This window comes from Salmo trutta, chromosome 32, assembly GCF_901001165.1.
Source record: "Salmo trutta chromosome 32, fSalTru1.1, whole genome shotgun sequence".
Lineage (NCBI taxonomy): Eukaryota > Metazoa > Chordata > Actinopteri > Salmoniformes > Salmonidae > Salmo > Salmo trutta.
The window spans coordinates 13,228,160-13,337,487 of NC_042988.1; the positions used below are offsets into that span (position 1 = coordinate 13,228,160).

The 109,328-nt window shown below is 43.0% G+C and overlaps 4 protein-coding genes and 1 pseudogene across 7 annotated transcripts; 3 read left to right on the forward strand and 2 right to left on the reverse strand.

Annotated features, from left to right (window-relative positions):
* Nucleotides 1-54,301: 54,301 nt before the first annotated feature.
* On the forward strand, nucleotides 54,302-56,095 carry LOC115171129 (bryoporin). 2 transcript variants are annotated; one of them, XM_029727659.1, is made up of 3 exons: nucleotides 54,302-54,486; nucleotides 54,817-54,930; nucleotides 55,444-56,095. In XM_029727659.1, the coding sequence occupies exons 1-3, from the start codon at nucleotides 54,317-54,319 to the stop codon at nucleotides 55,868-55,870; spliced, it is 711 nt and encodes a 236-aa protein (XP_029583519.1). In that variant the 5' UTR covers nucleotides 54,302-54,316; the 3' UTR covers nucleotides 55,871-56,095. The 2 variants fall into 2 exon arrangements, with proteins under 2 accessions (XP_029583519.1, XP_029583520.1); XM_029727660.1 differs by having other exon boundaries at nucleotides 54,378-54,486; nucleotides 54,792-54,930.
* A 646-nt stretch (nucleotides 56,096-56,741) lies between these two features.
* On the forward strand, nucleotides 56,742-59,696 carry LOC115171130 (DELTA-stichotoxin-Hcr4a). Its single transcript, XM_029727661.1, has 3 exons — nucleotides 56,742-56,830; nucleotides 58,598-58,734; nucleotides 58,827-59,696. The coding sequence occupies exons 2-3, from the start codon at nucleotides 58,631-58,633 to the stop codon at nucleotides 59,272-59,274; spliced, it is 552 nt and encodes a 183-aa protein (XP_029583521.1). The 5' UTR covers nucleotides 56,742-56,830; nucleotides 58,598-58,630; the 3' UTR covers nucleotides 59,275-59,696.
* A 3,097-nt stretch (nucleotides 59,697-62,793) lies between these two features.
* On the reverse strand, nucleotides 62,794-65,042 carry LOC115170669 (keratin, type I cytoskeletal 13-like; annotated as a pseudogene).
* A 10,871-nt stretch (nucleotides 65,043-75,913) lies between these two features.
* On the reverse strand, nucleotides 75,914-80,789 carry LOC115171132 (receptor activity-modifying protein 1). Of its 2 annotated transcripts, XM_029727662.1 has the most exons (6): nucleotides 80,616-80,789; nucleotides 79,778-79,840; nucleotides 79,366-79,416; nucleotides 77,235-77,273; nucleotides 76,803-76,974; nucleotides 75,914-76,540 (listed from the first exon to the last, which is right to left on the reverse strand). In XM_029727662.1, the coding sequence occupies exons 1-6, from the start codon at nucleotides 80,677-80,679 to the stop codon at nucleotides 76,291-76,293; spliced, it is 639 nt and encodes a 212-aa protein (XP_029583522.1). In that variant the 5' UTR covers nucleotides 80,680-80,789; the 3' UTR covers nucleotides 75,914-76,290. The 2 variants fall into 2 exon arrangements, with proteins under 2 accessions (XP_029583522.1, XP_029583523.1); XM_029727663.1 differs by lacking the exons at nucleotides 79,366-79,416; nucleotides 79,778-79,840; nucleotides 80,616-80,789 and adding an exon at nucleotides 77,593-78,053.
* Nucleotides 80,790-85,544: 4,755 nt separating this feature from the next.
* Nucleotides 85,545-104,864, forward strand: LOC115171134 (histone-lysine N-methyltransferase EZH1). 2 transcript variants are annotated; one of them, XM_029727668.1, is made up of 20 exons: nucleotides 85,545-85,818; nucleotides 86,879-87,062; nucleotides 87,136-87,261; nucleotides 88,543-88,665; nucleotides 91,943-92,060; nucleotides 92,321-92,542; nucleotides 93,310-93,412; nucleotides 94,150-94,313; nucleotides 96,331-96,422; nucleotides 96,574-96,736; nucleotides 98,900-99,081; nucleotides 100,150-100,241; nucleotides 100,453-100,481; nucleotides 100,604-100,729; nucleotides 102,022-102,200; nucleotides 102,428-102,523; nucleotides 102,690-102,771; nucleotides 102,885-102,965; nucleotides 103,062-103,193; nucleotides 103,302-104,864. In XM_029727668.1, the coding sequence occupies exons 2-19, from the start codon at nucleotides 86,883-86,885 to the stop codon at nucleotides 103,148-103,150; spliced, it is 2,247 nt and encodes a 748-aa protein (XP_029583528.1). In that variant the 5' UTR covers nucleotides 85,545-85,818; nucleotides 86,879-86,882; the 3' UTR covers nucleotides 103,151-103,193; nucleotides 103,302-104,864. The 2 variants fall into 2 exon arrangements, with proteins under 2 accessions (XP_029583528.1, XP_029583527.1); XM_029727667.1 differs by having other exon boundaries at nucleotides 103,062-103,146.
* Nucleotides 104,865-109,328: the final 4,464 nt, after the last annotated feature.

Consider the following 109,328-nt stretch of genomic DNA (forward strand, 5'->3'; position numbering starts at 1 on the left):
GATTGAGATGGATCAATGCTCACCAGGATGCCTGAACATTTGTCACCACTAGGCTTGACTGGTCACCAATTAGAACATTCCACTTCTGTATCTTTATCATCATTAAACAGCAATTGCAGTGTTATGGCATAACCGGTTGGCTCTCAAATTCATCTTACAGGGTGAGTCCATCCACAGACTCAACCCAGATAACTCACAAAAGACCAGGTGTGTGTCTGACTCGGTTGTGGCGTATATTTGACCACTATGTGTTAAGCCTTATAATTGTCATGGAGTTTGTCCATATGAAGAAGCAAACAATACTTAAATTGCTTTCTGGGTTTGCTTAGTCGGATTGTTTGTTTTAGGCACCTGCCGGCAGTACCTGCCAGTGAGTCTGTCGTCAGTGCACCAAATCTCTACATCCTTTAACCACTGAGAGATCAGTTCACAGCACAGAGGACAAACACAGAGGTAGAGATGCGAAAGAGATGAGAGCGAGAGAGGAAGACAGGCCGGAGAGAGGAAACAGAAGGAATTTAAAGAACAGGAGAGAAGTAGTTGGAAGCTGTGGGAGTTGAGGCATCTCAGTTGAGTAGGTTGGCTTTGATTGGTTGGTTGGTTAGTTGGTTGGTTGGTTGGTTGGTTGGGAAGTAAGTAGGGCGGAGGGAGTAGGGCTGTTGTGGTGAGAAAAAAAACGGAATAAAAATGATGATTGAGCTGTTATTCAATACATAGTCTACCCATATTACGCATGGCAGATCATTTTTTTTATTATTTTTTGAATGATTTAAGATGTCTTTGGTACATAATTGGTCTAGCCTACTGTATACTCACTTGATGAGAGATCATCTATGCAGCCTGAAGCAAGGAACAGCTTTTTTGCTACTTTCTTCTATATAGGACCTGTTTCAGATGATCACTTTTACTCTCATACTGTATGTGTACTCGCGCCGAAAGGGAAAAAGATCCTATTTTATTCAGCTAAGTTCAATTATATTCTTCTTACGATAAAATCATATAATGAAAAATAATTGCACGGGACTTATAAGCATATATTGTCAACTAAATAAACAAGCCTACAGTACATCCTATAGCATGGAGCATAACCACATAACATACAGTAGGTCAACTCACATTCTGTTCTTCTGAAATACATTTTCTACATCTCATGTTTCTTTAGACCTGACTAAAATAAATCATGGATTATTGTGATGGTGTAGATTAAATTGATTAATTCCTTTTTTTTTTAAATGTAGATGTTCCAAAGGCGCGCAACAGTGGTTTGTATACAGCTTGTATTCGTGGAGGCCTGGAGATGCTAGATGTGTTTATGTTAATTACCGTTCAGTTACCGTGAGACCGGCACTCTTTTGCATGACAATAACCGGCTGACAAAATTTTATGGCCAGTGAAAATCGGTGTCACCGTTTAATGGGGATTGATTTGTCATTGAATGGAAGGAAATGTCTTGTATTGAAGTGACAGAACATTGAGGGTTAAGCAGTAATAAAACTCTCTAGGACTTTGGAACAAGCACTTAAAAGGTTACACCTTCTCTTCCCCCTTGTAATACAATGAGGATAATTCACTTAGCTCTGTGTCCAAGTTTTTATTATCCTTAAACATAGATGTCAATCTCAATGTGACTTCCCAGGTTAAAAAGGAGAAATACAATACAATTGAAAAAACTGACAATCCTCAAAGAGACATTGTTTCAGCAATCAGACCATGTTGGTTTAGAAAAGATAATTAGGAAAAACATTGCGGGAGGCTCACAGCTCAGTTCAGCCTTGCCCCAATCCTATGGAGCTGTTCAGTGAAAGGGGGTGCTGAAATCCCCCCCACTGCTCTGCAATTAGCACCATGTGAGGGAGAAGTTAAACCTGATATTTAACTGATGGTGGTTATAAACAAGGTTGTTTAGTGAGTGAGAGGCTGATTAGTGGTTTCTTATGTTGATCAGGTGCCAATAGCCAAAATAGCGGACAAAAACAAGTATCAAGGTTGAAATAGACAATGGACGTTTTCAGGGAGAGTTTGAAACATGCTTTCCGGTTTGTTTCTGTGAAAGGGGAGTTTGGAGGGGGGAGGAGAGGGTGCAGAAAGCTTTTAAAATTGAATGAGTGAAATTCTGGTCATGGCCTTAGCCCTGTGGCCTGCATTTCCTCAGAGATGTTTTAACTCGTGGCTGGGGTCAGGAGAGGAGGCCGTCTCCTCTGAGGCATCAGACACAACCAACCAAACACAGCTCAATGCACTACAGCTTTGTAGTTTTTTCACCTCAAGAAAAACAAAGATCTCAAAATGTGTTTCAGAGAGAAAGAGCTTCAGAGGTCCACAGGGAGGACAGACTGAACATACCGGAGTAAGAAAATAACTAAATAAAAAAAGGACTAAGAAAGAGAAGATGTTAAGGGTCGCATTCTTTTAAGAGAAAACTGGACCAGGTCGAAGAAAGAGTAAAACAATCAAATAAAAACACAAACAGTGCATAGATGTAACCGATGTGAAATGGCTAGTTAGTTAGCGGTGGTGCGCGCTAATAGCGTTTCAATCGGTGACGTCACTCTCTCTGAGACTTGAAGTAGGGTTTCCCCGTGGCTCTTGTGGCGCGATGGGTAACGATGCTTGGGTAACGGTGGGTGTCAGTTGTTGATGTGTGCAAGGGTCCCTGGTTCGAGCCCGGGTTGGGGCGAAGAGAGGGACGGAACCTACACTGTTAAATAGACACAGTCACAGTCCTCCTGTCTATCCAGTTGGGGTTGGCTCTCTGATTGACTCTCCTGGGCTGTGTGGGTCTTGGCTGGGCTTTATCAATGGGCTCCTTTCATACACAGCTGAAACAAGTCACCGCTGTCTGTGCATGATCACTTGGCTCCCACTGAGAGGACTCACAACACAGAGGAGAGAGAGAGACAAAGTCAAAGTGCAGCGAGCTGGCGTGGTAGGAGGGGAGGGGTGGGAGGGAGGAAGGAAGGAGGAAGAGAGGGGGTGCATTTAAGGGAGCTGGGTGGATGGGATATGATAGGGTCGGAATATCGGAAAACAGTTGGCACAGAGATGACATGGAAAGTTGTAAAGGAAGTGCATGCGTGTGTGTTTGAACTAAGCCTGCTCTGTCTCACTGCTTTACTTGCTGATGAGGCACTTTAACACACTGCACATCCAGGTGAATGAAGAAACAGAGCGAGGGGCATGACTTCAGTGAAAACAACAAACACTAACACTGTACCCTCGGGGTGTGTGCTCCACTAGAGCAGCCATGACACAGTAAACAACTGCATTGTTTACTAATGTGACAGCATTGATGACGGCCAGAGCTTTCCCATGATGTTGCACAATGATTTAAGTCAATAAGTCATCATTTTAGTCAAACAATTATATATTTGGGCTTGACGTGACAAATCTGAACTGCCAATTTCGTGCAAATTCGTGTGGATGCGGTATTTTCAGCCTAGGTATCGTTTCAGGGCTGGGTTGAATTGTTTATGTTACCGCCCACCAGCATGGCAAAGTTATTCCTCTTTGCAACCACCTCCCCCCGTCGCCCTAAGATGAATGCTTTTGACCACAAAAATGTTGCTTCACTACATGCACCACTGCTTTGATTAGTGTAACGTTAACTAGAAACCTCAAGTGTCTATCCAGATATTGAAAAGTCACCCGCAAAAGAAAATTCAAGTAACTTATAGAGTTACGTTTCGTTTGCGACGTGCATGATCATGAGCAAGGTCATTGTAGTCTATCGTTTCACTTCCCCTGTGAGAACCATGAGCACGGGCTGACTTGGCTTTGCTGAACCGCAGCCGAAGCCTGCCAGCAGCTTACCCACCAAAGGTTGCACCTTGTCCATTATAATGTAGAAAAATGCATATCATCGATCGTTCAATAGTTATCCATATTACCGGTGCTTCATCGTATTCTTTCTAACTATTTCTGCGGCGGAAGATGCCAAAACTTTGGAGATAACAATAGATAGGCCAGTGGTTTCCGTCTGTGACAAAGTTTTCCCAAAATCAATGCTTGATGACAAGTCCAGCTCCAGAATCAGCCATAGAGCCAGCTGGCTAATCTTTTTAGTATGGTGTTGTAAAAGAAAAGCAACAACAGATACCATTAGCTAGCTAGATAAGATTATCCAGATGTCAGTGTCCTATTTGTTGATGTTTTTCAACTCAACGTGGAAATTCCCACACCTATTTTGTGAATATGTATAGGTAGCCTTCGTCCTTCTTCCGAGGTGGAACCTAAAGTGCATTTCCTCTCAGGAAATTACGTCAAAATAGTGGTGGCAACTTCCTCTGGGGGGGTCCTTTAAGTTGGACGTGTTGAATGTCTGTGAATAGAATCATTATGCTCAATGAGGTCTTTAGAGAAACATGCTCTTAGGAACAGACGAGCAATGACTAATCCGGATGTTTAGTCAAGGTAAACAACCAAAGATCAGTACTTCTGTGGATGGTTCTTTTCTGTCAATGGTTATTTCTCAGGAGAGCGAAATAGAAACTACAGTGCACAATAATAACTCAAAGGTTGTGCAAAACCAGCCCAAATACTCTACCACTGTCTAGACACCTGCTTGGTGCTTTAGTTTAATAAAGTGTACAATTTCTTTAAATACACACTGCAGTCACTAAAGCTAACTGTCAAATATGAGATTATTTACCTGCTCAACAAACCCTCATTGCAGCCCGCTCTGTAAGGCAGTAATAAGAAAAACAATCATTTGTCATTCTTCATTTCCTAAATCCCGTTCCCCATGGCCATGGCTCAGTGTGTGTTTATTGTCTAGTCCACTTTCCCTGACAGAGACATACAGAGACATACAGAGACCCAGGGTAGACAGGGTAGGTCCCTATGATGTAACTTATTTTCATGCAGTGTGCTGACACTCACGGTGCTGTGACATGCTGTTGAGTGAAGAAGAGTGTGAGATCATGAAGAGGCCTTGCTGTCTGTCCCAGGGGTTCTGCTCTGTGTGACATACTGTGACTTACTCTACTGTACATGTGGCGAATCACATGGCACGTAGGGCTACACAGTTTTGATCATGATTGAGTTATCATTGATAGTACCCTTAATCAATAATATTATTCCATCTATCTCTGTATTTGTCTTATATATCATTTCTCGATGAAGGCTTCTCTGTCTAAAAATAGGGAGATTCACTGTTAGTCCTCCCACTCCGCCAGACACTTCTGAATATCAGTATTACTGACTACATTTAAATACATATTCAAAGAGGTGCTGCTAGTGCTTCATCCAGACAAAAGAGGTGGTCAGTCTGTAGAATATAAACTTGTTAAGAGTTCTGGACAGTCAGTTCAGAACTGTCCCTCGTGCACCTTCTAACCCACAGGGAAAACAACAGACAGACAATGTGCACCACTGTAGCGTCCAAGAACATAGATGTTTTCCGGCGCAGCATAGTCCTCTATAGTGATGCATATTTGATTAAAAACCTTGCTGCTTTTAAACAACTGCTAGAGTTATTGCTCCAGGTAAATGGCAATATGTATTGAAAGAAAACGACGCTAGGGAGTAATAACACTCATAAGTGGAAACATCTTACAACTGCAAGTTGCAATTTAATGCCTTTTTGGCTTTTTAGTATTTCCATTTCGCTCCTCAGTCATGCCTAGGGCTTGACTGGCTACCCAAAATCTTTGCTCCGGCCAAACGCTACACCACGACTACGGACGCTGGTTTCTTCTCCGCAATGAGTCTGGATTTGAGTAACTCCACAACGATTTCGAGAATGGATATTCATTCTAGACCGTCTGATTGGTGCCAGAAACCGATGGGTTGGGCCAGAGCCAATACACACATGGGTGTAGCGGCAAATTCGTCATTGGCTTTGATACTCTTATTGGTTAGAGAATATCCAATCACTGATTGTTTTGTAGAACACCCCTCATGTTGATGTCTCTACAAATGACTTCAGTGACGGCGGTCTCAGACTGAAGTATGTAGTGAACGATAGAACAGCGGAAGACTTCCGTTTGAGTCGTCAGGCAAGCCACGGTCATTGCAGTCAGAAATCCTTAGTGAATCAGACCCTTTGGCCTGAGTTTAACGGATAGACGGATTCAGTTTTACAAACTCTCTCTCTACCCTACCCCCCGCACACGCACAAGCATGCACGCACGCACACACACGCACACACACACACACAGTCATATTCGTGTATGTAGGTGGCAGGGAAGTCAGGCGCAGGAGAAACCAAGTTGGTTAAATATGGAGTATTTCATTAAAAAACAAACTTCAAAAGCAAAATACAAAATAAAATGGGTAAAGGATACCCGTCGCACACCTATACACAAACCCACGTAACATAACACACAAACAATCACCGACAAGGACATGAGGGGAAACAGAGGGTTAAATACACAAGTAATTAATGGGATTGGAAACAGGTGTGATGGAAGACAAGACAAAACCAATGGATAATGAAAAACTGATCAATGATGGATAGAAGACCGGTGACTTCGACCGCCGAGCACCACCCGCGCAAGGAGGGGCATCGACTTCGGCAGAAGTCGTGACCCACACACTGTCTCCAAGCCATCGGTTCTCTCCCTGGCTGGACTGTCACTCGCATTGTTGTCATTGGCCACGCCCAGAGGTAGCTGCCATGGAGGATGCCTCTGTTGACAGTCTCCAAGCAGTGAAAGGTTGCATAGAATGAGACAGTGCAATAATATATAGGATAAGTTAGTGATTGGAAAGGATTAGGGTGAGACAGGGCTTGACTTCCTGCGAAGCACACTTGTGGGAAATGATTTTCAATCTACCAGGAAAGTTTTAATATCATAATAATAACTTTATTTGTATAGCGCTTTTCAAGTAACAAAGTGCTTCACATCATAAAATAAATAAAAGTACTAACAAAGAAACAAAAACAGGAGGAAGGAGAATGAAACAAGATGGCTCATTAAAATCATACATTGAAATCATACATTAAAAGCATATGTAGCACTTTAGAATAAAGCATTTATAATGGATTTGTAAATAGTTTATTCATAATTTATGAATCATTACTCCCACGGATTTATAAACAACTTTTAAAGTGTTTAATAATGATTCATAAGTTCATTCATAAGATGTTTAATATAGTTCCTTATAAACCATTTACTATTAGTTACATTTTTTTGTGTGGCCTGAGCTAAAGTGTGGGCTATTTATACTTTATAAATGTTTTGAGTGACCAGTGTAATTTCTCACAAAAAGATGGACATGCCATTAGTAAACATTCCAACAGTACCTGATGCTCCTTAAGGTCTCAAAATGGCCCCTAGATTATACTGTATCAATGGTTACAGGGTCAGCCCGCTCATTAGGCGGGATTATGCGGACGCCTATGGTGACAGAAAGATGAGGGCGGCATTTTAAGAGCTAAACTGACCAAGACACGCCCCCAAAACACAAAACCTCACATAAATCTGCCCAAAAACAATTTCTCTCAACGAGTGGCATATGGGCATTTTTGTGAGGGCTGATTCCGCCATGTGATAAGCAGCGCCCACTTTGTCAAAGGCAGGGGCGCAAAATATTTTGTTTGTCCATTCCCAGCGTGCCTCCCTGTTGGAGAGACGCATAGCTGTGGCACTCCACCAACATTACGTCAAAAAAATTATCTAACATAAATCATGTAGCAGATATAGCCAGGGTAACACATTCACAATGATTCAGACAAAATGTCAAGAAAACTACAGGCTATTACACAACTTTTGATCATTACCGCATGTCATAGGCATGACTCCTCTCCCCTGGAACTATTCTCCAGGTTGTTTACTGTAAATCAGAATGTGTTCTCAGTCAAGTTACCTGGTAAAATAAGGGTAAAATAAAAAAATATATAAATGACAAATTGCCATTAATAGCCAAGTGTGTCATTACACCTTTTTGTGTCATTACACAGTAAGCACAGACCAACATCAACGTTGGTTTTTAGTATGTTCCGGACTAAATCTGAACCAATCATAGACGTCTATGTTTGGTTCAGATTTGGTCCGGCCAGGACCAGCCCTGAATGGTTAAACAATAAGGACACAATACAGAGGATATTTAAGAAAATATATTGAAAATTGTATTCCAAAACAGTCACACTGTTGTAATAGCGTGATGTGTAACTTTAAACACACTATGCTGAGTGAAATAAAAACATGTATTCTGAAAATGTTTCTTGGCAGGGACTTTTCTACCAAAACCTACCATAATTTCACTTCACACGCGAAGCAGTCGAAGGTAAAGCCCTGCCTTCGCCCAATCCTGGTATGTTCATCTGTGACGAAAACACAAACTCCAAAACGACTCATTATCCTATGCATTATGTCGTCGTTGCGACAGATTCTTCGGTTTACGCGCAGAATCTGTCCACGAGAGATTAAGAGCAGTCTATAGAACTGTTTACTAGGTAAGGAAACACATACCTGAATAGATTATTTCGCTGAACTATACGTTTAAAGAGTTACTACATTTAAAGACCCAGCAAAGGTGCCACCAAACAAAGCCACGTGGGAAAATAGTCTGAGGTTAAAAGACTGAAGCACTGGAAGCATGTCCATCTTTTTGTGAAAATTAACACTCGTCACTCAAAGCATTTATAAAGTATAGACAGCCCACACTTTAGATGAGGCCATGCTAAAAGTGTAACGGGCGTCGTAAGGATTAGACCAAGGTGCAGCGGGAACGTGTATACTCATCTTCTTAAACAAACAAATCACATATACAAAACAACAAACGACACTAAACAGTCCTGTCAGGTGCACAGACACAAAACAGGAGACAACTACCCACAAACCCCCATAGCACAAATACCCCTATACATAGGACCTTCAATCAGAGGCAACGAGGAACAGCTGCCTCCAATTGAAGGTCAATCAACAAACCCTAAACATAGAAATAGAAAGACTAGACTGAACATAGAAATACACTAACATAGAACATAGACCAAAAACCCCGGAACACTCTAAACAAATACCCCTCTTACATAAGCACATAGACCAACAAACCCCGAGACACTCTAAACAAACACCCCCTGCCACGTCCTGACCAAACTACAAAAACAAAATACCCCTTTTCTGATCAGGACGTGACAAAAAGACAACTAAGTAAATGGTTTATAAGGACCTATATTCAACATCTGATGAATGGAATAATGATTCATAAATGATTTACTAATCCATTATAAATGCTTTATTACATAGAGTTATTATAAGGTTCTACCAAAGCATCTTTATAAAAGTGCCTTCAGCAGGGATTTAAAAAGAGGAACTGAATCTGCAAGCCTGGCCCCCAGTGGCAGACTGTTCCAAAGTCTAGTGGCTATAATGGCAAATACCCAGCAAATGTGGGATAGTGGCAGGGAAAATGGAATTGGATTGTGAGTTGGGGTAAAGTATGGGAATTAGGCTTTGAGGGGAATGGCAGCTGACCAAGAGATTTGATCAGAGCCATGGAAGGCATTGTGGACCTGGTACAGTGAAGCATCTTGTGAAGGTGATTGCTTGATTTGTCTGCCTGTGACATTATACACCACTTCCCTTCCCACAACAAATTTCAGTGAAGGAAACCATTCTGAAGATGGGAGAGGGAAAGGAAATACACCCAAGGTGTTGATCAATACCCCACTCTTTGAGCAGACAATATCCCCAGTTTAGCCTTTTTTATACCTGGAACTATCATGCATCATGTGTCTTGATCTTATCCACATTCTTATTGTGACCACGTCTTCAGAAATGTTTCTTCACATGGTATTAAAGTGTGTCTGTTATCCGTCCACTGTGACTGCATTGTATATGCGAATTCACCCATCATCCTGTATGCACATTATTTGTAAGATATTCTTTCAAAATAGTATTTATGTTATCGGAAATAAAATAAAAAGAGACCAAAACAGACTGCGAAATTGCTAAATTACATTGAATTTCCATATTATGTAGAACGGACATTTGTCTCTTAATGTTTTTCTTCCAAAGTACATTCCACGTACAGTGACTTCAGAAAGTATTCACACCCCTTGATTTTTTTCCACATTTTGTGGTGTTAAAGCCTGAATTTAAAATGTATTAAATTGAGATTATGTGTCATTGGCCTACATGCATAATATCAAAGTGGAATTATGTTTTTAGAATTTTTTTCAAATTAATAAAAAATGAAAAGCTGGAATGTCTTGAGTCAATAAGTGTTCAACCCCTTTGTCATGGCAAACCTAAATAAGTTCAGTAGTAAAACTATGCTTAACAAGTCACACGAAAGGTTGCATGGACTCACTCTTTGTGCCATAATAGTGTTTAACATTATTTTTTAATCACTACCTCATCTCTTTATCCCACACATACAATTATCTGTAAGGTCCCTCAGTTAAACACAGATTCAACCACAAAGACCAGGGAGGTTTTCCAATGCCTCGCAAAGAAGGGCACCTATTGGTAGATGGGTCAAAATAAAAAAAGCAGACATTGAATATCCCTTTGAGCATGGTGAAGTTATTCATTACACTTTGGATCAATACACCCAGTCACTACAAAGATGCAGGCGACCTTACTAACTCAGTTGCTGGAGAGGAGGGAAACCGCTCAGAGATTTCACCATGAGCCCAATGGCGACATTAAAACAGTTACTGAGTTTAATGGCTGTGATAGGAGAAAACTGAGGATGGATCAAAAACATTGTAGTTACTCCACAATACTAACCTAAATAACAGAAGGAAAAGAATATTCCAAAACATGCATCCTGTTTGCAATAAGGCACTAAAGTAAAACTGCAAACAATATCCTGAATACAAAGTGTTATGTTTGGGGCAAATCCAACACAACACTTCACTCAGTACCACTTCATATTTTCAAGCATGGTGGTGACTGCGTCATGTTATGAGTATGTTTGTCATTGGCAAGGACTAGAGAGTCTTTTAGGATAAAAAATAAATGGAATAGAGTTAAGCACAGGCAAAATCCTAGAGGACAGCCTGCTTCAGTCTACTTTCCAACAGACACTGGGAGACAAATTCACCTTTCAGTTGGACAATAACCTAAAACACAAGGCCAAATATACACTGGAGAGTTGCTTACCAAGACAACATTGATTGTTCTTGAGTTGCCTAGTTACAGTTTTGACTTAAATCGGCTTGACAATCTATGGCAAGACTTGAAAATGGCTATCTAGCAATGATCAACAACCAACTTGACAGGGCTTGAAGAATTTAAAAGAAGAATAATGTCCAAATATTGTACAATCCAGGTGTGCAACGCACTTGGAGACTTACCCAAAAAGACTCACAGCTGTAAAAGCTGCCAAAAATGGGTTTCTAACATGCATTGAATCAGGAGTGTGAATACTTATGTAAATTAGATATTTCTGTATTTAATTGGCAATACATTTGCAAAAATTTTATTTAATTATATTTGTCACATGAATAATTGCTGAAGGCACTGTATGTACTAAAAAGCCAATTTACCATAATTAGATTTTAGTATCATTTGTTTTTAGAAGTTTTAAGTAAATACACATTTATTCATATTTATGTGGTAAAACGAGGGGCGGCACACCCACATTTTAAATTTACTCAATTTTATTGACAAAAAGTGAATCATCCATTTATCCTGAGAGACAATGACCAAAAATATGGCTTAGTTTTCTTTATTTACCTACCCCACAGCCAGCATTAGCATCGCTGCTAGTGAAACAATGGGAGTGGTAGGGCCAATGGCAGGATGCTTCAAAATGCATGCCGAAATTTTCAGTCACTTCAAACCAAATGTTATAGCAACCTAAATGCCATAACAAGTTTCACATATAGAATATGTAATAGATCATCCACGAGGGGCTATGCATTCTCTGGAAAATAATGGAACACATAGAGCCCCAAGTTGATTATCCCTTACATACAATGTCTATAATTTAACACATTTGCCACTAGAAATGTGTTAATTTGCCAGGAGAAATATGTTCAACATCCACTGAAGTAGCTTGTAAGTTTACTAGATAGCTACAGTAGTTGCCGCGTTGACCAAACAGTCTTCCTAGCTTAGCTAACCAAACCATCAGTCCAATTCAACAATGCCAATAATGTTTTCAATTCAATTTTAGCTTTCAAAAGCAGCTCAAACATAGAACATCAAATAATGAACTATAGCTATTAAATTCTACTGTGCAAATATACCGTTTTTTATAGGGAAATAATGCATACTCTAGAATGCCCTTCACACCAGTCAACAAGTATTCAACAATGGGGGGGGGGTTCTAAGCTGACATATGGAATTGTTTTAAAATGATCATAGCTATTTGATTTGGAATTTTAGGACCCCTTTAGGTATAAAAAAGGTTTCAGACACCTTCACTTTTTCCACATTTTGTTACGTTACAGCCTTATTCTAAAATAGATTAAATTGTCTTGGTTGTGTGCTTAGGGTCATTGTCCTGTTGGAAGGTAAACTTTCACAGCAGTCTGAGGACCTGAACGCTCTGGAGCAGGTTTTCATCAAGGATCTCTCTGTACTTTGCTCCGTTCATCTTTCTCTTGATCCTGACTAGTCTCCCAGTCCCTGCCGCTGAAAAACATCCCCACAGCATATTGCTGCCACCACCATGCTTCACCGTAGGGATAGTGCAACGTTTCCTCCAGACATGACACTTGGCATTCAGGCCAAAGAGTTCAATCTTGGTTTCATCAGACCAGAGAATCTTGTTTCTGAGAGTCCTTTTGGTCTGAGTCCTTTAGGCGCCTTTTGGCAAACTCTAAGCGGGCTGTTTTACTGAGGAGGGGACCTTCAATGTTGCAGAAACGTTTTGATACCCTTCCCCAGATCTGTTTCTCGACACAATCCTGTCTCGGACCTCTATGGACAATTCCTTCGACCTCATGGCTTGGTTTATGCTCTAACATGCACTGTCAACTGTGGGACCTTATATAGACAGGTGTGTGCCTTTCCAAATCATGTTCAATTGATTTATCATCAAGTTGTTGAAACATCTCAAGAATGATCGATGGAAATAGGATGAACCTGAGCTCAATTTCGAGTCTCTTAGCGAAGGGTCTGAATACTTATGTAAATAAGTTAATGTATTTTAGTTTAAATACATTTTCAAAAATGTCTAAAAACCTGTTTTCGCTTTGTCATTATGAGGTATTGTGCATAGATTGATGATACAACAAAAAAAAATATTTTAAAATAAGGCTGTAACGTAACAAAATGTGGAAAAAGGGAAGGGGTCTGAATACTTTCCGAATGCACTGTATATATATTTTATTAAATTTGGAATTTGACCTTTACTACTATAGCCCAGAGAAGCGCATTGAATAACACATTCATTAATGACAAAAAATATTTTTAAAATTAATTATAAGAAACAAGGTTTAGAAGTGTTTGTCCTATATCTAGAAGATATAAGAAATACCTTTTTTTTTTTTTTTTTTTTTTTTTTTTTACACGTATTTAACCCGTTTTTTGGGTAGGCACAAAACTACCTTCATACTTCCATTTTGTTTTTACCAGTACCGGTTATCTTCAGATGAGTCCGTGTTCATGAGAGTCTCTCCTTTCCATAGAGTGGTCATAATAGTTTCTAGGTCAAACCGTTCGGAAGCTACAGATGTTTTCGTGAGAAGACCAATTTTTGGGATGTCTCATGGTCTGACAAACATCACTCTAGATCTGCCACCTGTCACCGCAGATGCGGAAGGAAGTGCGGATGCGGTGGATTGAGATGCATCCAATGCAAAAACTTTAACTGAAGGATTTTGATGGGGATTTTCTTCATTGTGCTACTTAGATTCAAGCACCGGTGCGTCAATCGATTTTTTGAAGAATACACACCAATACAGCATTATATGTACATTTAGAGGGTAGATGGTTTCTGTATTCCATTTCTACCAAGTAATTATACCCCTGACAGACTTTTATGATCTGTTCTGACTGCAACTAAGCATATATGTAAGGTCATTTTGATTTTGTACATGGTCATACCTAGTTATAACCAGTTATAACCATAGGCGAGTATATAAGGTGCTTCATTTCTGTATGTGATCTGTCTATCTGGTCAAAATCACTTCAACAGGTCCCCCTCCACCCTGTGAGGATATGTATAACTTAATATTATATTTCCAGAGAAACCTGGAGTCAAGGAAATGTATTTATTGATTTGCCGTAGAATAACTACTTTTGGAACAATACACACCAATACATCGCTCTGTGTAGATTCAGACTGTATCTGAGTTCTGTATTGCAGTTGCATTAAGTGTTATACCATTGGCAGACTTTTTATACCATCGCACATTTTTAAATGCCCAAAAATAAGGTAATTTTGGTTTTGTACACAGTCAGACAATACGTGGTATAGAAAAGTACAATCTTAGGCGAGTACATGGGGAGTCAAAATCACTAATGCAGGTCCTCCTCCACCCTCTGGTGGTATGGATAACTTCTGTCTCCTGAGAAAATAAAGGTCCTATCTTCAGGTTTACATTACTATAGAATAACTGTAGGTGTTTTTGGCTGGGGTCAAAATGACCCCAAAGGACTTAACATTTTTTTTAAGTCTATGTTGATACAGAAACACTATAAACTCTAAAAAATAAAGAGAGTTGCACACTCCATATTTAAACTCTCAGTAATTACCCAATAAATTACTGGGAGTTTAAATATGGAGTGTGCGAGTTTAGAGTTTATTTGCCGTTAGTCAGCACCTCCACACAAAATAATGTTTCTGGGTGTGCGCCAGCGCACGTTTGTTATGATACAGAAACACTAAACAATGATTTAGATTTATTAAAAACAAGTTGATTGAAAAAGTAATGAACATTTTCAAGAATTGAATGAACCACCATTGGACCCCAGTCGGTATAATGAGGGCTAAGTCAGTAGTGCCACCTGTCAATGATTTTAGAGGACGGGATAGTGACGATTTAAACGGTTTCACTGTCCAGATCTGTCTACACTTGTAAGATATACAGATACAATGTGTGCCTGACTACCTCTGGAGGTGGCCAGGAAGATCCGATCACGGTACATCTTTTAATCGTTTACACCTTTCTGAAAATGTGGGCACAACCAGAATGTGGACAAGCGTCGAACGAATTATCCATGTTAGAACCAGATATAAATGGGGCTTTTTTTGTCTTTGTTGTGTAGTATCCATTGACTGAAATGTCTTTCAAAGTTTTTGGTAAAAAATAACTATATTATTTTGTTGAGTTTTTGAGTGCTCTCAAAAACCTATTTGTACTGACAAAATATATAAATAAATGGGAGACTTTGGAGTTGTCTGTTTTCCTCTCTTTTATGTGACCCAAGGGAGAAATCCCAGAGTGGTTCCCATCATCCATGCATTGGAGACAGGGGCCTGTCAAAGCCTCAGCAGGAGTGCAGCTAGGGTGCACTGTGACCTGGCTTCGCTCACAGCATCGCTAGAGTGTTTTGGAAGAACCATGGAGGAATTGTGGTCTGGTGTGAAGTGGTGTGTTTCTCTAGAGACAGGATGGATGGATGGTAGAAGAGGAGGGGAAAAGGTCACCTCCATCCTTTCAGCTCACCGAACGTTTGTCATTTATCACCTTTTTAACATGTTCTGTAGCTTGGTGTTCCCTTGTGAATATGAATTGAATTGAGAAAACACCATAAAGACATGAATATACAGTAAGCTTATGTTTTAGCTCATGGCCTGGGGGTTATCACTGTATTTTAGAAGTGCGTTCATTTTGTCAGGGCCGTCTCAACTAAAATAGTTAAGTCCAGCAAACCATAGATTTCTTACCATAGATGTTAGACCTGTAGATGTCTTTACTTGAATGTTGAGAACGACTTATTAGGCTGACAGGCGTATTGCTGTGTATTTCACTGAGGCAAGTCCAAGCTCAGTTTACTTCCAGACTTCAGATCTCCAATAGTCTGAGTCTGAGCACTCAAGTGCTCTCCACTGTCCTTAAGTACCTTAACAGCATGAATCTAAAATTAGTCCAAAATATTCAACAGCATGAAGTGCTTTGTGGCAATGTAAATATTGATATCAGTGAAGTATTATATAATGCGTGGCTCCTTATTACTGTTTAGCAGTAAGCTCATAAGTGCACAAAAGGACGAGGACACTCACAGGGGAAATAGATGCGTAATGACTACATACAGTTTGGCCTGAGGAGCTGAGGGAGGAAGTAGGGGGAAGACTTTGAGATAATTGTATGTGCTGAAAAAGCACATCTCCAGCTAGAAAGCTCTCAGCTAATATCAGAGTAAAACACACACACCAATAAACATGCACAAAGGCACACGCCATGGTAACACACAGACACAATAAAAACACAAACTAGCACACACGCACTCACTCAAAGAATTATACACGTCTTGGATTGCCTATGCATAGTATATTCATCTCATTATAGTGTTTTTGAAGAGCAGTTCCTCAGTAGGCTGTGAGGCAGACGCACCATGTCACCTAGAGTGAGCCTTAGCCTCCTCTCTCACGCAGTGTTGCACCTTGGGACTCTGGCCCAGCCAATCACCAAAGACTACCCAGCCGGAGAAGGGAGAACCCACAAGCTTTGTCTCCTTAAGTATTTATGGTAATGAAGTGGTCTAGATTAATCATGAGCAATGTGGAAAGAATTCTGATGAACTTGGAGTGCATGGCTGTGAGTCACACTCATCGTCAGCGATCTGAGTTCCACTCCAGGCATGGACGTCTCCTCTCTCAATTATACATCATCTAGCTGTCAGGGAGGAGTGTATGCTACAGAACATCATTAATATGGATCTGAGAGGGGGGAAAAGACACAGCTTGATATAATGAGAGGTGCTATGATTATTATCACAGTCACTATGTCCTATAACACTGGTACAGCAAGCAGAGGCACGTTTATTATTTATACTTATAGGACTATGTAATATGTTAATGTTTATTCTTGATCATACAGTAGGAGTGGCAAGTGTATGGTGCTGATACTCAGAAAACCATTAACTGAGATACTCAGTAAACATTAAGTTCTGATTCTCAGAACACTTTTAACTACTTAACCCTTACTGTCTGTCCTGAACTGCTCTCCCATTCCTTTCGTCTTTAGCACACTTAAACAACTTTGAACTGAAAGGGGAAGTGTGTTGTGATCAATAATCTGCAATGTAACGGTGGCCTCAGTACTTCGTCTAAGGCCTTTTACTGCAGACTTGGCTTATTATTGTACTGTCTGATTTGCTACTTGTTTTTGGCTCTTTTTTGTCTCTAAAAGAGAATCAGTCCAATCTCACTGTACATTTCTACTGCTTAGTCATCTGAAAGACTCATGAGAGATGAACAACTGACTGGCACACCTGGAGCCAGAAAGTGTTCCTAATTCTCCCATGAGAGAGAGAGAGAGAGTCAGATTGAGTGAGCGATAGAGCAAAAATGGGAACAACTGAAAAGCACTGTGTCGCTTCCTCCCCCACTTCCCTCACCCTGTCTCCCCCCTGTGTCCCTGCCTCCCCTGTACAGCAGCACAGTTAATTTAAATTCTGCAAGGAGACAACCAATAAATCACCTGCATTCTGACTAATGGTTCCTGCACTGAGGGGAAAACTCTCTCTTTCTCTCTCACCTCTGTACCTGGAGACACTTCACACTGCAAAGAAATATAGGGTGGTGCTATTAGCTAAATGTACACTACTTGCACACACACACACACACACACACACACACACACACAAACACACGTTATTGCATAAACATTCACACTCTCACAGAAACACACGTACCGTAATATCCACTGACAGGCCGCAGTTGTAAGAGTCAGCAGAAACACAACTCCCCTGCCAGGTTTGCACTTCCTCCAGAGGCAAACATCCCCCAAAGTGATGGTCCATAATTATCTTCTTCAACTCCACCTCAGCTTTCACCGTTGACGTCTGAGACACAGAACTTAACCTTGAACCGTCATGCAAAAGCACAGCAATGGTGTTATTCCAAAAATATACTGCAGCTGTGAGCTTGACAAACCCTGATCTTTAAAAAACCTGAACCTTCTCACCCCAAATCAAGGTCCACTGTTGTTATTACCACCAGCACTGATAACGTTTACTAACTATTGGCATTGACTGCAGGGATATTAGGTTAGTAAAAATACTGAAAATCCGCAGTTTGGGGGGAATAGTAGAAAACAAATGCACTCATTAAAATGGGACTAAAATGACTGTGACTAAAACTAGACTAAAATGGTCCAGAGTTTTAGTCAACTGATAATCACTAAAACTAACAAGGAAGAAATGACTAAAAGTGTATTGAAAATAGCTGCCAAAATGAACACTGTATTGTACAGAACCACATTGTTTTACTTACGCATTTTGATTAAAAAATATATTTTTTACGTTCTAATTTGCCCTCCTGTGAAGTCGTGACTTGCGACTCCCCTGAATCGTGTCACATATAATAGCATATTATAAACATTACTGTAACAAAAACACACCACCTCATTTCTTAATAGATTTTAGGATGCTTGTGCAAATGCTCAAATGTTTCTCTCACGTGGCCACAACACAACAGCACACCCCACTAAGCAAAATATGTATTTGATTGAAACAAAACACAGTTGTGCTATAGTTTGTTAACACCATCTGCTCTAAAATTCGCTCACAGTCAGTGACGGTTCTAGCTTCTATGGTTCCCTAGGTCAAACCCCCCCTTGGTTGGCATGCAGATGCTGCATGGACATAATTCACGATTGACAGTGAGAAATGTGAAGGGAGGGTGGCACCAAAAATCTGTGCGTTAGGTAGTGGCATAGAAACACGTGCGGAACATGACACGGATCTTTCCAGCGGGATCAAGGAGGCGGGACAGGGGCGGGACAGGGGCGGGACAGGGGCGGAACTGGGCGGTTGCCTACAGATCCTCAGCCTCGGCCTATTGTAAAGGAGGGTGGGCTAGGGACAGACAAACTGTATGCCCTTACTGGCACCAGAAGGCTTGTTCTCTCTGCTCTCTGCTGTTCTCTGTTTTATGCCAGTGAGGCCCAGCGCTGAGGGATGAGAGATGGCACCTCTGGCCCCCCTTTGCTTCTTCCCAGCCCTCTTGTGACCTGTCACTATCAGTTTGTTAATATTCTACTGAGTCCACTATGCTAGAAAACATGCATACTCTCATTACCACTCTCTTTCTCTCACTGACTCTCTGTCTCTCTCACACACGTGGACTCACACAAACACACACAAACACAGGAAAGGCTCACACTTTCACACATACATTTGACTTCCTGTGAGCTAGCTAATGTGATGCCATGGACAAGGGACCATTATGGGGGGATGGTGTATGCACTCTATAATCTGTTCTACTCTCTAGGCCTTTAAACTGTTCACTCTTTGATGATAAGGGGCTATCACTTATGCAGTGACCTGGGGTAACCCACTGCAACAAGCCTGGGCTCCCATTCCCCCCAACACATATGTCTGACTGCCAGCTGTGATTGGGGCCTCTGATCCCCCTGCGGGTCCTACATGTGTTTTTACACAGGACTGGACTATGTTCTCCATCCCTCTCTCCCCCGACATCCTCCTCTATTCTCCTCCCTTCTCTTCTCCCCCATCCTCCTCCCCTCTCCTCTTTCCTTGCTTCCCTTCTCCTCACTCCTCTCTGTCCTCCCTTCTCCTCCCCAATCCCTCCCCCACCCTTTTCCACCTTTCTCTCTCCCCTCTCCTCCCCCATCCCTCCCCCTCCTCCTGTGACTGGGAGCTGCAGACATGTCAGTCCTGTTGACTTCTGACAGAAGATGATAGAGGTTGTACGCTGTGGGGTGTGACACAGATGGACAGAGCAGTATGCAGGGAGTGCACTCCACTGGACCATACCATCCACAGTTCGCAGTCCCCCTTCCCACGCCCAGCTGCAGCGAGAGAGAAGCTCCCCTGCAGTCCTCTCCTCCGGCCTCCTCCAACCCTGTTCCTCCAGACCTGCCAAAACCAGCCAGAGCACTGTAATGTATGTGGGACACTGACATGTCTGCAGCTGCTGCCACGTCTCAGACCCAGTAAAGTTCAGCTGTCACTCTCTATCTATCCCTCATAGTATTGAGCCCACAACCAACATTTTTGCTGATATGCCTCCTGACAAAGTCAATTGGACATGTAAAGGGATACATGCTAAATGGATGGGCATCATCACCAGCTGAAATACTGTCAACAGCCTAAAGGGGTCTTAGTTCAATGACAGATCCAAGGATTTTGGGAGGGGTTGTCATGGCACGAGCAATGACTCATGGGTGTGAGACGAGGTGAGGTGCACACTGGGATACTATACAAGGTTGGATGTTATGGCAAGAGAGAATACCCTTAATCAGCCATCTACACCAAAGCTCCTGAGGGCCCTCTTCAGATTAGATAAATCCCACATACAGCTATACTGCCTTGCCTCTCTTACTCTAATCATCTCTCTGTCTCTCCCATTATCATTAAACAGATATTTAGCAGCTAAGCGCTCTGATCCTGATGGACGTGAGTTACCCCCCACATACAGTATAGTAGCACTGTCCCACTCGCCTCTGCTCTATAACCACATCTCATTAGCTGTATAAATGGAGGGGTCTCACTGTGAATCCATTACAGGGGGATTCTGTCAGGCTCTTTGTATAACCACTGTGGGATTAATCATCCCAGAGAGAGCAGAAATCAATCAATGAGAGAGCACTGACAAAACACCGTAAGAGAGGGAAACGCTGGGAGATTCTTATTGGGAAATTGAAATGCACGAGAGGAAATAGGGAGAGAGCAAGAGAGAGATGAAGAGAATGAGAATGCCAATTAAAGAGTTTTTAAAACATTATTTTCATGGAATATCACGTTCTTCCACATAAATACACAATTCATTAATTTTTGTATTTCATATTTAGTATTTATTAAGATCCCCATTTAGTTGTTGCCAAGGCAGCAGCTACTTTTCCTGGGGTCTAAGCAGGGTTTATATTATTACACTGTTATTCATTCCCCCTCCTCTCCCCTGTAACTATTCCCCGGGTCGTTGCTGTAAATGAGAATGTGTTCTCAGTCAACTTACCTGGTAAAATAAGGGTTAAATGCAAATGTATAAAAATTACAAATGACGGGAAAAACTGCAAAGAAAATGACATTCTGGCGCTAAATGGTTCTAATAATCTGGGCCATCTATTTGGGAAATCACTGGGGTTTGGATGTACTGAGGAGAACACTGGAGTTGTGCAGATCATTAGAGGTTAGTTGTGTGTGATGAGACTGCACATATTAACAAGCCACTTCCTGCACAATTCATTACAGCAAATGAGCCAATGATTGAAGAATATTCGTTTTTTAAATTGAGTCTGAACTAAATTGAGTCTGAAACGCTCTACTAAAACGTGTTTATGTATGAACATTTAACAGTTATAGGTGTTTCAGAATCTAAAGTAAAAAAAAAAACAAATGTTTAACAGTATGTGCCTTTGGTGTTGCGCTGTGTGTAGGAGTTTGGACCTGGTGTTGTGCTGTGTGTAGGAGTTTGGGCCTGGTGTTGTGCTGTGTGTAGGAGTTTGGGCCTGGTGTTGCGCTGTGTGTAGGAGTTTGGGCCTGATGTTGTGCTGTGTGTCTGAGTTTGGGCCTGGTGTTGTGCTGTGTGTAGGAGTTTGGGCCTGGTGTTGCGCTGTGTGTAGGAGTTTGGGCCTGATGTTGTGCTGTGTGTCTGAGTTTGGGCCTGGTGTTGTGCTGTGTGTAGGAGTTTGGGCCTGGTGTTGTGCTGTGTGTAGGAGTTTGGGCCTGGTGTTGTGCTGTGCGTAGGAGTTTGGGCCTGGTGTTGTGCTGTGCGTAGGAGTTTGGGCCTGGTGTTGTGCTGTGTGTAGGAGTTTGGGCCTGGTGTTGTGCTGGGTGTAGGAGTTTGGGCCTGGTGTTGTGCTGTGTGTAGGAGTTTGGGCCTGGTGTTGTGCTGTGTGTAGGAGTTTGGGCCTGGTGTTGTGCTGGGTGTAGGAGTTTGGGCCTGGTGTTGTGCTTTGTGTAGGAGTTTGGGCCTGGTGTTGTGCTGTGTGTCTGAGTTTGGGCCTGGTGTTGTGCTGTGTGTAGGAGTTTGGGCCTGGCGTTGTGCTGTGTGTAGGAGTTTGGGCATGTTCTGTAAGTGTGTGTTTGTGGGAAATTAGGCCAGGGTTCCTAGGGTAGCCATGCAACATTTCAGGCTTGATGATACCTCTGTGTGTGTAATGAGAAGAAATTAGGGTCGACTGGTGATGTTAACCCACTTATAAAAGCTGCCTCCCTTTAAAGGGTGCTAGAAAACCACAATTACCCCCCTGACATTTTTTTCTGCATGATTTATGAAGTGAACATTGCTTCCCCCTCCTTTAGGCCCACCTCCCGTTTCCCTAGGTAGAGCAATAAAGGGAAGTTAAGGGACGGTATTGATCAAGAAAAAATTGTCTTTGATTTGCCTGGGAGAGAGGAGGGCTACTGGTGAGTTTCTCTCCATCCTCCCCACCTAACCACCACCCAGGGCCGTGTCTATCCTTTTGGGGGCCCTAAGCTGGCAAACATTTTAGTGACCCTCTTGACAGTGGAGAGAAATGCACATTTTAAAGTGCATTTCTTGCAATACACATTTTGCCTTGACTTATGCCATGTTAATGATATTAAAGTGAGAGTGACTAACAAATCAGTGGTGGTCCCCTGGAGGTCAGCGCCCCTGGGCACGTTCCCCTGTATTGCATAACCGGTCAGTATTAGGCCATGATAGCTGGCTAGACTAATTTACCAATCTAAAAATTGTTCGCTGACATGGCTAATTGAGTGACTGACATAACAAGAGAAATTGCTGATGCGCAACCAAATGTTGAACTTTAACCTTGTGTATTCTACTATTCAAACTCAAATGTTATTTTTATTTCACCTTTATTTAACCAGGTAGGCCAGTTGAGAACAAGTTCTCATTTACAATTGCGACCTGGCCAAGATAAAGCAAAGCAGTGCGACAAAACAACAACACAGAGTTACACATGGGATAAACAAATGTACAGTCAATAACACAATAGAAAAATCTATATACAGCGTGTGCAGATGTAGTAAGATTAGGGAGGTAAGGCAATAAATAGGGCATAGTGGCAAAATAATTACAATTTAAAATGTAAACAGTAAGTTGAGACCCTGACTGAGTACCTAAAAAAAACTAATGAAACATTGTTTGGGGTTGAGGGCCTGCTAGCGGCATGGGGCCCTAAGCGACAGCTTATTTCACTTATGCCTGGAGCCGGCCCTGCCACCACCACCCACCCCTTCTCCCCACTCCACCTCCTCCCTCTGGCTGTCTGGCCACCCGCCACGTGTGAAGAAGCTTTCAACTCAGATCATCGTCTCCACTTCCACCTTTAATTGGCCATATGTGTCACCACCACCCTGCTGTTATTGGTGGAGAGGGAAAGGGGTGGGAGGGCAGAAGGATCTGACAGGGTGTGTGTGCAGACTTATTTGGTTATTACAAATGCCTGTCTGCATCCCAAATGGCACCCTGTTCGTAGCCACAGGAAGTAGGGGTGCTGAGGGTGCTGCAGCACCCCCTGAAATGTTTTTTTTTTCTCACAAAAGTAATGCACTATGACACTATTTTCTTACATAGTGCACTAATTTTGACCATAGCCCTTGTGGAACCTATTCAAAAGTAGTGTAAAAGTATGCCATTGTGTGCAGACCTTGACTGTAAGAGGGGAGGTGTGTTATATATGAATAAATGAATGAATAAAGAAGATGGGGATAGAGATGCTCTAACATTAAGTGGTCTCAGCAGACATGATCTAGAGCATCAGTATGAATGGCACATACTGGTACTACAGTACAATACCCACAGAAGCAGCAACACATTCCTCATGACATTCAGCAAGCATTCATTAACATGCATTAACCTTTACTCCCGATCACAGGAAGTGAAGCAGCAGTTACCTCTAAATTATAAGGCAGGCGTTTATTTTCCTCTGCAGTGAGGATAGTGAGAAAGGGTATTTGAAAAACAAACACACGAGTAGGAACAATAGCTCCCATTCAGAACAACTAGCATGACGCGGTGAAGTGCATATTGATGACATCATCCGAGCTGGGTTCATTTTTACACAATGTCAGTTATACTGTATTGTCTCCAGACATGTCTGTGATGAAGGAGAGAGGGATGGAGGGAGGAAATGTCAGAGTTTTTTGGATAAGGGTCCACCCTCCTTCCATTTTCTAAATGGCAAATGTCACAGCCAGGAGATAGAGATGATGAGAGCGAGAGAGAGCGAGAGAGAGAGAGGGATGATTGGCTGATGGGAGTGTGGTGGAGCAGGAGCTTATAGAAGCCAATATCTCTCTGCAGTGGGGGTGATCAACCAAAGCCAAGCAGTGTGGCTGGCAGAGTTCACAGAGTTGGCAGTGCCAGGGTGCTGGAGGGGTAGCCTGCAGGGTCTAGGGACACATGGTGGAGAGCACATGCAAATACACATAAAGTATAGTGACCTCAGCTCATACACCCCCTCCCTTACCCACTAGTCATGCAGCTGACACACACCAAACTTGGTTGGTAGGGCTAACAAATCTCTTGGAAATTATTACAATTAGAGAACATTTTCAACAGTGCTCTTACTGCAGAACGTTTAGTATGTCAAGATTAGTCTATAAAGGACTACAAACACACTTCTCCAAGCTGCACCTGAACTCTGTAGTAACTACATCATTAACCTAACAGAGAGGAGCATTTTTACATTAATGCTAAGGTAGAACCAAAAACACTTTGAGTGTTAGCTTTGAAATGGAGGGCAAGACAGAGACGATATAGGGTCGTCTGAGGTGGCAACCTGCCAGTACGAAAATACCACAGTAAAAGGGAAGGTGATATTTTGAAAGTGTAAAACGGAGACACAGTTGTCAAAATGCACTTTAGAACATAACAGTTACACAGAGTTTAGAATGTAACAGTTACACAGAGTTTAGAATGTAACAGTTACACAGAGTTTAGAATGTAACAGTTACACAGAGTTTAGAATGTAACAGTTACACAGAGTTTAGAATGTAACAGTTACACAGAGTTTAGAATGTAACAGTTACACAGAGTTTAGAATGTAACAGTTACACAGAGTTTAGAATGCAACCGTTACACTGTGTTTAGAATGTAACAGTTACACAGAGGTTAGAATGTAACAGTTACACAGAGTTTAGAATGTAACAGTTACACAGAGTTTAGAATGTAACAGTTATACAGAGTTTAGAATGTAACAGTTATACAGAGTTTAGAATGTAACAGTTACACAGAGTTTAGAATGTAACAGTTACACAGAGTTTAGAATGTAACAGTTACACAGAGTTTAGAATGTAAGTTACACAGAGTTTAGAATGTAACAGTTACACAGAGTTTAGAATGTAACAGTTACACAGAGTTTAGAACGTAACAGTTACACAGAGTTTAGAATGTAACAGTTACACAGAGTTTAGAACGTAACAGTTACACAGAGTTTAGAATGTAACAGTTACACAGAGTTTAGAATGTAACAGTTACACAGAGTTTAGAACGTAACAGTTACACAGAGTTTAGAATGCAACCGTTACACTGTGTTTAGAATGTAACAGTTACAGAGTTTAGAATGTAACAGTTACACAGAGTTTAGAATGTAACAGTTACACAGAGTTTAGAATGTAACAGTTATACAGAGTTTAGAATGTAACAGTTACAGAGTTTAGAATGTAACAGTTACACAGAGTTTAGAATGTAACAGTTACACAGAGTTTAGAATGTAACAGTTACACAGAGTTTAGAATGTAACAGTTACACAGAGTTTAGAATGTAACAGTTACACAGAGTTTAGAATGTAACAGTTACACAGAGTTTAGAATGTAACAGTTACAGAGTTTAGAACGTAACAGTTACACAGAGTTTAGAACGTAACAGTTACACAGAGTTTAGAATGTAACAGTTACACAGAGTTTAGAATGTAACAGTTACACAGAGTTTAGAATGTAACAGTTACACAGAGTTTAGAATGTAACAGTTACACAGAGTTTAGAATGTAACAGTTACACAGAGTTTAGAATGTAACAGTTACACAGAGTTTAGAATGTAACAGTTACAGAGTTTAGAACGTAACAGTTACACAGAGTTTAGAACGTAACAGTTACACAGAGTTTAGAACGTAACAGTTACACAGAGTTTAGAATGTAACAGTTACACAGAGTTTAGAATGCAACCGTTACACTGTCGACTTAGGATCCATTAACTATAGATTGTCAAGTAGGCTCTGCATGTCCGAGTTAGATCCCTTATACCATGGCAACAACAGAAATGACTACACACGTCAATGCATCTTGCAGAGATCTGAATGTCCATTGGCTAGTAGAGACAAGACACAACGGAATGAAAATCAACAGTAGCCTAAAGATAATGCTACAAATGGATGGAATTCCAGTAAGCTAGTTATTAAACATTTGCCAAACAAAAGCAACTCACTCAATCAGTTTATAGCGGCAATGTGATAAATGTCTGGGGCTGTGATGTCAACAACCCCATTTTGTAAACAGATGACAGGAAAAATAAAAATAGCTAAAAAATTAACACTGAAATGAGTCAATGTAGGTCGAACTGTGCCACCTCTTAGCTAACCCTCTTGACACCAGGTTCAGGGTTTAACCATATCCGCGGTAATCCACAGTAACTGACAAACGCATATCTTGTCATTGCTTTTGTTTAGGAGTTTTCGGAGGTCTAACTGCATTGGAGCTGTCTAATCCACAAGCGGCTCCCGTCGCTGTACCTGTTACAGACATCACCAAGTCACATGTACCGAGTCGCATTAGTAGAAATCCATTGCTGCCGTGTTACACGTTCTAACACTGGAATGTGGAATGTACTCTACACCTTGATTAGGCTGATAGGAATCCTTGTTATTTAGTTAAATGATTTTGAATTTGAGTGTCATTGTTTTTATACAGCCTTTCTCTTTCTGAATCTCTAACGCAGTTAGGATATAAGGACGGGTGTGGTTTCGTGGCCAAAAGAGCCCCCGCTCACCGATTTGACAGCTCTAGCTCAGTTATACCTCCAACCCCGCCTAAACTAAATCAATGAAAAGCAATGCGTTTGTTGGCTAACCAGGGTTAGCGCTGATCTGATTATATCCAGGCCCAGATCCACAGGTCGTGAACCTAGACATGCACATTTCAGCCAACTGCTAACCTCTGCCTGTCTCTATGTACATCCAGGTACTGTGGAACCAACCCATCAATACCTGGAACTACCCAGTAGAAGTTTCTAGAACCAGGCAGAGGCTAACAGAGTCTGTCTGTGTGGTGGCACTGTTCTCCTGTGCAGGGGCTTATTGAGACACAAAGGACCTTTGGAAAGACAGGGTACCATATGATGTCCATCTGCCATTGTCTGTCTGTTCGTCTATTGTAAAATAACAGTGTTGAAATAACATTTACTGCTGGTTTGGTATGGATTTGCTGACACACTGTAAATGGTCAACTTTTCAATTTGTGAATGCAACCCTTTCTAATTTAAAAAAGGTCTGTCTGTCTGTCTGTCCCTCCCTCCATCTGTCTGTCTGTCTGTCTGTCTGTCTGTCTGTCTGTCTGTCTGTCTGTCTGTCTGTCTGTCTGTCTGTCTGTCTGTCTGTCTGTCTGTCTGTCTGTCTGTCTGTCTGTCTGTCTGTCTGTCTGTCTGTCTGTCTGTCTCCCTCGCTCTTCTCACAACTGTCTCCTCTCTGACTCGCCCTATGTCTGGGCTACTGATAGACGAGTATCTGCCCTGGGATTATGTACTGCGAGCTGCTAATAATGTTGAAGAGCCTCCTGGGCACTCAATCCCTGAGCAACACCGCAATAAAGCCAGGAGCTGGGAAATACATGGCTATTTAATGGAATCGCCTGTCCAGGAGCTGAGGGGAGCTTCAGTGCCGAGCTATATTTACAGTTAGCCCCCATGCCTCTTCCTTGTCCGCCTCACCTCGCCTGCCTGCCAGCCCCCTCAGAGGACAACAGGCATCTGCCGCTCCGCTCGGCAATTCCTCGATGCTTCCTCCCACCCACGCCACCCGCCACCGCCACAAGCACACACTCTGCTCACGCAGCCAATAAAGTAAAAGCCAAAGAGTATAGAGTCAACCAGTCACGTGTTGGAAGTGGCAAAAGGTCAGGCAAAAGTCAAATGGGTGACACGTGATCGAGGTGAGTTGAGCTAATGCTCCCACAAAAGCTGTCAGATAGACAGTGCCACTTTGTTAATAACAAGTGAGTTGTTCACTTTTGGTTGCCGGCGCCGCAGTTGTTAATGTCTGTCTTTTTTCAGACTTGGTCATTAATTTGCACCATCTGTCTCACACCGAAGTCAAAAACAACTGTGACACGATGCGCCGTTTCTTCCGTCTTCTCTTTCTATTTATACTGCGATAACGAGAAATCAGCACAGGGATGGCATGGCTCTGGCTGCCTCACGGGCACACACCTCCATCTTCCAGGGCCATATGGCTCATCAACAGCAGGGGGGCCCTTGACTCCTCTGACTCTGGGGCACGAAGGGGCACAGACCTTTACTTTATCTATTCACAGATTTGACATCCACACATACTCTAGACTGAACCCACTAACATCAATTCAACTCACTGTGTGTCTCCATTATAAATTCTGTCTCACATCTCCTTGTAAGTGTTATAGCACAACAACTGACAGGTGGGAGAGCAGTGATGATTAGTTTTACTGAGAAAGTCGTTGGTCTCAGAGGCAATACGAGCTGTGTTTCTGGCCTCTGGACACGCCCGGGGTCTTGGTCGTCCTTCCTCCATACGGGACGCTGTGTCCACGCGCGTTGACCCCGGCACTGGGCTTGTGTGTGCGCAGTGTGTCAGGACCAAGAGCGAGCGACTCCGCATGACTCATTACACACTCTTGGACTTTTTGAACGGACACAGATTGACAGCCGCACACATGCAATGTTTAAAGCAGCATCCATGGCACGAAATCTTTGTAGTCTGGTGTCAGGCCCGCTCCAGAAGAGCAGGCATTGGCACAGCCAACTGTCTTATATCCCCACAGTAAGATATATACACACATACTCTCACATACAGTACACACACACACACACACACAAACAATCTCAAACACAAACAGACATATAGGGCATAGAAAGTTATGCATGCAGACACACTCCCACACTCACACACACAATAGTTCCTGATGGTCGGGAACACATCATCTGGCCACAGCATAGTGAATCTTGATTCTGGATTCAGTTGAGCACTTCCCTTGCCTCAGTCGGCATTCTGATCTCTGTCTCAATTGATTCCTTGGAGGAGGTGTGGAAGCTCAGCTCTCTTTGTTCTGGGTGGAACTTAGTTGCCCTCCGATGTGCACAGGGTTGGCAGAGGTTAGTAATTGAAAGCGACATCATTACGCAAAGCTTTGTCATGCTTCCCGCATCCATTCCCAGGACCCTCTCACTCTCTGGGCTCCATCTCGGAGGCTATTGTCTCGGTCAAGCGCTGGAACACAAAACGCTATTGCTGCACCGAATCACCTCGGCCGTCTTCCTCGAACCCGACCAATCCAACATTTCAATACAGCAGTCAACTAGTTTTATTTTCCTTCTTTCTTCCTTCCCCTTGGTCTTCATCACAATCAGCAAACATTTAAACAGCCTATTCAGTTCACAGCTCAGGCCATTGTAGATAGGCATGGCTTGAGTCATGCAAGTACTATACAGTCCCCACTGTGTGTGTTCTAAGCATCCTTCCCACACGCACTCTGGCTTTTGTAAGGGAAGGATGTGCAGAGGTTTGAATTGCTGGGTGTTTAAAAAAATGGAATTCCGCTTTTGCAACCTTGAGCGACAATAATAATATTACTGAAAGAAGTTGAACTACAGTATTGGTTATCACTTTACTTGGATAGTCCATCTGTAGATGCTCTGTAGACTATCAGTACAATTTCAACTAACTATCTACTAACCCTAGCTCTAACCCTAACCCTTATCCTAACCCTGATCTTAACCCTTACCTTAATTCTTATTCTGAACCTAACCCTAACCGTAACCTTAGCAGGTATTTGTTGTCAACAGATAGTTTGTTGATAGTATGATGACCTGTAGAGTATGGTGTGACCAGTACAATGGCATAGACAGTCATCTTTTCATGATTTTATATCGACAGTAGGTTGACCAAACCTACCAAGGCTGAAGCAAAATAACATATTTTTGGGACAGAGTAGATAAGTGGATATTGAAAATGTTAGATTTTTTAAAACATGTTAGGGATAGGGGGCAGTATTTTCACGTTTGGATGAAAAGCGTGCCCAGAGTAAACTGCCTGCTACTCGGGCCCAGAGTCAAATATTTGCATATTATTAGTAGATTTGGATAGAAAACTGAAGTTTCTAAAATGTTTGAATGATGTCTGTGAGTATAACAGAACTCATATGGCAGGCAAAAACCTGAGAAAAATCCAACCAGGAAGTGGGAAGTGATGAGCACCACTAACTTGGAATGCCCAATTTCTAGTGTAATGTTAAGAAAAAAGAGAAACCCTGTGTAGAGCAGTGCGTCAAGATAAAGTGCTGGTTTTGGCAGGTACAACTAGTATTCAAAAACTTAGTACAGCATTAACTAGGTTGGGCTAACTCAGCTGACCGCACGTTCCCCTTGCTCTCCTGCAGGGTGTGTGTGGTAGTGACCCGATCCAGGGTCCAAACCCCAGCTGGATCCAAGCTCTGGCAGGAAGCCCAGCCACATGCTGTCTCTGGCCCTCTGTTTCTGGGCCAAGACCTACACCAGCAGACACGAAACAGTGACCCCTGTGGAGCACCATGCTGCCGGAGCAGCCAGCTGACCATGCAGGGTTCACTGACCACGCTAAACACAATGACCACGAGGCATTGACCAAGAAGTAATGTCCAGCAGAGATATTCTTATGACCCAGCCAAAGTCAGTTATGACCCAGCCAATACTCTTACGTATTCTGATGGACCCCTTCAGTCATTTCATAACATCGCAGTCTCCCTGAAGAAGAATACATTAAGGTCACATTAAATCTGTATTTACTGTGTGTCCATAAGGCCAAGTACCGTTCATAATTGTGTTCAGACGCTTTTAGAACCCTGTAGAGTTTCTCTGGATAAGCCTGAAGTGTTTGTTCTCCTCTTGGTCCTTTGTTCCTTTCCAGAGGCATCTCTATGGATCTCAGCCCCACAAGGAAAGGAGCATTGTGTTTGTACCCGGTGAGTCAGACACTTTCCCTGGGCAAGGAGGCTTTGAGTTACCCCTTCTATGAACCTAAGTCCCTTCTTTATCAACCATTCCTATCCATTCTATATTGTTTCTCTATATCTCTGAGAGAACTCTAGTTTCACACTGTACTATGGCTTCTGACACATTAGACTATGGCCGGCTTATAATAGAGGACCTCTGACAAGGTGTGTGTGTGTGTGTGTGTGTGTGTGTGTGTGTGTGTGTGTGTGTGTGTGTGTGTGTGTGTGTGTGTGTTGTGCGTGTGTGCGTGTGTGCGTGCGTGTACACGTTTTACTATACTTGTGAGTACCAGAAGTCCTCACAAGAATAGTAAACTAACTGAAGTTCAGAGAAGTAAGGACATTTTGCTGATCCTCACTTGTTAAAAGGCTTTTTAAGAGTTTGGTTTAGGGTTAGAGTAAAAGGTTAGGGTTAGGGGTTAGGATTTTGAATGGGAATCAATTGTTGGTGCAAAAAAGTCCTCACAAGTATATTAACACAGATGTGTGTGTGTGTGTGTGTGTGTGTGTGTGTGTGTGTGTGCTCTGTATATATGTGACACCACAGAGACCTGAGGAGTGACAGACTGCAGGGAGTACGTCACTCCTCAGATGATGCCCATGAGGCCCGGAGACAGATCATGGCATTGTATGAATTATACACACTCTGGGATCCGTCTCCACTCAGGGTCGTGTGAGAGAGGAGAGGAGAGCAGCAGCCAAGGGGGACTGAGAAGCAGGTCTCGTTGCATTGATCCTGCCAGAGCAGCAGCGTCGGGCTCCAGAGCGAGGCGGAGAAGAAGCACTTTTCCATTTAGCGCCTGACAATATCCAAGCTTTCTATTCATTTCCTGTCTTTCAGGCCAAAGGAAATTAATCAAAGGGCTGTCAAGGATAGGCTCAGGAGTGCTCCTGCAATATGAGGTGTTGAGGAAGACAAAGTAACTTTGATATTTAAGGTTTATTAATTCTTTATGAACTCTAGGGCTATGATATGGGACCACGTTGCTACACTGTGGATACTAAAGCTAACAGAGCTGGAGGTGTAATTCCTTCCTGCCCATCCCTTCCTTTCACTCGCACGCTCTCACTCTCTTCTCTCTTTCTCTCTCTCTCTCCCTTTGTGTCACTCCCATTTAATCACAAACGTCAGGCTATTGATTCTTGGTTCAGGCTTCTTCAGACAATAACACATGACTGACATGGGTTCAATGACCAAAACATCATTATCTCTGTGGATGTGAAAACACACGCACGCACACACGCACGCACGCACACGCACACACGCACATGCTTAGTTATACCAAAACAATGTTGACATGTGCAACATACAGTATACAGGTATACAGTGTACAAGTGCTGTCATGACATTGTATGGGTATGTTTACATAGGCTGTATTTGGGTATGGTGCAGTATGTACGCTTGTGAGGGATCTGTGTACAGATGGATTTATTAACCACAAAAACAGGTGTTTTTATTTTAATTCTGGTGCCACTCTGCACACACAAGCTTGTTAGCTGGTCCAACATTATACCAACTCTCTGACGTTCAAAGACATTCAATGTCCCTTCATAGAAGCCACTCCTCCTGTGAGCCTGATTCAGATAATGCATGTCATAACAACAAGATGCCCAGTGCTTCAAGCCTCCTCCTACACCCTCTCTCACTCTCTCCCCACCAGCAACATTTCAGTCCCATCTCGCGCCCTACACTGTCCATTTCATTTAAATAACTTTAAATACATTTCATCGGAGGTTTCAAAAGGAACAGAAAGGAACAATATAAGCTGTTACTTTTTGGGGATTGAACTTTATTTTGCTGGTTGGAACGAAAAAAAGTATGGTTCTGTTCAGAACGAAAGGATTAGAAAAGAAAGTGGTTCCAACCCCTGCTTGTTATATATAGAGGAAAGGAGACAACATTGTTCTGAGGGAGAAGGGGGTTACAAGACCAAGAGAGACCAAATCATTTAATAAAAACTCACACAATTGTGATTAATTAGCTGCCCATCACAAGAGCTGGAGGTAGTGGGGATGGATGGATTGCCTATTAGGCCTGAATAGAGGAGATGGGGTTGCAGCCAGGTAGCCCGTCTGGAGGTGACACCTGAAGACAATTCACAGAGCGTGCATCCTTCTCCAGTCAGCCACGGCAGAGCAGAGGAGAGGCCCCACAACTCTCACCTGGCAGCCCATTATTTGAAGGAGAGTGAATGGAATGGGCAATGCAGCTCTGACTCCCTATCTCACCCTATCTCACATTCAGACTCACTAGAAGACTTAAAGGGGAATTCTGCGATTTCCATTTTTTTACTTTTAAATGAATGGCATACATTATACCCACTGATTCTTGAAAGAATATCTGAAAAATGCCTTATGAGCTTAGTTCAACTGTCGTACGCCATCAGAACCCAAAATATAAGCTTGTTTTATTCCACTGTTTTTAAACAATGTAAATGTAAACAAATACTGTATAGCCTCAAAACATGGTTCAAACTGTAATTTTGATACCAATGATGGTCAGTCCTTGCATCCAGAGCTCTGTCTTTGAATTTGAGAGTGGTTACATTTCTTCAGCCCCATCCCTCAGCTGGTTTAAGAGCATGGGCTTTCTCTATGCTGGTCATGGTGCTGGCAATGATGATGATTGAAGTGCATTCTCATCTTTTTTTGCTTTGGCATTGGTTCATTACTGCCTAATGTGTAATGCACATTACTGAACTATTAATGGCAGTCATATTTTGTTTTGACTAATATGACTATTTGGTAGGGAGACAATAACACAGTCAAAACCGAAGGGCTCCGACAATGTCAAGCTGTCAGAATCTAGGTGCCAAGTAACACATAATCTCTCTGTCTCTATGTCTCTGTCTCTGTCTCTATGTCTCTGTCTCTATGTCTCTGTCTCTATGTCTCTCTGTCTCTCTGTCTCTATGACTCTATGTCTCTGTCTCTGTCTCTATGTCTCGATGTCTCTATGTCTCTGTCTCTCTGTCTCTCTGTCTCTCTGTCTCTATGTCTCTATGTCTCTATGTCTCTATGTCTATGTCTCTGTCTCTGTCTCTATGTCTCTGTCTCTATGTCTCTGTCTCTATGTCTCTGTCTCTATGTCTCTATGTCTCTATGTCTCTCTGTCTCTGTCTCTCTATGTCTCTGTCTCTATGTCTCTGTTTCTCTGTCTCTATGTCTCTGTCTCTATGTCTCTATGTCTCTATGTCTCTATGTCTCTGTCTCTATGTCTCTATGTCTCTCTGTCTCTCTGTCTCTGTCTCTCTGTCTCTATGTCTCTGTCTCTCTGTCTCTATGTCTCTGTCTCTGTCTCTATGTCTCTGTCTATGTCTCTGTCTCTATGTCTCTGTCTCTCTGTCTCTGTCTCTCTGTCTTTATGTCTCTGTCTCTGTCTCTCTGTCTCTATGTCTCTGTCTCTATGTCTCTGTCTCTATGTCTCTCTGTCTCTATGTCTCTGTCTCTATGTCTCTGTCTCTATGTCTCTGTCTCTATGTCTTTATGTCTCTGTCTCTATGTCTCTCTGTCTCTCTGTCTCTCTGTCTCTATGTCTCTGTCTCTCTGTCTCAATGTCTCTGTCTGTCTCTGTCGCTTTTTCCCTCTCTCTCTCTCTCTCTCTCTCTCTCTCTCTCTCTCTCTCTCTCTCTCTCTCTCTCTCTCTCTCTCTCTCTCTCTCTCTCTCTCTCTCTCTCTTCTGGGGTGTTGCTATGAGGCCTTAATCAGGGACCCACTGTTGTTGCTCTTGTTTCTGTGCCAACACAGAAACAGGCTGTAAGTTCCTCTGTCTCCAGATCAATCTGATTATTCCCCAGGTTCCTCTCACTGGCAAGACAGCCCAAGACAGCCCACTTACTGATTTCCCCCCCAACGTGACCGAAACAATTACAAAGCCAAAGTCATTCAGTTAAAGCAGAGGGCCTTTGGGGAAGTTCGGCAGAGATTTAAGCTAATCGGGGAAATAAGTAAATCAAATGTAGTGTTTCTTTTCCAGCTACAGGCAGTGACTCGGTTTTTCTTATTCAGAAAAGACAAATCTAAAGTATCCTCACTTGGCCCAATCAAAGGCAGTATAGGTATCATTTTTACATTTTTTTTTACATTTACGTCATTTAGCAGACGCTCTTATCCAGAGCGACTTACAAATTGGTGCATTCACCTTATGATATCCAGTGGAACAACCACTTTACAATTGTACATCTATATCTTTTTTGGGGGGGGGGGGGGGGTTAGAAGGATTACAATATCCTATCCCAGGTATTCCTTAAAGAGGTGGGGTTTCAGGTGTCTCCGGAAGGTGGTGATTGACTCCGCTGTCCTGGCGTCGTGAGGGAGCTTGTTCCACCATTGGGGTGCCAGAGCAGCGAACAGTTTTGACTGGGCTGAGCGGGAACTGTGCTTCCGCAGAGGTAGGGAGGCGATCAGGCCAGAGGTGGATGAATGCAGTGCCCTTCTTTGGGTGTAGGGACTGATCAGAGCCTGAAGGTACGGAGGTGCCTTTCCCCTCACAGCTCCGTAGGCAAGCACCATGGTCTTGTAGCAGATGCGAGCTTCAACTGGAAGCCAGTGGAGTGTGCGGAGGAGCGGGGTGACGTGCGAGAACTTGGGAAGGTTGAACACCAGACGGGCTGCGGCGTTCTGGATGAGTTGTAAGGGTTTAATGGCACAGGCAGGGAGCCCCGCCAGCAGCGAGTTGCAGTAATCCAGACGGGAGATGACAAGTGCCTGGATTAGGACCTGCGCCGCTTCCTGTGTAAGACAGGGTTGTACTCTGCGAATGTTGTAGAGCATGAACCTACAGGATCGGGTCACTGCCTTGATGTTAGCTGAGAACGACAGGGTGTTGTCCAGGGTCACGCCAAGGCTCTTAGCACTCTGGGAGGAGGACACAATGGAGTTGTCAACCGTGATGGCGAGATCATGGAACGGGCAGTCCTTACCCGGGAGGAAGAGCAGCTCCGTCTTGCCGAGGTTCAGCTTGAGGTGGTGGTCCGTCATCCACACTGATATGTCTGCCAGACATGCAGAGATGCGATTCGCCACCTGGTTATCAGAAGGGGGAAAGGAGAAGATTAATTGTGTGTCGTCTGCGTAGCAATGATAGGAGAGACCATGTGAGGATATGACAGAGCCAAGTGACTTGGTGTATAGCGAGAATAGGAGAGGGCCTAGAACTGAGCCCTGGGGGACACCAGTGGTGAGAGCACGTGGTGCGGAGACGGATTCTCGCCACGCCACCTGGTAGGAGCGACCTGTCAGGTAGGACGCAATCCAAGAGTGAGCCGCGCCGGAGATGCCAACTCAGAGAAGGTGGAGAGGAGGATCTGATGGTTCACAGTATCAAAGGCAGCAGATAGGTCTAGACGGATGAGAGCAGAGGAGAGAGAGTTAGCTTTAGCAGTGCGGAGAGCCTCCGTGACACAGAGAAGAGCGGTCTCAGTTGAATGGCCATTCTTGAAACCTGACTGATTTGGATCAAGAAGGTCATTCTGAGAGAGATAGCAAGAGAGCTGGCCAAGGACGGCACGCTCAAGAGCTTTGGAGAGAAAAGAAAGAAGGGATACTGGTCTGTAGTTGTTGACATCGGAGGGATCGAGTGTAGGTTTTTTGAGAAGGGGTGCAACTCTCGCTCTCTTGAAGACGGAAGGGACGTAGCCAGCGGTCAAGGATGAGTTGATGAGCGAGGTGAGGTAGGGGAGAAGGTCTCCGGAAATGGTCTGGAGAAGAGAGGAGGGGATAGGGTCAAGCGGGCAGGTTGTTGGGCGGCTGGCCATCACAAGTCACAACATTTCATCTGGAGAGAGAGGGGAGAAAGAGATCAAAGCATAGGGTAGGGCAACGTGAGCAGGACCAGCGGTGTCGTTTGACTTAACAAGCGAGGATCGAATGTCGTCAACCTTCTTTTCAAAATGGTTGACGAAGTCATCCGAAGAGAGGGAGGAGGGGGGGAGGGGGGAGGAGGATTCAGGAGGGAGGAGAAGGTGGCAAAGAGCTTCCTAGGGTTAAAGGCAGATGCTTGGAATTTAGAGTGGTAGGAAGTGGCTTTAGCAGCAGAAACAGAGGAAGAAAATGTAGAGAGGAGGGAGTGAAAAGATGCCAGGTCCGCAGGGAGGCTAGTTTTCCTCCATTTCCGCTCGGCTGCCCGGAGCCCTGTTCTGTGAGCTCGCAATGAGTCGTCAAGCCACGGAGCAGGAGGGGAGGACCGAGCCGGCCGGGAGGATAGGGGACATAGAGAGTCAAAGGATGCAGAAAGGGAGGAGAGGAGGGTTGAGGAAGCAGAATCAGGAGATTGGTTGGAGAAGGATGGAGCAGAGGGAAGAGATGATAGGATGGAAGAGGAGAGAGTAGCAGGAGAGAGAGAGCGAAGGTTGCAACGGCGCAATACCATCTGAGTAGGGGCAGAGTGAGTAGTGTTGGAGGAGAGCGAGAGGGAAAAGGATACAAGGTAGTGGTTGGAGACTTGGAGGGGAGTTGCAGTGAGATTAGTAGAAGAACAGCATCTAGTAAAGATGAGGTCAAGCGTATTGCCTGCCTTGTGAGTAGGGGGGGACGGTGAGAGGGTGAGGTCAAAAGAGGAGAGGAGTGGAAAGAAGGAGGCAGAGAGAAATGAGTCAAAGGTAGACGTAGGGAGGTTAAAGTCACCCAGAACTGTGAGGGGTGAGCCATCCTCAGGAAAGGAACTTATGAAGGCATCAAGCTCATTGATGAACTCTCCAAGGGAACCTGGAGGGCGATAAATGATAAGAATGTTAAGCTTGAATGGGCTAGTGACTGTGACAGCATGGAATTCAAATGAGGAGATAGACAGATGGGTCAGGGGAGAAAGAGAGAATGTCCACTTGGGAGAGATGAGGATTCCAGTGCCACCACCCCGCTGACCAGATGCTCTCGGGGTATGCGAGCACACGTGGTCAGACGAGGAGAGAGCAGTAGGAGTAGCAGTGTTTTCTGTGGTAATCCATGTTTCCGTCAGCGCCAAGAAGTCGAGGGACTGGAGGGTAGCATAGGCTGAGATGAACTCTGCCTTGTTGGCCGCAGACCGGCAGTTCCAGAGGATGCCGGAGACCTGGAACTCCACGTGGGTTGTGCGCGCTGGGACCACCAGGTTAGAGTGGCAGCGGCCACGCGGTGTGAAGCGTTTGTGTGGCCTGTGCAGAGAGGAGAGAACAGGGATAGGCAGACACATGGTTGACAGGCTACAGGAGAGGCTACGCTAATGCAAAGGAGATTGGAATGACACTCAATGACACTCAAATATAACTTTCCAACTTCCTCCAACTTCCCACTTTCCATGTTCCCATTTCAATCAATTTTATATTGATAAATGTTCTTGTTTCTCTCCAGAATGTCAAGAGATTCCTTTGATGCTACTTAATATGGCTGGATCAATCAATCATCTCATTTAGACACAACAGTAACTGTATCCTTATGGTTTGGGTGATATAACATTGGGCTGCTTGGGATGTTTTTAGCTCAGTGGTGATGACCGCTTCAACAGAATGAAACAATCTTCCCTCTCTTGGCCTTCCAGTACAGTCACAGCTATTTTCTCAAAGCCAGACTGAATGTGACTTTGGCTGGGTCATCAAACTGCTTTTGTGTGTAGATAGATCCAGACAGATCTACTATTATCCTCAGCTGACCCATCACTAACGACAAAGCCTTAGTGGTCTCTGTGTCTCCCACCATCCATATCTCATCCTCACAATCTCCCTCCATCTCTCTTTCTCTCTGGAAAGAACAAGCATCCGCGATCCACATATCCTAACATTTTTCTGTTTGCTGCATGGAAATTATGAAGGATCTCCTTAACAAACTGTCATTTTTTTCACACCCTTTCTCTTCTTCTCTTGAAGCTCAGTTATCAGAAAGAGGTTAATTGGCCTTTAACTTCCCAACGCCTTCCCTTTTTTAGAGAATTCCCTTGAAAGACAACTGTCATCTGTCTCTTAATTGCTGGCTGCTTATTCACTGCTTCTCTCTCTCTCTCTCTCTCTCTCTCTCTCTCTCTCTCTCTTGCACTCTCTCTCTTTCTTTGTCTCTCTCTGTCTCTCTCTCACTCAGTTACTCTGTCTTTCTCTCTCCCTCTCCAGAGCAATTCTTTCACTGTCTCTGTGTGCTGTTAGGTCACAGTACTAATGAAAAAAGAATGCTTGTGGAGTTAAGAGAATATGTTAGGATCAATAGTCTGGTATCCTCTGGGCTAAAGAGCGGGCTGATTATTGCTGATTGGGAGCCTTAGTGGATCAATGCTCCTGATTGGTCCTGTTGTTGTCTGATGGATGCTTTGTCCCCCCGCGATTGGTCGATCAAGCCAATAAAGAAGGGAAACCGATGTTGTCCAACATTGAGTGTTCATGTAATCTAACATTCATATTACATGCTAGAGCTTCAGGTTCCTCTGTGTCCACATCACTAAGCATCTACCATGGTCCACACACACTAATGCAGCCGTGAAGAGGGCACAACAACGCCTCTTCCCCCTCAAGAGGTTGAAAAGATTTGGGTCCTCAGATCCTCAGAAAGTCCTCAGATGCACCACTGAGAGCATCTTGACTGATCACCACTTGGTATGGCAACTGCTTGGCAAGGTGCGACAGAGGGTAGTACGTACAGCCTAATATTGTACATCACTAGGGCCGAGCTCCCTGCCATCCACGATCTCTATGCCAGGCAGTGTCAGAGGAAGGCCCTACAAATTGTCAAAGACTTCAGCCACCCAAGTCATAGACTGTTCTCTCTGCTACCGCACGGCAAGCGGTACCAGTGGACCAAGTGTGGAACCAACAGGCGTCTGAACAGCTTCTACCCCTAAGCCATAAAACTGCTAAATAGTTAGTAGTCGAATAGTTAACCAAATACTGTAGCTACCCGGATTATCTGCATCAGCCCTTTTTGCACTAACTTTTTTTGACACATCACATACGCTGCTGCTACTGTTATTATCTGTCACTTTATTCCTTTATCTACCTCAATTATCTTGTACTCCTGCACATCGACTCGGGACTGGTACCCTATGTACATAGCCAAGTTATCGTTACTCATTGTGTATTTATTATTACTTTTATTATTGCGTGTTTTACTTTTCTATTATTTCTCTATTTTCTTTCTCTCTGCATTGTTGGCAAGGGCCTACAAGGAAGAGTTTCACTGTTAGTCTGCTCCTGTTGTTTACGAAGCATGTGACGAATGAATAAAATGACATTTGATTTTAGTGCGGTATGCCAGTGTGGCCACATCACAATGTCACTCAGACAGACAAATGACTCAGACAAACCCCAGACTTTATTGAGTCACTAGCTACATATTGAGACGCTCCACCAGGGATAGAGCCAGTATCTAACCTGCAAATGCTTGAAAGAGGAAATAAACAATGGAATTAATTCTCTCCTTGGATAAACACACATGAAAGAAGCACTCAAGGGCCTCCCTGTGTCTCTGAGTAGGTTGAGTGTCATTGCGCTCTCTAAACGCAGCATGTTTGGAGCACGCTTGACATTCTGTGAACTGGCAAGCTGAGCTAGGGAGCGACAGAGAGACAGATGAGCTCAGTGCACCTGCCTGCCTCTGTGTCTCTGTTTGGCTCTGATGTTTACACCCACTAATTTGGTTCTACCTCCTCCTCCTCCAATGGAGAGATAGAGAGAGAGCTGTATTATGGTCAAAACACGGGAGAACAGAATTATTTTTCATTTATCGCTGTCTCCCTTTGTTGTATAAAACCCACCTTAATGAATCAGGTACTCAAGTGTCCTCTCCAAGTATCTCAATCGCCATGGATGGCAATCATGGCAGGCAGCTCTGCAAACGTTTAGCACCCATACTACAATGTTCACAGGCTGCCTCAAATGAGCTTGCTTCTGTTGGAGTGGGATCATACTCAACCCTCTTTGCTCAAGTGTTCTTGAGTGGAGAGATTTTTTTTCTTTCTAGAAATATGCACCTGGTGCATCTGGCATTGTTTATGTTTTTTGGGGGGAGCAGTCTTCACTGAAGCTGAGCAGCTGTGTCAATATTGATGATGGATTTCTCAAGTTTAAGGGGTCGTTGGCGAGAAGGAGAAGGCAGGAACTTTAACCTTCAGCCTCTGTGGATGCCAGGTCATCAGCAATCAATAAACAATAGAGGGTGTTTGTCACGGCTGTCGAAAGGAGCGGACCAAAGTGCAGCGTGGTTGTAGTTCCACATTTTATTAAATCCGTGAAACTTTGCAAAACATAAATAACTGAATACGAAAAAACAAACCGTGACACAGAGAGGAACAAACACTACTCAAAAGATAATAACCCACAAAAACAGGAAGAAAAAAACCCTACTTAAATATGATCTCCAATCAGAGGTAAAGAGGACCAGCTGCCTCCAATTGGAGATCAACCCAAACAATCCCAACATAGAAATAGAAAAACTAGAACTTAAACATAGAAATAGAAAACATAGAAAAACACAAAACACCCCCTGTCATGCCCTGACCTACTCTACTATAGAAAATGACAACTTACTAGGGTCAGGACGTGACAGTGTTAGTGGCTGTGGTAGAGAAGGATTCAATGTCCCTGTCTTCAGATATACTCTGGTACGTTTCTCTTACCATCTCAATCATGTCTACAATTTCACGCAACTGATACTTTTGCAATTACTATAAGTTATAAACAAGAAAATACATACTGTGGAAACTATGGAGAGCGGTGTCTTAAAACAAATGTTAATTTCCCTTGATAAATGATAATTAGGCAAGTGAATTAGTTATTATACTGTATTAGAAAAGTGGGATTATTTTCCCCTTACTGACGGGTAACCAAGGCCTGAAGAAGACAAAAATCACATTGACGGAATGATCGCCACTCGCCAGTCCCAATTACATGAAAATCACATTTATATCAAATGATAGCAGTTTGCATAGCCCCGTGATTGTTACTGTGCTCTATTAAATTCGATTTGACAGATTTATTAATGAATGTGCCTAGAATTTCAACATGCCTTAAAGGTTTGCCATTTGAATGTGCATAGGCACATACGGCATGTATCTTCTGTGAACATATTCCAAAGTATGACATTTAAATATCATTGAAACGTTTGTTAGAATAATTATGCCATTAACCTCTCCTTCTGGTGATTCAAAAGCAGGTCTTGAGAGTTGAGGACCATTTCTACTTCAGTGTGAAGCAAAGTTTAAAGGAGAAGTTTACCCAAAATCAAGAAACTCCCAAGTGATTCCATGAATTGAAACTAGTTCAGTGGCGTTTGCCCTCTCCCCTTCTCGCTCCCTGGATTGCAGAACTGAGACCGCTACAAAAACGGGTCATATGATACATGACATTGTTGGATCCAGTCCTCGTTCTTCTCCGTTGTTACTGAATGCATGATTCACAAATCTGCAAACTTGACAAATTCATTATTTTATTGAAAGCGGCCAAAATAGCTATTTGTGTCAAAAGTAAAACGTGCACTTTCCCACCTAAAACATTTATGATAATTTTATATACTCATTTTATGTAGCAGTGGAGATGGGTGACAACTATGTGCGCCCTCCTGGGGGACACCCTACTCACGATATGCCCTTATATGGAGCTTGATGTCACAATTTTACTTGGTGGGAGAAGGAGCTGGTGCGAATGTTCATAGAGTTAGCCCTATGACAAGTAAAGTTAATTATGCAAAGTGGAAAATTGATGGTAGCAAGAGCAGGCTGGTGTTTGCTCCCTGGCTGCACTTTATACAGGAAATAGAGGGAAGAAGACACAAAATGTCACAGTTTTCCGGTAAAAGATACATGGAGATGCAGAAGATGGTTAGCAGCAATTAGAAGTAGTAAATACGATGTACAAACTTCTGCAGCCAACTTTACATCGCTGTGTGTGTGTGTAGCAAGCACTTCAGCGATGATGAAAATGAACGAGATGTGCAATCTGAAATGATGGGGGCAGAAAACTGAAGGATACTAAAATATACAGCTATTTCTGCTGTATTTCCATGGACTGGATCTGGCACAGTGCCAAAATACAAAGGTGTGTTTGAGAAGAGAAAGCAAGTGTTTGGGTGTATGTAGCCTGATCCTTGATGTTTGAGGTGTTCTTATTGTGTTATTGCCATTACACCATATCATGTACCATACCCCGTTCAAAGGCACTTAAATCTCTTGTCTTGTGCATTCAACCACCAGACTGTGTTGATCCTGGCGAAGGGTTTCTAAAACGGTGGCTGCCATCTGAAGTTCAATTTGCCTACATTTTTTTTGTCAGAATAGGCTACTCTGGCTCAACTAAATAATGTTCGACAACGTCAACGTCCCTCTAGTAGGCTACTCTTCCTCCTGACGTCGTCAGACATGTTCTTGGTTGTTTTTCTTAAGAGAACTATAATGCCACTGTACTGTCTTCCAGGTGAAACGGAAAGCGTAGAAATAGTGCACGATCTACCGCTTTTTAGACTTGCTTTCAATGAGAATGACAGATCTAGAACCCTCTTTTTTTTTCGGGTCACCCCAACAGTTACATACTGCATCTTTCAATATCCTCACTAGTTCTACCTCCCCAAAAACATGTGACACCAACCTCCATATAAGGGCATATTATCGTGACGTTTCTAAGTAGCAGACACCCCATGAGGGCGCTCATGTGCAGTTGTTACCCATCTCCTCTGCTGTGGCAATCTGCTACATAAAATAATGATATAAAATAATCGCTAATATTTTAGGTTGAAAAGTATACATTTCCTCACTCAAAACTGATAGCTAATTCAGCTGTACACTTTCAATAAAACAATGAATTTGTCCACAGTTTGCGGATGTGTGAGTCCTAGAATTACTGACTGCGGAGCAGAGTGAGGCCTGCATCCAGTAACGTCACGAGTCATGTGACTAAATTTTGCAGCTGTCTCAGTTCTGCACTCCAGAGAAAGAGCGAGAGGGAGAGAGGGGAAACTCCACTGAACTAGATTCAATGTATGGAATCACTTAGGAGTTTCTGGATTTTAGGTAACCCTCTACAGGATTGGTGGGTCCCCCGCGGGATGGTTGAGCTAACGTAGGCTAATGTGATTAGCATGAGGTTGTAAGTAACAAAACAAATGCCCAGGACGTAGACATATCAGATATGGGCAGAAAGCTTAAATTCTTGTTAATCTAACTGCACTGTCCAATTTACAGTAGCTATTACAGTGAAAGAATAGCCTGCTATTGTTTGAGGAGACTGCACAGTTATGAACTTGAAAATGTATTAATAAAAGCAATTAGGCACATTTGGGTAGTGTTGATACAACATTTTGAAATGCAATGGTTCATTGGATCAGTCTAACGCTTTGCACAAACACTGCTGCCTTCTAGTGGTCAAAATCAAAATTGCGCCTGGGCTGGATTAATACATTATGGCCTTTCTCTTGCATTTCAAAGATGATGGAACAAATAAAATCTTTGTATTATCTTTTACCAGATCTAATGTGTTATATTCTCCTACATTCATTTACCATTTCCACAAACGTCAAAGTGTTTCCTTTCAAATGGTATCAAGAATATGCATATCCTTGCTTCAGGTCCTCAGCTACAGGCAGTTAGATTTGGGTGTCAGTTTAGGCAAAAATTGGGAAAAAAAGGGCGGATCCTTAAGATTAAGGGGACCGAAGGAGAGGGTTGAGACTGACTGTGAGCAAACATTAATTATTAGATGAATAAAGTGTTTGTTAGCGTTTGGGTGACACAATTGGACTTGGGTTGGGTGGACTATTTTTAGGGCCCACAGCCTTCATGCTGCCCTGCTCCATCTCAGCCAATGGCATCCGTCCATCAGTACAGCTATCACACGCACTCTATGACTGACACTATAAAGACAGAAGGAGGAGAGAGACACTCAACAACAACAAACACACCCTTTTGAGAAAAAGTAATACATACGCTCTCCACCAAATACACAAACAGGTGCAAAACACATCGCCCAGCTTATTGAGTGGGAATATATAACCATGGAGACAGAAGAAAAAAAACATCCATTGCATCGTGCCCTTTTAAACTGTCAACTCATGATTTAGGATGAGTCTGAGGCACATGTCGCCCTTTCTTAAAGCCAGATCCCATCACTTCAGAGAGCGGGAGTGAGGAAAGTGGAGTAGTGTGGGAACGCAGGGAAAATAAATCCATATTTACGCCTGGACACATCCGTCCGTTCCGTTGCTCCGAATTCATCTGCAGTCAAAAGCAAAATGTCACACCTTTCATCTACCCGCCCTCTGCCGCCGCTTAATTGCACAGGAGGAACCTGGAGTGATCGAAGGGAACGTGGCGTAGGAACAGGGTCACGGATGCAGGAAGGGCAGTGGGGGTTGGCCAGGGATGGTGGCAGATAGCAACAAGACAGTAAAGCAATAAAACTGATAAATGATGCCAAACTACTCAGATGTTAGATGTCCCCCCACCCACACTTCTCCCACCCCCATCCACTACCTCCATCAGAAACACACCTATCCACTACAGCAGTCGTTCCCTTCCTGGGGTGCTCAGCGCCTCCTATTGAGCATCAGTCTGTTTATAGAGCAACGCTTCCCATCGGCTTTTGGGTCAATGGGATCATATTTTTTATAAAGCAGGATGGAGGACTGAGCGAAGTGGAGGTGGAGGAGTTGGAAGGAGGGGAGGGGACGGCATGTGTTTGTAGAGGGGACGGAGTGGCAGGGCATGGGTTGGGTTGGGGGGTTTAAGAGAAGAGAAGAGAAGGAAAAGCCAATGCACAGAACAGAGATGGGATGGGCAGTGGTGTGTATTGATCTCCTGTCTGTCTCGCTGTCAGAGGATCAGTCCCAGACAGAGAGCTGGCGTTCATCATTTAGCCAATGTGAGGATGAGAGAGCACAGTCTGAGGATGTGGAAATACACGGCAACTATTCAATAGAACCATTTCACTTACATGCAGATCGTGTGTCAATGTTTAAAGGTAATTCAGTAAATGGCCTATGCAAGCCACTAATTACTAAGTGTGTAATGTCGTGTATTGGTCTTGCAACAAGGAAGAGGAGTGGAGAGCCAGAGAGAGAGAAAGAGACAGAGAGAGAGAGATGTTGAGTCCTTTTACATGGACTATGGAAAAACAAAGATACTCCCAGCAGAGCCAGAGTGTACAGTATATTTGAGAGAGAGAGCGAGAGAGAGAGAGAGAGAGAGAGAGAGAGAGAGAGAGAGAGAGAGAGAGAGAGAGAGAGAGAGAGAGAGAGAGAGAGAGAGACAAAGAGTGTTTGTGTGTGTGTGTGCATTTTTGTTTTTGTTTTGGTATAGTTGGCATAATAATTAAGCAGAAAATATCTGTGCCCAATTGAAAAAGATTAGCCATTACTCAAATGAGGGTGAAAAACACATATGGGAGGGGCATATGGGAGGGGGTGAGAAATAAAGGGAATGTTTGCCAAACATTAGATGGAATATGCTTACCTGAAAAAATGCTTGTTGAATATATTTGCATATTTAGACAAATCAAATGCAGGAGCTTCAAAAGTTACTGATTCCTGCCAATTTGAATTTTCTCTTACTGAGTTCTAACAGATTGAAATCACACTGGGAGGGATGTGGATGTGAAATAGAGCTGTTAACATTCAATTTGGATTAGGTTATGTCTTGTTATGCCTGTCACTAAATGGACTGAAGACAGTTGGGCCTATGATTTTAAATTCCATATTGAACTGGTTTTGCTCCCAATGCCTTCTTACTTGCCCAGGCTTTCCTCCCTGGATTAGCACTGATCGTTTGGAATTTGTGGGTTTTAGTCATTTTGATGTGTGTTGTCTAAACCCATTTCCTGAGCAAGGTTTCCTCTCCTTGTCCCCTCGGCAGGCAGTGACACAAATGTATTCATACAGCACAGCGCTATTGATTTCTCTTTGGAGGGGGAATTATTCCATGCTGAGCACAAATAATCTTTAAACCAGGAATTTATTCACACTCTCACTCCAAGTGCACCACCGTGGATGCTTTTAATCGCTCCGTAATTTGAGAAGGGGGATGCACTGGCATGCTCTGTCAAGTTAAAGCCTCCCTATCTTTAGTCCTCCTCTTCTCGCCCTCTTGAAAACACACGCGGGTCTGCAAACACACACACACACACACACAGAATAAATGAGATTAATGTCAAGGACTTTTCCCCTCTGCTGAGAATTCTAACATTTGTTAGAGGAGAATTACAAACACACAGGCAGCCATGCACCTGGACTGTTCAGGGTTATTTTCCTCCCCCCTTCTCCCTCGTCCTTTTATTATCCCTTTTCAAAGTGGCACCAAGTGTAATCCCCCTTAATGGACATTTAATATTTATACTTATAGCATAACCGCTTAAACATTCATTTACGGGGCCATATTTGGTTGTTCGCGGGCCCTGACAGCCTATTCATCAAAAAGGTAACGTGCAGAACCTTGCTTCCCCCTGCGGCAATCAATCAGCACGCTCCTCTCTCCACTCTCTCCTCTCCCCGCTTTACCGCCATCACCAGAGATAGGTCTCAGGCCAAAATTAATCAAACGCTGAAGTTTACATAATCCCCCTCTACTCCCGCCTCCTCCTCCACCCATTACCCCATGTTTGAGAACCTTTACCTTTTACAGACTATTCCAATGGCTTGAAGGATTCATCAAAAATCATTCATTCACAGAGACCTATGCATTTATACGACTTCTGCACAGCCATAATATGATATGTAAATGGAAAATTTGCATACAATCATAGTGTCACAATCCTTGTTGATTAGACAATTTAGCATTTCTTCTATACTGGAATGAATGGAAGTCAAGCATTCAATGTGTAACTGGCGGACCATTAAACATGTAGGCCCACTGACTGACTAGAAAGTTACATTAAAGGGTAGTATAGATAGATAGGGTTTAGACACAGGAAAGATTGAACATTTCCTGAAAATTGAATGCTTAGTCATTGGTAAGTGCCAGGTAATGGCAGGCTGACTGAAACTGTTCGCACTAAGTTCACAGGCAAAACAAAATACATGTTGTTTTTAAACTCTTGTTTCACATTGAACTACATGTTCACTCATTACATGGTTCTCCAACAGAACATGTTCCCGCAAATGAATACTTAGGCATTTGGATTGATATGGATTTGACGTTTAAAAAACATATAGATGAGCCAGTTAAGAAGCTAAGATTTAAAGTTGTCTTTTTCTACAGAAACAGATTGTGCCTTTCTCTAAGCAGTAGAAGCAGATTATTCAGTCAACCTTTTTATCTGTTCTTGATTATGTGATGTTGTTTATCAAAGTGCAGCTGCTAATAGTCTTAAACCTTTGGTTTCTCACCACCAAAGTGCCCTTCGTTTTGTTACAGGTGACTGTTTTGATACTCATCACTGCATCCTGTATCAAAAGGTTGTCTGGACTTCGCTTAAGACCCATATATCTCTATATTACTCCCTTTTTGTGGGCCCTACATCATAAACTTCCATCTGATCTAACTTTGCTGTTGAAGTATAAACACTTGAGTTGCCTAACCCATTCACAGGATTGGTTAACTCTTGAGGTTCCGAGGGTATTTTAGTTTTAATGCACCGTATTGCTTGAACAAAATTCCAAAATTCCAAATACATGTCCTGTTGAAAAACAAATGAAAGTCCCACTAAGCTCAAACCAGATGGGATGGCGTATCGCTACAGAATGCTGTGGTAGCCATGCTGGTTAAGTGTGCCTTGAATTCTAAATAAATCACTGCCTGTGTGACCATCAAAGCACCCCCACACCATCACACCTCCTCCTCCATGCTTCACGGTGGGAACCACACATGCGGGGATCATCCGTTCACCTACTCTGTGTCTCACAAAGACAAGGTGGTTGGAACCAAAATGTTCAAATTTGGACTCAGACCAGGACAGATTATAGAAAAAGGAAACGCCTGACAAACTAATCTGACATTCCAGAAATACTATAGATGGATGTGACTGCTGGTATCAGTCTTGGATATGGTGCATCAGGGATGGGGCAAGATACAAGTTTGGCATAGACAGTCTGGAAGCCAGCGGACAGTCAGTAGTCTGAGTGCCTCTGTCACTCTCTCTGTCTCCCTCTCTATCTGTCTCCCTCTTTCTCCCTCTTTGTTCTTTATTTCACTCTTATTATTATCTATCCTGATGCCTAGTTACTTTACCCTGCCTTCTAGTAGATATCTACCTCAAATACCTCTTACCCCTGCACATTGATCTGGGACTGGTACTCCCTGTATATTGCTGCACATTGATCTGGTACTGGTACTCCCTGCATATAGCTCCACATTGATCTGGTACTGGTACTCCCTGCATATAGCTCCACATTGATCTGGTACTGGTACTCCCTGTATATAGCTCCACATTGATCTGGTACTGGTACTCCCTGCATATAGCTCCACATTGATCTGGTACTGGTACTCCCTGTATATAGCTCCACATTGATCTGGTACTGGTACTCCCTGTATATAGCTCCACATTGATCTGGTACTGGTACTCCCTGAATATAGCTCCACATTGATCTGGTACTGGTACTCCCTGTATATAGCTCCACATTGATCTGGTCTGGTACTCCCTGTATATATCTCCACATTGATCTGGTACTGGTACTCCCTGTATATAGCTCCACATTGATCTGGTACTGGTACTCCCTGTATATAGCTCCACATTGATCTGGTACTGGTACTCCCTGCATATAGCTCCACATTGATCTGGTACTGGTACTCCCTGCATATAGCTCCACATTGATCTGGTACTGGTACTCCCTGTATATAGCTCCACATTGATCTGGTACTGGTACTCCCTGAATATAGCTCCACATTGATCTGGTACTGGTACTCCCTGTATATATCTCCACATTGATCTGGTACTGGTACTCCCTGTATATATCTCCACATTGATCTGGTACTGGTACTCCCTGTATATATCTCCACATTGATCTGGTACTGGTACTCCCTGTATATATCTCCACATTGATCTGGTACTGGTACTCCCTGTATATATCTTCACATTGATCTGGTACTGGTACTCCCTGTATATAGCTCCACATTGATCTGGTACTGGTACTCCCTGTATATATCTCCACATTGATCTGGTACTGGTACTCCCTGTATATATCTCTACTCTTGTGTACTTTATATTATTCATTTTCTGTTACTATTTTATTTTTCAACTCTGCATTGTTGGGAAAGGCTCATAAGTAAGTATTTCACAGTAAAGTCTACACCAGTTGTGTTCAGTGCATGTGACAAATAAAATGTGAATTGATCTCTCTCTCTCTCTCTCTCTCTCTCTCTCTCGCTCTCTCTCTCTCTCTCTCTCTCTCTCTCCTTCTCTCTCACTGTCTTTCTCTCTCTCTCAAACTCAGTCTATATTTTATTGCCAACATGTGTAATGTGCAATGTGTAGAACATTCCATAGCAATTTGCCATCAACCAAGCAGAGCACATCAAAGATTGTTAAACAGTAGGTGTGTTAGGTTAATAAGAAATGGTTCTATATACGGAACAATGATATTTCAGAAACTTTGATCTCTATGCATGAGTAATAATAGTTTAATATGCAGTTCTTCAGTCACGGATAAACCCCATCGACAGAGACAAAAGACAATCAAGGCATAAACTATAACAATTACTGTGACCGACTATTGGATTTTCACTGCATCTTGTCGAATGTTTATTGTGTCTTCAGCTCTTATCCGGTTGTGGTTTTTAGTTTTGGGTGTGTAAGTTTAAAGAGGACTTTGAATGTAAATAGTATGACTAATATGATTAGGTTTCGATTTTTTTAATTAACATATCCCACTTACACAAACACAATTACCAAGATGCATTTAACATTCTGACTCATTCATACAGAAAGAATAAATGATTCTAGTCCTTATGGCTGAAGGTTGCTGTGTGTCCTGTGTTCACAGCAGTGGAGGACGGATAGTAATAATGGCTGGAATGGAGCAAATGGAATGGCATTAAACACATGGAAACCATGTGTTTGATGTATTTGATAACATTCCACCAATTCCGCTTCAGCCTTTACCACGAGCCCGTCCTCCCCAATTAAGGTGCCACCAACCTCCTGTGATTCACAGTTATTGTTATTGACCATAACATGAAATTCAGAGGAAATTTTCACAGTACTGTATAAAATCTGTGCAGGAATAAATGTTCATTTCTGATATTGAAAGGTCAAAGGGGTAGGTGTCGTTTATTGTCAAATTACAACACAGAAGCAGCAGTGCATTTCTGAAAGCATTGTGACCTTCGTAAAGCAAGTTCTATTTGTCCATAAGGCTGACCATTGAAAATGTAAGTGCATGTTTGGCGCCATCTGGTGAAGTCTGAAATCTGGCAGCACTATTACAGCAGTCAGCAACGGTCCAATTACACCAGCACATCTCACAGCATTTAGTGTGTCCCAAATGGCACTTTATTCCATTTATAGTGCCCTACTTTTGACCAGGACCCATAGGGATCACTAAAACCGCTATAATTGAGAATTTCAATAAGCATTTTTCTATGGCTGGCTATGCTTTCCACCTGGCTACCCCTACCCCGGTCAACAGCCCTGCACCCCCCACAGCAACTTGCCCAAGCCTCCACCATTTCTCCTTCACCCAAATCCAGATAGCTGATGTTCTGAAAGAGCTGCAAAATCTGGACCCCTAAAAATCAACCGGGCTAGACAATCTGGACCCTCTCTTTCTAAAATGATCGTCCGAAATTGTTGCCACCCCTATTACTAGCCTGTTCAACCTCTCTTTCGTATCATCTGAGATCCCCAAAGATTGGAAAGCTGCCGCGGTCATCCCCCTTTTCAAAGGGGGAGACACTCTAGACCCAAACTGCTACAGACTTATATCTATCCTACCCTGCCTTTCTAAGGTCTTCGAAAGCCAAGTTAACAAACAGATCACCGACCATTTCGAATCCCACCGTTCCTTCTCCGCAATGCAATCTGGTTTCCCAGCTGGTCATGGGTGCACCTCAGCCACGCTCAAGGTCCTGAATGATATCATAACTGCCATCGATAAGAGACAATATTGTGTAGCTGTATTCATCGACCGGGCCAAGGCTTTCAACTCTGTCACTCACCACATTCTTATTGGCAGACTCAACAGCCTTGGTTTCTTAAATGACTGCCTCGCCTGCTTCACCAACTACTTCTCAGACAGAGTTCAGTATGTCAAATCTGAGGGCCTGTTGTCCAGTCTCTATGGGGGTGCCACAGGGTTCAATTCTCGGGCCGACTCTTTTCTCTGTATATATCAATGATGTCGCTCTTGCTGCTGGTGATTCTCTGATCCACCTCTACGCAGACAACACCATCATGTATACATCTGGCCCTTCTTTGGACACTGTGTTAACTAACCTCCAGACGAGCTTCGATGCCATACAACTCTCCTTCCGTGGCCTCCAACTGCTCTTAAATGCAAGTAAAACTAAATGCATGCTCTTCAACCGATCGCTGCCCACACCTGCCCACCCGTCCAGCATCACTACTCTGGACGCTTCTGACTTAGAATATGTGAACAACTACAAATACCTAGGTGTCTGGTTAGACTGTAAACTCTCCTTCCAGACTCACATTAAGCATCTCCAATCCAAAATTAAATCTAGAATCGGCTTCCTATTTCGCAACAAAGCATCCTTCACTCATGCTGTCAAACATACCCTCGTAAAACTGACCATCCTACCGATCCTCGACTTCGGCGATGTCATTTACAAAATAGCCTCCAACACTTTACTCTGCAAACTGGATGCAGTCTATCACTGTGCCATCCGTTTTGTCACCAAAGCCCCATATACTACCCATCACTGCGACCTGTATGCTCTCGTAGGCTGGCCCTCGCTTCATATTCGTCGCCAAACCCACTGGCTCCAGGTCATCTATAAGTCTTTGCTAGGTAAAGCCCCAGCTTATCTCAGCTCACTGGTCACCATAGCGGCACCCACCCGTAGCACGTGCTCCAGCAGGTATATTTCACTGGTCACCCCTAAAGTCTGTTCCTCCTTAGGCCATCTTTCCTTCCAGTTCTCTGCTGCCAATAACTGGAACGAACTGCAAAAATCATTGAAGCTGGAGACTCATATCTCCCTTACTAACTTTAAGCACCAGCTGTCAGAGCAGCTCACAGATCACTGCACCTGTACATAGCCCATCTGTAAATAGCCCATCCAACTACCTCATCCCATACTGTTATTTATTTTATTTATTTTGACTCTTTGCACCCCAGTATCTCTACTTGCACATTCATCTTCTGCACATCTATCACTCCAGTGTTTAATTGCTATATTGTAATTATCTCTTCACTATGGCCTATTTCTTGCCATGCCTACCTTATCTTACCTCATTTGCACACACTGTATATAGACTTGTTCTATTGTATTATTGACTGTATGTTTGTTTATTCCATGTGTAACTGTGTTGTTGTTTGTGTCGCACTGCTTTGCTTTATCTTGGCCAGGTCGCAGTTGTAAATGAGAATGTGTTCTCAACTAGCCTACCTGGTTAAATAAACTATATAAGGAATAGGCTTCCATTTGGGATGCAACCTTAGATAATTACATGGGTTTCCAAAGCACACATTTGTAGCTCTTGTTCATTCAGTTGTCATTCCCAGCCACCAATAACCAGCAGATGTTTTGGACATCCAGTGTCCACTGGGTTTCTCAATTAACGCTGAGTAATTATTGCCCCGCTCAGTTTTTACATTAGAAGAAGGCTGTATTTATTTTTCTATTGACAAGTGTGAGTGAGGGAGAGGTTTGTGAAGCTGGGGTGTGTCAAAGGCTGTGTCGCAATGCATTGCTGTGATAGGGTGGTACCTGGCTGTGAGGAATCTGTTACAGGTCGGTACGTGCACATGCACAGATGCCGAACCCACATCTTTCCCAGACCTGCAGTGATACCAGTAGCAATGTTTCATTTGAGCTCCCTCATCATGTCAGAGCACAAAACACAGTACTACGGAATGTGCTATGAGTATTGTAGAGCTGGCTGTATGGATAGCATTTGTTACAACAGTCTCATTGGCACAAATCCCTGACTTTTTTATCTAAAATATGTTCTTCCATAGTATTTGATGTAATAGAACTGGCAGCAGCCAGCATAACACCAATAAATACAGGAAAAGTCAAAACTATTACATTGGTATGCAGTATTTCCTGTTCTTCGTTCTTTTCTCGGCTGCTCTCGTTCAAAAGTATGCCTCATTTTCTGTGTTCCGTGCCACACCTGTGTTTGTGCACGGACACGCAAAAGTGTAATCGGAGTAGGCGTGACTTCAGCCAATTCCTCCTCTCCTCCACCAGTCTGGGGAAACACGAACCTACTCTACTCTGCCTGACACAACTGGAGTTTTCTGCACTTAGAAGGTAAATATCTTTACATTGTCTTCATCATAATTCACATCTTCTGCCTGCTACAATATTTAGCAAGCGATGCATTGGGATCAGAACGGTTTGTTTGCTACCTTGCCTAGACTTTTAGAAACATGCATCTGCCTGCAAACCGTTCTGAGGTTCAAGTTTGAAGGGAAGATTAAAGAGATTTTTAATGAATGTTATTTTGATTGTGTTGGCAAAGCTACTCTCATGAGAGAAATATTATGTCTTCAGCTGTCATTATCTTTACACTCCAGACGTACTCTGTTTCCACACATCTAAATAACACTATACAGCTTTTTTTCCCTCTAACTCGCTCAGACCAGCCAAGATGCCAGAGAACGCAGAGGCCGTTTCAGCCACTCTAACCACCAACAGGAACTGTACTATAGAGCTCACCAATGTCACCACCGGTTACTGTCTCATCAACCCCAAGTATGTTGGCATTCAATACTCTAATCTCCTTACATTTCATACACTATACCACTATGGAAATTAAATTACTTAACCAAATAACAAACCAGCTGACCATCCCCAGATTGTCATTTGTCTGTTACTTTTCGGTGGAATTTCTCCGAGTAAATATATTTTATGTCAGGCTTCTCTTGGATGGGTGGTTTTCATGTGTAACGTGGCTTTGAGTACATCCACCTATCCATCATGAGTTGACACAATGTGGCTCATTGCACACTGCACACTGGCTCACTCTGTGTTGCTTACGAATCCATAGCAGCACTCACACTCCATCCATCAGCACAGAGTGGCTGGACAGAAAGAAAGAATAGTGAAATGACTAAAAGTAGAGGGACAGTGATCGTAGAAGTTAAAAAGTGTATTTTCACACAACTTTAAGTCCAGTTGTAAGGTTTTGCATTTTATCAGCAACATGAATGTTCAGATAATTAATTAGAGCTTTAATGACACCCCATTCCCATTACTACCCCCCAGGGTGTATATGTCCAGTGGTTACTGTTACCACCCACCCCAGCCCACCGTCCGCACCACCAAGACAGAGGTGTGCTCCTTCACCAAGGATGACGACACAGCCACGGGCGCTGTGGGGGTCCTGACCTACGACCTTTTCCACATGCAGAGCCGTGTGTGCTCAGAACGCATGGCCATCATGTTCTCCGTGCCCTATGACTACAACTTCTACAAGAACTGGCTGGGGGTGGGCGTCTTCGAGGTGGCACGTGCCTGCGACAAGCAACTGTACAACCACATGTACAAGGAGAAGGACTTCAGCAAGTTTGCCCGATCAGAGGCCAGTGGGTCAGGGGTGGAGTACAAGGCCCAACACGTAGACCTGAGGGCCACTATGTCCAATGTTGGAAAGTCCATCATTAAGGTGGAGCTCTATGATAAAATGGGGTAGCTGAGCTATTTTACCAACTCACAGCAGGGAACGAGTTTATATTGATACATAATCATGTACTAAATATAATAATGAACGAATCAACCAACTTAGGTGGTTAATGTGATCCAATGAATAAATCTTTATCAACTGGAAGATATTACTGTCTAATTGTTCACAATACTTGATTCTGTGTCTTTTTCTGCACCTGTACATGTTTGTTTTAATAAAATGTTTAACAATGAATTGGTGTAAGATGTTTTAGTGATAACCTTTAACATGTACTTACACAGCCGATCTACTGAACAGTTTCATGTATCATTAATATTTACCATTAAGAATAAATGGTTATACATTGAATTCAGTTTCCAAGAACTGTCAGTTTTCAATGAATCATAAAGAGACTTTATACTAGCCATAATACAATAATGCAATGTGATTCAGTGACTATTGGCTCAGAATTGATCATTATCCTGTCAGGGTTCATATGGTTCTTGGTCTCTTGCCGTGTCCAACGCCCTATAGAACTGCACCATATAAGAGATGACCGTAGCTTCAGGGGTGCATGTATTTACTTGTTCAGCTTATTCAGTGCCTCTGTTGCACAATGCCATTGCAACGAATCACCCAATTCCTCCAAGTCAGTCAAGCATCCAGCCACACATAATCTATCATGAGAAACAGAGTATACTGTAGAGGGACTGCTCCCTGCTACATAACGGGCCTTTATCCACCAGGAACCATCTATTGTTCTGGTCTGCCAGCTCCAACCCAGATTAGGGTGTGGTACGGACTCGTTCCCACAGAGCTAGACAACATAATGTTGTTGGGGGGGGGGGGGGGGGGGGGGTTCTGAGCGTGTCTGTAGTGAAACGTGAAACTGTTTCCTGGACTGAAAAAAAAAGGTCCCTCCTTTCAGGTGCGTTTTTACTAAACTAAACTCTAGAGCTGAGAGAACACGCTGAGAAAAGTCTTTCACAGGTAAGATATTACTCCTTTTACTTTTACAGGTAAGATATTACTCCTTTTACTTTCACAGGTAAGATATTACTCCTTTTACTTTTACAGGTAAGATATTACTCCTTTTACTTTTACAGGTAAGATATTACTCCTTTTACTTTTACAGGTAAGATATTACTCCTATTACTTTTACAGGTAAGATATTACTCCTTTTACTTTTACAGGTAAGATATTACTCCTTTTACTTTTACAGGTAAGATATTACTCCTTTTACTTTTACAGGTAAGATATTACTCCTTTTACTTTTACAGGTAAGATATTACTCCTATTACTTTTACAGGTAAGATATTACTCCTTTTACTTTTACAGGTAAGATATTACTCCTTTTACTTTTACAGGTAAGATATTACTCCTTTTACTTTTACAGGTAAGATATTACTCCTTTTACTTTTACAGGTAAGATATTACTCCTTTTACTTTTACAGGTAAGATATTACTCCTTTTACTTTTACAGGTAAGATATTACTCCTTTTACTTTCACAGGTAAGATATTACTCCTTTTACTTTTACAGGTAAGATATTACTCCTTTTACTTTTACAGGTAAGAGATATTACTCCTATTACTTTTACAGGTAAGATATTACTCCTTTTACTTTTACAGGTAAGATATTACTCCTTTTACTTTTACAGGTAAGATATTACTCCTTTTACTTTTACAGGTAAGATATTACTCCTATTACTTTTACAGGTAAGATATTACTCCTTTTACTTTTACAGGTAAGATATTACTCCTTTTACTTTCACAGGTAAGATATTACTCCTTTTACTTTCACAGGTAAGATATTACTCCTTTTACTTTTACAGGTAAGATATTACTCCTTTTACTTTTACAGGTAAGATATTACTCCTATTACTTTTACAGGTAAGATATTACTCCTTTTACTTTTACAGGTAAGATATTACTCCTTTTACTTTTACAGGTAAGATATTACTCCTTTTCATGACCACTATGGGTATTATTGGAATAAGTAGAACTAGAGGTTATATAGGAATTGTAAGGGTGACAGTATTCCACCTACATTTGATCCCTTCCCATGATCATTTTTAACGCAAATCTTATTTCCATTTGGTTCTCCCCTGGTAACCATTGATATGATGACAATTTATAGATTCATTATTGGGCATATGTGAATCTATTAGTGCAGTTTACATGTGAGACATCCGTTTGATTTGTGTCCGTTTCCCTGCAAATGAAAGTGGAGATGATTTTCTCTAGGTTTCCCCTCTCTAAACGGGTTATTGCACGATTACTTAGTAGTGTAATTAAAGAGCCAGGCTTCCTAATGAGCCGAGCAGAGTGAGCAGCCATTCAGTTATTGTTGAGAACTGCTTTGAAATATTCCTTATTACACACAGGCTCTCAGGCTTTTCTTACATCTCCCATTCTAAACTCGCTGTTTAAAACTTGTGCGTGTCGTGTGTCATCAGGCAAACGGCGGAGGAGAGAGGCAAAACAGAGGAGAAGAAATTGCTTTTGAAATTTTAAACGTTTGCTACTGTATTTGATTCTGAGAAAAAACCTTGCGACACTGAGCAGGGCGTGTTGTACCGAAGAGTGAATGTTTTCAGAGGGAAACTTACAGTAACTGTATACTACAGTACGTTTTTGGATGGAATTGGATCAGATATGAATACTGATCCTCTTGTATTCCAGGGGGTCAATCACAAATGTATTTCTGCACAGCAGTCTAACTGAAAGGCTTAACCCATCTAGTCTCTGTATTATAGAAATAAAGAGGTACATATCAGAACCACTCCAAAATGGCAGAGACAGCAGAGGCCGTGGTAGCTAACCTGAGCAGCAGGAGGAATGTCACAATTGAGATCACCAATCTCACAAACAACTACTGTCTCATAAACCCAAAGTGAGTACACATTTTCCCAAACTATTGTTATTGTCACACTGTACATTCAAGGAAATGTTGAAAGCGTAACGTTGTGCGTGTGTCCTCACTAGGGTATTCCTGGAGAGTGGGGATACCTACAACCCTCCCCAGCCCACAGTGCGACCCCTAAAGACCGAAGTCTGCACATTCAGCAAATCAAGCGCCAAGGCAACGGGCAGCTATGGCGTTCTGACCTATGACCTCTTTGAGAAGTCCCGGAACGACTACATCGAGACGGTGGCCCTCATGTTCGGTGTGCCCTGGGACTACAACGTCTACAAGAACTGGTTCGCTGTGGGCATCTTCAACAAGGGCCGAGCCTGTGATGAGTCACTGTATAAAGAGATGTACTATGAAAAGAACCAGAAAGGTTTCATAAGAGAAGAAGCCAATGGCTCAGGGATCAGCTATGAAGGGAACTACCTGGACATCAAGGTCACCATGTCCCCCATGGGCAGGGCCATCATGAAGGTGGAGGTATGGGACAAGCTGTTCACTCCCAGCCAGCAGGCCCACTAAGGGGAACCTCCAGTCTCCACCCTCTCCACCAGCACTACAGTATGTGTCGTACCTCTGTAACCAATCCATCCACCAATAGATATTACTATCCTGCCGTACTGCTACTGTTTGTATGTTTTGTTGCTGACATGTCTGAATTTCAAGACATTACCTTTCAGTAAATCTGCTTAAGATCACAGTTTAGTTTGTTTATGAATCCAGGCAGAAGCGATATCTGCTCTTTTCTGTAGAAGTCACTGTTCATCTCTCAGTAGCATCCTCTTTCAACTGGCATCTTCTCTAGAAATGTAAATCAAACAATGACTCACCGGAGGACGAGGGTGCATAGCTTACTTAACAACACATGGCCAGGAGCTGTCTCTGTCTGTATCTTCTTATGGCAATACTAGTATATGGAATAAATGTGGTTGTTTTACTAAAGCTATTTGTGTATGATGAGTTTCTCTCTATTGATTGAGCCTGGAAATATTATGCAACACTGCCCCTGAAGGAAAATTATTCTGGCCTTTAATGGATAGCTAATACTGATATGAAGTCTTCAGCTTCTGAATAACGTTATGCATTGCATACCATGTAGGTTATGTGCAGTGGTGGAAAAAGTAGTCAATTGTCATACTGGAGTAAAAGTAAAGATACCTTAATAGAAAATGACTCAAGAAAAAGTGAAAGTCATCCAGTAAAATACTAGAGTAAAAGTCTAAAAGTATTTGGTTTTAAATATACTTAAGTATCAAAAGTAAAAGTATAAATCATTTCAAATTCCTTATTTTAAGCAAACCAGATGGCACAATTTTCTTGTTTATTTTTTGACGGATAGCCAGGGGCACACTCCAACACTCGGACATAATTTACAAACAAAGCATTTGTGTTTAGTGAGTCCGCCAGATCAGAGGCAGTAAGGATGACCAGGGATGTTCTCTTGATAAGTGTGTGAATTGGACCATTTGTGAAGCGATTCAGGAAACTAGGCATATGTCACAAGTCACGACTTCACAGGAGAGCCGTTTGAACAAAGAACATTTTTTTTTTATCAAAATGTGTTTTTTGGCAGAAATGCCTTCTCGAACATGTGAACTTTTATGTGCCTTGATAACAAACTTGTATGCCATCTGTAAATATGAATAAAACTGTTAAATGACGAGCCTTGTTGGTTAAGCCACAGAAATGTTTCCCTGTCTAAATGTAATGAGTACTTTTTGGTGTCAGGTAAAATGTATGGAGTAAAAAGTACATAATTTACTTTAGGAATGTAGTGAAGTAAAAGTAGAAGTTGCTAAAAATATAAATAGTGACGTAAAATACAGATACCCAAAAAAACTACATAAGTAGTACTTTAAAGCATTTTTTACTTTACACCACTGGTTATAGATAAGGCTATATTACATTTTTAATCAAATCATTTTTTCATATATTTTCTTATACTTCAAGGGGTGTTAAAATTCTGTATCAAATAGGCAATTATCCTTGGTGTGACCTTCTTAAAACATATATACTCATATACTGTAGTTTAGTAGAACCCCCCCTGGCCCCGGCTTAAACAGGGCTTAGTCTGTAGAGGGTACCTGTGATCAGCTAAACTATAGTGTACCTGTAGCAAGATGAGTGACTCACAGAGCTGTTGTGAGTCAATGGCCATGCCTGGCACACCCTATTCCACCACAATATGTTTTCCTAAAATGTTTGAAGGCATAATGCACAGTTTGCATTAGAGTAACCCTTGAGAAGCACAACCATGTCAATATTAAACCTCTACTGAAAGCAAATGTAGCATTTGAAAGGCTCTTCAGAGGAACAGTAGGCCTGCCGACTGCTTCGGGGGCCTGGCGGAGGAGATGACAGCCAGTGAATAGGAAGTCTCTTCCCCCTAACAGCTATCATTCACTAAATACCAACACAGAGAAGAAACCACTATCACTTCAACTTACAGTCTAATTCTAATTCACTAGCCCTAAAAGCAGAGGCATGGGTATTTCTTGAAATGCATTCAGACCATCAACAATACTGCACCAGTCCCACAATGGGAGTGACTTACACACATGGAGTACACACTTATTATGCTAATAGTACTGCTACGTTTGGAGGGACGCAATCATTATTAACCTTGTGAAAATGAGGGTACTGCTAGGAGAGAACGCTGCAGAAGCTCTTAAATCACATCCCAGACAGATGTTATTGCGTTTCTAACAGCAAATCCATTTACAATTCCAACTCTGCATTTCAAACTCTGTTTCCCCCCGTGCGGTAGATTCCTTCTGCTTTAGCTGCGTTAACTGGTTACCGCCACAAAGAGGCCCTGATCAAAGGTTTCTCTTCCCGCTGTAGCATTTACATAATATAGAAGCATAAACTAACTCTATTTAGGCTCAATCTCAGAAGCATTCTTGAGTGGTGCATTGAAAGAGCGACAGGCACAGCCGCCTATAACAGATGGGGCCACTCGGCACACTAAGCAGGGCTTTTTGTCTGTTACATCTTTGAAAGAGGATAAACTCCCTCCTTTCACATTCTCCCTCTTTCAATCTCCCACATGTATTCACTCATACACCTGCATATACTTAAGCATGCTTTCATGTATTGTGTTGTATGTGATTGTGTTTTGGGTGCGTGCCTGCGTGTGTGCGTGACTACATTCGTGAGTCTGTTCGTTTGTGTGTGTGTGTGTGTGTGTGTGCGTGCATGCATGTGTGCGTGTGTGCGTGTGCTTGTGGGCGTGTGCGCGTGCGCACGTGTGTGTGTGTGTGTGTGTGTGTGTGTGTGTGTGTGTGTGTGTGTGTGTGTGTGTGTGTGTGTGTGTGTGTGTGTGTGTGTGTGTGTGTGTGTGTGTGTGTGTGTGTGTGAGTGCATAGACTAATACAATAGTAAGCTTGGCATTTAGTATATTTCTACAACAACAGCCAAAGCACAACAACATATACATAAGCCAGTATCACAGCAGTCATTTGGTAGTCAGCTAAAGTCCCTGCTGATTTCCTGTACTTTTACTCTTTGATTTGAAGAGAAGCAGTTGATTAGAGCTGAACATTCTCCTGTGTCTGGTGTTAAACATAATACTGGCAAGATAATAATGCACCTTCATCTGCTAAAACATTCCATGGTCTGAACTAACGTTACCAATTTATTGTGTTATCCCAGTGCTCTGTATTACTGTAAAGTGCTGAGAGCCATCTTTATCTGCTTTCAAAGACTGCCACCTAGAGGCTGTCCAAGGTAATGACTCACACTGCTCTACTGTACAACAGAATGTTAGGGAGCATTTATCTAACTAATACTGGGCACAATATATAGAGGTACTTCTAACTTGATGGTTAGCTGCCATTGAACAAAAATGAGGATAAAAGAGGAGGAGAAAGTTTAGAAATATCCCAAATGTCAGCACAATGAACCAAAATCTCATGATAACAGATTTCAAAGGACACAATATCCTCAAGACAGCCTTCATCAGAGAGGAGGAGGGCTGATGTCGTACTGAGAGTCAAGGGGTTCGAGTTGAGAGGTCAGCTCACCCAATGTCTCCTCCCTTCAGCAGACTGCGGTCTTGATGTCCAGCCGGGCCTGGTACTCCTGGGAGCTGCGCTCTGTGTCTGCCCTGATCTGGGTCAGCCGGCTCTCCAGATCTGTCACTGACGCCTGTAGGCTCATCATTATAGCTCCGTAGCAAGCTTCCATCTCCGCGAGGTTCCCCTCCGTAGAGCCTTCTACAAGGCCAGGGCCACAGACACACAGTGAGAACTGAGCTGAACTCTGATTCTTCTTTCCTTTTTGGTTAGGTCTGACTTGGACACTTTTTTTCTGGAGGTCATTTTGCATTTTATTTTCCAAATAGATGTATGTTCAATCCCTACAGCAGACAAGTAAGGGGCAAGAGTTGTGATGTCTTTAGCTGAAGTGATCCTTGGAACTGTAAAAATAATTTGTGGCTTGTTTTGAAACTCTTTAGGCCTATTTGTTCTGAGTAACATGATGCATGTTGTAATAGTAAATCATAGGGTCCAAACTGAGAGTTATAATGTGATAGGTAAATGAGAAACTAAAGTGCTTCTATCCAAGAAGTTCTAAGTCGGTTGTGTTGGGAATGCCACTTTACCACGGAGAGGGGACACTGCAGCTCCAGTTCCAGGTCTCTGGCGGTGGACTGGCCGCTCTTCAGCTCTACACTGGTGGTCTGCAGGACCTCAGTACTGGAGCTCACCTCCTGCTGCACCACTTCAGCCTGAGGGAACCGACACACACAGGTCAAAATCATTAACTCACGAATAAACATTATATATCAATATCATATAAAATATATGATATGAAAACATAATAATAAAAAGCATCAATACTGTTATTTCTTGAATAGAAATAATAATCTTGAAATGTTATGTATTCAGGTCCCTGTTGTCATACGTTGTGGTTGCATCCCAAATGCACCCTATTCCCTACATAGTGCACTACTTTTTACCAGAGTCTATGGGCCTTGGTCAAAAGTAGTGCACCCTACAGGAATAGGGTGCAATTTGGGATGTAATCTATGTCTGTGCGTTTGTCCCCTTGCCTTGTTCTTGAACCAGGCCCCGGTCTCTCTACGGCTCTTTGACACCAAGCCCTGGTACTGCTCTCTGATCTCAGTGATGACAGTGTACAAGTCCTGGGCCGGGGCCTTGTCCACCTCCACCTGCACCTGACCACTCATCGGGTCACGGAACCACATGGTCTTCTAGGAAACAACAACAACATCAACAACAACATTACAGTAGTATCAGCATAGGAGTTGGCAAGACAGCACAGACAGATCTGGGACCAGGCTACCCTACAGTACTAAGAGATCTACCTTCTTATGGTTCTTCTTGAGGTAAACCACCTCCTCCTTCAGGTCCTCCAGCTGCATCTCCAGGTCGCTCCTGGCCAGGGACATCACCCCCAGCATCCTCTTCAGCCCCCATGATGTCAGCCTCCACAGACTGGCGCAGGTCAAACTCACTCTCAAACCTTGTGGTTGACACTTAGTTTGGACTCCAGTTGATCAAATTATACTATAAATACATCTATGATAGCTGACATTTCAGCAATTGTAATGCTATGGAATAATGTTGTTTAATTCATTCCTGAAATATTCAGATCAATCTTGAGTAAAAAGTGTAACTAATTGCTAATAGCTTATATGTCAGACTCACTGGATTCTGAAGCCAGTTTGGTGTTATCCACCGTTAGGGCCAATTCAGCCACTACAGTGCTGGTTGCCAAGAACTTCACACAGAGAAATGTATCAGGTTTCAGGTTATATTATCTCATGCCACTGGAGACACCTTTCAATTTCATCATTAAATAGTTTGGCATGACACCAATGTTATTTTGCATATGTCACAATATGTAATGAATGCATCAGCGCTCAGTAAATGCAGAAACGAATTGCAGATACTCTAGTTAATCTTGTGCATTGTAAAGGCCTTGGCTGGCGGCTGCTGTAACCTGGGAGTTTAATGAATAAAGGCGACCAGCACTCACAAATTATATTAATGCCATGTACAGTAACACCACAAAATCTATCAGTATTTGTGAGTTTTCTCCATCTTAATTCATGCATGTTTTGGCCATCATAGTAAACCTACAAGGAACATACCTTGGAGCGGTGCTCGTCGATGGGTGCTGATGTCCCTGCTGTCGACCTTGACGTGGCTGAGCCCCCGCTCCCTGAACTGCAGCTCTGGCTTGGTGTTGGCCTCACCCAGGGTGGCTACCCTCTCCAGGTACGTACCCAGGCGCTCCTCTGCCTCCTCCAGCCCCACCATCCATGGAGAAGCCACCGAAGATCATCCCTCCACCACCTCAAGAGCCAAAGCCCCCACCCATGGAGCTGAATCGGCCCCCACCAGCAGAGGAGGAGGCTGTAGTGGAGGAGATGTGAATCCCCTTACCCCCGGTCCCTGTGTACACACTTCCAGACCTCCCGGAAATCATGGACATGCTCATATCAGAGCATGAGGAGTTGAAGTTCCCCATGGAGGCTCCTGAGCAAAGCCCAACTCCAATGAGAAGCTTCTGCCGCGAATGGAGAATGTGGCCATGATGACTTCAGAGAGCACAAGAAGCATGGTCTCTGGTGGGAGATGCACTGCAAGTGGTGTGCAGTTGTGGTCTCTCTGTGAAACACTGTTATTAATGGGCATGTGGAATGTGCTGACTGCGGTCTGCCTTGAGCCATCTCTGTATTTTCATGTTCACGATCACAGGGACTCTCGCTCTCTCTCTCTCTCTCTCTCTCTCTCTCTCTCTCTCTCAGACATACACTCTGACCCTGCTGGGATTATCTTTGTTTTTCCAGAGTCCATGTTAAAGGACTATGAAATAAAAACAAATCTGTTTCCCTTTGGTTGCTATGTGTTCTGCTAACTTGTCATATTGGGGATGAGTAACATCTCTTGTTGATGTGTTTGATACCATTCCACTGACACCATTCCAGATATTATTATGAGCCGTCCTCCCCTCAGCAGCCTCCACTGACACTACTGTACAACTGCAAACCGCAGTAACTGCACATTTGGTCAAAATTGAGTTAAGACCGAAATCAGGTTTTGTAGTATCTGTTTTATCTGGTGTCCTGGTTCAATTATCTTCAGTTTCAGAGAAAATACCGTAGAGTGTCAAATTTACAGTAGCTACAAAATCCAAAGTAAAAACCAAGGCAAACAGCAGTAACTTAAGTTACTGAGTGAAGTTACTGCACTCTGGGTTTGTTCCACTTTGTTTTGACTGCAGTTACTGCAGTTTGCCTATTCTATCGAGTTCAGGCCATCCCGATCATGACCCACACACGCCATGAGACAGTCAGTGATCCAGTTATTACCAGAATAAACAAGGCACAATCCCACAGACCAATTATGGCTGAACTCGCATTGAAATGCAAATACCCAGATAATGTATACATCGTTTGTGTTCTTGTACCTACCAATTCAGTCACAGATTTAGTTCCCTAATGCAATTGGTAACCTTAATTAATGTCATCATTTGCATATTGCATCAAAACACATGGTTGGATCTGTTTGGATGTGTTTACAGACTAAGCTTCTTCTGCCTGTAGGTTATCCCACCAATGTGAAATGAAAGGATTTGAAAAGCATAAATGAATCCAAGTATATGTCAGATATGACTGGTGTTACGTAAGTGAACGGGTCCATAGAGGGGTGTGTACACCATATGGATGAGATGACTAATGACTTGAGTAACTTCGTATTTTTTTAGAAAGATGCACTTCGCATGGGCATGGTCTAATGGAATCAACAGTATGAAGGAAAAAGGAAACCGCACACTGCTCTTGATAGTATCACGGATATTTAATAAGCTTTACGTGTCGGCCGGCTTTCGTGAATTCTTTTTAATTAGCACCCTTATGTAGACCTAGCCCTACCCACATCCGTTCCACGCATCAACAATCAAATATACATATCTTAGTTGAGCTTTCTTAATGAAACATCAAATCTATTGTTGTTTTGGGTTGTTTATCAAAGTCAGCTGGCTAACGTATTGTTCCTGCTTTGTAGCATAACCCTCTGGTCCTTTCCCAGGTAGGGAAGCAGGGAGAAGAGAAGAGAACAGCCGCCAGCAACATGTCAGCCTATGTCAGCAGTAGATCTAGGAAACGGTGAGGCCGGGAGAAGTCTCTTCTATATCACTCGACTTGAATCACTTCACTTTAATCTGCACGTTGAGACGTCTCACAACACTGTTTGAACAATGTTGTCAATCTTCAAAACAGTGTACACAAGGCACGGAACTCTGTGGTCTTTTGCATAACAGCAAATGTATTTTCAAAATGTAAATGCTTTCTCTAAACAGCAAATACGTTCATCAAAACTATAATGATAATACATTATCAAAAGAACACGACCGTCTGCAAAAAGAATAACACAGCCATGCCTCTTGGGACAAGCTGAAAGAAACAGAAAGTTAGTCTGCATCCGATGTAATCAATAGATCTTCAATGCAGACACATCATGACGATCAAAATACATCATGATGATCAAAATAGGAATAACAACTATTAAAAGGTGCAACTACTTTCCTTTATGCATATTTCACCAAACAATTTCATGCACATCAAATCAAATATTGTTTCTGATCAAAAAGGAAATTAGCACATTGTGTGCATGGATTAATTCATTGGTATCTTCAGAATCTAATTCCATGTATTCAATACGTAGGCTGGTCTGTTGACAGGTTTGTAGACTTTCCATCACCAAGCAGGAAAACTATCCCCAATTGAAATAAGGGCAATGTATTTAGTGATGATCCACTGACTGGGCACACCAAGTCATTTCAAAGTGGACAATTGGGTAATATTTGTTTCAGACGATGATCAATGAGATTACAACGTAGACGCATCCGACCCCACTTTTCCTCCAGAACAGGCTGAATTCTTCGGGGCATGGATTCTACAATGTGTCGGAAACATTTGTTGCTAAATTGGTATCAAGGGACCTAATGTGTGCCAGGAAAACATTCCCCACACCAGTACACCACCGTCAGCAGGCAGGATGAGTCCATGAACTCATGTTGCTTACGCCAAATCCTGACTCTGCCATCAGCATGACGCAACAGGAACCAGGATTCATCAGACCAGGTAATGTTTTTCCACTCCCAGTTGTCCAGTGTTGGTGATCACCTGCCCACTCAAGTTGCTTCTTCTTGTTTTTAGCTGATAGGTGTGGAACTCTGTGTGGTCATCTGCTGCAAAAGCCCATCCGGGACAAGGATTGTCGAGTTGTGTGTTCCGAGATGCTGTTCTGCACACCACTGTTCTGTTGTACTGCCCCGTTATTTGTCTGTTTGTGGCCTGTTAGCTTGCATGATTATTGCCATTCTCCTTCAACCTCTCTCATCAACGAGTTGTTTTGAGCCACAGGACTGCCGCTGACTAGATGTTTTTTGTTTGTCGCACCATTCTCAGTAAACCCTTGACACCGTCGTGCGTGAAAAGCCCAGGAGGGCGGCAGTTTCTGAGATACTGGATACTGTGCGCCTGACACCGACGATCATTCCACGCTCAAAGTCGCTTAGGTCACTCGTTTTTCAATCGAACTAAATGCCTCGAAGCCTCTCTGCCTGCTTTATATATCAAGCTATGGCCACTTGACTCACTCTGTAGGAGCGATCCATTTTCGTGAACTCAAAAAGCCAGCGAAAAGCTTGTTGAATTCCCAATGTGTTATTACGAAGCATAACCAAATTCCAATAGAAAAACAATGTCTGGTTTTTGGTTTAGTTGTCAGCTAAATGTGCTATTATCACTGCACTTTAAACCATTTAAAACCAGAACAATGAATGGGAATACAATGTCAGATACTTTGTTTATTTATACAACACCTTAATGTGTTATCACTGTGCTTCATCTAATAGCACAAACAAATGACCTGGATTACAGTTGAGATTACGTTAAATGTACATGGTGCAAGGGATCAATGGCGTTGGAGATTCTGGGCAGATTATTATAGCAACGTTTGATCTTGAACTTTCACTCTTTCTGTGATTACATTAGAAGACACTTTATAGTTAATGTCACTCAAAATGTGGCTATGGATGTGTTACTCATTTTAAGGTTGAATAAATATTGTCACATTAGTTTGTAAGCTTGCCTTAACTTCAGGATATTTAGAATATTGCAAAACTGATATTGAATTGTGGTTGGTTGTCAACACAACCAAATATCAACATAGAGATGTATCTTCTGCTTGGATAGTTCCATCTGTGCCGTTGACTTAGTCTGGCTTTAATTCCAGTTTGTCGACAAATTAATAATTGATCAATTGAATTCACGTCTCCATCTCAACCAAAAAAATGCAGTTAAAGCAGACTTGAAATGTACTTTAAATAAAGTTTGATTTGATTTAGTCCTATTCTTTTTGTTAGATTTTTGGTTGAGATGGAGATGTGAATCCAACATGTACATTATTAAGTTGTAGATAAAATGTGATTGAAATCATAGCCCTATTTGTAGTGTATATTTTTAGTTGAACCGTGGGTTGAATTGAAACTATATCAGTTGATGACTTCGCAAATGCGATATAGGCCTAAATAGCATCATTGATGTTATGAGTGATAAAGTATGGTCACATTTCATTTGCTATGTTAAACCTACCCTTAGGAATGACTTCAATAGCAACGGTGAATATATTTAGTCTTTATCTGGAGATCTCTCAAGAATCATTCTCAAGATACCACAATGGTAATAGTCAGTGGCAAATATCAAAGCTTAGAAGTATTGGGCTTGGTGAGAAACTTGGATGGGAGACCGAAGATATAGATGTATATCGTGGCAGACCAAACTGGGGCCCGTGGACCAGCCCGTGACAATGCTTTGTTTGGACCGTGAGGACCACTAGGGGCCCCCTACCAAAAAAAGTATATATATATATATATACGTATATATACAGTACCAGTCAAAAATTTGGACACACCTACTCATTCAAGGGTTTTTCCTTATTTTTACAATTTTCTACATTGTAGAATAATAGTGAAGACATCAAAACTATGAAATAACACATATGAATCATGTAGTAACCAAAAAAGTGTAAAACAAATCTAAATATATTTCATATTTGAGGTTATTCAATGTAGCCACCCTTTGCCTTGATGACAGCTTTGCACACTCTTGGCATTCTCTCAACCAGCTTCACCTAGAAGGCTTTTCCAACAGTTTTGAAGGAGTTCCCACATATGCTTAGCACGTGTTGGCTGCTTGTCCTTCACTCTGCGGTCCAACTCATCCCAAACCATCTCAATTGAGTTGAGGTCGGGTGATTGTAGAGGCTGGGTCATCTGATGCAGCACTCCATCACTGTCCTTCTTGGTCAAATAGCCCTTACGCAGCTTGGAGGTGTGTTGGGTCATTGTCCTGCTGAAAAACAAATGATAATCCTAAATGCCAACCAGATGGGATGGCGTATCACTGCAGAATGCTGTGGTAGCCATGCTGGTTAAGTGTGCCTTGAATTCTAAATAAATCACAGACAGTGTCACCAGCAAAGCACCCCCACACCATCACAGCTCCTCCTCCATGCTTCACGGTGGGAACCACACGTGTGGAGATTATCCGCTCACCTACTCTGTGTCTCACAAAGACACGGCCGTTGGAAACAAAAATCTAAAATTTGGAATCATCAGACCAATGGACAGATTTCCACCGGTCTAATGTCGATTGCAAGTCTCTTATTATTATTGGTGTCCTTTAGTAGTGGTTTCTTTGCAGTAATTCAACCATGAAGGCCTGATTCACACAGTCTCCTCTGAACAGTTGATGTTGAGATGTGTCTGTTACCTGAACTCTGTGAAGCATTTATTTGAGCTGCAATCTGAGGTGCAGTTAACTCTAATGAATGTATCCTCTTCAGCAGAGGTAACTCTGGGTCTTCCTGTCCTGTGGCGGTCCTCATGAGAGCCAGTTTCATCATAGCTCTTTATGGTTTTTGAGACTGCACTTGAAGAAACTTTCAAAGTTGTTGAAATTTTCCGGATTGACTGACCTTCATGTCTTAGAGTAATGATGGACTGTCATTTCTCTATGCTCATTTGAGCTGTTCTTGCCATAATATGGACTTGGTCTTTTGCCAAATTGGGCTATCTTCTCTATTTCATCCCTACCTTGTCATAACACAACTGATTGGCTCAAACACATTAAGAAGGAAATAAATTCCACAAATTAACTTTTAACAAGGCACACCTGTTAATTGAAATGCATTCCAGGTGACTACTTCATGAAGCTTCCTGTGGCTTACCGCGAAGTGGTAGGCCACATCGGGACTGCCGAGTGCTGTCTGTCCTCTGTTGCAACACTCTACTGAGTTCCAAACTGCCTCTGGAAGCAACATCAGCACATGAAATGGGTTTCCATGGCCAAGCAGCCACACACAAGCCTAAGATCACCATGCGCAGTGCAAAGCGTCGGCTGGAGAGGTGAAAAGCTCGCCATTGGACTCTGGAGCAGTGGAAACGCGTCCTCTGGAGTGATGAATGACGCTTCACAATCTGGCAGTCTAACGGTTGAATCTGGGTTTTGCGGATACCAGGAGAACGCTACCTGCCTAAATACATTGCGCCAACTGTAAAGTTTGGTGGAGGAGGAACAATGGTCTGGGACTGTTTTTCATGGTTTGGGCTAGGCTCCTTAGTTCCAGTGAAGCATACAATGACATTCTAGACGATTCTGTGCTTCCAACTTTGTGGCAACAGTTTGGGGAAGTCCATTTCCTGTTTCAGCATGACAATGCCCCTGTGCACAAAGCGAAGTCCAGAAATGGTTTGTCAAGTTCGGTGTGGAAGAACTTGACTGGTTTGCACAGAGCCCTGACCTCAAACCCATCAAACACCTTTGGGATAAATTGGAATGCCGACTGCGAGCCAGGTCTAATCGCCCAACATCTGTGCCCGACCTCACTAATGCTCTTGTGCCTGAATGGAAGTAAGTCCTCGCAGCAATGTTTCAACATCTAGAGGAAAGTCTTTTCCCCTTTGCTGTTCTAGCAGCAAAGGGAGGACAACTCCGCATTCATGCCCATGATTTTGAAATGAGGTGTTCAATAAGCAGGTGTCCACATACATTTGGTCATATAGTGTATGTAGACAACGGTTCAGTGCTGGAGATGATGAAAATGATGTTGAAAAGAGGAGGAATTGCCCTTTAACATCATGCTGTTATTGTTTATGCATGTAGATTAATCTCATATCAAGTGTTGGTTTTTGCTGTGATCTCTGTATGAAGAGCACTGTGTTAAGGGTACAGTTGGTTTGATTATGTGGTTTTGAAGAATAAAGAAACAAAGGTTTTAGAAAATGTTGTCCTCACTCCCTGTATCTAGCAGATGAGTTGCTCCCAGACACTATAATCCACAAACGCAAGCTCTGTTATGATATAAGGCATCTTCACTTGAGAGTTGACAACTCAGTGGTTTGGATTGGTTGTTTTGGAGTATTGTTATTGATTGATCTGTGACGCCGTGAAGGAGCAGGTAAAATGTATTTGGGTGCCTGGGCTGCTGGAAGTGCAACGATAGCGTCCATCCAGATCTCCCTCCCTTATGCTTGAGGCAGCATCCACATTAGGGGCTAATGCGTTTCAATGGGTTTCAGTCTCTGATGTTAAATTGACATATGTAACTTATTATTTTGTATTATTTATTTTTTAAGAAATGTGCAAATTTAAACTAAATCAGATTAATGTAAGTGTCAATCAGTCTCAATCATGTTGAACATCTGGATGGAATAGCTTTGAAATGTTATTTGAGGGACTAACCTCTAGAGGGCAATGTTTTGCAAGAAGAAAGAAATCACTTTTTCAAGTAGTCTAGCCAAGCAAGCCTCTTAAATTACTCCTTACTTACTTTGCTTAAGGTAGTCCATCTCAATTGATGATGACATCCACGACTGCTTGTGGGTTTGCTGATGACTGTATAATCTGATGTGGTATGCACTGTCTGCCACAGTCAGAGCACACAATGGCCCGTTCAGTCCTTTTTTTCCGCTGCCAACTGCACACCTTGTTGGCAGAGCCCACGCCATATGGAATGGTCCGTGGCAACAGTCTCGAGGAAGGCAGGGTTTACCCCAGACATCTTTAGTGAGGTCTTCAAGGGATCCTTTAGAGTGCTTTTTCTGCCCAGTGCGACGGCCCAGTTGTAGCTGTCTGTACTCCATCTTTCCCTGGAAGGCGGTCCTCTAGCATCCGGATGGCAAGGCTGAGTTATCTAAGCTGCTGGTGGGTGATGGACGCCTCAATGCTTTTGTTTCTTTGCAGGATCTCTAAGTGTGAAACACGGTCCTGCCAGGTCACTTTCAAAACGCGTTGGAGGCATTTTATGTGAAAAGACTCCAGTTGTTTTAAGTGTCGACTGAAGACTGTCCGTGTTTCACATCCATAAAGGACTGTAGATACACACACTGCCTGGTAGACTGCAACATTGGTGTCTAGGTGCGGGTTGCTGTTGTTAAAAACTGCTTCCAAGGTATTTAAAGTGTGGTGCAATGGCAAGTGAGGAGGAGTCTGAGATGGAGAATGCTGGTGGTTCAGGTGGAGGATCAGATGACCTGACAAAGGACCTCTGTTTTTGGGATGTTAACAGACAGCCCCATTCTGCTGTATTCTCTCACAGCTGCTGTGAGGGTGACTTGTGGAGCTTCTAGGCTATGAGCGCAATCGTTCTCCAATCATCTGCCTACTGAAGCTCATGTCTCTTTAATGACCCCTACAACCACCGACACAAACACACACCTCACAATGGCTTGGTGTTGGAGCAAAAACCTGAGCAAAGGCAAAAAGAGGAGAGGTGGGAAGCCAGCCGCTGATGTAGATATCTGCATGTATTATGAGATCTCTGCATATTGGGTCCTTGCAGAAACATGGGCAGCTCTAACTGGCTGGTCCTGCATGGTAAGGTGTGCTATGACCATACATATATAGTTCACAGAATGGACATACAGTATGCCCTCTGACCATGGGACATACAGTATGCCCTCTGACCATGGGAGTGTCCATTCTAGGAATTCAAATTCTATAATTCGGACACACTGGGACCTGAAGAGTGACACTGGAGGTGGGTGGGGTCACTAGGAGGGCGGGGGTGAGGATGACCTGACTTCTAGAGAGGAAAAGGGCCATCAAACACACTTTCCCACCCCACCCACCCAGCCAGACAGACACAGAGGTCCACCCAACTGTCTTGTCTACGCCAGATAAGGGTGGGGATTACACAGCTGCTGTCACTTCTTCCTTAGAGAGGAGACCTCACACAGAAACACACAAGCTATGTTCTGTGAGTAAAACATCTTCAATAGACTCTTGTAGGACTGCAGTAAAGAATGGTGAAAATGCCACCCATGCAGTCACAAGACAGGGTAAATACTTTTTCATTTATTTATTTTATATCTACAAGAGTGCCCTATAGGGTGAAGGGGCAAAGGGTCTATTTAGAATTCCCAATAACACCCATCTCTGCACTGGGTCTGAATGAGTAAAAACCTGATGAATCATCCATGGCTTTATCAGCTGTGCATTCCATTAAGGCAGGGGGTTTAAACCAATTAGATCCAGTTAGGAGACTTCACAAAAGTTACAATATCTATTTCTGCAATCCATTTCCGTAGCGTACAAAACAAAGTCAAGTGATTAGGCATTTGGCTTTAATATATTTAATTGCAAAATATAATTATATACAGTACATTGTGTAAGGAAAGAGGGTATGCTTTGACTAAGACCCACACCCCTCTCACAGACAGTACAAAGTCCAGTAAGTTTTATGACCAGAGTAAAAGCAGAAATACAATACATAAGCATACATATTTCTTTGTTTCTGAAACTGAATGCAATTCAATGCTTTCAGTGTCATTCACGACAGCATAATAAAAAATGAAACAAACAGTTCTTATACCGTTTAAGTAGAGGAAAGTGAAACATTTGTTTTTCCTTCTGTCTTCAGTCAGTGCTCACTGCTACACTGAGCCGGGGGGAAGACCAAATGTTTGTAGTCTTTTGATCAAATGCTTGATTCAACTCTCAGGCATGCGTCGACTGGCACATCATGGGCGACAGTGGGGACCGTCATTGTCAAGAGGGAGAGAGAGAGAGAGGTTGAGGCGCTGGGAAATAGACAATTCCTGGAAACAGATCTCATAGACTACATGTTGGGCGTAGGCTACCCACCCATTGTGTCTAGTCCCTGACCCCAACACAGACTGATGCTTGGCCAAACCCCTTCATCATGGCCTTCCTACACCCACCCCATACCACATACATTCTTAACCCTACACTCGGGGGCAAAGAGGGCTCTCAAATATACACAAAACACATTCAAGGACAGGATAGCTACCAGGTGAGAGGGTATATCACGTTTTGTTCTGTAGTTACATACAGAAATAAACATGATGGAGATCCTATACGGATAACTACACTTAGAAAAAAGGGTTCCAAAAGGGTTCTTCGGCTGTCCCCATAGGAGAACCCTTTTTGGTTCTAAGCACAACTCTTTTGGGTTCCATGTAGAGCCCTCTGTGGAAAGGGTTCTACTTTGAACCCAAAGGGGTTCTATTAAAAGGGTTCTACCTGGAACCAAAAAGGGTTCTTCAATGGGTTCTATGAGGAAAGCTAAAGAACCCTTTTAGGTTCTAGTTAGCACCTTTTTTTCTGAGTGTACAGACCGTGAGCCACATGGTCCCGTGTGGCTCAGTTGGTAGAGCATGGTGTTTGCAACACCAGGGTTGTGGGTTCGATTCCCACGGGGGACAAGTACGAGAAAAAGAAAATGTATGAAAAGCATGAAATTTATGCATTCACTACTGTAAGTCGTTCTGGATAAGAGTGTCTACTAAAATGTAAATGGAGAGTGGGAATTCCTCAAACAGAAGTCCTTTGTCATTGGTTATCAACTCAATTGGAATGTCCAGCAATGCAAGACTCACGTTTTCCCAGCCAGAGGGCAGGAATTCCACTATATAAAATAAAAATATTGTAAAACATGTAACTATTTTAGCATAGTCACTGTTAGGGTTCACATCTGGGACAGGATGGCGATGGTGATGGAATGGATTGTCAAGAATGACATAAGTCCATAAACCCTACTATCTTACATACTTTCCTAAGGTGTGTAGGGAGTCGAAACGTTTGCATGGCTGTCACCACTTTTGGTTAGAGGAGCATCGAGGAATGAGGAGAAGATGAGTTTTCAAGAAGCAACCCAGAGGATGTTGACCTGACACGCTACACAACACAGATGGACCCTTTCTTGAACCCCTGTATCCTTGGACGATGCTCATGTGGTCCAACTCATTCTGTATCAGTGCATCCAAAAAGCTCATGTGTCAGGTGTTTGGGCTGTGAGGTTGTTTTGATAGGACTCAAAAGAGCTAAGCCAATCATCAGCGGGTGGAAGATGATAAGCAGTTCTCTGTAAAATAGTTGAGTCAATGGCCCCAGTCTTGAATCCTCAGGGGATGGAGAGAGTGAGTCTGAACATGGAGGTGAGACAGGGTGGATGAGGACTGATCCAGGACGTCCTATCAGGAGCTGCCATCTCCGTTCTTGGTCTTGAGCACCACCAGGACCACCATGATGGGGATGAGGCAGATGGGGGTCATCACCAGGGCAAACACGATGCTGGGCGGGGGGTCGCTCAGCGCCTCGTTGGGACAGTCCCGGAAGAACCTAGAGTGGATGTTTACAAACTCATTCTCCACCATCCTGTTGGGCCAGGGGATCAGCAGACACTCTGCTATCTCCTCCGTGCACATGGTGAAGGTGTTATACATCCTACAGGGAGGGATAGGAGGGGTACTATTAGTACAAGGGAGGGCAACGTTATGTGCTCTGAAAGACATTATTAAGAGTTTCATGGTATGGATGTATCATTAATGAGTGAGTTAACTCTGATTTCACTTGACTATGTGTTGGGTTTCTCAAAACTACTGTTTGAACTAAGCGTGTGATAATGCAAGACCAATGGCATGATACGTTGGATCAGAAACAAATTCAACAGAATAGTAAGTGGATTAAAATAAGCATTTAGGCCTACCTCTTCACATTGTTCCAGTTGCACCAGTCTGTGTTGTTTAATGACTCCATGCCACCTACAAAATGTCTGTAGCAGGTTTCCTTAAATAAGGTCGCATAGCACTCCGTCCTTGGGGGATACGCCTCGCAAAACTCACAGTATTGTTCACAGTTAACATACGTATTCCCACAACCTGTACAGTAAGAGAAAGAGAGCGGGAGAATACTGCAACGTTAGAAAATCAGTTCTTTGAAATTATTCAATCATCTAAAATGAATCCATAAAATGAAGGATTAGAAGAATGTCTAGAAGATTCATGGTTACACATTATTACTAACAAGTCCCAGTCTAATCTTATGTTGATTTAACAGCAAGCGGAAACAGCAGCGTCACCTCTGATTCAACACTATTAACTGGCCTACATGTAGAGTCAGAAAAGTAATAATGGCCCACCTAATCCACTGGAGAATCCGCTCTCTTCGGGGATAGCACCTAAGAAGAGAAAATGACAATACATTTGTATACATTTGACTGACCAATGGTTATAATCACAACAGAAATGTCTGTTAAAAACAGCCTCTCTTACAGACAGACTGAACAGCGGTGTCATTCAACATCTTTTTTAAAGAACGATCAAATCTTCTAAAAATGTTTTTGAAATGATCAATGTAACATTTAAGATCCCAATCAAAACGAAGCATGCAATGAATGTTATCTTTACTGCCGCACATCGTGTCAGCAACTCAATCTGAATGTCCAGCAACGCGAGACGTGCGTTCGCTGCCGCCCGGGGCCGAGCCCACACACTCACCAGAAAGAACAGAGAGGAGCACCGCAAAGAAAACAAGCGCTCCCTTCATGTCAGAGAAAGTGAACATAGGAGAGTTTCCCCTACTGACTGACGACCATCTAGACTGAGCCTGAACTTCTAGCACCGAGCCCTGCAAGGCATAACAGGAAACTAGACAGGGGTGGAAGCAGCTAGACACGGCATTACCCTCGGTTACCAGATGTCAGATCGGTGTTACCCGCTGTTAGGTTACCAGATGTTCCTCGAGGATCTGTCTGTCTGCCCTGCGCCTTGGCAGCAAGCTCTTCCCCTCTCCAGAGCATTTCTTTAGGACTGTCTTGCCTTTTAAAGGGGTGGAGGCTCAAAAGACTGTCGTCTCTCTCTCTCTCTCTCTCTCAAATAAAAGTGAGCACACCCAAGTTGGGCTGGACTCACATCTGAAAACCCTTTACTCTTTAACTCTAGTTCTGCTTTTTAGTCTCCATTTCTCACAGTCAAAGGCCTGGCCGACTTGCAGCTTGTGATTTATTTGCCTTGAGGGCTGCCTCTGCCAAATCGGAAACATAAGTAAACATTTAGGACCAGGGCGTTTAGGGTGGATGTAATCATGACTACGCACGGGTGTGCTGTGCAGACAGCTGTGGATTCATATCTGGGTTAATGTGATCATATCTGGAAGTCGTTATTAGAGTCAGCCAGCTGTTTGCCACAGGCAAGTAATGCAAATCTCCAACTCACTAGGACTTTCAGCGTTCACACAATAGGATAAGCCTGGGAATATGGGTGGACTCCTCCTGGATCTTTATGTAGTACCTGAGCCATGTGGAGCTGCATGACTGTTACAACAGCAGACTACTGTCTCGGTGTCATACTGCTTTTCAAAGACAACGCATTAGACCACTTCTTCATCATCAATAAAACGATTATTCATATCTCAAGCTCCTTATCAAAAAGGATGTTTTTCAAAATAACAAGTCTTTGTCGATTACTGGGATGAAATAATAACATTTAAAGTGACTTTAAAAAGATTTTGAAGATATATTCTCAGGACTATCTATGCTACACAATGTGGTTGGGCCCCTGAACACATCTGTTCGCTGAGCAACGGTTTTGATTTAGTAATGACATCAGGAAATGTGTCTTTTCAGCAGAGGAGGAGCTCAGAGTTTGGTGAGTTGGAGGGGAGCGGAGAGAGAAAAAAAGGAAATCGTAGGGTGAGGAACAGTGAAGGGGGACTAGCTGCTCCAAAGTTCCAGTTGTTTCACAACTCTAGAGTTCTTGTTTTGAACACAGCCATCACATGGGGCGAATGGTTAACAAATACAGGAAGTGCAGACCAGGTGGGGGGGCTGCCTGTAAACTAGGTTTCAGTTAACCTTTGACCCCAGACAATTATGGGCCTTATGTCAGCTGCTGCTAACCCCATTGTTGGGGACCTCCCCACAGGTTTGTCTTGGCTTCACGTTATGCTAGAAGCCTAGGACTCTTGGCAGAGAGCTGCATCTCGGTTGTCTTTCATTTTTTTAAGAGGTTGGCCAGTTCTGTTCTGAACCCATGTGTTTACAGTGCTTGTCCAACAAAGTCCCCCATTGATTCAAATATAATTTCACATCAAAGCGTTGCGCGATAGAGAAACCTCGATGGTAATGTTTGTTTAGAACATTAATGGGGTGTTACACCATTAGAAACATTTCCAACATAATCCAACTGTGATCATTATGTTGTGTAATACCAATATTGTGAAATAGGTGTTAAATTGTTGCCTAAAAATTTTCAATTAATCTGGTAACTTACCGGGGTATTCGTAGTTTGCATATGTTGTTGAGTCATGCCGTGAAGTGAAACCTAATTGATGAGAATAGCATACTGTTTAATCAAAGTATTGATGTAAATGTAGTCATCAGTACATTTACATTATAGTCATTTAGCAGACACTCTTATCCAGAGCGACTTACATTAGTGAGTGCATACATTTTCATACTTTTCTGTACAGGTCCCCTGTTGGAATAAACCCCACAACCCCGGTGTTGCAAGAGCCATGCTCTACAAACTGAGCCACACGGGACCCCAAAGGGACCCCCATCAAAGTGAAGACAGTCTAACAAAAAACATTTGTTGTTGTTCCCTTGGTCTTTAACACTAGTTGACATAGATGAGTTGTGTTAGTTGATGTAGAGACCATGAGAAGAGGACCACAGTTATTTACCTGGTGTGGTAGCTTGTGGCGCCTCGTTAGGTCCTATCAGACCAGTTGCTGTAGAGCTCAGTGCTACAGAAACAGACACAAAACAGGGACAATGTCAATGGAGAGTTCTTTACAGAAAGCAAGAAGAAATAGATGTATTTTTTACATATAGAAGACTGATGAACATATAGGACAGACAGAAAGAGAGGAGTGGGAAAGAGAGACAAATGAAGAGAGAGCTGGTCAGTGGCAAGGAGTGTATCCTCCCTTTGTTCTCTGAATAAAGTCTGAAAACAGTTCAGTTCAGCCATTTCCTCAAACACAAACTATTTAATTTAGTCTTTGAATAACTTGGTTTGTTTTGTTTTTTGAAGTAGAGGGACCTGATCTGGGAAATTGTGTCTAAAGTTGAGGTGTTCCTTATTAAACCGTTATTGTGACATTGTGTTCTGTGAAGACTGTGATTATCTCAATCACATATCTTGTGTATTTGTTGGTAAAAACCGATCATATAAATTAGAACAACAATCTGCTTAAAATCTTCAAGAAAGACACCAGATCCATAACATCATCATACCTATATTTAACCTCTGTTTCTTCACCATTGGAGCATGAAAATGTTTTTAACAAATCAAAATCACTTAGTTTAGGCTACTTAAAACAAGAATCTAATATTAGATCTGCCAAGCTCTTACTACAATCCCTTACTTCAGCGTGCGCTTCTAAGCATTCCACTTACTGTAAGAGGTGAAATCTCGGGCAATATTTTACATACTTTTTCTCTCAGTAGTTCAACATACTTCTCCATACCCCTGGCCGTCTTTATATACATATAGTACTCTGTAAATCATCTACTTACCCCAGAGAAGAAGAGGCAGAAAGCAGCAAGAAGAAGACACGGGAGACGGATTAGGGGCTTTCATTTCTGCCTGACACTGCTCTGTTCCTCTTCCCTGGTGGACCCAGATTACATATCTCAACCTTTCTGCAGGAAAGCTCTATAAAACAACAGGAAGCTCTCATTTCCTAGGATGGGCGGCTTGGGCGGGTTCCCACAATGGGACAGATAGCCCCAGACGGGGAGAGCTACTGTAGCCCACTACCACTTACAATACAATCCATCTCTCTCCTATTCTCTCTCTCTCCTTCTCACCCGACTCCTCTCTCTCTCTCTCTTTCTTTCTTTCTCTCGCTCGCTCTCTCCCTCACACTCTTTTCCCTGGTTTCTCTCTCTCTGTCTCTCTCTCTTCTATGCTTCCTCACACTCTATTAGACGTTGAGTTTGGAAGGAACAGTAGTCACTGAAGGTCTTCATTTTGAAAATAGACTGCTGACTAGCTGATGACCCTGTACCTTTCTCACTTGCTCACATTCTGTGATTAAACTGATTTGCAGACCAATATGTGTTCCAATACACTGTAAAACCATTTTTGCTCTAAATGTGTTGATTCAACTTAAAATACTCACTGCAAGCAGCTGCAATACAATTTCCAGTTTGCTCAACATTTGGGTATATTATCAATGACGTTGAAATGTCGGTTGGAGCATAATTAAAGTGTGCGTCTTTCTTTCTTTTTACATATTAGCAAAAACAACATAAATTCTGAAGTTGAATTGTATGTTCACTCAACTTAAAATTTTAGGTTGAGGGAACATACATTTCAACTTGAGAGTTCATTTTGGTTCAGCTACAATAATATGCCCAAATGTTGAGCAAACTAGAAATCACATTGCAGCTGAACTATTTAAGCTGAACCAGTGTAGCGAATTCAGGATTAGCACCGACCAGGACACAAACCCTGGTCCAACGACTGTCCAACCAACACCTTAGCAGTTACACCAAGATATCCGAAGTTGGCTGAACTATAATATAGAAGATTGTTCAACTATGGAAAAGATTTTGTTATTGACAGATGGCAGTTATATTTCTTGTTTTGGTTGAGTAAAGTATGTTAATGATATAGAGTCCCCTTTGACTCCTTTCCAGTTTGTCATGTTTCAATTAATGGGCCAGACAGTGGATTCTTTTAAATCACCACAGACCAGATAAACAGGTGAAACAATCTCAATAATGGTTTGAGCAAATCGACAAACTTTTTTTTGCTATATGTGGTTTAAAGCATCATATTTCAGCCTCTGAAGTAAATGGTTTAGTTGTAAACTGGTCCCTCAAATCCATCTGACATTGACCTAAAATCATTGGGTTAGAGTAGTATCATGCCAGCTCAACAATTTACCAATTCCAAGTCCAACCAGAATGGATATGCACGCTCCAGGGACATTTTTCTGCATTGCATTCTTTACACAAATATCTTTCTTTGAAACACAAAAATACAGCCTGCTAGACTTCAGCTGTCAAAAAGGTGTGGCTGTCTATTCATATAGACTGGATATACACTGAGTGTACAAAACACTCAGTGTACACAAAATGCTCTTTCCATGACATAGACTGACCAGGTGAATCCAGGTGAAAGCTAAGATCTCTTATTGACGTCACTTATTAAATCCACTTAAATCAGTGTAGATGAACGGGGTATGAGCGGGGTATGGTGGTAGGTGCCAGGTGCACCGGTTTGAGTGTGTCAAGAACTGCAACGCTGCTGGGTTTTTCATGCTCAACTGTTTCCTGTGTGCATCAAGAACAGTCCACCAAAGAAGAACATCCAGCCAACTTGACACAACTGTAGAAAGCATTGGAGTCAACATGGGCCAGCATCCCTGTGGAACACTTTCAACAACTTGCAGAGTCCATGCCTCAACAAATTGAGGCTGTTCTGAGGGCAAAAGTGGGTGCAACTCATTATTGGGAAGGTGTTCCTAATGTTTTGTACACTCAGTGTAGCTTGCTTGAAGTGGAACTATTTTTAAGATGTATCCTCAATGTTGATTCACAGTAATTGAGATCACAAAGGCTGAAATGAATAGCTTCAACATGCTCTTTGACAACACAAACTGTCAATAAAAAAATGTGCTATTTTGTTATGTCTCAAGGCTAGAGCTCCTTGTGAGAAACAGACGGAGCTGAATCAAGTTTGTAAGGAAACTTATATCAACTTCACTTTGTTTGTAGGGAAACATTTATTAACTTAACACTAACAGTGAAGTGTACATAAGTCAAATATGATTTGGGTTTTCTGTCACTGTCAGCACAAGGTGTGTTGGGGAGGTCCCAGCTGGTGATGAGAGGAGATATGTTTTGGTGTTTCTGTATTTATTATGTGAGGTAATGGCTGATGACAAATCTCTCCCCCCAGCAGTAGTTCTGTGGAATGTCTCAACCCCTGCAAGGCTGTCATTGGCATATCCACAGAGCTGCTGTAGTACATTGAGACACTGCTGGGCCCTCCAGTACACACAAAGAATGACGCATTCATTCATCCACGTCACTGATGTACTGTCTGCCTCAGCTGGGACTGAGCTTGCTAGGACTCTGGGCCAAAATGACTTCCACATTTCAACACAGATCAATGATTTGTTTTTCTTTTTACAACTGATTGAATAAACCTCCAACGTTTAAGGACTTGAGTACATTAGCTCATCTGAATCCGCGCAAAGCCATCAAGGGATAATGCAACACATGTCATCTGTACGATTGGTGCCATCGTAGAATTTTCACCATGAACTCGGCTACACTTCTTCTCTCTCTAGCGGATCAGCTTCCACCAAACGATTCCATTGGGAGGCTCAAATAAATGTTCAATGGGCTACAAGACACAAGCATATTTGAGGAATGTCGGAAAACTCTTAGCTCAGTACCTCAATGAGAGAATTATTTGAGATGATTAATATCTGTGTAATGTATTTCACCAGCTGCACCGATAGGCCTCTGAACTGATGCATCTCCACTCTCACATCTGACGATATAAAACCCTCTTTCCAGGTGCCAAGAGTTACACACACCGTTTACATTAACAACTTTCCACTGATAAGGGCCTCCCCCTCAAGCATATCTTCCTGCTTTCTCATGTTGGCTATTGTTTCACTGTCCAGTATAAACTCGCCACGGCCCAGATCAAGCACCAACGTGGATGTGCCAGGAAAGAGAGAGAGCGGGCAAAGAAAAATGCACCGTAGAAGAGCACTGTAGGTGACACACTGAAACAGCCTTACTGTCTGCAGTGTAAGAATTACGGATCAGGGGCCGTATGTATCAAGCATCTCAGAGTAGGAGGGCTGATCTAGGATCTAAAAGGCAAGTTAGCAAGTCAGCGCTCCTACTCTGAGATGCTTAATGACACCAGGAATACACAGCCAGTAACTATGAGTGAGAATCAGAACTAATTGAACACAAAAATGATTCCATTGTAGGTGGCCTGGACATACTGTGCTAAATGTGAATCAATGATCAATAAATGATCAATAAGGCCCGATGATACACAGTAAAGACTGAGCATATGGTTTACGTCAAAAGACAGCAACTAGACACATTTTGAAGATGGTTTCATTACTTAATCACTCTTTTATTCTGGTTTGCCTGGTGTTTTGAAGATGATTTCATTACTTAATCACTATTTTATTCTGGTTGGGCCTGGTGTGTTGAAGTGGATTATGTTATCCTTGTCCATCCTGTTGCTTGTCATTCGGCCCACCCCTGTTTTATCACTTACACTATCACCCAATGGCCCGATCATAAACCAGCCGTAGACTTGTCATTCTACACCCTGGAAGAAATGTAGGCCTAATATAGTGATATTGGTACAACTGTAATATAATGGAGAACTTTAATAAAAGTAGCCCTACAGTGCCATCTTGTGTATGGAAAAAAAGACAGCAGGGTTCACTTTCATCAGCAGTTTTGTTAGTTTTCACACCTACCTACTTAATTTATAAAGCATCATGATGTAATATGTATCTATGAACTGTTTCTATGGTATTTATGAACACTCTATAATTGATTATGCTTTGCATAGAGTCTTTCCTTTCTATCTTCCAGACAGTTATTTGCCATTTCATTTAAACAGACATAGTGTATCATAAAAAAGCAGTACGTCTCTAATGGTAGGCCAGGCTACTGTTCAAAGAGCACTGACTGTTGAACACAGCTAACATGGGTTAGGCCGGGCCGCTGGGTTCTCTGTGTTACTGGATCAGGCGAGTTCTCGTTCCTCTGAGAATCACGTGACAGTGAGTAGCGTGCCACAGCCCCAGCTCGCACTGCGCACCCGCCCCTTGAGAGGAGGAAAACAACATGCGCTAGACAGGAGGCTGGAGGCTTCCTCTGCCATGATATCATCAGCATGGTCCTCCTCTTCCATGAAGGACTGAGGAACAATACTCATTGATAATACATGTTTATTATTACCCCTGTATAAATGTGTATGACATGTACACATGATTTAAGGAAAAATACAACAGGGTACCTGACCAATATACAGTATGAGAGCAAAGGTTGTTGGTGATGAACTAATGATACCATCACCTGACCCTCATATTAAAATGCATTACATCCATATAGGTACAGGCATTTGTTCTATTTTACTTTTTATTTAAAAAATGATATCTCATTATATGAACAAATAATAAACATTAAACATCATTATTATGACTACCTATCAACGGTAGCATTTTGATAAATGAATATTATCCACTAGTTATTAGTATCCTATAGTAGATTAGTCACATATGTAATATATGACTGATAGTATTCTGATAGTATTAATAACGTTAGTAGTAGCCTTATAGTAGGCGTGTAGCCCTAGCGCGTAGAATCATTCAGAAGCTACATGTGGGCTATCCAAATGTCCATATACTTTCAAGTCGCACGCGTTTTACCCCAGTCCAGCTACCAAGCACAGAGTGATCATAATAAAGACGTCACTCTCTAACTGAGCCAGTTAAGTGCGCAGCTTTTAACTGTACAACTTCAATTTCAGCATGCTTGCGGACGACATAGGAATCTTCAGATCCCATCGGCGTGTGAACACAAATACACGGACCCTACTATTTACTCCGCGTCTGTAGCGAAGAAATCCGTATTTTATGGTGGATTTCAAACGGGGAGTTGAACGCTTTAGTGGCGAGCTCAAGTCGCTACAGATAAGAGGACACGAGGATCCTTAAAGGTATTTCTAACTGCGACACTGTATCAAAACTGAACATGTGTGCGCGCATCCCAGAGAAGCGCATTAGAAATATCACATTATAATGTTGTTGGTTGGGCGTAAAACGAACATAATTGAAATGGATAGGCGATGCATCAACGTATGTGACTTCTGTTATCGACTGTTGGTGTAGGATTCTAAGGCTAATGCCTGGTACGGTTAATACGACTCATTTGCCCTGAAAACGAAAAGCCTTTACGCAGCGCCACATTTATGTTGCTTCTCACCAATCCCACAGCATTTTTGTGGGATAGGGTTATAGAATTCTGCAGAAGAGGTTATGAAATCCTGGAAAAGTGTACTACGCACTTAGCAGCTCTGTTTTCATATTGGTTTTCAGAAGAGAAACGCCCACTTTTACTGATGTTGTATGTGTAGGGGAGAACGTGTTTTTCAGACTGCCATTTAGTCTGGGTATATGACAAGTTAGACGTGCTTGAGGTTTCACTTTATTATAGGTTTTACTTTATTATTATTATTATTATTTTATGATTCCGTTGTTCTAGTCCCACATGATAAGATTACGAATGGCACATTATAGAGCTGACCAGGATGCACTGGAAGGTGTTTTTTTAAAAGCCTTTTTAATGCAGTCCTTGGTGCTTTTGAACAGAAGGGGGCGGTGGTTCGCTCACGCACAAGCATGCAGAAGTTTGAGTCATTCGTGTCTGTGTCTGTGTGTGTGTGTGTGTGTGTGTGTGTGTGTGTGTGTGTGTGTGTGTTGCTGAATCACTTCTCTTACGGGAAGCTCTTGGAAAATTACTTTTCCAATTGCCATTGATGTTATCACGTTCCAGATCCAAGTAAAAGGTATTTTTGGAGTTAGGCACAACCAATTCACACACCACATTCACACGAACAGTGATAGCCTCCTTTAACACTACTTCTAACAACATAAAAATGGACCCTTAAGAATTGGTGAAATAGAAAAGTGTTCTTTAGCATGATTGACCAGGGCACTTCCATGTGTTTCGTCTTTGTGTCAGTGCCAGTAACTCCAGTCATTTCTATCATTGTGCAGGACCATGGAGAAAGCCCCAGAGGCCCCTGTCTCAGACCCAGTCCCGGCCCTGATCCAAACCCCAACACCTTGTCCTGCCTCCAACATACCCTCCCGAAGCCTGTTGGAGTGGAGGAAGAGGGTGAAGTCTGAGTACATGCGCCTCCGTCAGCTGAAGCGCTTTAAAAACGCAGAGGAGGTCAAGGTAAGGATAATGAGAGAGAGAGATTGTGTGTATAGGTATTACAAACTCTTCTTACATTTCCTGTCTTTTCCAGGCCTTGTTCATGTCCAACCGGCAGAAGATAGAGGAACGTACCAACCTTCTGAACGAGGAGTGGTCCAAGCTGAGGATCCAGTCAGTTCCCCTGTCTACCCCAGGTGGAGCGCTACCCGGCAAAAAGGTGAGAGAGACAAAAGGATAGAGAGACATACAGTAGGAGGTGACACATCACATTTTCTGGCCTATCCAGACAAAGCAACAATTTCCTGTGCCAGTGAACCTCGTAGCTGCGCTTGCAATAGCTCTTATGAAACGGGAGAGCCTAGCAGATGCAACAATAGCAGTTTCATCTCGCATTGATGTTCTCAGATGGATTTCTAGCTTTCAACAGGAAAAAATCCCAAATAATTTTGTAGAATTGAAACAAGTCCACATTCTCTTGGTCACAGATGGACACTTAGTGCTAAAATATGAGGTTGTAACGACTCTGCAGCAAATACTTAAATGCATGTCATTTTGTCTTCGATACATTTAATTGAAATACTTTAGAATTCCTTTCATTCCTATGGAGGACTGCTCCTACTGGGGAGTGCCAATATGGCCGACCGGTGGCTTCAAAGCCTCTCCATGGCCAATACAGAGCACCAGCAATCCAGGAGTTGTAGACATTGTTGGTCTGCACACATTTAAACGGTGTCTCTGGTTTGCCCAGAGAATGTGTGTGTGATCACATTTATTTTAGAGTTATAAGGTGAAATCTTAGTGTCGTTTATAATTTGACTGTTACTATATTTAGAAAGCATTTCAGTAATTCCAAGCCCTATTGTGCCACTTTTGTTGAATAGGGAAAAAATATCAGATTTTTCATAATATTTGTGCTATGTACTTGAGTTTGTGTCCTCAAAGGGGAGTACACCTCGGCAATTTACAAGGTTAGTTCTAGACCTTTCAACATTTTTGCAGCACTACCAGTTTATTATTTACGGCCATCTCATGAAGAAGATTTACTTTTGTGTATGTGTATTTAAGGGGAAAACTACATTTTGGCCAATAACTAGCCCTTTATAGCCCATTCTGACTCCTGCCTCACTAACGAGGCCAGGGTCTGCTCTCCCATCAGGCCGACAGGACCGTGATGTTTCATCCCTTTTCAGGGAGATGCTGAGCTGCCAAAAAAGGGTTCTTGAGGCTGCCTTACTGAGGTCAATAACTAAACTTTCTCAGAACCTATGATGAAAACAGCCTGGAGGCAGACAGAGCAGCATCTTGTATTCCTGAAACTCTCACTATGCTCTTCTCTAGTGTCTTGGTATTTGTTTCCTAGTTCATTTCAGAGTAGTGTCAGTGGATATTGCATTGTCTTTATTGATTTGGGTAATAGTAGCCTACCTGTTGGTTATAATCCAGTGCTGGTCTGTCCTCCTTTGTCATACTCACCCATCTGTCTTTGGTCCAATCACAGTTGTGCATGGTGGAGTTTGGCTTCCCAGCGTTTAAAGCTCAGGCGGTTGCCATGCGGCCCCTGACGACCGTGGCAGGAATCCCCTTCATGTACTCCTGGTCCCCTCTGCAGCAGAACTTCATGGTATGGGGCTTTCCCGACAACACACACACATTCAGTATACACTACCGGTCAAAAGTTTTAGAATACCTACTCATTCAAGGGTTTTTCTTTATTTTTACAATTTTCTACATTGTAGAATAATAGTGAAGGCATCAAAACTATGAAATAACGCATATGGAATGATAGAGTAACCAAAAAAGTGTTAAACAAATCAAAATATATTTTATATTTGAGATTCTTCAAATACCCACCCTTTGCCTCGATGACAGCTTTGCACACTCTTGGCATTCTCTCAACCAGCTTCATGAGGTAGTCACCTGGAATGCATTTCAATTAACAGGTGTGTCTTCTTAAAAGTTATTTTTTTGAATTTCTTTCCTTAATATGTTTGAGCCAATCAGTTGTGTTGTGACAAGGTAGGGGGGTATACAGAAGATAGCCCTATTTGGTAAAAGACCAAGTCCATATTATGGCAAGAACAGCTCAAATAAGCAAAGAGAAATGACAGTCCATCATTACTTTAAGACATGAAGGTCAGTCAATACGGAACATGTTCAAGAACTTTGAAAGATCCTTCAAGTGCAGTCGCAAAAACCATCAAGCGCTATGATGAAACTGGCTCTCACGAGGACCGCCCCAGGAAAGGAAGACCCAAAGTTACCTCTGCTGCAGGGGATATGTTCATTAGAGTTACCAGCCTCAGAAATTTCTGCCCAAATAAATGCTTCACAGAGTTCGAGCAACAGACACATCTCAACGTCAACTGTTCAGAGGAGACTGTGTGAATCAGGTCTTCATGGTCAAATTGCTACAAAGAAACCACTACTAAAGGACACCAATAAGAAGAAGAAACTTGCTTGGGCCAAGAAACACGAGCAATAGACATTAGACCGGTGGAAATTTGCCCTTTGATCCAGAGTCCAAATTGGAGATTTTTGTATCCAACCGTCGTGTCTTTGTGAGACGCAGTGTGGGTGAACGGATGATTTTCGCATGTGTATTTCCCACCATAAAGCATTGAGAAGGAGGTGTTTTGGTGTGGGGGGTGCTTTTAACCAGCATGGCTACCACAGCATTCTGCAGCAATATGCCATCCCATCTGGTTTGGGCTTCATTGGACTATCATTTGTTTTTCAACAGGACAATGACCCAACACACCTCCAGGCTGTGTAAGGGCTACAGTGGGGGAAAAAGTATTTGATCCCATGCTGATTTTGTATGTTTGCCCACTTACAAAGAAATGATCAGTCTATAATTTTAATAGTAGGTTTATTTGAACAGTGAGAGACAGAATAACAACAAAAAAATCCAGAAAAACGCATGTCAAAAATGTTATAAAATGATTTGCATTTTAATGAGGGAAATAAGCATTTGACCCCTCTGCAAAACATGACTTAGTACTTGGTGGAAAAACCCTTGTTGGCAATCACAGAGGTCAGACGTTTCTTGTAGTTGGCCACCAGGTTTGCACACATCTCAGGAGGGATTTTGTCCCACTCCTCTTTGCAGATCTTCTCCAAGTCATTAAGGTTTCGAGGATGACGTTTGGCAACTCGAGCCTTCAGCTCCCTCCACGGATTTTCTATGGGATTAAGGTCTGGAGACTGGCTAAGCCACTCCAGCACCTTAATGTGCTTCTTCTTGAGCCACTCCTTTGTTGCCTTGGCCGTGTGTTTTGGGTCATTGTCATGCTGGAATACCCATCCACGACCCATTTTCAATGCCCTGGCTGAGGGAAGGAGGTTCTCACCCAAGATTTGACGGTATATGGCCCCGTCCATCATCCCTTTGATGCAGTGAAGTTGTCCTGTCCCCTTAGCAGAAAAACACCCCCAAAGCATAATGTTTCCACCTCCATGTTTGACGGTGGGGATTGTGTTCTTGGGGTCATAGGCAGCATTCCTCCTCTTCCAAACACGTTGAGTTGATGTCAAAGAGCTCCATTTTGGTCTCATCTGACCACAACACTTTCACCAGTTGTCCTCTGAGTCATTCAGATGTTCATTGGCAAACTTCAGACGGGCATGTATATGTGGTTTCTGGAGTAGGGGGACCTTGCGGGCGCTGCAGGATTTCAGTCCTTCACGGCGTAGTATGTTACCAATTGTTTTCTTGGTGACTATGGTTCCAGCTGCCTTGAGATCATTGACAAGATCCTCCCGTGTAGTTCTGGGCTGATTCCTCACCGTTCTCATGATCATTGCAACTCCACGAGGTGAGATCTTGCATGGAGCCCCAGGCCGAGGGATATTGACAGTTATTTTGTGTTTCTTCCATTTGCGAATAATCGGCCCAAATGTTGTCACCTTCTCACCAAGCTGCTTGGCGATGGTCTTGTAGCCCATTCCAGCCTTGTGTAGGTCTACAATTTTGTCTCTGACATCCTTGGAGAGCTCTTTAGTCTTGGCCATGGTGGAGAGTTTGGAATCTGATTTATTGATTGCTTCTGTGGACAGGTGTCTTTTTTACAGGTAACAAGCTGCGGTTAGGAGCACTCCCTTTAAGAGTGTGCTCCTAATCTCAGCTCGTTACCTGTATAAAAGACACCTGGGAGCCAGAAATCTTTCTGATTGAGAGGGGGTCAAATACTTATTTCCCTCATTACAATGCAAATCAATGTATAACATTTTTGACATGCGTTTTTCAGGATATTTTTGTTGTTATTCTGTCTCTCACTGTTCAAATAAACCTACCATTAAAATTATAGACTGATCCTTTCTTTGTCAGTGGGCAAACGTACAAAATCAGCAGGGGATCAAATACTTTTTCCCCCACTGTATTTTATCAAGAAGGAGAGTGATGGAGTGCTGCATCAGATGACCTGGCCTCCACAATCACCCGACCTCAACCAAATTGAGATGGTTTGGGATGAGTCGGACTGCAGAGTGAAGGAAAAGCAGCCAACAAGTGCTCAGCATATGTGGGAACTCCTTCAAGACTGTTGGAAAAGCATTCCAGGTGAAGCTGTTTGAGAGAATACCAAGAGTGTGCAAAGCTGTCATCAAGGCAAAGGGTGGCTATTTGAAGAATCTCAAATATAAAATATATTTTTATTTGTTTAACACTTTTTTGGTTACTATATGATTCCATATGTGTTATTTCCTAGTTTTGATGCCTTCACTATTATTCTACAATGTAGAAAATAGTAAAAATAAAGAACCTGCATCACATCCATAGGGCGGCGCACGATTGGCCCAGCGTCGTCCGGTTTTGGCCGAGGTAGGCCGTCATTGTAAATAAGAATTTGTTCTTAACTCACTTGCCTAGTTAAATAAAAAAATAAAAAAATGTTTTCTAGGTGGAGGATGAGACATTCCTCCATAACATCCCCTACATGGGAGACGAGGTGTTGGAGCAGGACGAGGCCTTCCTGGAGGAGCTCATCGACAACTATGATGGTGTCCATGGAGACAGAGGTGACCTGCCTACCTACCTAGACTAGGGATATCATCCTTTCTGTCCTGTTTCGATTATGCACACTGTCAGTCTGATCTATCACGGAGTTATATTATTGGAGACGTAGGGGTTAGGCGTGCTCCAGGATGTCGCCGCTAAAGTACGTGCGTTGCTGTGTGCTGCTGGGGCAATCTTAATTGTTTAGGGGATATGTGCTGACGTATATTGCCTGATGTCATCAGTAGGTGCTGACATGTTGACTGTGTGGTTTGTCTCCCAGAGGGAGGGTTCATCAACGACGAGATCTTTAAAGAGTTGGTGGAGGCCTTGAGCCAGTACTCAGACCAGGAGGAGGAGGAAGAGGAGGAGGAGGCGGCGGAGGAGAAAGGGGGGAAAGAGGAGGAGGAGACAGGTGTGAGGAAGAGCAATGGGGAAGGGACTGAAGAGGCCAAGGTGGGGCCCACAGCCTTCTTCAGGAGGAAGAGGAGGAGTGTCATAGAGGGTAAGTGTCCTCCAGAGTCTTTTGACTGAAAGATGTAACCACAATTAACACAGTTGTTCATATCTCCTAGATGTGATTGGATGCTTATCTAACAAAAGGCAATACGTGCTGTTTTCTATATGAGAGTCACTGGTTTTACTATGCTGGACTATCTGAAGTGAAATGTACATGCTTATTTGTATTTGCTATAGACTTGTCCTCCTACTCTTACCAGTGGCATGAGAGAACAGCGGGTACAGGTCAGGTTGATCACTGTGACTCTACTGTACCCCATGTTGTACAGGAGCCAGCAGGTCGCTCTGTCCCAGCACGGTGGCACTGCCTGACATTGTTTACATAGAGACTGTCCCAGGGACAGACGGGGTGGATGGGGGAACATGTTTGGTCATAACACCAATACAACACGACCAGGTTCTGGTTACAAGGCCCTTTGACCTCTGGCACATAGAGAGCACAAGGGATTATGGGAACTGGTGGGGGGGGGGGGAGACACTCACATAGAGAGATACTGTGGCATCAGACACTGTCACTCAGTGACAGAACACATCAGTATGATAAACACCCATTGGTACTCTCTCAATACACAGAGCACATGGACAAACAGTCCTTCTCAATAGGCTCGGGACTTTGCTATCTTTCCAATATGATTGCTTACATGGCAAAAAGTGCAAATACAATTACATCTCAATGGGAATTTGGAACTAGAAAAGGGGTGGTTGAGTTGCTAATTATCTGCTCTTTGCTTTTCTTCTCACTACCTTCCTTAGTGAGGGATTTGGCTGCCAAAAAGAAGATCCCGCATGATAAGATATTCACGGCCATCGCCTCGATGTTCCCCTACAAGGGTACGACGGAGGAGCTGAAGGAAAAGTAAGAAAAGTGCCCAACAACTGTGCTGTGCTTAGCCGAGCGTTGCTTAGTGTTCACCATGGAGATGGGAGCTCGCAGGGACATGCTAATAATGCTCTCTGCCTTCTCTTCTCACACTCAAATGAAAAGTTGTTGCATCCCCGTCTGAAAGGCCTTTTTCTTATAAAATACCACAAACTAAACACTCTCATCCAAGTCCACCTGCAAATGAGCATAGGCCAGGGGTCGGCAACAGGGCCCCCCAAAGCTTTTAGTAAAACAAAGAATAATGATGTTTTGTTTTTCGTAAAAAAGAAAAGGACTGTAAAATCACCAGGAATTCAACAAAATATTTGTTTCATTTAGGAAATCTGTTCCCAAGTATTCCCACAAAAAGAAAATTTGACTTGATCGTGTCTCAATGTAATCAAGGTATGAAATTATTGTTATTTCCAAATGCAATTTCTTTTTGGGCTTAGTTGTGGTCTATTTGCAATGTACAAATTATTATAATTATGTTCCGGCCCCCCAACCATCCGCTCCGACAAAAATCGTCCAACGGCTGAATCTAGTTGCCTACCCCTGGCATAGGCCTACTTGAGTCAGAATACAGCTACTTACTGTAGTTTCCCACTTCTACTGTATATCAGGCCATATACCATGCTCATACAAAATACAATCCTAATACAAAGTTATAATATGCGTGGTAAGGCTATGTTTTGTTTTATCCCTTTCTTCCCCAAATGACACCTCCCTAGGTACAAGGACCTCCTGGAGCCCCCCAGCCCGGTAAAGCTGCCCCCCCTCTGCACCCCTAACATAGACGGGCCGTTCGCCAAGTCTGTCCAGCGGGAGCAGTCCCTACACTCCTTCCATACGCTGTTCTGCAGGCGCTGCTTCAAATACGACTGCTTCCTCCACCGTAATGTGTCCTATGGGTTTACTCTTTTCTTTCAGTTTCTGTATCTCTCTCTAACTCTCTCTCTCTCTCTCTAACTCTCTGTGTTTTTAACCTATTGACATCTGTCAACAGTGGCTTTTCCTCTGGGTTTCTGTTTTTCTTTTTTCTCTCTGTCTCACTCGGACTCTCTTGGAATCAACACATCTCTAGTGTTATAATAAATGCATTATTACTAGCCAGGACAAACATATTTTCATGATTTCACTAATATCATCAAAATCAATGAATCATAGCATGTTTTTGGGCTCATTCAGTAGTTTTTACCTGATAAAGTAGAATTCAGTTTAAAAATAATTTTAAAAGTACCGTTTGTATTCCTTGAAAAACGTTGAAAATGACACTGTTGCTGCTTCCTGTTGTCATGGCTTTTTGATTTATGGCCGAGTGTCAAAACACAGGTTTTAAATGTCCAAATTCATAATCAATATGCTGAAATACTTGTGATATTTTGAAGACCAATACATAAAAGTTACACCCTACACACATGTGTCACACATGTTCAGAATACTTGTATTTTGCTAAATGGTTAGTGCGTTGGGCCAGTAACCGAAAGGTTGCTGGATCAAATCCCCGAGCGGACAAGGTAAAAATCTGACGTTCTGCCCCTGAGCAAGGCTGTTAACCCACTGTTCCCCGGGCACTGAAGACGTGGATGTCGATTAAGGCAGCCCTCCACACCTCTCTGATTCAGAGGGGGTGGGTTAAATGCGGAAGACACATTTCAGTTGAACACATTCAGTTGGACAACTGACTAGGTCTCCCCCTTTCCCTAAATTAGCACCTTACAAACTGCACACGTACTAATATTTACCGAGCGGTCACTCAAGAATGGAATTGATTAGCTTGTTCTACTGTAATCAATAGCGCACTCATATTAATCGCTCACATCGATATCGTATTAAACTCAATAGAACTGGGACGATAACCGTGGCGATATGTACCATTAGCACTCTTCTACCAGACGAACCTCAATGAACTTGGGTATACAACATATATATGTCGAATGATGACAACCTGTCGTAGCCATTTATCAACGTATTTCTCTGTGAGAAAATTATTTTGGTAGATGGCCAAAGCGGAAAAGGAAACACTTTTTGGACTGGATAATTTCAACAAATCACCACCTCATCATCGGTTTCTAATAGCAATAGAGGTTGGCTTTCATTTGAATGATAGCTTAACCCTCAAATCCATTAATTCATGTAATGCCAGAGCGCCCAATTCTTTTCTAGCCACCGTGGTCTGAAATGACAGCTGCGTTCTAAGTCCCACTAAGGACTGGCGTGTATGACAAAAACAGTGGCAGTGTCCAAAATATCTGATTATCAGCTGTTGTCAAACACACGTTGGTCTCAAAATGATTCTCTTCCTCAATAGTGTGCAGCGAATTCTACTAGATGAAAACCTCAAATTACTATGACTTCCTGGCATTTAAAGCATACAACATTTTCAACATTTTAAAATACTATAAAACGTTCTATTTTTGCATACCCAAAATGCCTACTATTTAGAACGCAAGTATGGGTATTGATCTGTTTTAAGCAGACGATTTTGTGAGATCCTGATGACTAAACTGTAATACTACATCACCCATCTGAGGTAAAAAGGATGTGTATTTCCTGCAATTCTTGTGTGGTAAAAACATCAGTATGTGTAATGTAGTAACACATTCTGTCCACCATTGGGGAATTAGCATAATGTAACCTAATTAAATATGTCAAAGTAATTCAATATTTTTATATATGATAATAGTACATGTAGCAGACTCACACATTTTTACAACAATGACATATTTCTTCCTACTCTAACCATGGAGAGAATTAATATGCTCCTAAGCACAATTTTTAACCAGGCGCTCTAGACTAAAGTGTCCATAGGGTCTGTGCAGCCGGCAGAATGTTTTACATCCCTAGTATTAGTTCTACTAACATACAGTATGTTGTTACTATCAGTATACTAATAGTATGTGTCTTTCCAGCTTTTCACGCTACGCCCAATGTTTACAAAAGGAAGAGCAAGGAGATTCGCATGGAGACAGAGCCATGTGGTCTGGACTGCTTTCTGCTACAGGTGAGCTCAGATCCTCTACATGTCCTCTGTGTTTAACTGCCCGACAACAGACAGACAAGCCAATGATGACACTCTGATCCATTCATCCCTTCTTTAACACTCTCCTATCTCTTCATTTCTGTCCCTCTCTTCCTCTCTCCCTCCTCTAAAGAAAGGGGCCAAAGAGTTTGCGGATCAGGAGATGCCCCGCTCCCAGAGGTCCCGGCGGCGGCGGCGACAGCCACGCCCTCCCAGCTCCAGCTGCCCTGGCCCGTCAGGCACCACTGAGGAGGCCAAGGAGGTGGATAGTGACCACGAGACCACCAGCTCCTCAGGTAGCTTGGGGAAACACTAGCATTATAAGGGACAAGACAGACCAACACGAACGTCAGCGGTGCGCAGTACAGCACCTGCTGGGTGTCGACAAACGGTGGCGATTCAACATGTAGAATCGTTGGAAAATGAACAGAAAATGACGACCGATGTTCTGGGGTCAGAGGTGATAGGACGGCCACCCACTGCGCACGGCCGATGTTCATGTTAGTGTCTGGTCCGTAAGTACTTTAAGAGACAAGTATGGGAAAGACTAGCTTCTAAAGTACTATTCATAGGTTGCACCTTCGTCACTCGATCGCATCATGCATCTAAAGTCAATCTGGCGACATGCATCTAAAGTCATGCATCTAAAGTCAATTTATTTGCCTTCTTTTTTAGTTGCATTGTATTTCTAAGCCACTGTAATTCCCCAGCTAGCAATGAGGAAGCGGTCCTCTTCCAGGCGTCCGGAACTGATTGAATTGGCCCGGTGTCGGACTCGGCCCGGAATCAGAATGAATGACTGCCCAGAATTGGCCCAAGTACATCGGGCCGTTTCCATCTACCAGAATTCAGCCGACTTTGCCGGAATCTTTCCAGAATCCCCGCAGAAGCAGCCCGATGCAAATGTGAATAAATGTATACAAAATTACCCGATTTTAGTAATTTGAAATATTACTATTATACATTTTATACATACAAATTATACCCATCCACAAAAAAAAACATTTTGTGTCTGGTGACCGTGTCAGCGTGCATGCGCCTGGCCCGCCATGGGAGTGGCTACAGCGCGATGGGACAAGGACATCCCGGCCGGCCAAACCCTCCCCTAACTTGGACGATGCTGGGCCAATAGAGCGTCGCCTCATGGGTCTCCCGGTCGCGGCCTGTAGCAACGCAGTTTGCACTACGATGCAGTGTCTTAGACCGCTGCGCCACTCGGGAAGCTCCATCCACAACGTTTTTAATGCTTATCAATTGCCTTGCACAAGTATCAAAATACTAAAATACTACACAGGACTCTAAAATAATTTTAATTAAATGTTAATTGTATTTTTTGATCACAGAAACAATGAGAAAATATGGGAAAATAAATAATGAAATGTTAATTATATAAAGGAGCCCGTGTAATCATGTGCCAAAGAGTAGCGTCAATCGGCCCGAGGCCCCAAGTAATACATTTGGGCCAGATAACTCTCACTGGAATCGGCCCGAGCTCAATCCCCGCATCCTAGCCATAAGCAATACTGGCGAAGGCGGGCTCTCAGTCGGAATCTGCCCAGATCCACTGTGCTAGCTGGGGCACTTTTGATTACATTTTCATCAGCGCTCATTGACAATACATCGAGGAGGATGCTCAGTTGGGCATCAGTCCAAAACGAACGTTCAAAACAATATTGTGACGAAACATGCAACCCATGAATAGGAGACTACCAGCTTCCTATCTTTTTAGGTGGGAGAACACTAATGCCTCAGCTGCTATGGTACTACAGTATATCTGTCATACCTCAGTGTATTAATGACAGAATGGCTCGACTAAGTTCCCCATGATGCTCATCTGCCAGAGTGGTTCATGTGTGCTGAATGCAGTACATCAGCAAAGAGAACATTGGCCGAAGAAGATTTTATTTTTTTAAACCATTCACTCTCACTCGCTCTCCAAACACAAGAAGCCAACCACGGTTTTCAGCTCCAAAACCAATAGATTCTTCATTCAGCCTCTCCCCCTGGTTTCCTCTTTCTGTTGACAGACTCATGTGGAGAACAGTGGGAGGGAGAAAGCACAATCTCCTCAGGCTCTCATTTTCTCTGTCTTAATCATTCACTCACTCTCTCTGCTGTCTCTCTCTTGCATTCCGTTTGGAAGGAACTAATCTCTGTACTGTGATGTCACTGCAGCTCTTCATGTTGAAGACAGACGACTGACTGAAGCTGGTGGCCCAGCGGCCGTCCCCTCTAGCTCAAATCATGTGTAAAAACAGATTGATGAGCGGACTAATAAGCATTCCCCAGTCATAGCATGTGGTCACAGTAACACAGCCTTGAACCTGTTGCCAAGTAACATGTTGCTCTCTGCCTTTGGCAGTGGGTAGTATGTGCATGAGTCTCAAATCCCCCCCCCCCCCCCCCTCTGTGCGTGTGTCTGTGTGCGTGCGCATGTGTGTGTTTTTGCGTCCGGTCAGAGAGCAACTCTCGCTGTCAGACCCCCACCAAGCTGTGTCCGGGGGAGGAGCACGAGGAGCAGGTGGAACCTCCTGTCCAGTGGAGTGGGGCTGAGGAGTCTCTGTTCAGAGTGCTGCACGGAACCTACTACAACAACTTCTGCTCCATCGCTCGCCTCATCAGCACCAAGACCTGCAAACAGGTGAACCACCAAGATCCTACACCCACCGGATGTTCATATACTCTATTGATACGCCAGTTAAAGCAAGTCTCCTGGACAACACGCAAATGACCAAAACACATTACAGACTAGTACGAAGTGGTGCTGTGACTGTGTTGTAGTGTTGGCATTGATACAAGTGTCGTAACACATAATACTGTGTGGGAAATTGGGATGATTACAAATGGAATGTAAACAACACGCCGAGTCATAAATTAGGACTTTTACGAAATGTACATGACATCTTTGTTATTCTCAGAGACTCTGTTACGGTCTCCGGGCTCAGACGGCTTATAGCAAACGGATCCCTTCCGAGCTGAGGTATTGTGGGGATGTTATGTGTCTCTAATATGGGGGTGTTATGGGAGTATTGTATGGGGAACATATTAGGCCCTCTGATCAGATTTACAAAGCTATTGAGAGACACGTTCCAATCCTCCAAAACAAAACAGAGAGACAAAGACCGAGAAACAAAGAGGGGCAAGCGCGACGACAGAGATCCGCCACAGACATTGCAAAGTAGCTTTGCCCCCTGCAGCAGCATCCCGGCCCCCAACAGAACGCCAGTGTGACTCTATAGCATGGCCTTGTTACCCCTCAGAGAGCCTGTGGTTTGGCTGGATGGAAACACCGCTGCTACGAGCTTCCCAGTCCCTCCCTCTGCGTAATGTGTGTCTGTCTGTTTTAGGGAGGAAGCCAAATCTGGTTTTGGCAGGCAGAAGTGGTTTGGGGCTTTGCGGGTGTGTGTGGGGAGTGGGATGGCGGGGAGGTGTGTGTGTGTGTGTGTGTGCGCATTACGCTGAGATGGTGGTGGATTCTGATAGGGGAGGAGAGGGCCGGGTGTTTTATGGAGTAATCACATGCAGCGATACGCTTCCCAGCTTAATTTGAGAGACACTCAACTACACAGTGGGACCAATTCCAGAACCACACAACATTCTGCATAGTTGTGTATAGTTGCCTCATATCTGTGTGTATGCGTGTAGTGAATGCGTGGACAAATAGGCCTGCATGTGTGTGTTTAATGTGTGTGTTCCCTCTCTTCTTCAGGTGTATGAGTTTGCTGTGAAAGAGGTCCTGATCCATCGTGTTCCGTTGGAGGATGGTGGCAACTCCCCTCAGAAGAAGAAGAGGAAGCACAGGCAAGATGGCCGCCGACTTTTACGCTCACTCACTCCCAGTCCCTGTTGCAGCATGACCTCATAGGAATGTAGTGAGAATGGACCCTGATACAGAGATCAGTGGGAGAAAAAGATTAAACCGTGCAGAAAATGAAAGTAACTGCTCTTTTTCAAATACCTTTGTACAGAAATAGACATGATTATTGAAAGTGTTTTTCATTTCTTTCTGTAGGTTATGGGCAAAGATACAGCTCAAGAAAGGTGAGTTCTTCACTTGACTGAAGTATTGAAATAGTCAAATTAACATTGTCAAATGCATTTCTTATACACTAATTCAGAATGATGTCTGCTCATTGTATAATTTAAGCCTTTGTCCTCTCTAGATAACTCATCCAATCAGGTGTACAACTACCAGCCATGTGACCACCCGGACCACCCATGTGACAGCTCCTGTCCCTGTGTGATGACCCAGAATTTCTGTGAGAAGTTCTGCCAGTGTGAGCACGAGTGTGAGTGTCACCTTACCCAAACATGCATCCACTGCTACCACCATGTCCTAACACACACACACACACACACCACTTCCCAACTCGGAGAGACCATTTGCAGAAGTCCAAGACATATCAGTGTAAAAACAGCCATATTTCAACACGTACTGAACATTCCTTCCACTAAACTGGCTGTGGTAAATGTGTACAACAATTACCTGTACTGACAGCGAGAGGTTTCACAACTCAACTCTGTAATGGGAATAGGAATGTGTTCACAGGACAATTCTGCTGAAGACTAGCTCTCATTTACTCAGTGGATAAAAAGGCCCTTTTGACAGGCCATAATAGACAGTGGAACAGTGTGTAAGACGATCCTACTCCTCGCTGTGTGTTCGCAGGATAAGCTGTCCTCTGGCAGGCAGGGTTTGGTTAGCTGCATGGGCATCTGTTCAGCATGGGGCCGTGTTCACAATGCTCTGACACATTCATCCCAGGAGAAAGGAGCCAGAACCGCTGGGCCCACGCACTTCCACAAATGGCCACAGGGTGGAAGGAAGGAATGTTGAGAGAGAGAGAGACGGAGAGAGAGCTTGGCTCTGAATTCACAGCTTTGGCTCATTTTGTGTTGTAATAGAAATACAGTTCTCCCTCCCCCTTCCCTGGTTCTGACAGGAAGCAGCGTATGGAGGGTTTTATGTTTGAGCTCCACAGCCCTGGAGAGGAATCAAAGAGATGTGACAGGCACGGTGCCTGAGCTACAACATCCATCCCTACATTTATACGAGACAGACCGCTACGACTGAACACTGCTCGGTGATGCACACACACAGCCACACAAACTGTAGGGAGGAAGACTTAGGAAGGAGGAGAGACAAGACTAATGTTACTGCTCTGGTTATGGAGTATTGTCCTCCAGCTAAACCTGTTGGAGAGGAGAGGGACATTTAAGTTGTCTGCTGCTCGTTTTCCTTCTTCCTCTGCCCGGAAGGCTTTCCATTACTCTCAGCACAGCTGTATTTCAGCATAGCTGCCAGCAGAGGTCAGTGATTGATGAGTTACATTACAGAGCAGCAGCTTTTTTACCGTTGAGGCAGCGTTCATTAATGAAAATGCAGTTGCCGTTCGCCACACAGCCACAGAGAATTCTGTTACAAAATAGTTCTCTAGTCCACTGAGGCATATAACTCATACGGCCTCTCTGTTACCGCAGTATGTTTCTATGCTGTTTCTAAAGCGACTATAAACCTCTCCGCTGAACGTTCCCCTGTCTGACTCTGAACACTACCCTGGGGTGTTATGATGTTCTCCAGGCCAGAACCGTTTCCCGGGCTGCCGCTGTAAGACCCAGTGCAACACCAAGCAGTGTCCCTGCTACCTGGCGGTGAGGGAATGTGACCCAGATCTGTGTATGACCTGTGGAGCCGCGGACCACTGGGACAGCAAGGTAGTCTCCTGCAAGAACTGCAGCATCCAAAGGGGGCTCAAGAAGGTAGGCCAGCGGGTCATGTTCCAGTCCAAAGGAATAGAAAATAGAAGCTGGTTTTACAGGTAGCTTGATAGCTGATGATGTGCTGTATCTGAATTCAGGTCATAGTCAGAACCCATATTTACATGCTTATGACTTGCTGAGGAATAAAAGGCACAGTTGTATTATTCCGGTGTTGTCTTGTCATTTTATGTAAATGTCAGCCAACTTTAACCTCTGACCTCTCCCAGCACCTCCTGCTGGCCCCCTCAAACGTGGCAGGGTGGGGCACCTTCATCAAAGAGTCAGTTCAGAAGAATGAGTTCATCTCGGAGTACTGTGGAGAGGTGAGGCTACATAAAACTGTTGAACGTAGCTTTCGTTATCATGTAATGGGGTATAGTTGGGTGTGGGGTTTATACAGTATCAGTATGCGTTTGTATGAATGTCTTTGTATTAATGTATAAAACATTTAGTCTGACCATCACACTCTGAAACCGTCTGTGTCTGCAGCTAATCTCGCAGGATGAGGCGGACCGACGGGGGAGGATCTACGACAAATACATGTCCAGCTTCCTCTTCAACCTGAACAATGGTAATAATGACTCCTCAACACTCTGATGATGCACAGTTAACCCTTTAAAGGACATCACAGTCGCTGTGTTCTGTGATCGCTGGGCCGACACTGTTCCTGTTATGTCTCAACAGACTTTGTCGTGGACGCCACAAGGAAAGGGAATAAAATCCGATTTGCGAATCACTCGGTGAACCCAAACTGCTACGCTAAGGGTAGGATCACGTAGAAAAATACAAAGCCTGTTTTGTGGGATGATTTGGTTTGGTGACGTGTACAAATCAGTGATGTGATGGCTGTTGTTGTTGCAGTGGTCATGGTGAATGGAGACCACCGCATCGGGATCTTTGCCAAACGGGCTATCCTACAGGGGGAGGAGCTCTTCTTTGACTATAGGTAGAGCCTTGTGGCCATGGGAACACTGGAGCCTTCGATACAATACGGTATCGCAGTCCTTCTTTGGTTGTCTCTGATATTTTGTGGGATGACTTGCACATTTTTTTTACACTGATCCTTCACACTGTCCTGACTCTCTCTCCTGCCCCTTACAGGTACAGCCAGGATGATGCCCTGAAGTATGTGGGCATAGAGAGAGAGGTCGACGTGGCCTAGCATTAACCTGCTGCATTTCAACCACCCGCACTGACCCCTTGCTGACTGACCCCCTCCACCTGGTAACGCTTCTGCTCCTCCCCACAGTACCACAACAAACAGAAGCTCTGTTGGCCTCTGTGAAACATTCACCGTAATGGAGGAGAATTACAATCCCCAATCTATGTTACTGACTAGTCCCCCATTGACAACAGTGCTGAATGGTTTTCTTCTCCCTTGGTGACAATTTCCTCGTGCTACCACATCAGTGAAATCACTTCCTCTCTGTATGACGCACTTCCCCACTGCTTTATCACTCACCTAGCGAAACTGTGTACGTGAAGCTTCTGGAACGAAACAAGCAATTAGAATGGCAACAAAACCTACTATCTACAGTATATATTCAATGTATCGCTTATACTGTACCATCAGCCTCACGGCATTGTTGTTATTTTCAACAGGAAAACATGCTGTGTGTTATTCTCTGTATTTTTGTTACTGTACTCACATCTATTAACTATTGCTTGTCCTCTCAATGAGCAATGCTAGCTTTTAGCCTACAGTGTATCTATTAACAGTGCAAGACAGCGCATGTGTTGTCTTTTGGTTTTAAAATGAACTGTAAGCACATTAGCAAGATAATTAGCTTTTATTTTCAAATGCAGCTCTAATGGAGGAACTCAGTATCCTGTGATGCTAACTTTCCTGTTACTCAGAAAAAGCCTCTTCCTGGTAGCTTTTGGAGGCAATGCTAAACTCATGATAATGCTAAAGCTCTGTATCTGACCTGTCTCTGTGGCTATAGCATCAACACCACCCCTTCATACATAGCGAAATAACTTTCTGTGCATTTATATCAATGTTCTTCAAAAAATATGCCGTACCGTACGAGAAACCGACTAACTGAATGTGAACTCTGAAGTGGTGGTTGATGGGAGATCTCATTCCTCCTTTAGTTTGACAACTAGTCACCTGTGCCATTGGTACTCAGTGATATGTATACTTTATGAAGAATTTGCCATTCAGTTTACATGAGCGTCAGCTCTTCTAACTCCAAAAAGACTATATTCGTATATAAGAACCATGAACACTATAGTCTTCCCTGAAAAAGCTGTAAGTGCCAAATGAATCTAAACTGAACGAGAAGGGTTGTCATTATGATGTTTGTATTGTATATAATGGACAGGACTGTGTTACAGGTAACCATTTTACGGTTATAATCGTCACGGGAAAATAAAATAGGAAATATAAGGTTTTTTGACCATTTAAATTTTCAAGTGCCCCACCTGGATGTTGTGTACATATAACCATCCATCTGATCATGTTGTCACACTATATAAAAGTGAATTGTGGAACTGACATCCAGGTCTGATATTCACCCAGGATTTTATCCTTAAGTCCAAAACATTTACACCCATGACAAGATGAGATCTTTCTGCACGGAGGTGACTGAAACAATATGGAATTTATCGTTATGTACAACTTATGCCTATGAAAATAAAACTTTTAACTTTATACATTATTACAATATGCATCTTGTCGTTGAGTACCATTGTCAGTCAGAGATAATTCTGGTTTCCTCCAGGGTTTAAATGTGGAAGTGGTGGATCGCTATTTGGGGGGGTGGGGGGGCTCGATGAGTCAGGGTTGAATATACCCTAGCCTCAACCACAACCCTAACCCTAGCTTCTTGTCCACATCCTGGTTCAACACTACCCCTAACCTCAACCACAACCCTCAATGTAGCCTCAACCACAGCCCTAACCCTAGCTTCTTGTCCACATCCTGGTTCAACACTACCCCTAACCTCAACCACAACCCTCAATGTAGCCTCAACCACAGCCCTACCCCTAGCTTCTTGTCCACATCCTGGTTCAACACTACCCCTAGCCACAACCCTAAATGTAGCCTCAACCACAGCCCTAACCCTAGCTTCTTGTCCACATCCTGGTTCAACACTACCCCTAACCTCAACCACAACCCTCAATGTAGCCTCAACCACAGCCCTAACCCTAGCTTCTTGTCCACATCCTGGTTCAACACTACCCCTAACCTCAACCACAACCCTCAATGTAGCCTCAACCACAGCCCTAACCCTAGCTTCTTGTCCACATCCTGGTTCAACACTACCCCTAACCTCAACCACAACCCTCAATGTAGCCTCAACCACAGCCCTAACCCTAGCTTCTTGTCCACATCCTGGTTCAACACTACCCCTAACCTCAACCACAACCCTCAATGTAGCCTCAACCACAGCCCTAACCCTAGCTTCTTGTCCACATCCTGGTTCAACACTACCCCTAACCTCAACCACAACCCTCAATGTAGCCTCAACCACAGCCCTAACCCTAGCTTCTTGTCCACATCCTGGTTCAACACTACCCCTGACCTCAATCACAACCCTAAATGTAGCCTCAACCACAGCCCTAACCCTAGCTTCTTGTCCACATCCTGGTTCAACACTACCCCTAACTTCAACCACAACCCTAACCCTAGCTTCTTGTCCACATCCTGGTTCAACACTACCCCTAACCTCAACCACAGCCCTACCCCTAGCTTCTTGTCCACATCCTGGTTCAACACTACCCCTAGCCACAACCCTAAATGTAGCCTCAACCACAGCCCTAACCCTAGCTTCTTGTCCACATCCTGGTTCAACACTACCCCTAACTTCAACCACAGCCCTAACCCTAGCTTCTTGTCCACATCCTGGTTCAACACTACCCCTAACCTCAACCACAGCCCTAACCCTAGCTTCTTGTCCACATCCTGGTTCAACACTACCCCTAACCTCAACCACAACCCTAAATGTAGCCTCAACCACAGCCCTAACCCTAGCTTCTTGTCCACATCCTGGTTCAACACTCCCCCTAACCTCAACCACAGCCCTAACCCTAGCTTCTTGTCCACATCCTGGTTCAACACTACCCCTAACCACAACCCTAGCTACTATATCCTACTTTACTCTTTGAATACCATGAGGTGCTGGAGCTTGGCTTCAGGTAGAACCAACTTCATTTACCCACTGGTTTCATCTGAGGTGTTCCAATGTTTCTCTATACCAACATGGATTTATTATGACTGTACACCAGACAGACACATTGTGCCTTTGTTAACAGGTAAAGGGAAACTACACCATTTGAATTTCCTTCAGGATTCTTTATTGATGTCAGTTTGGTTTTGCTTTGATTAACATAGTAATGGTCATTTACAGTGAAATTATTACAAAACAAAACCAACATAACAGAAAGGGAGAAGAAAACAAAATCCACGATTTCAGTGTGGTCACAAACAAAGTCCTGCAGTCGGTCACCACCTTCAGCAGGGTTTTAAGAAACCTGAAACATCTGGTTTTCAGGGATACAGTATCTTTAACCTAGCTTCTTTCCCCCCTGAAAACCAGATGTGGGGACCCCGCTCAGGCATTTATTTTACACCTGCTACATTAGGTCATACAGTCACTAACTGTCTGGTGCCTCCTCTTGCAAGATTCTATAGGGTAGCGACCCACAGAGGGGTCTGATCCTCTTAGACTCCCCTGCCTGCTCCTCCCTCTAGCCTGGCCCTAACTCTGTCTGTAGGCCACTCCTCCACTGTAGGGAACAACACTAGTCTGTCATATGATGACACCCTGCTTGTAGGATGGACAGAATCCTCGTCTCCTTCAACCTTGTGCTCACTCCCTCAGCCCATTATTACATTTGAGTCTCCTTTACACAGAGAACCTTAGCTGCTCACCCTGGCGGTCACCCTATAGGGATGGCCAAGTTTATCCGCGGCTAAGTTGATATTCCACTATTAGAAAAATTGTTATTTGGCTGTCCCCATAGGAGAACCCTTTTTGGTTACAGGAAAGGGTTCTACCTGGAACCCAAAAGGGTTCTCATATGGGGACAGCTGAAGAACCCTTTTTTCTAAGAGTGTAAGGTAGGGAACTTGCTATAGACTGCCAATCAACACAGATCTAAGAGCTGAGGGTGTCATACAGTGTAGTCAAGTTTGGTCATACGCACATCCTTAAAAAGGCTGATATTTTTGACCTGATGAAGATCCGGTTCGGATCAAAACGTTGTCAATAAAGCGATAAAATGGGGGTAATAAACAATGTTCTGGCCCTTCCTGTTCTTTTCAGTGTAGTCCCTGATTACCAAAAGCTGTAGAGCAACATCCGAGTAGGGAGGAGCCTGTCTGGACAGCACCCAATCACTATCTGCTCACTGTTCTGCTATTGGTGGACGACAACAAGTGAGTTGGATCATTCACATCATCAGTGCAGAGACTATCCTCATCATCAGTAGGGAGGGTTAGGTGACAAACAGAACTGTGAACACACAAACCAACACGTCTACTGTACATTCAATCACACACACTCCAGGGACCACGCATGGATGGACTAGCTATGGTGTGGCATCGCAGTGATGCTAGGCAGGATGCGCATGTACTGTGGTCCATTTCAAATAAATGCATCGCAGTGTAGACATTTACATAATATATCAATAAGTCGACTATTTCCCTAAAAGGCTTCAAAGCACATTGTACCCAGGTTGTTGACTGGTCTAATATGAGCTCTGTAAGACGTGATTGTCCATCTCTGTACAAAAACACATCATTCCTAATTCTCCAGAGGTGGAACATGTTACTACTCTAATGGCCCAATGCTAACATTTATACTATTTAAAATGGTACATTCTTACAAATATGGCTTGGGAAAAAGCCAGGCATTGCCAATTCTATATTTTAATTGATTGTAATTGTAATGCTTTTTACCATCTCATCTTAACCGGTTGTCCTCTTTAACAGGCTAAACCAAAGATGTTGAAATATGTTCTGTGATGTTTTCAACTGAAACATCGGGAGGGTACTGTATTGTCCACATCCTGAACATGTGAGAAAGCTATGCTGAATAGTTTTCTGTGTAATGAGTGTACATACCATACGGCGCACACACAAGAGAGGAGCAGAGCAGGTCTTGCTGCAGAGCCTGTCCATATTACAGGGTCATGATTCGGATTTACATTCAAACCTCTCAGCCTCCACTCATTTTCAACTGTTTCATACAAACCATAGGAATAAAAAAGTCGATAAACACCTTATTCATATATTCACGTGTACATATTACGTCTAGGATCCTAACTGCTGCAAGTTGCTGCGAATGGAACAGACACAAAAAATATCTTTAGGTGATCTGAGCTGGAAGCGTCTGATTTTATTGCATTTCATTGCAAGGTGCGATCATCATGCTCTATATATGCATAGCTTATGATTTTCAAAATGCTCTTATGTTTCTCTCTTTTTTTCCTATGATGTATTACTGCTTTAGCTTCAAAGGGCGCTGGGTGATGATGTCAGAGACCTAAGCTTTGGTTACCACGCCACACATTACATGGGTCCAATGATGTTTCACCTACTGGGAACATCTTCCCTGACCGTAAACTCACCCACCGTCTAACCTGAAATCGTGACTTTCCAGACAGGGAAATATCATTGGACCTAAAGGAAGAGAAGCACCATAAGAAGCACCTACCCACTGGGCACAGATGTCAATTCAACGTCTATTCCACGTTGGTTCAACGTAATTTCATTGAAATAATGTGGAAACAACGTTGATTCAACCAGTGCCCAGTGGGTAAGAAGCAACAGCGGCGGGGGCGGCACAGTACTGTCCTACAGAGCAGTCAGATGCAATAATAGTCTAGTGTGGTGAGAAGAAGTACAAGACTGGCACTGACATTGTTGTGGTCCTCTATACAATATGCCAGAGTGTGTGTTTGCATGTCCGGATGTTCATGCGGAGCAGCTCTTTTCCTGAAAGACATTTGTAATGATTCCTGACCAGGCTGGTCAACAGGGCTGCTGTTGGTAGGGGCCCCTCCACGCCGGGGCCTCTGAATCTGAAATAGCACCCAGATTTCGGCCCCATGTTCACTAGCTACTGGAAGTCAAACAGAAAACGAAGCTTGGAATGAAGATTAATAGCAATAAGGAGT

Bases quoted from the DNA above. Each gene is read 5' to 3' on its own strand.
- LOC115171129 (XM_029727659.1), top strand. From the start codon at position 54,317: ATGCCTCATTTTCTGTGTTCCGTGCCACACCTGTGTTTGTGCACGGAC. The intron at 54,487-54,816 runs GTAAATATCTTT...TAACTCGCTCAG, and splicing joins GAGTTTTCTGCACTTAGAAG to ACCAGCCAAGATGCCAGAGA. The intron at 54,931-55,443 runs GTATGTTGGCAT...ACTACCCCCCAG, and splicing joins TACTGTCTCATCAACCCCAA to GGTGTATATGTCCAGTGGTT.
- LOC115171130 (XM_029727661.1), top strand. From the start codon at position 58,631: ATGGCAGAGACAGCAGAGGCCGTGGTAGCTAACCTGAGCAGCAGGAGG. The intron at 58,735-58,826 runs GTGAGTACACAT...TGTCCTCACTAG, and splicing joins TACTGTCTCATAAACCCAAA to GGTATTCCTGGAGAGTGGGG.
- LOC115171132 (XM_029727662.1), bottom strand. From the start codon at position 80,679: ATGAAAGCCCCTAATCCGTCTCCCGTGTCTTCTTCTTGCTGCTTTCTG. The intron at 79,841-80,615 runs GTAAGTAGATGA...CTGTTTCTGTAG, and splicing joins TCTGCCTCTTCTTCTCTGGG to CACTGAGCTCTACAGCAACT. The intron at 76,541-76,802 runs GTAGGCCTAAAT...CCCTCCCTGTAG, and splicing joins AACTGGAACAATGTGAAGAG to GATGTATAACACCTTCACCA.
- LOC115171134 (XM_029727667.1), top strand. From the start codon at position 86,883: ATGGAGAAAGCCCCAGAGGCCCCTGTCTCAGACCCAGTCCCGGCCCTG. The intron at 100,730-102,021 runs GTGAGTGTCACC...GATGTTCTCCAG, and splicing joins CTGCCAGTGTGAGCACGAGT to GCCAGAACCGTTTCCCGGGC. The intron at 103,147-103,301 runs GTAGAGCCTTGT...TGCCCCTTACAG, and splicing joins GAGCTCTTCTTTGACTATAG to GTACAGCCAGGATGATGCCC.